This window comes from Acanthopagrus latus, chromosome 11 (genome assembly GCF_904848185.1).
Source record: "Acanthopagrus latus isolate v.2019 chromosome 11, fAcaLat1.1, whole genome shotgun sequence".
Taxonomy (NCBI): Eukaryota; Metazoa; Chordata; class Actinopteri; order Spariformes; family Sparidae; genus Acanthopagrus; species Acanthopagrus latus.
Genome location: NC_051049.1, coordinates 27,668,213 through 27,789,360, shown reverse-complemented (window position 1 = coordinate 27,789,360; position 121,148 = coordinate 27,668,213). Strand labels below are relative to the sequence as shown.

Genomic DNA, 121,148 nt, shown 5'->3' with positions numbered 1-121,148 from the left:
AATATCCCTGTGACCCATATGTTCCTTCTTCCACTTCTCCTGAAAAGAAAGAATGTGGTTTGGGGTAGGATTCAAATATTTAGATCTGTGTAAAAACCTCCCAATATATATGAGAAAAACACATTTAAAAACATGACATACAAAACCTTTACGGAGCAATGCAACATGAGAACTTAAGTCTGTTTTCTGGTATGTTTTTTGAGGAGAAAAAAAGCTCTGTGTCTCAGATGGGAACCTTTCAAACTGTAAGCCAGAAGACAGGAAGTAGTATTAGGGTGGAGCAAACCTACTACAAGTCGTTAGAATAGAAAAAGACTTTGTGTGGTACGAACTTTTCAAACAATTAGTCATTAAATAGGAATTAATTATTTGTGTGAGATACTGCCTCGAATGCATTTTTCAAATTCAGTATGTGACACTGTCGTGAAAAACTTGGATTCCAGGAGTGCAGTTCTAGGATTTCAAAGAAATGGAATCTAAGACACATAAAAACTGTTTTCTGGTGTGCTTTATTTATTTGCTTATTTATATTCTACATTGAGTTATTACTCATCATTACACAAGAAAACTTGTGTCTCACAAAATATAATGAAACAAAATCATAAATTCAAAGAAACAAATTCAAATTCACAAAGCTTTTCTCTTTTTCCAAATGAGGCAGCCAACAACCTTGCCAAAAATATTCATCCAACTTCCCACCTCTCAGACAGAACGGGGGCAGTAAAGCACTGACTGACGTCTTCTCTGCTCTGTTGTCGGCTCTCCATCAAGCTGATGTGTGCATTTACCCATGTGTGCACAACTAAGTGAAGCCCTGTTTGTTACCCCTGAAAAATGATCCCATCTTGAATAAAAGCTTTGCACTTCAAGTACAGTCTGGTGCTGAACCAGTTAATAAATGAACATAAGAATCCACTCCACTCAGAAACATGAATCATTCATTGGTAGTATTCTGTTGTTCCTTTTTGCCTTCATGGAAGGTGAGAGGGCTACTCCAAACCGCCGAAGCAAAGGCGAGCCAGTGGCATGAACGCACACAGAGGGAGGTCCAGTCTACAGTGAAAAGGTACCAGAGATGTGGCTGGACGTGGGATGAGTAGGGAAGTATTCAGTCATTGAGATATTCTCACTTTTCAGGGGAATGAGAGTATGCAGCCTTGTGTTATGTACAAAATAAATTAAAGTGGTGTGACTCAACCAAGATCTACATGTTTCTTATGTCCCAGAAAGAATAACATTTTTATAAGACTTGTACATTGAAAGAAAGAAAGAAAATCTGTATTCACAAAAATATATAATGAGAATAATAGCATTCAATCTACGTTTTGTTCAAAGTTGTTTGCTAAATCTTGAAGAAATAGGGCAAAAAGTGCATAGCATGCAACAAACCAGGACATGACATGACAAACTGATCACTGGCAGGAGAATAACAGCATCTATTTGATGCTGATCTGATGAGTTTACCTTCACAGTGATTTGTGTGGAAGTTGTAGAAGTGACAATCTTTTAATCTCTAACATTTTAGATTCAAATCTGATACAATATGATACAAATGTTTCTGTTACCCTGGCACCATAGAGCGAGAGAGTCCTCATGGATTCAGTCTGAAGTTTTCTGCTCTACAGGACAGTAAGCATGCTAGCAGGTGGTTTGTGCCTTGAAGGCAACATTAAAAAAGTCTCTTTTAATCCTGCGGGCGTCACACTGTTCAGGTCAGAACTACAAGCTTTGGAGCTAAGCTAACATGAGGATGCGAAGCGGAGAGTAGTTATCCAGTAGACATACAGGTACAGCAGCATTGGTCCAGTGTTGGGCTCCGGGGCCCTACATTGTCAAAAGGCATGCTGAGGGCCTCGCAGTGTTTCTGGAAGGGAAACAGAAAAGAGCAGATTTCAGGTGTGAACTTTCCAGATGGTGAAGATTGGGTGATGAATATATTAATCATAACATAATGTTGGCTAGCGGGAAAATATTAGTCTTACCTTTCTAGCTCTCTGGAGAAGGAGCATGTGTGGAGTGGCACTTGTTTTTCTGCAGAGAGGGGATAATTGAGTGAATTGGAGCAAAGGTTGTGTGCCCATCTATAAGGATCTCCTAACATTAAAACAACCGTATTTACAATAACCTGTGTTGTGTCACACATGTTCTTCCACATATGAAGAAATTCGTTCCATGCCCACAAGTAACAGCAGTATCAAACATATACTGTACTGAAGGCGTTTTATGGAAATATGAATAATAAATAATATGAAAATTGATTAACTAAATTATTAGTTAATCGATGCCCAATGTCCGAGGTGTTCCGGTGGCTTAGGGAACTAAAACAGTGATATTGCATCTCAAGTGACATTATGTCTCTCCCTCTTCACTAATATCTTGTCAAGTCTCTATTGATTGTTATACAAAGTTAAAAATGTCATACATACATAAATACATAGATTAATCATGAATTCTATATTTTACTTTTTATGATTATCATTCAGTCTGATTTCACAGACATCAGTGTTTAGCTATAACAGCAAGGGCCTCTTTATAAACGACAAAACTGTGTAACTAGCTTTAACTCTGTCAGTTCACGTGCGCCTCGAGTGACCGATTGTGATTGGATCTTGCTGTATAGATAATAATTTTGTAGACAGTGTTTGACAAAGTGAAACTGGCACTTTTTACAAGAAAATTAGAGATATTGTGTATTGAGAGATAAAAAAAAAGATAAGAAACAAGAATGATTTCAAATTTGCTGGAGTTGTTTTGGACAGGAATCTTGTGTGTTCTCAACAGTACATCTTAATTAAAAACACTGCAAATCACCTTCTGATTTAGCCGATAGTGCAGACTCCGGTCTGACAGCCAGGGGTGTCTGAGAGACTCTGCAGCGCTCATCCTCCAGCTTTTACTCTTCACCAGCAGGCGGGTGATGAAGTCTTTGGCCTCATCAGAGATGTCCGTAAACTCCTCCTCCTCAAAGTTCCACTGACAGGCCAAGATGTTGTTCAGCGTCTCGTTGTCGTCATCCCCCAGAAACGGAGACAAGCCACTGAGCCTGGACCCAGAGGAAACACAGGTCAGGGATGCTACTGTGTGTCTTTTTAAACTGTGTGTGTGCGTGTGTGAATGACCATGCGCAACTTACAACATGTAAGTGATGACGCCAAGGCTCCACATGTCTGTGGGGAATGAAACGAACTCATAGTTGATGACTTCTGGAGCTAAAAATTCAGGTGTTCCAAAGTTGACCCTCAGCTTCTCCCTGGGTTTATACCTGTCAGAGACACACGAGCAGAAACATCAGAAATATATATCAGACTGAGAAAGTCCTCAAATGAAAGCTTTCAACTGTAAATATATGATAGATTTTACCTCCTGGCCAGGCCAAAGTCAATGATTTTAATCTTGTTAGTCGCTCTGCTGACACAAAGAATGTTCTCAGGCTGAAAAAGAACAATAGAGAATGATTATAGATAAGAAACAAGTATAATTCAGTTAAATTGAGGGTTTGATATACTGCTTTTTGGAGAAATTCCTCCCTTTGGTGTGACAAAACAAGAGAAATATGCATTCATGAGATCCTAAATTAAAGCAGGTTTACCTTGAGGTCAAGATGTAGAATGTACATCTTATGCATGTACTGCAGCCCTTCACAGATCTGCCGTATAAACAGCACTGTGTCCAGCTCCGTCAGGTTGTAGTTCTCGTCAATGATGCGGTCGAACAGCTCCCCTCCCTCCACACTACGGCGCGGAAAGAAAAAAAATGCTTGTAAATGTGTTGTACTCACATACAGCACACCAGTACACCTAAAGGCACCCTCACTTACTATTCCATGACCAGAATGATGTCATGGCGCGACTCAAAGGCGGCATACAGCTGGATGAGGTTGGCGTGGTTCAGCTGATTCATCACCTGGATCTCATTCCTCACCACGTCCTGAGAGACAGACAGGAAATATTGTCATACAAGTCATACAACACACAAATAGTACACCAGAGATAAACGAACAAAGTGTTTTAAAACATAGAAGTAGATTGTGAGTGATTTTTGGTGTTTAAGACTCACGTCTGAGCACTTTTCGTGACAAATAAGAGTTAAATTTTGCTGAGGATAAATTGAAAAGGGGTCACAGGCTCTAATCCTTTCACATGCTACTATATGCAATTTTGATGGAAAGACAGACACACAGACAGGCAGGCAGGCAGGCAGAAAGACAGACAGGATTTGTCAGTTTTGTCACGGACGATCACAGACAGCAACATGAGCCAGCAGAGGATTTGGCTGTGTGTTTGGTGGGCTTTTGGTTGGCTCAGAGCTTTTTGAATGTCTCAGATGAAAATGCAACCACAGAGCTATGCTCAGACATCTGACCTCCCTCACATCAATTTCAGATGACCCAACGCAAAAGAGACACAGAGAGGCTGACGAATTGCCACGTGCCCACATCCTCTGGACTGTTGAGCTGTATCTATTTTTAAGATTGTGATCCTTTATGGTGCTTAGCAATGATAAAAGTAACCATCCATTAGACTGTCTGGGACAGCAGGCATCCCAGTACCACTGCTGAGCATGTGCTCTGTTTCAAATGCAGCATTCATCGGCCGATCGTTACTGCACCTTCTCTTTCTGGCTCCTGGCTTTGATGATCTTGGCAGCCAGTGTCATACCAGACGAGTTCTCCATGCACTTGTGCACTTGTCCGAAACGTCCACTAATGATAGAAAAGCAAACACAGATGAGTCGGAAACACGGACATGAATAGCAGACACCGAGGTACCATGCTAGAAATTGGGTTTTGACTTTATAAAACATTTATTCTAGCGGTGAAAGTATTACATAATCAGCAGAAATAGATCAGCTTGTGTCTTACGAGCAGTGTTAAGTAAAAGTAAAGATATCATGCTAAAATATTACTTTGTTTGATTAAAAGCTTTAGAATCTGAAATCATATCTGATATATGACATTTATATATATGATTTTTTTTTACTATTTTCTGACTTTTATGGATCAAACAATAGTTGATTAATAAAATAAAATATAAAAAATAATAAAATTAAGTGATAATGAAAATAATTATCTATATACACTTTATCATAATAAGCTCCTTCAGTCACACAGTGATTAGGCCTCTATATGCTGTGCCATTATGTCAGAGATTTGAGAAATGTGCTTGCGTGTTGAGGGGTAATCTCCAGTTTGAGAGACAGGATTTAGCACCGGTCTATTACATCAGAGCTGCTATTTCGCAAGTTCCCCCCTGAGGCTCACAATCATCTGCCCTTTAGGGGGGCAATAATAAGGTCTTGGAAAAAAACTATTAGGCGTCCCTTCGCAGGGTGTGAGATCCTCTGTTATTTCATTAGAGACGACAGATGTGTAGAAGTGACTGTGTGAATAAAAATAAACTTCAGAGCTGTGGTTAACTCTTCTTACTCACCCTCCCAGGACCTCATCTCTGTTGATTGTGTAATAGGTGGCTATCTGATGGGGTTTTGGAGTCACAATGCGGTGGTCGAAAGGTGCTAATGGAGGAGGGCTTGAATCTGAAGGAAGCATAAAGACATATGGACAAAAATTCATAAAAAAGGTTGCTGAAAACAGTGTAAAAACAGAGGTGGAAGAAGGGGCCTTGGACCCCCAGAAACAAAGTGGATCTAAATAGCAGCATGCCAATGTCTCATTGTCTGATCTGCCAGCTCTGCCGGCTGACATGTTAGTGATGCTTCAACAGGCGCGGTGTTATGACATTGGATCTGCTTCAAAGTAGGACAAAAAGTCAAATGTCATCAACCAAGTTATATCTACATGGATATCCTACCTGCACACCAAGATGGAACAGAAGTGGATTCATGTAAACAGGGCCCTATCCACAATTCCACATCTTTAATAAATGATGAAAGTAAGTGATTTAAAACAAATGTTGTTTAACTTTGAAGTGTAAGGCCGAGGTGATAAAGCACCCCAGGGCCCAAAGTCCCGGTCCTGACGCTACATCTCCCCTACCCTGCCTCCACCCTCAGGGGTCTCAGGCTTCATGGGTGGCCCTGTTGGCACACCACTGGGTTGTTTCAACAGTGATCGAGGGGTATCGTCTTCAGTTTCTGAGCACCCCTCCTGTGACTACGGTGCCTGCATCCTCCACTGTTGGAGATCACCAGCACAGAGAAGTCCTGCACTCAGAAGTGTCCACTCTTCTGGCCAAAAATGCCATCAGAGAGGTGGGGCAGGAAGACAGGGAGGCAGGGTTCTACTCCCATTACTTTCTTATTCCGAAACGTGATGGGACGCTCCAGCCAATTGTGGACCTCAGGGGCCTGAACAAGTTCTTCCAGCCCCTGAGGTGCAAGATTTTGACTGTGCCGCGAGTGAAACAGGCTGTCCTGGCTGACTGGTTTGCAACAGTCGACCTCAAGGACACAAATTTTCAAATACCAATTAGGGAGGGCCACAGGAGATTTCTCAGGTTTGCCTTTGACAGCAAAACCTTCAAAATCTGTGTCCTCCCCCTTTGCCATCTCACTGGCTCCCCGCACCTTCACCAGGTGTATGGATGCAGTCTTGGGGCCTCAGCGGTCTCAGGGTAATGAATTACCTGGACGACTGTCTGATATGCACTCAGACAGGGCAGCAGTGTCATCGTCATGTGCAAATGTTGTTGTCTCACATCAGGGACCTGGGGATGTGTGTCAATGACAACAAGTGCAGTCTGCAGCCAGCTCAGACCACCCAGTTCCTTGGTATGTGCCTGGATGCCGAGACGGGATTGGTGATATTGCAGATGACAGACAGGACTCCCTCAGTGATTGCCTCGCACACTTTCGTCTAGGGGCCAGAGTCACTTGGAGGCTGTGTCTCCACCTCTTGGGCCTCATGGCATCTGCTGTGCAGGTGGTTCAACTAGCTCTTCTGCACATATGGCCATGGTAGAGGTGTCTCTTAAGTCTGGGCCTGTGCCAACAGAGAGACCTACAGGCTATTGTGCTGGTCACCAGGAGATTGTGTGTGGCCCTCAAGTGGTGGAAGGTGCCAGGGAACAGCTCGAGAGGCAGCAGGCTAGGTCCATTCTTGCATCAGCAGGATGCACCCCTCAAGGGTTGCGGTGCTCTCCATGAAGGCAGGGGCACCAGCGGGAACTGGGGTGTCCTCGGGCAGGGCCAGCAAATCAATGTCTTGGAACTAAGGGCAATCCACCTGGCCCTTTGGCATTTCCTGCTGAGGCTGCAGGGACACCGTGTTCTTGTAAGGACCGTCAGCACCATGGCAGCAGCATATGTCAACAGTGCCACTAACCAGATCGATGCAGTGACGTGTTCAGCCCCGGAGGTGCTTAGGCGCCTACAGGAGCTCCTGGAGGCTTGGAAGTCACCATAAACCCTGAGGGGTGTGGTGTCTGAAGCTGGGCTGTCTCATTGGGTCGTGGAGGCAATTCAACAGGCATACAGAGAAACCAGTGGGGTGCCAGTGGGGATAAGAGCACACTCCACACGGGGCGTGTCGACCTCCTGGTTCTTGTGGCGCAGTGCCATCCTCTCAACTCTAGCTACGTTTACACAGTTTTATTGTTTGAATGTGGCTGCCAGCACCTCCTTAGGTGAGTGTGTGCCGCTGTGCTGGTTGGACCGGCCAAGATAATGTCCCAAGTCTTTGTCAGTGGTCTAGCATATGGCCATCTGAGTGGCCTCTTCCTCACACCCAGCCCTTGCGTCTTGCAGTGCTTGTTTTGCTTGTCATGACGGTGTCACTTATCCCTTCCTGTGTAGGGTGCATATTTGTATATAGTTCTTGGCTGATTTGCACACACTGTGTTTTTTGTTTGTTTGTGCACCTGGTGGCGGGACGTTTCATTTGAAAGTACCAGAGGGAGTTGTTATGGGAGCGGCGTCTGCTCTGTCTCCTTGGTACCCTCACGGTGTGTCTTATTGAGTCCCATATTCTATATGTGGTGGAGAGATATTCTCATAAGGAGGAGAACGTTGGGTCACACAGTAACCCTGGTTCTCTGAGTATAGAGAATTTCTCTCCATATCGAGGCCGCTCGGGACCAGTTCAAATCAGAATAAGCAACAGAATTCTGCGCAGCAGGGTCTATTTATAGATGGCACAGGGGAAGCCACGATAGGCGTTGTGTGTCTTAAATGATGACTCACGTCAGCGGCCAGGATGCCAGCAATCCCATAATATATATTCTATATGTAGTGGAGCGATATTTTCATAAGAAAGAGAACTGTATAAACTCTGTTGGTGTAGTTGAAGAAAAGGTGATATATTAATATGTATTACACTTCAAAGTTAAACAACATTTGTTTTAAATCACCTACTTTCATCATTTATTAAAGATGTGGAACTGTGGATAGGGCCCTGTTTACATGAATCCACTTCTGTTCCGTATTGGTGTATATATTCTATATGTAGTGGAAAGATATTGTCTATACTCAGATAACCAGGGTTACTGTGTAACCCAACGTTATATTGGACAATAAACAGGATCGAATCTTGAGCCAAATGTTATTCTTTCAAAATAATTTTGCACCAAAACTGAAGGTTACACAAGAACACAAGAACAAGAGCAAATTGCAAATTTGAATTGTCTCTCATGCATTCATGCTAAGTAAATAATGTCTCACCAATAATAAATTCCTTTGCTTCTCCCTCCTTCCCCTCGTCTTCCACCTCAGTCTTTACTTCTTCTTCATATTTGGAGGCATGTGGCTCGGCCCCCTCCACCACCTGTCCATCAGCGTTTGCTGCTTTACTGTCCTCCACTCTGCTTTTTTTGAGGTCGTCCTTCACCAGGTCTTCTTCTGTGACGCGGCGTTTGCTGCAGGTGGCCACATCGCCGGCCTCCTCAGAGCTAAATATAAACGTAAAGAAACATTTGAATATTTTACTTTACTCAATTTTGTTTTTTTTCTTCTTCTTCTTCTTCCTTCCTCCAAATAGTTTGCTCTTAACTGACTTCTCTGACATGCATGAAATACATTTTAAAAAATTAAAGTATAAAAAACTGCTTGAAATACCTTTCCTGTGAAAGAAGAGAAGTCTTGCAGTTGTCTGCGCTGACACCGTGAGCTGTTTCTGATTTTGACGACTCTTCTGCCTCTGCTTTATGCTTTTTCTTCCCATCATCCTCTACTTTTCCAGCCGGATCAGGACTAACATTGTCCGTCTTTCCTTCTGCCTCTGACTCTGAGTCTTCGAAGACATCCTCCTCCTGCTCCACTTTCTCCTCCGTCGCTTTCTTCCTCTCCTCTGACTGGGCAGCAGAGGTGTGTTGTCCGTCCAGGATGAGCTCCTGTCGTCTTCCTTCACTTCCTCTGTCCTCCCCCCTTTGGTTGTCAGCCTCTGCTTTTCCATGGGAATGCTCAGTGTTCTGCCTGTTGAGCTTCTCCACCTGTTCCTGCAGCACAGGTTCATTCAGCGAGGACGTGTCTGATGTGGGAAAAACAAACAAAGCAAACAAAGACAATTTTAAATGAATGAACCTGGCATGGATACAATTCCCCCACAATAAACATCAATTTATTTATAACCAGAGAATTAATCTAAATTACTGTGGCACCATTAACTAGTCCAAATTCCATATTGTCAAACACATGGCGTAATGATGCCTGAATGCCTGAATCCATTAGTCTGTGCTGGATTTCAGATATTTGGTTCTCAGCCTCAGGAGATAATGTCCAGGGGTTACTAGATGATTGTAGAGGAAAAAATAATTAATATGTTTTAGATTGGGGAATAGTTTTTATATATCAGTGATGTCATTTGCCTCTTAATAGATTGTATTGAGTGTGTTTGTGAGAGTCAGAGTATGCTTACATGAGTTTTCATTTGGACACACACACGCATACACACAACAACCAAAACTTTTTTAATTATTTTGGCACTTTGAGGATTTTGTGAGTTAATGAGGGGAGGGGGTGATGAACACCACCCGGATTTTTCTGTACTGGCTTTAAAAAAATCTTGTCTCATCCATATCTAATCCAGCAGATAATCAAAGAGCAAACGTCCCTGCAGAGATTGTTTAAACCCACCTGATGTGTCCTGAGGTCTCCTCTTCTTCTGGGCCTTTAAGCCCTTCAGGCTCAGTTTGGCTTTATCCCTGTCATCCTTTGCCTTGTTGAAGAGAGAAGAAACAATGATAAAGTATTAAACAATCAATCCACACAGTGACAAATGTGCACAACACTTGCGTGAGGTTTTATTATTCAGGACTTTTTCACTTGTCAAAGGCGCCAGGAGTAATCTATGGTAATGGAGCCAGGAGTCTGATTTCTGAAGGGAACAGCGTAGTCATATACTGTATGGGTTTCCATTTTCATGCCGAAGTGTTTGTTAGTGTTTCTATGGTTGCGACCATAACTCAGTGTACTGGGGGACAGACGCCTCCTCCTGGAGCAAGAGGAAAGGTCATGTATCTGTAGCAGATGACACATCGAACAACACAGGAAAATGTTTTATTCACACTTTCCAACATATATTTTATAATCATTAAAGAAGATAATACAAAGGCAATATCAATAAAATAGCAATCATGATGAATGACATTTGGGTGGAAATGAAGTCCAGGTGACACCTGCTGGAGTTTCCATGATATTTGATATGTCTGGCAGAGGCTTTAATAGATCTGTTTCTTAACCATAAAGCCATTCCTAAAAACAGCTTCTGAATTAGCAGAATTCAAATATGTTAGATATTCTACCCCACAAACAAACATAAACATATCTATATCTATATCTATATCTATATATATCAAATGTTATGCAATGTCCTCTGTACATTCTTCCTATTGCATCAAGGATAATAAACATGCACAATGTGTGGCTGCATAAGGATGCCAGGCCGTCTAATCAATCAATGCACTATTGTCACAACAGGCCACAGAAGTGCTACTCGGACGCTGTGCAGCTGCAGTCCAACCGGCTGCTGATAAAGACATAGTTCGGATAAGATAACCAGTCTGACTCAAATCATCTACACCTCAGAGGCAAATGACAATCACTGCATGAAGGAAAATTACTTAACATTACAGAGAACGATGTGTTGAAGTACAGTGATGCTATATATAGATATTTAGATGGAGCCTTATCAGAGCCGAGAGGAATGAGCAGCTTTAAATGCCAAGATGGAATTTTGAAAACCTGTTAAAAGGTATTTTAAGATGTATTTGTACGACCTCTAAGACAGCAGTTAATGCTGCACAATGCAAATAGTTCCTCTCACTATTTTACCATTTACGACACAGAACAGTATAGCAGAACCATGGGAACTATTTGTTTCTTCAAAATGTGGGAAAAGAGAAGAGAAAATTGATGGAAAAATCTTGGATTTTCAGCAGACGATTTTGGTATTTATATATTAGCAGATATCCACACATTTTTTGCAATGATCCCTCCAATGTAACACTTGTGAAAAAGTGACGCAAAAGAGGCAGGACATTTTAACAGATTACCCATAAACTTTAATATCTAAAATTACATCAGTGCACTGATCCCAAACATCTTTTTCTGCTTTACAACTTCTAAAAAACAGTTTTCATATTGTTGCAAATATCGGTCATATCCCAGATACTGATATATCTGTGATACTACCCACTACTATATCGATCTTTCTTAATCGTATTGTTTTCAAACCTCTCACCTTCTTATTAGCTTTGCATCCAGACTGTTTAAACAGCAGCTCCACCAGCCTGGAGCTCTTCACCACCTCCCCAATGAAGCTGATCACCTGCTGGGTGCCCTCCACCAGCTTCTCCACCCCCTCCAGCCTGTGTCCCTGACTCTCCATCCGCTCGCTGGCCCTCTGCATGGCCCCACACAGCTCCCTGCACAGCTCAGCCCCTGACCCGCGTCTCCCCCCATGGCCCTCCTCATGCATGGAGGCCAGATCTCGACCCATACCACGGACATCCTGCGACAGGCCATCGAGCCGGGTCAAAACGGTCTGCTGCATGTTGAGCAAGCGCTCCATCTGGGAGCTCAAGGAGTCCATTCTGGTCTCCACACAGCGCAGGGCAACATCATGATAGGAGGAAGCTGATGATGAGGATGAAGAAGGCTGAGACTTGTCTGATCCATTAAGAGAGAGCTTCCTTCCACCAGGCTTCTGACCGTGAAGAGGGTTCGGGTCGTAGACTTTGGCCAAAGAGTTGACAAGGCTGGAGCTCATGACTGATTTACAGCAGATGTCCTCAAAAAAAAGCAAGATTTCACTCACAAATTGAGTCCGTTCTCTTTCATGCAGGCTCAATAGAAACAAAAAAACATTTTACCAAGACAAAACTGAGGGTGGAAGAAAAGAAGCAGGAGGGAGAACAGAGGTCTCTCCCTCAACACCACACCACAGAGATGAGTTTTAAGAATAGCAAATGGCTGCTCTCCAAATTAAAGTGCAGCCCCCTGTGGACGTCAAGGATTGAGTGGCCAGTGATAAGAGCTGGGGGCTCGGGTGTGCAGCTGGGGATTGATGAGGGTTAGGGGTAAATGCTGGAGAGGAACGCTATGTGACATTTGAGACACTTCAAAAGCCCTTCAGTCAGGTGTCAGAATCCCAAGAATCTGGGGCTGAAATATGAAGCTGTAAAAAGTAAGACAAACAAATAAAATGTACAGCCAATAAAAAAAGAACAGATGAAGACGAACAACAAATCTGATCATTTGAGAACTGGCACACGTTTCTGCAGATGCACTAGTATATAGTGTATACTGCACCACATGGATCTTTATTTCAGATTCACTGCAGAAGTATAAGGTTTTCACATTGTTCCATAACAGGAAGTGGGGTGACAGGTGCAAGGCCCCAGAAACTTTATTAACCAGTTACACCCCGTCCTGTTAAAGACACAAGCATTGTGGGTATTTCTGAACCTCGTTAAATGCCAAACGGGTCTCATGACTGATTTGTTTTTTACTCAGAGGATGTGTCAGCAGAACGTTGTGTAATTATCAAACTGATACTTTCTCACAAAAATTCTACTTTTTTATGTTGGGAAATTGTATTCTTGTCCATGTTTTCTATTTTAGATACTTAAAATTGCAATTTTCATGCAGACAAAGGAAATTTGATCAAATACGAATGTAATGCTACTTAATCACCCCATTTCATTGGTACATTTGTCAATGAGTATAAACGATTATTTGTGAATTTTTATGATTTGTTATTGAAAGGAACAAGTACACAAAATGGACCAAAGCTGTTTCTCACTGCACTGTAGCCTCAGCTAGAATCAACATATGTAGTTTTTGGTTTTATGTATTTTATTTATTGTTTAATACAGCTGTAAAGATGTACCACTGTGCTATGTTGGTTTCACACTGGCTATCCTTTATCTGTTCCTTGGTAATACTGTTGCTCATTACAAATTATACAGACTGACACACATCTTTACTTACATCTTACTGTTTTTTGGCCCACTTGTTTTTATCACCACCAACTTTTGTCTAAAGATCCTGATCTAGCTTGCATCGGAAAGAGTTGGCAAGCTTGCCAGCATAGGCTCGCTGTCCGTGTAATGTGAGGGACAAAACAACATGAAGAGAATCGGAAACAGCTGATGCCACTGACACCTAAGAACTGCTGATACACAGGAGAAGAGGATTTTGGGATCGGAAACGAACTGCACATGTGTTGTCATGAGACTTTAGGAGGTTGAGTTGACACAGACACACACATGGATACAAAACATCCATTAGTATTCTTGTACAGACACAAACGATTGACACTTATTGAGACGTGTCTGACAGTGCACGTCAACCTCAAACTTTTCCACGTTTCAGTGCAGCGATATCTGGAGGAGGCAGGGTGACAAAGAGCTGGCGCCTATATCCTGGCTACCATCTGTCAACACCGGAAAAACCTGACCTATACTCTGTCCCTAGCACTGTTCCCAATACAGACAGCTCATCAGCTGTCAGGTTTAACACTAGTGTCCCTGGTGCCAATTTACCAGCTAAGGTGAAAATGAAAGAGGACACGGTGCAAGTGCAGACATAGTACAGTACAGTGTACTGTGGACATACAGGTTTGGTCCCTGAGTGGACAAAGGAGATCACTGATCAGGAGAGGAGTTTTAAGAATAACCCAGAGTGTAAACATCAATAATACAACACTTTTGTCTTTGACAGTCTGGTACACTACAGCTATCCAGAGATTTAAAGGGCTACTCCACCCAAACTTAACCCTAAAGTATGAAATCTACAAGGCAAAACATGTCTTTCCGAACGCAAAAACACAGTTACTACTAGTCATAATTCACAGTTCCTTTTGTGAAAATATATCTACTGAACTTATGATGATATTTGCCTGCCAGCTTCTCTCATTGATTTTAGTGGATTACTGCAAGTAAACATATCATTATTTTTAGAAAATACGGTGCTGCTGAGTAGTTTCAAGTGTCATCTGTTGCAATTCAAATAACACAAACTAAATGCCACAGATCACCTGTATTTTGATGAATATCAGCAGCAGATTTCACACTTAGAAACTAAGTACACCAATTACAAAAACACACCTAAATGCACATTATGTGATTTCTTCCACAAGGGTTGCTCAAAGAAACACAAAACAGTTTAGCCCATTTGAGGTAGCCTCAAATGTGACAAATGGCAAGTCACATTCGTATTTGATGTTTCCCCAGATTTTGTCAGTTTTGACATTTTTAAGCAGAAATGTAACATATTATATCTTTAAAGCGGTATTCATTTACTTTTTGTACATAAAGTTGACAATTAACACATCTAGCGGACACAGTGCAACATTAGCATTCACTTGGAGTCAAGTCCAATAGTCTCTTTTCTTGTAGCTCTAGTTTTGGTCCTCAACTTCAGCCTATCTGGCACTGTAGCTGCTTTCTGCTTTAAAGGAGAGTGAGAAAACCAATGATACTGAATCATATGTGATGGATCACACAGAGGCAGGCTGCTGGAAACATGCCACCAGGAACGCCCCTGTTTTCCTATGGTACGGCCCACCTCATGTGCTTGACTCTAGTACCATGTGTTGCATTTTCTAGTGGTTTAAGAAAGTAAAATATTCTCCACTTTCCAGAGCAAGGCTGGAGTTGTCCGTCAATTATACATTTGATCACACCATGTTGTTCTAAGGCATTTTTGTTGCTGCTGCATCTGTCCCTGTTAACTAACTAGTCCCTATTTGATATGGCCTTAAAGCTGCACACCAAACCACTAGATTAGATGTCTGATAACTTGTGACAGATGGCTGATAAATTCAAGGACCAATATTTGCATAATTAAAACAATCCATCAGAATAGATGTTACAAAGAGTGATATGAGGGTGGTTGTTGATGGAGCAGGGTGGTGGTTGATTAGTCTGGGTCTGGTGTCTCTACTCAGAAAAGGTTACATGGTAAAACGAGAGCCGGTGTGGTATACAAGAAATGTTTAGGAATGAGACTGACGCAGGCTTACCGCTCTCACTTCATATAGAGTTACTTAACAGGAAGACAATGCATAGTGCTTATTCTAGCGCCACAGACAGTCCAGTCATCCAGGATCACTGCAATGCAATGTACTGAACAACACGAATGCATCAAGCTTTAGACCAGAGACACAATAATAGACTGTGTATCACGCATCAAACGTGTGGCTAAGGCCGATAGCTGCCGTTATAGAGTCCATATTCAACAGTCCGCCCAATCACCACAGTAACGGTTGGCAAACCAGATAAGTTGAAATGTTATGTTCATCTTTTCATTTTATTTTGTGACAACACTGTGCTGGCGGTCTGGTTAGAGTTTAGGCACAAAAAACACTTGGTTAGTCTGACTGGAAAATATCATGTTTTGGAAATTCTCCTGATGTCCTATTGAAAATATTCAGTGTTTTCACGCTTCTGAGTAAAAAGGACAATATTTTCCTCTGAGATGCAGCATAGAAGGACAAGTAGTTCAAATTCATACTTAAGTACAGTACTTAATAAACTAAGTTACATTCTACTGATGTCTAGTAATAGACTTGCAATTTTGGTCCACCTGACAACAGCTCAGTGACAACCCTCTGATCTCTTCCTGGGCCCTGGTCCAGCTCTGGGGCCCCTGAATCATCCAGGGTTTCCCTTCAAATGGCATCCCTGCCCACAAAGAATTTCCCACACCATCGTCATGACTCACCCCACAAAGCCTTACAGACATCTAAAATAAGTGCATTCAAATAACTGCTTTTAAATAGTCCTTGGGCTACTTATAAAACACATCATTCTCCAAGTTCACCACCAGCCGGTTTCACTTGAAAGGCTAAACAATGCTAAATACTCCAAGTAAACTCAGGTGTTATTGACAACTGTATGGAGAACAAAGTACTGACCCTGATTACATTCCTCTACTTCTATTTCACTGATTAATAACAGCAGAAAAATATCGCTGTATGCTCAATTTTAGTATTTCATTTTCTTTTTTTTTAATTATTAGATTTTGTGTTGTTTTTCTCTGTATTGGGGATATAGTGTATTGTATGAAAACATATAGGCATAGATGAAAAAGGAGATAGACTTAATGAACAGGCATACAAGGATGAGATGGGAGTAATTCAGGATGGGAGCCATGCTAATCCATCTTGGATTTAAGGCTGCTCCTGGCTTATGTCCAGTGACAGAAAAGGAAATGGACAAACAGACTCGGTCCGGCAAAGCAACAGGTAATCAGAGGCCGTAATGCCCACATCTTTACAGAGACCTGTCTCAACCACGACATCTCAGAACAAGCTGCTGCACACGACTCAGCTGACCATGTTCTGAGCTGACAGAGTGCATGAATACAGCTGGAAGAAGACAGGTGGAATCTGTGTTTATATTGTTGATGCTTGTTCCTCACACACAGTCAAAGTCTATGGACAGTTATTACCTGATGTCTAACTTTAAATGTAAAGATGCCCATCAATGCTATCATCGACCATTTTGTTCCTGCTGTTTACGATTTTCAATATTCAAATGCACATTATGTCGTTTCTCTCAATCAAAACAAAACAAAAGAAGTAAGTGGTGCTGCATCATGGGAGTTGTTGTCTTTTTTGAAGTAACAATAATTGCAGAAATGTTTTTTGTGCGCAGCCCACACTTAGTACCTCCATATCATCCATTGCTTTTTTCCTATTCCTTACGTTGTCACGTAAAAGGACGTGGACAAGTGGCTTGTCTATTTGACACAGTGAGTTCTGCCACATATTGTGCTCTGACATAAAAAAAAGATATATATATATCGGCTTGGGGTCCACGTTCAGAATTGCCGATCCCGATCAGTGGAACTATGCACATATCGGCCCTGGACACCCCTAGTTTGAACGTTGCAATAGGACAGTAAACAGGACTCTTTCATGAAACATCAAATTCTATTCATGGACCGACCTGAAGGTTCTGTACTGGTAGTTTACTTCAAATCTCCCTTTACATGACGTATAATACCTTGGTGCTTTTTCCACAGCTGCTACATGACAGATGCCTGGTGAGTTCATCACAATGGAAAGAAGGCTGCACATTATCTCTGTAGCTCCACCTGCTGCTTTTCTATCTCACAAACTTGCTCGTGTCACCACTGGCTGATGACAGACTGTACTTTCACAGTTCAGCTGCTGCGATAACATTCGTTCAGCTCATGCTGTTATGACCCAGGATTGATACTACAAAATTCCTTTAATGGTATAGAGGCGCTGTGTGGCGTGGACAAAGTGTGGGTATATGTGCGTCTGTGCTGGCGAGGGTGATTTGACCCTGCCTGTAAACACATACATAATTACATGAGCTATACACAAGTATGTGCACAGTCCTAAAAACACGAACACAAACCAGCTTCCCTTGGTTATTGTGAGTTTGCTTCTTGGTGTCAGCATTACATAACATCAAGACAACTGGGTGTGACGGGACCAGTGTTTGAAAGAGGATTCAGGATAAATGGTGACATCTGACCCGGTGGAATGACTGTCAACCCCCAACCCCCAACCCAAAGCATGCACACAAACCCAGTGGAGCTTAGTGGAGAATTCAAGCCGAGGATCTCATGTCCACCTCAGTGTCAGCACAAACTGCTAGTGTAAACTTGCAGCTTGATTAAAATAATTTAATTGAAAACTTCTGTTATTTTAGCTTTAATGAAATCCTGCCCAAAACGTTGATTTTACCATTACTTCAGTGGCCTGGGGCACTGCCCTTGAGCAAGACACCAATTCTGATCTACAGCCTGACCTCCCAGGAGGAATAAAAACAAAAAGAAATGTGTGCAAGTAAACAAGTGAAGCAACAAGTAAATAATCTCTATATTATCTGGAATAATTTTCAAATTGTAACTCCTTTATGCTACAAAAATATAGAACATAGTTTTTTGAGTCTGCGTTTCAGTGAATCTAAAGAGCAGTAATGAGATGACAAATGTGGTCTGCATCTTCATATTAAAAGCTTGACATGTAAACACAGAATTTACACTTCTTTTTGTCCCGCTGTATTCATGCACTGCCAGGTCATAACACAGTCTGTCCAGTGAGTGCAACAGCTTGATCTGGGATGCTGTGGTGGAGACAGGCTTCTGAAAAGATGTGGGCACAGCAGCCTCTGATTTGCAGGTGGTTGGCCCGCCTGAGTCCAATTTATCCATTTCTCTTTGAAGCTGGATTGGGGTCCCATCTTGGATATTTCCCTTCTCCTCCCTGGGGTGGTCCTGCTGGTCAGGTTGGGTGGTAAAAAGATGCCTTGGGCACCAATCATCTCAAGCTTTGCTGCTTTTAATCCAAAACCTGAGCATTTTTCTGTTCTGCTAATTAATGTATTTGTGTTATAGGTGATACTTGTTTCAGCAATAAAGCCAAAAAAACAAAAACAAAAAACAGCTGCAAAATTTCACTACTTGCACTTTCTACTTCATTTTACAACATCTGTATGAGAAATAATATAATTTTACTCCACTACATCTGGATTTAACTGACAGCTTGAGTTACCAGTTACTCTACAAATGTAATTTTTTACCCACAAAACATATGGAACACTTAACAAATTTGTTTTGTTAAGAATCAAACTACCCGACAGTTTATACAAGTACAACTGCATGATTACCTGATTAATCAGTTCATTTACTGACAAACTATTAATTTCACAACTACCAATTGTCAATGTCATTTTTTCATTTGACATTTAATGGTTTCAACTTCACAAGTGTGCAGGTTTGCTGCTATTCCTGTTAATTATCTTAATAACAGGTGTCACAACGGACATTTTACTGCCCTGAGAAGTGCAGTACATTTTCCTGATGATACTTTAACATTTTTAATACAGGACTTTTAGTTGTAAAAGAGTAATTTTACAGTGTGGTGTACTTTCACCAAAGTAAAGAATGTGTGTACTTCCTTCACAACTGTTAATTACCATAATTATTCATTAATGTATTTCTGTAATCTTCACTGTACTTTCCTTTTTCAGCTGAACACGCATGTTTGTTTTATATGCTATCTCATCAAAGTTCTGTTGGTTTATTACACCTTATTTCTTTTGTTTTTCCATAACTTGTGAGGTGAATCAGTTCATATATGCAAGATTAAATTTGCACAGTGGGCCTTATAAATGAATTGCACTGTCTGTACTGTATACACCAGTATAGCTTTGACAGCAACAATGCCAAAATGATGTTCCTTTAAAATAAATTGTGATTGCAAAAAAAAGATCCCTTTTTAAAATGTTAAAATGTGGTCTGTTTGAAAAAAGGCAGCCACAATTTAAAGTGAATATGACTAAGCAAACATGCAAATCATTCATAGGCCAAGGTGTTCACAAATCACAAGGAAGAGGCATTTTTGTCGTGCCACCACTGGATGGCAGAAGAGGACCACAGACTCCTTTGCTGATGAACACCTGGGAATCTAGAGGAAACAGAGTGTTTTGTTGGAGGGTCACACCCGGCTGTTCTCTTGTTACCTTGAACCCTGACCTACTAACCCAAGACACACACACACACACACACACACACACACACACACACACACACACACACACACACACACACACACACACGCACGTATCCATGCAAATCCAACATGTCAATCCCTGATATGTAAGATCTACTGTCCATGGTGACAGGTCATAAACACCATCTGCAGTGAAATAAAAGCAGCAGTGACAACATGTTGGCTTTAAGCAATGTAACAAATAACGATACAACACCAAGTAACATTACAAAAAAACCTGAAGTAACTTTGGTTTCTGTTTGTATCAACACATCCTACTGATGCATACCCCCTTAAAATCTCAAACTCAGATCCTGTTTTTTTTGTTTTTTTTAAACTTGCCATTCAATGAAAATCAGCATGCTTGGATATGTCTACTCCTATTTTTATTTTTGACATATATCCAATGCACATTTCAAGAAAGGTCTAATAACCAGCAAGCTAACTTAAGGTATACTTAAATGTGTGCCTAAATGATTTGGTTAAAATCATTTGAATGCTGTGGTGACAACCTAACCCAGAAGTTTAACTTCAACCAAATGTGTCTCAGTTTCAACATGTCTGCATATGACCCAAATGATAACATCACAACTGGTATTGCTGTCAGTGGTGGAAAGCAACTAAGTACACACTGAAATACTATCCTTAATTTGAGACCTCATTTTGAGGTCATAATTTGAAGGTTAAGTTAAGGATAAAGGTTAACAACAAACACAAAAGCATCAAGGTGTTGTATCAAACAAACATGCAAGTAATCTAGGAAGTGTTAAGTTCAGCAGTATATGAATCTTGGACTACTTATGGAAACAATGTTTTGTTTTGTTTTGTTTTGTTCTCTCATGTCGTCCTTTACTTTGAAATCCAGAAGGATACCTTTGTGACACCTTCAGTTTATTACCAGGAGTGATTACTGTAAAAATATTGTAATTTTCATGGGTCTGATTGTGAGACTGCAGTCTGACCCACAGTCACTACCAGCAGCTTCAGAGCAGGTTCATTACGATCACAGTAAATGTTAATGCATTTGCACACTGAAAAAAAAGGTGCAGCTGATTTGACCAAGTAAACGCAAACCACGCCTGGCTTTACCGCAATATATTAAGCGACCAGAGATTTTTTTTCCCTTAATGCTTTATTGAAAATGTACTGTGGCAGGGTTCTCCCCAGAAAGTAGCGGGGCATCGTCATCCAGGGGGGCGCCCCTCGCCGTCAGGCGGGGGGGGGGACGGACGCTCGCTCGTCACCCTCAGCCGCTACAAAGCAGCTAACATTGAAAATGAGTATAGTGGATACATGGACCACCTCATCACAGCAACAGTCAACCAATTAAAAACAATAAGTTGGCAGACACAGAGGGAGAACAAGATGATGGCGTGAGGCGAGATCCTACCAGTAGCTACAAAAAGAAGGTTAAAGAATATCTGCAAAAATTGATAAAGGCCATTGACAGCAGTGTTTCCCACACATAAATTATTTTGTGGTGGTCTGACTGATTTCCAATTTTTGGAGCTGTGCATCCCGTTCTCACTCACTGAAGACAGCACACGCATCAGTGAATAGCATGACGTTATAATAGAAAACCATTGTTTCGTCTCAGTCCAGAGTTATTTCTCTCACCATGCTAGTGAAATCCTGTGAGTTTTTGATGTGGTGTTGAGTGTTACTGACCACAGGATGTAGGGTACTGGCTAAGTGCTTTGATATGTTACAGGTAACTTAGTTAATGCTGCTGCCGATGGGTCTCTTCAAATTTCACTGAACTGAATTGCCCACATTCTGACCGTAAAAATGAGTCATTTCGTAGGGTTCTGATGCTTTATGACAATTTTACAGACGCATCTTTCACAGTGTTGGTGTTTGGGATAAAGTCCCCAGTGCATCACATGACAATGTAATTACACAGCTTGACCACAACAACAATTTTCTTACAGGCCTGGTTCTCTTTGTGGGGCCTTGATCTCGATGACAAGGCCAGCTGTCTACTTTAGGGAGGAAGTTACAGTCAAGCCAACTGCATTAAATAGTCCTCCTCCTCTTGGTTTTAGTAGCAGACACAATACCACACCGCCATCTACTGTATTGGAGTATATGTCACCTTATTTTTACATGCATTCACACTAAAGAAGCAGTAAAGCTGTTAAGAAAAGCCTGCTACAGGACAGCACACTGCAGCAGAACCAACTTCACCCCAGACTACATTTGTGCCTCACTTCACCTCTGGCTCACGACCACCTACTTTTCAAGTACAGTGAAGGTTTCTAAAGACAGAAGCACAGCTGTGCCATGGGCTCAACGTCTACATGGAAGAAGTTGAGAGCAGAGCCTTGATTGCCGTCACAGAAACTGCTCCTAGCCAGTGGTTCATGTATGTGAATGACACCTGGGTCAAATTCAGAGTTAAAGCTTTCACAGTACATATACATGCTGTGGACAATAACATCAAGTTCCCGTCTTGAACCGTGCAGTACACATTGAAGAAGACAGAGGCCTCAACATTGAGGTGAACACAAAACCTACACACAGATCAATACTTGCTGTTCGACTCTCCTCACCCACTGGAGCACAAGCTGGGAGTCATCAGAACCATAAACCATCAGGTTAAGAAAGACAAGTAACAGAAGCTCAACAGGGGAGCACTTTGTACCTGTGGCTACCCAAACTGGACCTTTATCAAAACCTATAGAAGATCCAGAGCAGACAGAGAGGAGGAGATGAGAAAATGTAACATTTCCCATTAACTTTAAACCCAGCAACACACAGAGGCAGTCACTTGTCCATCCTAAGAACAAATCTACCAGGCATAAATAGAGTATTGTAGTTGTTATATTTTCTATTCTTTAAATAGTTTATATTGTTAATTTGTTATATTTTCACTTAATAGTTATTTGATGCATGCACCAACATCACCACAACAAATTCCTCGTATGTGTAAAATCGTACTTGGCAATAAAGCCTTTTCTGATTCTGATTCTGATTCTGATGCTGTATAATGCGGCCAGGACTGCATAGATTTGTACATCGGGGAGACAAAACATAACCAAAACCTCTCCATAAATGAATGGCTCGACACAGGAGGTCCAATAATGTTAACATCTTGGCCAGAGAAGACAGATGGTTTTAAACAGTAGTGAAAGAATCTATCTATGTCAAACTGGAACGACTGTGTTAAAACAGAGGAGGTGGCCTACAACATCACTTATCACCCACCTACAATACAGCACTGAGTTCTCTCTACAGGCAGCTTAACAACCATTCACACCTGGGCTCACCTAGCTCTAGCAGCCCACATGAAGGCCGGTTGGGTCAATTACCAACAAGTTGCCCTAGCTACTCTGAAACTCAAAGCTTAGACGTGATCTTAACAACACTGTAAGGACACTCCCACACAGAAAAAGCCTGCAACTCCCCTCCAGTTAGGCAGAACTGAAGAAGGCTCTTCTTGTTGTCTATTACTGGTATGTGTTATTTCTATATATTGTAAACTTGAAAAATAGAATAGTTTGTAACTGAGGTCCGTCTGTCAAGAGCAGATGAGTATCAGTGTTCACTGTGATGATTGTCGCTGAAGTCTCATTTAGCCACTTGTAAGCAACTGCTGTTTTTAAGACACATAAACGCTTTATGATTCAATTGTGGGGCATTAAATTATGTGTTTTATGTTGTAGAACAACATGTATAAATATATTAAGCCTATAGTAACCAAAGTGGTGAACAGGTTGCAAATTTCAACACAGCCCTGATCCTATGCCTGCTGCATCTACTTATTTGCATTGCTACGGAGTCAAATTAATTACACAAGCTTAATTTTTGGACAGGTCCTTTATAATACCTCTTGCTGCTGTGTTCCTACACAGTAATCTAGGATACATATATTTGTACTAGGAGCTAATACATCATTTCCCCAAGTCTTGTCTTCATTTTTATTTTTTTCTTAGTGGCTCCTTGTATCATTATCCTGGTCTATAGTAGAGGATACTACTGCCATTAATGATGTCAGTAAAACTGTTGTCGATTCACATAACCTTCCTCTAATACTAACATCAAGACAACGTCTGCATGGCTTTGAGCACACACAGGACACACAGTTTAATTTATATCATTAAATGGTAATACGTTATAAATTATATTATTATGATTATAAAAACTTAAGAATAACTACTGAGACTCTAACCTCTGTCTTTGTCTTTAGCTTGATGAAAGACCTTCAGAGGCAGTTTAACAATCATAGCCTCGACTCCAAGATAATAAATCATTACACTTGATGAACTTCTGCAACTCTGCTACACAAAGTAAGACAGCGCAGTACCCGGCCAGCAAGTACTTGTTCTTGTGTGTACTGAGTGTGTGCTTTGATTTGTGTGTGTGTGTATTTGTCCATTGCACTGTGCTGGTAATGAGTTATGCAAACGGCTGAAAGTGGACACCAGCCGAGACGCCAGAGGAGCCCAGGCGAAAACAGCACATTCCTCCGGAGTCCTCATACCAGCGGGAGACAGAGGAAGAAAAAGGGAGCCAGCAGAGCTAAGTAAAATGTAGGTTACATTTCACGTACAGACATACAGTCTGTGTGTAACTATAAGGGCAAGACACGTCCTCTCACACTTTCAGCACTGAATCCATTAATGTTTCCCCAAGCCGGTATACACTTAAGGAAATACAGTATGCATGTTTAAAATGCAAGGTTAAATACAAATATATACTGTATATGTGTATAGAAAGGGGTAAACTGGTGGAATAGTTGTGACAATAAGTAAAAGAATTTGAGGCTCACTTTGCAAATGTGAAAACAATTTTTTTTTGGAGAACTTTGACTTGAGCTTGACTCACTTTTATCATAAAATATATATTTCATTCACATTTCACAGGCCTTCATCTATGCCACTGAAATGAAAATTTCTTTATGGTGAGTTTTAGTACAGGTTATCTTCATTAGTCAGCCCCAAGTGTAATTCTTGTAATTTTGAAGATCTTTATGCTTTAATTGAATATTGCTGTAATAAGATAAATCTGTATTTTTTCTATCTACATAAAGTACACTCTTGGGATTCTGGTCATATCCTGGAATTGTGGATGTCCTCCCCACTGTCCTGCCTGTCCACATCATCCAGTTTCAGAAGAAGATACAGATTTAGTTTCAAAATTTGAGGCGTCTGTCATTTGTAGGATCTATAAAACAGACATTACATCAGTCCATCACATGAAACTATCGCTGGCTCGGTTCGCCTATCCCTTGTCTATTAGTTTGTGTGCTAATTTTGTCTGAGCTATGTGAGTGTGAGAATCTGAGGCTGGAGAAGCCCTTCTCACATTAGTCATGCTCACACGCATTAGCACAAGCCACAATTAACTCTGTACAAGCCTCATACAAAACCATTTGTTTGTACTCTGTGTCTCCCTGGCATGACATGTGTGGAACAGAACTCTTTAATGACAGTGTGTATATTGCTGGTTTACTTTTAAGACAAAGAGTTGGATAAGAGAGTTGGATAAGATTTGGATTCATAAACACTTTTCAATGAACAGTTGAGTCCATATACATGACACAAAACTACAATGGTATTCTGTAGCTCAGCCACTATTATTACTGAGGGCTGTCTGCCTGGAAGCAAAAGTGGTAAAATTATAATGATCATTATATTCATGACATGTATGTTAGTGAAATATAGATCAGGACAGGGATAATGTAGGATGATTCTTAAATGCTGCACCGCAAAAACTCAGAGCTCAGTCTGATCTCATTCTCACGAACTCACAAAGATTCACAGCAACGTGGACTTTCCTTTCTAATCAACTTATCACTGATCACTGGTCCCTTTGTTTTTTCTTTTGGCATAAATGTATTTTTTCCAGGATGCTGCAGGCTGGCTCTTTGTGTGAACCTGGAGTCGGAGAAGATAATTGTCCCAGCTCAACTGCTGAAGCCCCCTCGTGAGGTCAGGTTAGTGTGGATTTTTGTATGAATGAGACAGGACTACAGAAAACAGTTTAAATGAAGGAAGGTTAAAGAAATCAGGTGAGGAACAGGGTTGTTTCAGCACCTTGGACAGGTCCCGCGGGATTAACCTGTTCTGCAGCCATGTTTCAGAAAGCTTGAAATCAAAATTCAAATTTCACTTTGAGTGCATTCAGAACTGTCTGATCTATTATTCATCAGAAGGTTGTTCATTTTAAAACCTGCCCTGACAACATGATGTCACATTTAACTTTAACTGTCCTGCATGGTAGGAATGATAAATAGAGTTATAAATCTTGTGGCAATAAGCCCCCTGTCAGCTGAGGCAGGAAGACTGAGACTAATAAAATATTAAGCTGACACTGACAGGCTTTAACTGCTCAAAGCACCACAGCTCTCACACTTTATGAGGAGTCAATTACATCTGCTCCCTACTGGATTATGTTTACATAATAAACCGGTTTATATCAGATACAGCATGCTTAGTGTAGAGGGCACCAGCTCATCTGGATGAAGAGGTAGAGTGAAGTGCTGTTGGACAGAATTTAGATGTCAGCGCCGATGACAAGTTTGTGACGCATGTTAGGTGACGCTGTGTTTTCCATGAACTGCTGCTTCACTAGCCAAAGACTATTGCTGTTGCATTGCTTTGTGAAAGCAATATTTTTAGTACACAACAGCAGAAATATTATAGATGCCAGTGATGCCTCGGCTGATTTGAGCTGTGCTCTGATTAGTCAGTGATACTCTACTTTATCAAGGGAAAGAACATTTCTAAAAATCTATTCACATCACAAAAAACAGAACCCCTCTTCTCAGAGTGATTGCAAATATGAGGCCACCCACAGATAACACCAGACACTCAAAGATATGATACTCAAACCACCTACACTCAGTTTCTCCTGCTACTACTCTGCTCCATCAGTCAGAGCAGTTGATCCCTTTATACAGCAAAATAATTCACAGTGTTATCATTGGTGAGTAGTAAAATAGTGTATTAATCCCAATGTTGTACAATCACCTAAATCTGTTTCTTATATTATAGAAACATTTTCATTGTTTTTAATCCTGACCTGCTGTCTTATTATAACTCCAAGATTTGCAGAGTAAAAACTTTCCAAAGCCTGACCTGACAAAAACATGATGATACTTTTGTGTTCAGCATGCTCACAATACAGAAACTGCATCTAAAGGTAAACAGCCACCATATTTTTGATTCAAGAATGTCAATAGTATAAATGTTCCAAAATGTCCATTGTGTTGATGTCAAGAAATTCTTTAAATTCCTGGATGGTATCTTCTGCAAAACACTTTTTCTTTGACTTCTGCCCAATTTTGTTCTAATCTGAAAACATCAGTAACAGCTTTGGTCAAATCTATCAAAGCTGCAAGGAAAAGGAATGATCTAGATTGCTTCTCCTTGGCATTAAATGGAGTTACTATAACTAAGGTTCAGGAACTGGACCACACCACTCCTCTTGCTCCCATCTGCCACCCAGGTCCAGCTAATCTAACCACCTGCATCTCAGCAATCTAACTACCTGCATCTCATCAGCTAACCACCTGCATCTCATCAATCTAACCACCTGCGTCTCATCAACCTAACCACCTGCATCTCATCAATCTAACCACCTGCGTCTCATCAACCTAACCACCTGCATCTCATCAACCTAACCACCTGTGCCTCATCAACCTAACCACCTGCGTCTCATCAACCTAACCACCTGTATCTCATCAACTAACCACCTGCATCTCATCAACCTAACCACCTGCATCTCATCAACTAACCACCTGCATCTCATCAACCTAACCACCTGCATCTCATCAACTAACCACCTGCATCTCATCAACCTAACCACCTGCATCTCATCAGCTAACCACCTGCATCTCATCAACTAACCACCTGCGTCTCATCAACTAACCACCTGCGTCTCATCAACCTAACCACCTGTGCCTCATCAACCTAACCACCTGCATCTCATCAACCTAACCACCTGCATCTCATCAACCTAACCACCTGCATCTCATCAACCTAACCACCTGTGCCTCATCAACCTAACCACCTGCGTCTCATCAACCTAACCACCTGTATCTCATCAACCTAACCACCTGCGTCTCATCAACCTAACCACCTGTGCCTCATCAACCTAACCACCTGCATCTCATCAACCTAACCACCTGCGTCTCATCAATATAACCACCTGTGCCTCATCAACCTAACCACCTGCGTCTCATCAACCTAACCACCTGTGTCTCATCAACCTAACCACCTGCGTCTCATCAACCTAACCACCTGTGCCTCATCAACCTAACCACCTGCATCTCATCAACCTAACCACCTGCGTCTCATCAATATAACCACCTGTGCCTCATCAACCTAACCACCTGCGTCTCATCAACCTAACCACCTGTGTCTCATCAACCTAACCACCTGCGTCTCATCAACCTAACCACCTGTGCCTCATCAACCTAACCACCTGCGTCTCATCAACCTAACCACCTGTGCCTCATCAACCTAACCACCTGCATCTCATCAACCTAACCACCTGCGTCTTATCAATCTAACCACACTTCCTCACAGGATCATCCACCTACCTTGAACACCTTTCCTCCATCCACCAACCTCGACCCCTTTCACTCATCCAACCACCCCGACCCCTCTATACTATCCTCTCCAAAATTTTCCACTAATTTAAATAAACTACTTTGAAGAGTAAAACTGGTCGTGGGATGGTCTTGTTAGTGAAGATAGCATTAGTACAGGTGATAATTTGATAACATACTTTACTTCCGGTTCATGCAGGCCTGCAGCATGTCAGCCTCTGCTGTAATCCCCAACATGACAGCTGACTACAACAGCTGTAGTACCTGTAAATCTGCAGGCGATGCGGTCTTCCCTCTCTTCTTAATGGAGAATAATTTCCACCACTGTCGCCACAGGAAAGTTGCCACCAGACACACACTCCCCAGTATCCAAATATCTTTATCCCTTAGCAAGTTCTCCATGATGGAAGCCTCTTCCTGTCCCTGTTGTCCGCCTGCTGTCCGTCTTATTGCAGCCTCTCTGCTGCCTGTGGCAAAGGAGTCTCTGATGGCGAGCAACAAGTTGTTGACATGGGGCGGGACAGCAAGTGTTGATTATGAAATACCGGTAGTATGGCTTCTGTAGGTCTGCACTGAATGCTCAATCTCCTGCTCACTACACACTTGCACAAGTATAGGAGGTCTGTGTGGTCAAGTCACCTGCCCACCCAGCCAGCCATTCACTCTCCACCCAGCTTCTTCCCTGCCGCCCACCCCAAGACCAAAAAGGAGAGAACACGCTGTCTCTGAGATGAGAACGTGACAGGTGGTGTTGGGTTCAGGGTGTCGTTGCTGTACGCAGAATCAGATGCCTGTTACTGGTGGTGGTGGTATGTTAGTGAGACCCCTGCGGTATCCTTTAACTTCAGACACAGCACTTCATGCGTGCGTGCAGCTTCCTAAGTATATCTGCCCGGCCGTCACTTTGCCTCTCTATAACTCACAAACGCACACAGTCATGTGCATGCACAGTTGCAGATGCATACAATGGCTAACAGGGCGACAATCACGTGGGCATGTAAACAAACACCTGCATCTGTGTGGGGCTAAGTTTATCCATTCTGTGGCCACATGCAGCACCGATGAAAAAACAAGTGCTGAAGGAGTTGTGTTTTTCATTCAACTACTGTGTCCACAATGTGTAAAAGACAGAGGAAAAAAATGCAGGGCTTCTAAATGTTATTGTGCATTAATGACAACTTAACTACGCTCTGATGTAAAGGGGAAAGAGATAGAAAGTGTAATTCTGATAACAAGGAATACAAAATTTACCAAAAAGACCCTACAAAAACACTCCATCACGCTCCAAACTGCAGTCAAGCAGATCGGATCCCTCCCCATGCCCTGGTGAACTTCAAGGGTTCAAGGGCCAAAGGGGCTACAGAGTAGGACCCCTGGGAGGAAAATGATCCCTCAGTGGGAATCTGAGGAGAACCTCTGCAGGGAGTGACAGTTTGTTAATGAAACTGGTGGATGACCTCCATGTCTCTGATAACAGCATGAATCACTGGGTATTAGTAAAAGTATGAAGCGGTGCATGGATGAAGGAGAACAGAGGCAGTAGCAGGACAGGTGGTGGAGCAAAGGTGCAGCTGAGGTCAGAGTTGAGAGATAGGTGACAGAGTTGTTCACTGGGCAATAGGCTGAGGGTCTGAAATTACACATGGTGCCTCCCGTGTAACTAGAACAGTTCTCTGAGTGCTGGCTGGTGGTCACTTGGAAAGCACCACTGATTTACAGTTGGACAAGACAAAACATAAATCCCAATGTAATGTAGAAATACAAACATTTTCTGCAACTTTCCTTTACTTAGGGTGTAACTAATCAATCAATCAATCAATCAATCAATCAATCAATCAATCAATCAATCAATCAATCAATCAATCATTCTAATAGGATAAAACATACATGCAATAGCTACACTGATATCAAACAGCTTCTGCCAAAACTAATATGCCATTAAATGTATCAATGAGGAACATTATAAGTAAATGTAGGCATTGTAAAATGTGAGATAAATTGATATTTCTGTTTTAACTGCTTCTATTATTATGTACCTTTTTACCAATTTGCATATTTATTTACTATCCTATTTCATTTTCCATTTGAATAATGTATTAAATATTTAACAAATATTCCTCAAGGAATTGATTTCTTTATTTCTATATGTATTTTTTTGTATTTATTTATGTACTATTTTCCCTTTAAATTGTTTTCAATTTTCTCTATTTTCTTTTGACATTTCTGTATACATTCTCTGATGATCATTATGGCAACTGAGGGGGCAAAACATTTAAGACTGAATAAATTAATAAAACCTAAAATGAAATGGGAATGTAATAAATAGGGGACTTAAAACAATGGTGAATAAATACAGAGGCAAATTGAAAGAAATATCAATTTATGTCAAAATATATAAGTTAGTGCTTACATCTATTTTTCATATTTTGATGCATTATGGCAAATGTATTTATTCAAGGGGTCCTTCATTTATTTATTTTGGTTTCAGTCCTCCATATCTATGTGCTACTGTTTAAGCACTGTATAATTAACACTATATTTTGATTCTTAAATTAATCTTTAAAGTTTGGGTTTACTGTTTACAGTCACTGCACTTAAATGTTTTGGACTTTGATAACATATATAACATATATAACATATCAAAGTCTGTAAGTCTGTAAACAGTATCTAACATGTTCTCTTGACATTAACAGTGACTTATATGATTGACCTCTGTATTCATTTTCTAAATGAGCAAAGCAAACCAGCCCACGGTCGCCATCTTGTGGCAACCAGATCTGTGGCGTTGACCAAGCGCCAAACATTCATTTCAGTCTGCAGTTTGTGAGTTGAGAGGGTTCAAACGCACGATAAAGAAACATTAACAGACCTGCAGCTCCCTCTAGTGAGCTTGTTGGACAGTACTCCACAGGTCTTGGCCTGATGTGCCTGCCAACAGGTGCCAAGAGCCAGAATAGTGTCTGCTGCTGGTTATTTCGGCTCGCGTCTCCCTCCCCTCTGCACAGACTGCTGCTGATTGTGGTTGAGGTTGAATGCATAGCAGCTTTACCCATCGGAGGAATGACACTGTTATAAATACCAGCTTTATGGTGGACTTAAACAGTTTAGCAGTCCAGCTAATTCAGTAGCTAAATATTTGATGTTTAACTGGCAATGATTTCGAGAACTGTGGGTGTTTTTTTGTTTGTTTGTTTGTTTTACAAATTGGGTATATTTTTGTTAAAAGCATTTGAGTTTTGTCCAGGCAGCTGCTGGTTTCCATTATTTCAACTATGGAACAGAAAGCAACCAAGTCTGATGTGTTCCATGACTTCTGTCAAAATGTGCATGAAGAAGGAAGAGAAAACTGTTTCCAGTTTGAATCAGTGATGTCTGTATTGACCCTGCTTAGTTCTCAGGGAGTGAGCGTGGTTCTGTGTAGTCGATAACACTGAGAAAAATAAAGGCGGCTCAAGTTACCTGCTGGTTTCCTCCTTCTAGCTCCACATGTTTAAGCTCCCAGAAGCAGCGCATGGTCTCCACCTTCTCCAGGTGCCGGTAGAAGGCCAGTCGGCCCAGACGGAGGCTGTTGCTGCGGTTGCGAATGGCCTTAAGCCCCTCCATCTTTTCAACAATGGGGGACATAGGTATTGGTGGTGGTACAGCGGATGATTGGAGTTTTGCATTCTTCTTGCCAGGCTCATTACACAAAGTCTTCTTGTCGGACCTAAAATTTAAAAAAAAAACAAAACACCTTTTTAGTAAACTTGATCTGTTACAATACATAATTACTTTTACCATGAATTCTTTAGCACAACAGTTGTGCAATATGGATAAGGACAAGTCTAAGTTATGAGTTAATCAACAGAAGATAGATTTTGACATTTGTCTTTTTCGACACAAAACAAATGTGCCAGTTTCATGCTTTTTGTACTTTAAATCTTTATAAGTTCGACATATTTGTGTTTTGAATGGTTGAACCTGTTCAAAGAGCTTTATTTTGAAAAATGTCATATTTTTTGCTGTGATTTGGCATGGTGTTAAACTTTAGGTAACTTTTTCGACTCTTCAGTGTACCATCCTGATTCCAAAAAGGGCTGGATAATGAAAAACGTTATTAAAACAGATGCTCATTCTGATTCTAATCCCAGCATTACATTTTTGTGGGTAATGGTGCTTTAACATGTAATGTGATGTGGCAAATATTGTTCAACTGAGAAAAAAAATGTGTAGATAAGCTAACAGAGGGGAATGTCTTTTATCTCTTGCGCAGAGAATCATATACATGAATAGTCACAGTACTTGATCCTGTAAATCCAACACTGCCACAAAGCAGACCTGCTGACCCACTGATTCGCAACATTGCTATCACTTGCTTGATGCCACCACTAAAATTAAAAGCATCTCTGCTTTGATACATAGCAAAATCTCCTGCCTAATCTCTTGCCCAACTCTTGTCTACACTGTTGGAATAGCAGTGCGCTCTATAAGCTCCATAGGGGTCCAGTAGTAGCGGCAGTAGCTCAGATCCAAATGGGATGACTGATGATGTGCTGGAGAAATCCACCCTGACGCCTGCTGGCGACAGCTGGCTTTCTGCTGCGCTCTACCTGTTGAGCCTCTGGGGGAGTCATGGAAGATCACTGGGGATATTTATACCTCCAGAGTGTAAATGTCCTGCCTTTGCTTGACAATTACAGAGGTCAGGGAGTGGCTGTAGTTTCAACATGTTGCATGAGCCCCTAATGCAGACCTTCAGCATCAGGGGCTTTCTCGGGGTAGGATTTCAACTCCAGTGCTAAAACTGAAAGAGTGGCCAGAGATGCACCTGTCACTGTTTTTTATGTCAGCCTTTTTACATTTGGAGATTTATTTACAGTTGTCACCGCTTCTATAATTGATTCTTGCTTATATATATATATATATATATATATATATATATATATATATATATATATATATATATATATATATATATATATATATATATATATATATATATATATATATATATAATTTTGAATTTTCCTGTGGAGTGTAGGCTGCAGGTGCATCAACTGCGCAGATACATTTGCACTCCTCATTCATTTATATTGTTATCTGATTATGGCACAAGGTAGAATTAGTGTGCATTTATGGGAGGATATTTTCATGATGGTAGAATTATAAAATCATTAACAAGTGTCTGGACAAAATGTAGAGTAGATTGTAGCTGTTTATGAGACATTTTTTGCAAAATGTCTAGTACGAATATTTGCGTAAACTCCTCTTTGGCTTAGATGTTACCACAAGAGGTGAAATGTACCCTGCAGAATTAAAAAGTTGGCTCTTGATCAACAAAATACTGATAATTAAGATGTTTGCCAACGCCCTGATCCACACAAACATGGCAGTTATTCACAAAGTGTGCATCTATAATTGTTCAGTTGGCTTTGCATTAAGTGCAACAGATAACTGCAAGCAGAGGTACAAACTAAGTTTGCTGTACACATGTATTACTTCACTACAGTTTTTGCATTTTGGAAGACTTTCTACTGTTGCTCCAATACATTAGAACAGCAATTACTGTACTGTACTTTATTCATATAAAAACTGCTAAAAACATAATTTAACCACAAAGTACTGTGAGCCCAAAACGTGTTCGATAACAAAACGTCCTTGCAGTTAGTCAGTGTGTCTGGCATGCAATCTTCCAGTTTATCTGCAGAATATTCATCAGTGATGTACTGTATGCTCCAGGCACAGTAACACAAAAACAATTTAACCGTTTGTTGTCAACAACTGAATAATTGCTCCTGAGTTGTCTAACTGTTCAAACCCAGGAAATTGCATAATTTAAAGTCTCTTTAGACGGCGAACGTGACTAAACATTACTTGAATAAAACGTAAAGTTGAAGTTTATTGTGAAAAGACTGCAGGTGATGAATTTGTAGTATGTTTAAATTCATGTATTACTACTATTCCTTAGTAAATCAATTACGAGCACTTCTTCCATTCACAGTTGACCATCACCCAGCCTGTATCTGTTAAAGTGGTGCCTTAAAGAAGGCCTTTCAAGAAATCTCATGCATGTTTTGACGGTGTCGTCTGGAGGCTCACTGGAGAGCCCTGATGCTCCTGGAAGGCTGGGTGACCCAGCGTCACTCGCTTTAAAGGGCTTTTATTTTGGGTGCTCAGTAGTACAGGGCGAGAGGTCAGAGGGCACGCTATCACCAGAAATGGAAAACCTCCATCAGTGAAAAACCATTAGGCGGCAGGAGGTGTGTTGCCGGGCAGACAGGAATTAAATCTGAACAGATCGCTTTCCATTGTGGTCACTTTGACTAATTGTAGTTGTGGCTTTAACTGCCCATTACATAAGGGCATTGTGTATGGTATGTGGTTGTGTTTTTTGTGCCCATGCGTGCTAGCAGTCGGTGAGTCACTGTCCAAGCAATGCTGTAGTTTGTGTATGTTTACTTTGCTTGGCGGCCGTTAGTAATCCCCCTCTAAAAAATGGTAAGGGGGTTCCTGTCTGTCTTCTCCATCATAATCCCTCCATGTAACTGATAGGAAGATCCGCATGTGTCTCATACCTCTTAAAGTAGCAATGAATCATGAAGAGCCTGGGGACTGTGTGACTCCACTGGTGTATGTTGGGATGAATAAAGATCAGTTGAATAATATATGGAGGGTTTACATCCTTCACATTCCCCAGACATATAGTATGACAAAAACATGTAATGAAAATAATATAAAGATAACAAGTAACACTATACTTTAGAAAAACAATTTAAAGCATAGCAGTTTACAAAATGCTTGATGGACATATAAACAAAATGGGACAAGTCCAATGCAGTCAATGAATAGAAACACTGATAAAAGACAGCAAACAATAATCTTACAAATAAATTAATTAATAGAAGCATAAAACATAAAAAAAAACTCCAAAAGTCAGTTTATAAAATGTATTTATTTTATAAAGAGGACACTGTGGTAGCTTGTCTGATTTCCCATGAAAGTCTATTGCAGCTATGGACCCCCTACAGCAAACGCTCTATCACCCAGTATCTCAAGGCTTGCCCTAAACATGGAGAGCAACAGCTGGTCCACTCAGATCTGAGAGTACAAGCAGGGGTCTAAGGGGTGAGAAGGTCAATAATGTAAGAAGGGGCAAGGCCACTTACGTATTTAGAAAAACGGGCAATAAAATGTCAATTCTGAAGGCCACAGTTCACCAGGATAATGAGGCAAGAAAATGGGACATGCACTTCTATTTTCAAGTCCTTAGTAAGGTTCCTGGAAATCCAGGACCTTATGGCCACCAGATAGTCTGTGAGTGAGGTAGCCTAACCCTAACTTCATCCAGTAGTAACATGTAAAAAGAAAACTTTAAATGGCCAAGAATAGACCCTTGAGGAATGCCACAGGGAAAAATTGTAGGGGGTAATAGTGAAGCCTTACTGATTCCAAGAAGGTACTGGCACTAAGGTAAGACATGAAACAGTCAGGAGCATTCAGGTCAGCCAAGGTCAGTTAGTACTTCATGATCAGCAAGAGAGATGCAGCAGAGATGTTAAGAAGCACCTAAAGAGTACCACAACCAGGATCTTAACTAATCCTTATGTCATTTAAAGCTTAAAAGCCATTGCCTGTATGACGATAAAATGAAAATGGGGAAACTTTTGGCTGTATGCACATGAGCTGAGAGTGTAGCAGATTTCCATTACTTTGACAAGAAGGTGTCATTTAGATACGGGTCTAAAACTATTCAAGTTGTCAGGGTAAAGTCAGGTTTCTTCAGAAGGGTTGAAGTTTCAAACTGGAGGAATACATCTTGGCAGAATCTTGGTTTTCCAACAAGAGAAGTGGACTTAATGATCACCCTCAGCTGATATTACTGGGATACCAGATCAAGTAAAATGAGTGTGATACGCCTCAGTTTGTCAGCCAATAAACGGAAGTGGCATCATTTGGTCTGTAATGCTGGAAAATTAATGGACCACAAAGGACAAAATGTCTCATGTCTCTCAATAGAAGATTGATTTGACTGCAATTACAACACTATTAAAACCTGGCAGCATGTATCAAATATACCAAAATCTATTTATACTAGCTGTCTTTGGACAACTGGTCTAATTGGAGGGTACATTGGGATCAGGATGCTTTTGATGTTGTTGAATTATTTCTACATGTTCAAGACTGGGCCAAATCCAGTATCAAAGTCTGTACATAGCTGTGGATTTATTGTAACAGTCTAATTGTACAAAGTACAAGCAGGGAACAATGGAGAGTGTTAAAAACAGAGACACAATGAAAGACGGTAGCGACCAGTGACAACACGACAATCCTGTGTCCATTTTATGTCCATTACAATGTATTAAAGGACACAAAAAGGAGCTATAAAATGGAAGAGTTTAATGAAATGTATCCTGTCTTCATTACAACTGCCTTGCCTGTACTTTTACATATTATGTTTTGTGTATTTCACATATGTAGAAAAAGAAGTTACACAAGTAAGTTTACACAGTAGTTCTTGATTAACAACAGCTATCTGCAGAATGAGCTGACCAAGATAATCATGATTAGGACTTTAGCCATAATCAAGCAGCCCTAACCATCACATTTCTGTGTATATGTAAACTGTTGTAATATTACTTTTAATCTGACACAGCAGCGGGTCTCTCGGTCATTATCTGACCTGGTGTAGGGTAACACCAGCTCCAGTATTGCCTTTAGTATTACACAGAGTCAGGGTGAACAAGTTTTGCCCAGTCAAAATTCCACGTAGCACATTCTGAAATGAAAATCTAGGAGTCATCTTGGCTTCTGCTGTGTGTATCCACTGCTGGGTAAACAGACATAGCCGTCGCTCTCAGCTAAGATAACATGAAGCGTTGCGGAGGGGAGACACGGAGTCTGCTGTACGCATGTTTGCTAGTGTTGTGTGCACGTCTTATGTAAAAGTAATCCAAGGCCTAACCCTGCTATGGTTTGTTTATTAAACGTGAGCATAGCACAGAAACAGCAACAAGGCAGATTAGAGGCCTTTTTTTAAGTATCAGGCCATGACAGAGGGGTCCAGTCCCAGATGGCCTCAGTAGGAGGGGCAGCTTCGAATGGGCAGACTTCACCCCAGGGTGCTATCACTCTCTCAGGGGCCTCTGATGTCCTGGTTTAGTTGTCGCATGGAAACAGCCATCAAAGCCTATAAACCGTAGGAATGTGGAGGGGGTGTCTCTGAGTGCGTGTATGGAGAAAAGAATAGACCAGTACAGAACGTTACCATGCAGCAAAATGTGTCTGGCAACATGAGCAAAGGCCACAGTTTAAATATTAAAAACTAAAGTCATAAAATATAGTAAAGACATAAAGTGGACATGAGGGGGAAATACGTCCAGAGGGGACTCAACTCTACGTCTCCAAGTTCCCTCTGCTGAAGGACACAGTGTTCAACTGCAACCTCATACACCATAAAGAGGGACGAAAAAAAATAAAAAATACTGAACATGTATCCAAGCTCATATTCCTTCATCAGAGAGGATACTCAAGTGGCCGTGACCACTTTTCAAATTAATAGGACTTAGATTAAACATGTTGACTGACCGACACGATAATATTGGGTGATCAACAGGTTTATTTTTCTCCGTCCAAACTCGGCATTCCCTCCTTTCCAGCCTGCCAGCCCGCCGCAGCTTCAAAGCCAAGTCATGATCAGCATATCATCACCAGTGCTCCCTGAGGTGTCCAATGCAAATAGTTGGACGGAGGGGGTTCTCTTAGGACAGGGCCAAATTGATAATGAACCCAGGCGACCCAGAAATTCTGCTTTTAAGTGCTATAAACCGTGTGCACAAACACTTAAGAGAGAACGTGAAGGTAAAGTAAATCCACAAGAGTCTCGGACACGCTCACACATGATGCACACACGGGCTGCACAGCATGCACAGATATTGCGTGTCATTTGTGTCCTAACAGACATAGCCACATCTCAGCCCACAGCCCCTCCAATCCTTCACACTGACAACAACTCAGCAACCTCTGCAGAAGAGTGTAACCGTAGAACTTCCACTCTATGTGCTTTTCCATTTCGCCAAGAACAAAGCAGGGCTCCTATTTTAGTCCATCATGGATAGAATCGCATTCGGTTTTGCACCACAATGTGTGAATCAGCATTGAATTAAGGACTCGGTAATTTAGAATCTATCAAATGATTTTCTTGCTTCTTTAATTTGGGATGACAGATGATGTTTTGTGCAGTGTGCTGAGCTACAGTGTGCAAACCTACATGATGACACATCTCTAACAGATAGAATCTCTTTTTTGATGATGTTTCGCAATCACACTATCAAAATAGAACATTCAAGGTTTTTTGTTATTGTCTTTAAACTTTCTTAGATTAGATGAGACGAAAAATCATTATTGCTGTTATTTCAAAGCCTGGAGTAAATGTGTGCTAAATAAATCAGTGTGCCGGGTAACTTGACAAGTGGCACCTTGCACTGGGTGTAACTGATACCGCAGGAAAAAGAGGTGCTAGAATTCAAAACATGGTCATTATGCAGGTTTAAGATTGCTTTGCATTTCTGGAGAATAACACAAACAGTGAGTGCACGCAGGTCAAAAATGTCTCTTTCACGATTCCAATTATGGGCCGTGAAAATAGTCATAAAACAGAGTTGCTTGTCGCTTCAAGCCTTCTGTCAGCGTGGTAAAATCAGAACCCCAGAGCACTCACCCTTGGTAGTTGGGCAGATTTGCAATCACCAAAACTTTCTTCTCCTTTCCTCCCATGTCTCTCATGGGTGTGGTGGAGTCCGTCTCTCCAGGTTTCCTTCCTCTTTATGTTTTTAGGTCCTGGGGCTGGATGCTCACCTCCTCTTTAAACAGACCAGGCAAACTGATCTAGTGTGACTGGCAGACAGACAAATCAGGAGAGACAGCTCAATGGGAAGCTCTGGCTGCTTGTGGCTCTCTGTAGTGGGAGCCACAGACGCCAAGGGTTAAGCACCAAGGGGGGGGTGGGGGGAGGAGGAGGAGGAGGAGGAGGAGGAGGAGGGTTTGCTGCTCTGGGACCCAGGGACCACGAGCAGGGACAGGGCAGAGGAAGTGTTCCAGGGAATGTAGCTTGTTAAAGCGGAATGAGTGGCATGCCAGAGTGCCATGTGTCTCTGCAAGAGGAGGGATGATAGACTGAGAGGGGGAGAAAGATACAGCATGGAGGGGGCAGGGGGGTGAAATGATGAAGGGGCAAAGGCACAGATTTGGGGTTTTAAAAATATATCCTGTAGGGCTACACAATATCGTTTAGAAAGAAACCAACTGTAATTTATTTTTGTTTTCTTTTTTTTTTTTTCTTTTTACAGATTTGTGAATGAGATGTGATTCATGATTAGTGGGGATGGTCATTTTTTCATCACGATTTTAATTTTCATCAAAACAAATCTCAACACAATCTCAACGATGTGACGTTTGTTGGGGTCTCTACGAAACAAAAATGTTTTCTTGGATCTGGATTTGTAGACCAGCATCTCTGCAGCACTACAGCACATCATTATTATGTTGTATTTGTCATTTTACACCTTCTCAATTTGGATATTGCACTTAAAAATGCTTATTTACACTTATTTTGACATTTTCAATAACATTTCCATTAATTGTGCAGCCCTGATATCCTCCTTGTCATTTACTTGTTGGTTGAACAGTATGAACTGATGTTTTGGCCAGCTGAAAGCAGTAGCAACAAGCTGTAAACACAACAGTGAAATATTATCACCTTTTAAGCTGATATGGCTAACTTGTGAGCAAACAGTTGCTCATTTAAACATCCCACAGACACCCAACAACATTCGCATTCATTTAAGTCCAATATTCACTCCCACTTTAGCTCTAGGTTTCCACCAACTCTTGCGGCTCTTCAGCTGCTAAATGTTTCACGATGTTCACTAGTTGGTCGCTAAATTTGTCTGCCTTTTTAGTGCTGGGCAACTGATTTACAGCTAGTATTAAGAGCTCTTATACATACATAAATACTGTCTGCTGTGGATATTCCTTACTAAGTTGGGGAGAGCAGTTAGAGTGAACCAGAATAATAAAGCCTCTGTCCAGAAAACAGACACAATGACCTGAAAGACACTAAAAAGCTCTGTAGAGGTGATGGGAATCGCAGAGTCTGGTGATAATCGGGACACTAATGAGTGTTCACATGCATGTGGTCATTTGAACCATTGTCGATTTAAATAGTTAATGACGCTTCTTCTTCCATCCTATTTTCAAATATCGATTAAACAGCTCAGTACTAAATACACCTCTTGGGTGAGAGGTAGAACACGTTCATGGGGCTCAAGCAAGCCCAGTTGCCTTCGCACTGAACTCAGATATGCCATGACCCCTATAACTGAGAATCTTCATTAGCAGCTGTATTTTTTTTTTTTTAACTGTTCAAACATGATGGAGGGACAAGCATTGCAAATTTGCTTCCACTATAAATGCTATTATACATGGCATACATTATAGAATGTTAATTTCCTTCAAAATTGATATAAATCAGACCACCAGACTAACAACTAAGTTGTAGTTGCTGAAGCACTCTTGTACAGTGCTCAGCTCAGTTTGTTGTTTGCTCAGCGAGAGTAACATGTAGTGTACATACAGAAATCCCTTTCGTCCCAGAGGTGCTCTGGAAAAGATCTTTGTTCATCAATAATTTTCTATCGTCCCAGGGGCCATGATGGGATACCATTAGTCTTGAGCCCTGATATATATTAATAGAATAATAAGAAATACACACATGAAACTAGTTAATGCAAATTCTAAGACTAGAGAGAGAATATTAATTCATTGTCTAGGTGAACAGAAAAAATAACAGCATATCTGAGTCATGTTAGGTAAACCTAAGGATGATCACACGGGACACACAAATGCACTCAGCCACTGAAGATACAAGATAGTTTAACAAGGTCAGACTCACTGTGGGTGATTGTAATGCTCATCACGCATGCTTATAACTAAATAACTTGTTTTAGTAGTAGCTAATTTTCAAAATTCTCACAAGTTTCCCAGATCCACTGGCCTCTCACAGGATCGCCTTATTATCATCTGTCGCATTTGTCATCATCATCTGTTGTTGTCCCGACCTTCCAATTAGTGAGCTCAGTCTCTAGTCCTCGGTCCTGACACCGAATCCCCCTTTCCTCCTCTGTCGCCCTCCTGTCCCTCTACCTTCTCTCTCTGTGCTAATTGGTCACACTGGAGCCTGTTGCTGTAGGGGTTTAACAGCGCTTTACATTGGTGCAAGAGTGTCGCCCTGGGCCAAATGTTTGTATTCCACTTGTGCTATATTTAGCTTACACTCAATTAGATTATCTTGGGGCAACAGTGGTGTTTGCCACATGAAATATGACCCACACAGAGTACTGTCACAAGGCGTTTTTAAAAGCATTCTAATATAAAAAGACGTAGTGACCTTTTCTGTTAGTTGCAGCTCTAAGAACACTCAACCTAATAAGCCAGTGTGGAACGGGACAAATTCGGACTCTTCTCTCAGGCCCTGAAAAGCAACATACTATAGTCTATAGTCCATGATCAGACTAATGATAACACAGTTAAAAAGACAGCTGCTGGCTGACCTGCCCACCAACACCTGTCTTTGTCCCCTAAAGTCTGATTTGAACTGGGTCGTTCAAGAAGTAGCATGCTTTTACACACAAACCTCTGTTACTCATTTTATACATTCATACGTACAGGAAATACCATTACATACCAATTTGACTATGAATATCAAAGTGTCAGATGGTATAATAATGTTTCCTCAAGACAATGGAGCTTTAGACCAGACAGCATTTTGGATTCATTTTTGATTATTACTTATCCAAAACATGTTGTTTACACAATGACAAATTCAAATAGATGCAAAATACGTGTACCTCAAAACATAAACTAGAAAAGGCATAAGAAGAAAGAAGGAGGGAAATAAAAGTTGATAATCAAAAACACATTTAACAAATTTTGCAATCATACGCTGCATGACAGAACCAAACCATAGTTTCCCAGACAGGAAGTCATAAAGCAGACACACCGGGTGACATGCGATGTACAGTCAGAGTCAGAGTTATTTTCAGCCCTATACTGCGTAAACTGTCTGGTATGGTTGTGGCACAGTTTTAAAGACATATCACATCACGATTTTTTGCCATTGACATCGCATGAAGTGTAAATCTCTCAGGTGCTGACTGCACGAGAGCTGCAAAAGAAAAGACACACACACTTTTGGAGGCTTGACGGGTGACACAGTACACTTGACACAGATTTCCCGAGGCTGCGCTTAATCTTACCTGGAATCTCAATCAGGAAGGCAGATTCCTTGATGATCCCTGAGAAGGTCACAGCTGTGTGGGCACACAATGAGGCTGGCATGCCGGCAGACCACAGCGTGTTGCAGAGGCTACTTCACTCAATAGACAGAATTGAGGGCATCCATGTTTGCCTTGACCTGAGGTGTATTCATGGAGGATGGTGATGGTCAGTACAGTACACGGACATGATCTCATGTCTCGAAATCTGCAGCACATTTATGGTTGTGCTGCCTGGTTACAGTCCAGTGATGAAGGAGTGGTAAATAAATAGACGGGTAAAGCAGGAAGTCCAGTTGGTGACAAGGGCCTTTTACAGAGTTTCCTCGAGTGATAGCTGCTCCTCCAAAAGACAGTTGTTGAGTACATTAATTTCCAAATTGCTCCTAACTGTGTAAGTGCAATCAGAATGAATACATTTCTATTTCATGTTTTGATGTTGTGAAAAAGAGACAAAACAGGAGCCGGCGCTCCTCTGTAAGCACCCAGTACTGAATATCAACCAGATCACCACAGGGAGGAGAGGAGGAGTGTCGGGATAAGAAACATGCTGATCTAACTTGGACTTGGAAGGCTGATCTGGCTAATGTCCGGTCACAGGGAAATTAAAATGGGTGACATGGGACTCAGGCATTATGTCTCCACCACACAATCCTGGATCAAGTTGTTGCACTCGACAGGCGGACCGTGCTCCGAGGCGACAGACTACAGCGGGACACGGAGCGGCGGTCTCTGTGATCACTAAGACTCGGTCCTCACGCACAGTCAAAGTTGATGAATAGGGTTTATCTGATGTCACATTTTTAACATGAAAACGCAGACCGTATTATTGGCACGATCTTGTTGCTGCCATTTCTTTTCACTCTGGACTTGGCTAAGTGTATATCTAAATATGTATGTATATAAACAAATATGTATATATCCTCCATGTGTGTAACGCCAACTTTAGATAACTGACCACAGAAAAAGTGGCTGACTTATTATTTTAAGTAAACCTGTCTGAGCTGATTGTAAATTATGGACTGAGCTTCTTGGACTGAAAGGTGAATCCAGTGTGGAAGTGCCTTTAACCTGTATTCTTTTTTTAAGGCCAGCAGGGGGCGATTCTTCTGGTTTCAAAAATATATATTGTTGCATATAAGCTTCAAAACCAATGGATGACATCATGGAGGGTTTACACTTAATGTAAATGCTCTTAACCTCCACATGTTGGTGACTGTCTTGTGATGGAACACTGTCTACTCATGTTAACGAGAAAACCTACTATAACTTGCACTTGTAATACGTGTAAGTTACACAGCGTCTCTTTCCGACCAAAAATTGAGATTGAACTCTACAAACCAATGCCTCCCCAAATCACAGGCACACACTGCTCGCTTGTGCAAGCGTTCAGTGCAGTCCTGGAACAATTTGTGCTTTGCTGAATTAATCCTCTGTGGATACTGCAAACAACTATAGCATCTTGGCAGTGATTGCTGATGGCACAAAATGCCATCTAAGGTACAGTATATATTCTGCTGCAGCAACATCAGATGTAATTCTACAAATAAGAGCATGTAATTACAAACAAGCTCTTTGACACATGTGTAAGCGCTTTGCTAAATAGCCGGAGAAATCTGAGCAAACACAGAATTAGCCGGCACACAGTGTTCACCCTCTGTTGGCTCAGCCTCGGCTGCTGAATCATTCCAGAATCTGTATCAAATACATGACACCATATTTAATTGCATCGAAGCAGAGCTTTAACTCAAGAGTCATGCATTAAGACGAGGTCAGTATTGTGAATATGCATCTAAGGTAGCATCTGGTGATATATCAAGAACTATTCATGGTGCCATGTGTTCAGTCTGTATTTAGTCTAGATACTAAAGACACACACATACTAAGTTGCACTAATGAACCAGCCAGACATGAACTTTTCTCCCTAACTGTACAATTTCAAAATGAAGCTCCACGGAGTAATGTTTTTTGTGTTAACAATAAATCAAATGACTTCATGTAATGGGACCAAGTGATGAACTGCCAGGGAATTATCACCAGACTCCGCAGCTCTACTTTTACTGTACGGGTCAGTTTCAGCCCTCCATTTCCAGAAGCAGCAAGCAGTTGTTTGTTTTTTTTAGCAAAAACCACAGTATGTGCTACCTGCCCAACACCAAGTTAGAGACAGAAAGTGGAACATTTAGCAGACAGAGAGTTCTCTCAAGAGTTAATAAAAGAGATAATGGACATGGTTTTTATGGTGACCTGGCAAATGGAAGCAGTGATGGAATATAACTAGTACATTTAATCATGTTCTGTACTTTACTTAGTGACCTTTACTCAAGCATTTCCATCTATTGGCAATTATTGTACTCATTCCTCTGATTCCTTTGATAACTTAAGTGACTAGTTGCTTTGTAGATAATATTCACCATCAGAGCCAGAGTAGCATATTTTTATAGTAACTCATTTTATCAGGAACCATTGAAAGAAAACAGTGATTCCGATAACCAGAAAAACCCATAGTCTAATGTATATACATACATGATAGACATTATCTGAACTCAAATAGACTTAGTGCTTGAAAATTAATTCAAATACTCAAGTAGAGTTAATATCAGTTTCCTTCAGACTTTCACTCAAGTACTCTTTGTGTGGGCAACTTACACTTTTACTAAAGCAATATTTTAACAAAATATCCTTACTGTTACTCAAGTATAACTTTGGGGTATTTTTTTCACAGCTCTGAATCCACAATTTCAGTACTCCTAAGGGAAACATCTGGCTCTATAGCTGCTAAATGCCCTGCTACGTTAATCATAGTCTCAAAATGTGTCTGTCTGCTGTTTGGTGCTGAGCAGGTGGTGTACAGTGGGTTTATAAACATTTATGTACAGATAAGGTCTGATATTGATCTGCGAATGCCTTTCACAAAATGTTGAACTGCTCCTTTTGTCTGGCTTTAAAGGGCAAAGTAAGGCCGGAGTGGGTGGCCAGTCAAACTTTTTGGTGCCTTTAGCTTCGTCCAAGAACTCAGACGACTGAGGACAAGCTCAGGGTCGGGGTCAAGTTATATTTAATGTCCCATAAATTCATGTTCAGTACAGGTAAGCTGTTAGACCTTGACTTACGCTGACAACAACCATTGTTGTGGAACAAACAACTCATCACATCTGTTTACTTCTCCTGTGAATTTTTCCATAACACCACCTAATTCAGACTTGTGTTTTCCCAGCTGAGGCCTCCTGTGTTGCGGCTGCCGCAGCCCAGCAGGCTGGCTTTAGAGGATACAGCCATGTTTGTTTTGCAATTGTAGGCCATGGTCCCTGACGATTTATAACTGTTTAGCTGTGGGTTTGGGGCATTTCTTCCATGTGCCCCCTGAAGGACAAAGGTAAAGTAAGTTAAACAATGTGAAACACACACACACACACACACACACACACACCCCTCACCCTCCACCTTCGAAAAGCTGGTAGGCTTTCATCTCACCCTCGTAAATAAGTCAGAATAACAGTGATGAGATTTATGAAAGGTCAGATACCAACAAGCTCTCTCTCCCCCTGTGAACTGTAACATTATGATCATGTTGAACAGAGAAGTGTGCCACCATGGAATTGTAGGTCAGTTAAAGGCACAGTCTGTAAATCCAAAATGCAAGTATAAGAATAAAACAAATAAGAAGTCTTCAGTGTTTTCATTCGGTTTTCAAATGCATTCATTGTTAAGTGTGATTGACAGCAGTATAACATCTTCTGATGCAGTTGAGGAGCATCAAAAAAATGTCATCTAAAATGACATATTTCTCGTCAGTAATAGTGGACACAAATGTATAGCCAAGAGTAACTTTTTTGTCCACCTGGGGGCAAGCTGTGAACAAAACATTTAAATATTATTATCTAATATCTGTCGACTAGCTCACCAAACAATACAAACGCAGCTAACGCCTCAGTTCAAATGTATACATAGTACCCGCCGATCCTTAAAGTACCCGCCGATCCTTAAAGTCTCAACTTCATTCATTAAATCATTCACTAAATTAAAGGCCTTGAAAAGTCTTAAAGTGACAGATAGTGAAAAGTTATTACCTCGCCAGTGGGTGTTTCACTGAGTGTGGAGAGCCACTCACATTAGGCACTACTGACAGTTTGTTTCTTTGTAGCTACCTTGTTAGTAACTGGCAAAATTGTTCTCCCGTACAGCTCGGCCCAGCCCCCGGAGACATCCCTGACGTTTGCTGGTGCCTTTTTGCAACCATTCGCCATAGCTGATGGGGAAGTGCAATTTAACAAGACCTGGAGAACATGGCTGAAGTCTGTCGATGGACAAAACCAGTTACGCAGTTTGTCAGAGACCATTCAAACTCATATACCGTTGCTATGAAAAACAGAGAGTTGCTAGGGACATCATCCTGTCCTTTGTAAATGCAGCTTACTGTAATGTAGGCCGAGCATTGCCTGGTTGCTAAATTTCCCTTTGGGGTTACAAAGTAATTTGGGGCCTATCTGATCTGATAGTCTTTTTACTTGTATAAATATCAGATATTGTGCCACTTTACAGATATTAGCCTAATAAGCAAAGTGTTGATAATCCCACTTCAACCAGTCATCTTTACAGTCATAGTGTGAGTTTACATGCCTTGTATGCACAATTAACATCACACTGATCCTATAGAAACCTTAAACATATGAATGTGACTGTGAAATGTCAGAGGCCCACTTAATTTACTTCAGACCTACATAAAAGAAAATTAAATATTTTAAACCCCCAAAAAACCCATCAAGTTCAAAATATCAGTATATGTCAGTGACATAAATCCCCCTTGACAGAGTTTGTCCATTGGGTGGCTACATTTGAGATCCTGACACTACAGATAAGGAGCAAAAATAATATTCCTTAGCTGGGCAACATGTAGCTATAGCATTTAGCTGCACATGCACTTTTCACGTGTTTTCTGACATTGTCGTCAGCCGCCTCAAGGCTGCCCTTGGTTCCATGTACAGTTTCGCCTTACGAATGACATGGCTCATGTCTATGTGAACAGCTCAGGGCCTTGTGACGGCGGACCATGTTGACAGGACGAAAAGATGCTGCTGCTAATGGAAATGCCACTGTCAACTTCAAGAACAGAACACCTCAGCGGGAGTGAGGGACTGAGGGTGGCATGTGAGTTTCCCCACTCACTCAGAGGGGGGTAAAGGGGAGGATTCAGTGGACGCCCCCCAAAAATCTGTAAATCTGTTTATTCACATGACACAGCCACTCTCAACATCATGCTAATAAATTACAACAATTGCAAAGCTGATGTAAAGCATGTGTAATATCATTTACATAAGTGAAATATAAGATACTTAAATACAATCATTTACACTCAAGCACAACATCTTGCCTGTGACAGTACACCCCTCTGGCTACCTCTAGTGGAAGACAGATGTTAAATCCTCTCTGTATGTGCACTTCTTCAAGGGGATTTCTGTCCCCTGCAGCCACCAAGGAAAGACCCAAAATTAGCATAAAACACCAGGTACTTTTTCCTCACTTTTTTCACAGATTTCAATCGTAATATTTCAAAAGAAAATGATTGTTAACTTCAGTTTCATTTCCTATTCAATTCCCATTTTCATGCACGTGTATGTAGCATATAGCACCAAACAGCATCTAGTATTGCATATTGGCGTCAGATCCTTGGTCAGATCTTTTTAAGCTGCACATTGTTGCTCTATTATTAAATATCTCCTGCTCTAATTTAGGAAACCTCTTCAACTTCAGTATGGGGCTGCACAATATGGTAGAAGAAATGTGATTATTTTGACACATAGCATTATTACATTAGCAAGAATGATCATTTGTTAATTTGGAACTTGTGCCTGCTAAAAACTACCCTCGAACTTATAGCATCACCATTTGTGTTGGGAATACTTACAAATCGTTTCATTGTGTGTGTGTGTGTGTGTGTGTGTGTGTGTGTGTGTGTGTGTGTGTGTGTGTGTGTGTGTGTGTGTGTGTGTGTGTGCGCGTGTGTGTACATGTGTGTTCTGGTTCTGTGTGTTTTTGTATTTCTCAGCCTCACACCAACCGCACCTTATCCCCTCATAAGGTTTGTTTGCATTTAAGCCTGTGTTGGATTAGCTTTATGGAAAGCTGATAACCAGTCAAAATAATAATAATTAAAAAAAAAAAAAAAACCCAGATATGCAAAGTACAAAATACAAGGAACAAAAAAACTGAAACAAAACAGAACCAAACATCCCCAGTGAAGGGGTTGGGGTGCAGGTGTAGTGGGGCGGGGAACTTAACTTTAACTTAAAACTTCTAAAAACAAGGAAGGTGCTGATAGGCTGGAAAAGCTATCAAACACTGGAACAGGGGAAAGGCTAATCAGAGAGATGCAGTGCAGGGGTGGAGGGAGAGCAGACAGGGAAAGAACTGAGGTACCAGGGCTGGACCAATCTATCACATTCAAGACAGGTGTGGAGAGCATAACAGGTTAGTGGTATAGCTTCCATTGTGGGACAGTCTATGGGAGGATGGTTATGTAACAGAGAGTCCAAAGGTTTCTATGAATCAGAAATGTTTATCATGTGTCAGTTGTTGCCAAGGCTACACTGTAAGCCCCTGTGACGGGTGGAGATGAGATATAATCTCTACTCAGTAAATCATAAAGACACACCTTTCTACACATGAAGTGTTTCAAAAGATCAGCCTCTGTTCTGTCATGGCTGAGGCCACTTATAATGACCTTTGTGAGCCTAAAATGCTGCTGTACACTAACTGTCAGGTCTAGTGAGTGTAGAACTACATGATAAATCTGCAACACCACAAATCACAGAAAAAAGAATAAAGCAATGTAGAAACATTTTACAGAATGATCGCTGAGTTTCTTTAAAATAAAAAAAATGTAATGACCTGTTTTTAATTGTCTGATACGGGTGCAGTCGTTCATCACTTAAAGTTTTCTATTAAAAATGAAAAAAAACAAAATGTTTGCAGATTCACTTTGTACACTTGAATCGCTGTTCTGAGAAAAGACTCAGTGTATTTATAGTGAGGCAGACATGAAAATGTATTTTGTTTGTGAAAGCTGAGGACCTCAAAGTAAACCTCACATTCCACACTGCGCTCATGTTTTCTCTCAACCCAAATTCTGAAATCAACTTAGACTCAAAAAGACAAACACTTAAAAGTAACTGTACAGCAGTGTAATATGCCAAGGAAAGGCCCTGCATTCAACATTTGACATAAGCTTAAGTACAAGAGTATAAGCTGTTTAATGTACTTAAAGCCTCAAAGTTCAAAGCATAAGGAACTAAGCATTAGTTTATAGGTAAAGCTGGTTGACATTTGTGATTTTCACAGGTAGCAAAAGTACACACATACTCCACTCAAGCACAAGGAAAAAGTATCCATCTGAAGGACATTTCTACTGGCCATTTCTGGTCAAAGCTAACTAAAGCTCATGTCATATTAATATAATTCGAAGACTATTAAACTTAAATGTAAAGTGGGATTTGTCCCAGCTGTTCCTTAATGCAAAAATAGTTGATTGTTCCGAATCATACCCAAGATGTCAAATAACCAAATTTTGGGTTGGTAAAGCATCCTGAGCAGCAACAAAGTGAGAAAATAAGAAATTCCAGGCAGAGGGCTGCAGGATCTCTGCAGATAAGAGACACTAATACCCCTTTTCCACTGGTCAAAAATCCCACTTAAACCCACTAAGATCAGGCTTTTGTGTGCAATGGGAATGTGTACACTCTGCATTTACACCCGGGTCAATTGACTCTGCAGTAGACCCGGGTTTTTATCACCTCGGCTCAGCTCAGGTCGACTTTGATCGAAACGTAAGATCCGGGTGAACGCTCTAAACTCATCTGTGCAAAGTGATGGTTCATTATCAACATCCGGTGGTGGCGCGTGAATAAGGAAGGACTTTTGGATGCCGTTTATAGGCGTTTCTTTCACAATGGCTCTATCTATGCATCGTTTTATTTTACATTTGTTTCCGGGGCATTCGTGAAGTGAAACATGATGTCAGTGACGTACAGCGTAACACTTGCCTGCAGGATGTGGGAATGTGGTCAGTAGGCGATTTTAAGCGGGTTGACCCGTGTTTAAAATATCTGTGTCGACCCGCTAATTTGTGGTATAACACCCATTTCCTCCCCATTCCAGTTGTTTCGTCTACATCTGCTTGCTGTGATATGCACTGATGGGTTAAAATCAGTCTTGTGATGTTGGGGAGGCGGCATACAATGAGGCAAAATTAAAAAATAATATTTAATTCCCCTCAAATGCATTCAAACTGAAGTAAATGTAAATGTCAGGAGTAGAACAAACTGATATTTGTGTAAAAGTAGAAATAAATACCTGAGTAAAGTACAAATACATGGAAACATTAAGTACAGTGAAGAAGCATTTGTATTTTGTTACTTTGCACCTCTGGTGATTGTTTTTTAAATGCACTGAAATTCGTACAGAGTTTGGTCTGTGGCTGCACAGGAGCGTCAGGGTGTGGCTCTGGACTGATGACCTCATATTTGTAACATCTTGTTTACGGCCCTGCCTTCATACGTGCAGTCATTTGAGGGAGAAAAAAAAACTGGAGTAATTTGATGAATGAACTCTTATCATTTCACATGAAAAGCTGGCCCATGGCTGGCAGAAATGTGTCACACGTTGCGCAAGCCTTTCCGCCGCCCTATACGTGCTCATCTGTCCCCTCCTCAGTGGGCAGTAATGGCATGTATTGTAATCAGCCTTATCGCCCAGTCACGCGTCCCTCCCACAGGACAGCCAGTTCGTGTTGTGTATAAATGAGCAGCGGTCGGTTCCTGGCGGTCCATTTTTCGGCTCTCAGGGGGATTTTGCCAACTTCCGTTTTCTTTTTGCTTTCGCTCTTCCATGCGGTGAGTGCGTGTGAGCAGAGCGCGCTTCAGTCGTTCCTGGGGAAAAATCAGGTACGTTCACTATAACAACCGACCTCCGTTCCTGCGGCACCGGACACACACACACACACACACACACACGGGGTTATATAGCATACCCGGACGTGCTTGGTGCGTTCACGGCAGAATGAGTGCTGTTTAAAGCGCGACGTGTTTATTTCCGGGTTTATGCTCTAGTGACTGATGCCAATCAGACGTAGATAAATAGAGCATATGTTTATAAATGCGCTCAAATAACGTAAGTAGAGAGGTTAAAAGTTAGGAAAGTTCGACATAGTACCGTAATCATCTTTGCAGACAACACCCACATTGGAAAAAATGCAGAATTTCAAGGTTTTTTAGCATCACATACGGTTACACCCATGTAACCACAACGCCCCTGGACTACACGTGTAATTAGGTAATAATAAATCTAGGAAGGGGGGAAACATGAATAGAAAAGTCTCATATCACCTGCTGTGGGTGACATTGCAACACCGAACCTCTGGTAGATTTTGTTGTTACATTAACAAAAGTGGAAGAATACATGAGATAAGGCTACAGTGCTTCCAAGGACATGTTGTGTGAATGTTTACTGTATTACCTCCATCTGTCTGGGTCATCTTGCCAGCACACCCAGCCGCTCCACCTTCATATCATGGATTTTATTAATGATAAACATCTCATGTGAGAGCTTGTATCAAACTCATTGGAAATGGCAACATCTGTACTGAACATCCAAGAAACCCTCAGGATACTTGGCAACATGTGTCCTTCCAAAAGTTGCTGTGAAATGGTTATAACATGGTTAAACCATGATGGGTGTGTTTGTGGGTGTGTTGGCATGGAATGACCCATTTTTCCATTTTTCACCTGTGATTCTGTCCAGCACCTGAAGCGTTAAAAGTGTTTGGACGCTTTTGTAAACTTTTCAGCAAAAGTGAAAAAAAAAAAAAAGCCTTGTATAATAGGTAAGCTGAATATTTTGTGTTTCGAGAGGGATTCAAATGTTGATATGCGAACGGGAAAAAGAGTTTTTATGTTCTATCATTGGTTAATTTACATTTCTTAATGTGTGATGTTTTATGGCTTTTTAGGGAAAACATATTAAGGTAAACTTTGTGTCATATAGGGTTGCAATGGTGTGATATTTTTTTCTGTACAACAACCATCTCAGAAACTAGGTTCACGGTATCACCCTAAAGGGTTTTACACAAAACGTATTCATATTTTCATAATGCATCAGTTAAAATTACCTTTTAAAAGAAGGGAAACAGCCATTCATTTCACAAAATATTATGTCCTGAAAGACAGACATAAAACTTGGTACAAACTTTAAACATATGTAGAATATGATACCTTGGATAGCCTGAAAGACATGTTTTATCACTGCAACCCTAGATATAAACACAATCAACTATGCAGTACAATATAGGTGCATCTAAACCTGTCTGGGATGTATTTTTGCATGTGAAATTATGTACTGATGCCATTTGCTTATTGCAGGAAAGCTGTACAATATCAGTCATGGCCGCCATCAGCAGCTCAAACACAGCCTTCGCCTTGGAGCTGTTCCGCACTCTGAGCAAAGAGAAGCCCGACGGAAATATCTTTGTTTCCCCGCTGAGTATCAGCTCGGCCCTTGCTATGGTTTACCTGGGTGCTAAAGGAGACACTGCTGCACAGATGGGACAGGTCAGCACACTGTCTGTTTATTACATGCGCTTCCTCCATCACATGACGTCTCTGCTTAACTTATAGCACACATGTAAAAGGTGCCCATAATTAAATGTAGTCACCCTGGCCTGTAGCCATAAAAGATCGTATGAGTCCTGAGGCTCAGGCTATTGCCTCGGGCGTGTCTTCAGACGGGGAAAGTCTTGTTCCACCTGTACTTTGTACTTTGTACTTCTCAATAATTCCTTCTGAAACCAGTATTGCACTATGTCTCAAAAGATTCACACTGTTTTTTTTTTGCTTTTTTTTGAAAGGGTGCATTAAATCCTCAGAGCTTAGTTCTTCATTTTATTTTGATTGATGACTTCTGTGTTCACAGCTCGGTTGTAGGGTTGATGGTGAATGACTAACTGAGTAAATACAGAGCACAGAGCAGCTTTGACAGTAAAGGAAATGCAATGTATTGTCAAAGTCATTCCCAAATAATGTGCATTAATCTTCTGCTGCGACAGCTTTCATATGTCACGTTGGTCTGATGCTGCCAAAAGAGCATTAGTGAGGCCCAAGACTAAGGATGGGACAAAGTATCAGTACGACAGTATTTTTCATTACTTCACCTTGTGGTACATTATTGATACACTAGTGCCAAATATTGAGATTTGTATTAAACCATGCAGGAACTCTGAACAGATTCTCCTGGACTCTTACCAGAGTCACTACTCCAGAGGTGTACGAATCGCAACTCATCCAGATCTTTAACCTGGGTCTTTAAAATGACCTGTGAGTTGCGAATCTCTTAAAATCTAGTATCATTAACTCGAATCACTTGAGTCCCACTAAAATCAAATCTAAAATGATAAATAATAAATAAATAAAATAATAAATGCCAAAAACACAGCCGACTCATTGTAGCATTAGCTTGTGAGTCACGATACCAGAAACGCCTGTAACTCGCGAGCCTGCACCGGAAACACAGCAGCAGACTCGAAGCTCGCGACTCGAGTCAAAGCAAACAGCTGGCTAAGTTCTGAGTGAGTAGCAGACGAGCCACTGAAGTCTCTGGGTTAAAGTTCCTCCGGTCAGCATGAAAAGCACATCCTTTTCCATGGTAATTAGGCAATACTGACTCAAGTGACTCAAGTGACTCGCACAACCTGGTTCAATTTAGTGAGTGACTCATAATGATTGAATCCTTAACAGGAACCATTTTTGCCAGCTCTACTCCACAGCTCCTTGTGGTGTAAACTTCCTTTACACTGATTGTAAAGATTTAAGTGAGCCCTGTTGTATTCTCCTCCACAGCTGTTCTGCTTTCTGGCAGTTCAGCCTTTTGCCAATGTATGACTGTGTTCCATTGGAATGATGACACACATGGACACTTTGCAGTCAGCGTGGTGTTAAAGAGGCACTAAGCTAAGACTATGTACAATTTGGCATACCTTGTTTCATGTCGCTTGTCAAATCCTGTGAATCTAACACCTCAATGCAGTGGAGGTTCATGACGGAGGTGTTAGCCTTACCTAAGCTGTCAACATGAAGTTTGAACTGAATACTGTTGTCTAAAATATAATTATATACTGTAGCAGTTAGATTTCCCTTTATTTTTCCCTTCTAGCTCAAGAAAAAAAAAAAAAAACACCCCAGAAAAGTACAGAAGACTATCGGGACTTGCCAGTCTTCATACTTTGTACAGTTTACAGAGCAGGCACATACATTAATAACATTACAACAAGACCAGGCTAAACATTACAATTACAGAAAAAGGACAAATACCACTAAGAGTGTTTTACATGTCATTTTTCCACTGTCTAATGAACAGAGTGCCTGGCTCATGTGTCAAGAACAGTATAATGTCCTTCTGCTGTGGCTTTTAGCTTCATTTTCACATTTTATCTGTGACACGACCTCTTGATCCCAGAATAAAGTGTGCTGTTACAAACTCTCTGGCAGACACTCTCATTCAGCTGTGGCGAAGGCGTCCATGCAGATTTTGCATCGCTCAACGCTGACATCAACTCACCATCCGCATCATACATCCTGAAACTAGCCAACCGTCTCTATGGAGAAAATACTGCCAACTTCCTCCCGGTGAGTTTCTTGTTCACAGTTACCACAGGAGATACAGGTGCTTTGATTGAATTTATATGACAGTGTTGATAATATGTTTATTCTTGCTGCAGGAATTCCTCAGTGCCACACAGAAGTATTACCAGGCAGACCTGAAGGCGGTTGATTTCATCGGAGCTGCAGAGGCGTGCAGAGGGGAGATCAACAGTTGGGTCGAGCAGCAGACAGAGAGTGAGAATTTTATTAAGATACAAAAATCATACTAAGACAAACGTGTGACGCAATCGTTCGTTAGTGTGAGTCAGTGTTCAGTGGTTGCTTTGTCTTTGTATTCCCTTTCAGATAAGATTAAAGATCTTCTGAAGCCAGGAACAGTCAGTGCTATGACAAGGCTGGCTCTGGTTAATGCCATCTACTTTAAGGGAAACTGGATGCACCGCTTTGATGAGGCGAACACCAAGGAGATGCCCTTCACTGTCAAGAAGGTGAAAACTAACATCTGAATTTGCAGATGTCAAGACATAAATTACGAATGCCAGAAACAGTCAGATGTGCAGAGGTGATCTCCACTACATAACTACATATAGACTTTTTAATGTGCTCTGAACACCTTGATTTTCTGTATATCTTGCATGTCAGAATGAGAAAAAGCCGGTCCAGATGATGTACCTGATGAAGAAGTTACCCTACAACTACATCGACGAGCTGGGTCTGCAGATCCTGGAGCTGCCGTACGTGGACGACGAGCTGAGCATGTTCATCTTGCTGCCTGAGGTGTCCAAAAACGGCCCTGACCCTCTGCTGATGGTACGTAACTTAGAAAACAACTACCTCCATAGAGAAGGCAGTTCTCAGGTCCACTTTTCTTGTGAAGTTTTCTTGCAAACCACACAAAAGTAATGCTTACATTCAGTGTTAATTTACCAAAGCGAGGTGGCATCATTGAGATCTAAGATTTACAAGACCTAATTTTAAAGAATTTAAAGTTCTGCATCATTTACATAAACACTCACAGCTTGCAGTGTTCTTCTGCTATGACATATTTTGTGCATTGCAGCATATGTATTTTGTCCTACTACCACCGGTAGATGAGTTGAACAGTGTGACACCATGGGCAGGGCTGTCATTTGGGTCACCCATTTGAGTGCATATTCAAGTGCTCACAAAAATACAAAATTACACAGGGACCCACTCATAGAATAACAGCTCTGTTGTTCTAAAACTTCACAATAAACCTTTAAAGATGCTATATCAATATTTTAGAAGAACAATGGATCAAATGTGTAATGTAAAATGTGTCCTTTGTAGTAAGTATAGTGTTTCTTATAAAGCTGACATTGTTTAAAGTTTCTCTTCATACCTTCAGCATCCACTGCTTCATCAGTTCAACTATAAAACACTTTGAGGATCAGGTGATTTCTTCAGTCAGTATAAAGCTGCCTTTTACAGCTGCATCGTCTTTTGCTTCAACTCCTGTGAACATATTCTGTTGAATAAAAGGCAGGCTGCCTTTTAAATTCTTGTACTTACTTGTCGATCCTCTCGGCAGGTTAGGTTACTTGGCCCTGTGTTTGGTGTCAAAGTGCCGCCATTTTCCTTTGGCACAGCCGCCGCCTCTTTACAAAGAAGTCATTCAGCTCACCCTCATCGATCACAAACGTGTATATGCTCTTAAGCATAAATTACCTTGTCTTTGCTTCGACCTGCCTTTTACTGGACATTTTGCCAGGCTGCTACAATCGACATTACCAACCACAACCACTTGGTCAGAGTGCCACTGCCCTAAACAGCCATTTGATATTCAGATGCTGACAAGTGTAGTCTGACATCTAGTGGCTAGACACCCTCGGCGCACAGACAACATGCTCTTAGTGCACACATTTTATGGACACCTTTACCTTTTTTTCTTGCAAGTTCTCACGGGAAACATAATGAGGTGCCAAGCCAGATTCAGTCTGCAGGCTTAGAGTTTTGGAGACCAAATGAAAGTGAATACTGAATTTCCACTCATGCTGCTTAAAGCAAACTGACATTACCTTGGGTTTTGCAAGGTACAATCAAATCTCTAACATTGTTTAAATCTGTTTTGTCTAACATGATGTATATAACATCTGTTCTCACACAACCAAACCAGATCTCAGGACTGTTTTAACACTGCATCCTGTTTCTTTGCACCATAAATAGAAAGAATTACAGAGGACTGGCCGATATTAAACTTTCAACTTCATATATATTTAGTTATGTCAGTGACTATAACTGATGCAGTGTGTGCTTTAGTTACGTCTGGTTATGTATTTTTCCTTTCTCTTGCCTGGCTTTTTTTTTTCTTTGCTCAGGTTTCCCTTGTAAAAGAGATCTTGATCGCACATATGTACACAATAGAAATAGTGTAAGAGTATAAAGGTAGTACAAAAATAGGCTAGAGCTTCAAAGAAATGTACTGTGGGAACTGGCTGGAAAACAGGCCAGCTCATGGCGGCACATTAAGAAGTAGGTCATCCAGACCACTAGGGAGCATGGTCTAATGTGAACCAATAGGCCTCTTGTCATGAACTAGAGATAAAACACACTGTATGGTTTTTGTTCCAGCTGGAGAAAAATCTAACACGTGAGAAGCTGGATGAATGGACCAACAGGGAGAAGATGGACGTCCACACAGACATCATCGTTCACCTGCCCAAGTTCAAGCTGGAGGAAGACTACGAGCTGAACGAGCCCCTGTCTAAAATGGGCATGACGGATGTGTTCTGTGGGGCGAAGGCAGATTTGTCCGGCATGAACGGTGAGGGAAATCTCTTCCTGTCTGCCGTGGTCCATAAGGCCTTTGTGGAGGTGAACGAGGAGGGGACGGAGGCGGCAGCAGCCACAGCAGGCATAGTGTCATTCTGTATGCTGAGAGAGGAACACTTCACAGCGGACCACCCCTTCCTCTTCTTCATCAGGCACAACAAGACCAAGTCCATCCTCTTCCTTGGCAGGTTCTCGTCTCCTCAGTAGACAGAACCAGAAGAGGAAGATGTTGGGCCAATTCAAATAAATAAATCAAATCAAATAAAATTGATTGCCTTATATTTTGGGATGTTTTGCGAATTTAAAGGAACGGTTCAGCCCAAAATGAAAATTCAGCCATTTTCCACTCACTCCCACCCCGATGGGATTACATAAAAACAGAACTGATAAAAGGTAAAATGGTAATAATAAAATAATCAAAGTCTCCAGAAGCCTGATATCCCAAACTGCTTTGAAAAGACATATTTTACACCACTCACGCTTGAGTCTTAGCTGCCACAGTCAAGCTTTATTCTTAAAAAGGCTGTAATTAACATCTTTTCAAACACATTTGGGAACTCTTGGCTTTATGAGACTTGGTTACCTTTTGCTTTTTTTTTTTTTTTTTTACCTTTTTAAATGGCAAAATGATTAATGGACTACAAAACTTCACTCGCCCCTCCTTTGGCAGGGGGTTGAGTTTGAATGAATTTTGATTTCTGGGTGAACTCTTCCTTCCAGAACGCCTTTGTATTTTTTTTTCCCAGGTGGGTGGGGGGGTGTCCTGCCTTTGCACTGAAATCATAGATGTAGCTATTCAAATAAAGGGGTTGTAATACTGCAATAAATTCTAGTGATCATTCTACTTAGGTGAAAAATAAAGCTCCACACGTGTTAAAATGGAGAGGACTGCTTCTGTTTGCTTCAGAACACGGTAGTTCAAATGAAATGTGTTCATGGCAAAGTTTTTGGATTACCCACAGGATCTGGGACAGTTTCTTGAAAAGCACATTTTTGAAATACCATTTCCATTCTTTATGCATTCCACTCAAAATGCAACACATCACAGTTGCATTGGCCTGGCAAATAAAATATCAGAGACATATTTCAAATCCTCATGGCACAAAACGATACCTCCTCTTCAGGTAAGATACCTGGAAGGTGGAAGAAGCATTTTTATTTTTTTCAATTTAAATTGATTCTTTGTTTTTGTATATTTTCTGCTTTCGGCAACATCATTCCCGACATAATTATATCTGGGTTTTATTGTTGAATATATGTAATCATATAAAAAATAAATGCTGGTAAGTGCTCTCTCATACTCTTGTGTGTCGGCTTTGATTATAAATCTAGATTTTTGGTGTTTTCTACTAATTTCTTTGCAGTTTGTTACTTGATTAACAATATTTTGGGGAATTCTAATGCATAACTCCAGTAAGCTGTGAGAAAACAAACTAGCCAAGTAAAACACACAGCCAAGACCAATACAAATATAGGTCTGAGACATCATTCTAGCTAAAACAATTAAAAAGTCAGCTGCCAACTATACAATGAGGTCAGTGATCTCTACTGGATATCCTGCAAACTCTTGTTAGAGCTGTGAACTTGCATAAGGAAAACAATGGTAATCAGTTTAAGTGGGCTTGTTTAATAGGCGTGCAAAGCACAAAGTACATATTTGAGTTGTGGAACTGTTCTGAACAAATAAAGAATGGTAAAATAAGTTACTGAATAGTTCTAGTGAGTGTAATTGCTTCAGTGTTACCTCTCGAGCAGCGCTGTCCAAAGTGGGGCTCCTGTATGTTTCTCGGGAAAAGAAATTGTTTTTTTGTGAGGTAAAATTGCTCTTTGAAGATATGTACTTCTAATTGTTTTTTTCATAATCTGTGCAGGACAGGCAGAGTGACAGTTTGTGCAAGAAGTCAATTTATTAAGGGAATTTGGAATCCTGGGATCATTTGGCATCTTAAAGCAAGACTATGTACTAATGAAGAAGAAATGCAACATTTTATAGTTTTACACTACTAACATTTTTCCATATGTGATTAAACAAGCAGTTAAAAAAAGTAAAACTGTATAGAATTGTGTTGTCCTTTAAGGTCCATTTGTTCATTCAGTCATGGAAACAAAGAGAAATGTTTTATTTAGTTTTTTTGGTCCTTTAAGGGAAGAAAAAAGTATGCGCATATATCTACATCAGTGGCCCCAACCATTTTTACGGACCGGGGGGGTGCGCGTTTGATTACGCGGAAATAAAATTTTTACATCAAAGTGCAAATACACCCAAAGTGTTTTCCTTCCTCCAGTCTACTCTGTAACTTATGGTAACATACTTTAAGGCCACCGTCATTTGCAGTCACCAGCAGGTGTCCAGTCGTCGTCCCCACAGCTGCAGTTCAGCCACTTTATCAGCCAACTTCAATACAGTTGTCCATCTCCCTCTTCTTCCGTCCCATCATTGGGCCTTTTCATTTTTTCTTTGTAAAGTAGCTCTCCGAAGACGTTTGTTTTCCAGTAATTTCAGCTGGCTTGAGGGCTTATTTTCTTTAGGGTATCCCGTGACTGAAACAGGTACGTGTCAAGCGCGTCAAGAGGAACAGACGGATGTTATCGAAAGGGAATCCGATTTTCAAAATAAAACAACTCTCTGAGTATGATCGCCAATATAGCGGAAATAAAATAACCTATTTATTCTTTCTCTGCGGCCCGGTACCAAGCGACCCACGGACCGGTTGATTGGGGACCACTGAGCTACATAATAGTATAGCAGACTAAATCTGTAGTGAGCACTTGACAAAACATTAAATGTGATAGTTTTCTGTTCAATCGTTTTACGGATAGGAGCACTATGGCAGTTTTGGGGAACACATTTAAAGCAAACAAGCAATATCTTCATTGATTCTTTTTTTATTTCATGCCTAGACAAAATAATTAAACAAAGTCTCTTTTTTGTCAGGGCTGAACAAACTGAATGACAAACTGACCATAAAGGACAACACAATTTATACTGTTTTACTTGATACACTACTTTATATTGGGTGGAGCCACCTTTCTAGCTTCAAACAGTGTTTTGATATTACCTCAATAATAATGTAAATATCGAAATGAGAATGAATTTCCTCCCCAAAACTATATAGTGGCCTTTTCACATGAATTGAAAAAGAAGTTAGCATTGTTGAGGTTGTGTCGTGTCCCTCTCCAATTTTCTTGCCATGCGGAAGGGGTATTTTTTTGTTATAAAAATAAAAGATGTAATCGTATCAATTTACTGTAAGAAAAACAATTATTGGGCTAAACTATACATTTAGGTGCGTCTGTTATGTTCTTTGTCTTTTGTAATAATTAATGCGTTAGGATTCGACCTATTTTTGCGTATATTTGAAGCGTAAAAACGAAACAGCTCTTTATTTTGAAGGGAACAACCGGAAGCTGAGTTTTATATTTCATACCGTCTTCATTCCTCCTACGTGGTCTCAGCTAACGGCTATTATCGGTTCTTTGGCTTAGAGTTGTTTCACCGTACTAACTTGTCACTCGGGGGAAAAGTGAAACACTGTCATAGAATTTAACAGCAGTAACGTTGTCACAGTTTATCGAACTATATAAGTATAGCACTCGCCGGGAGGAATTAATCTGAACGTGGATGCCGACTAGCTAACATTAACTTTGGCTAATAAACTTACCCCAGGTAAAATTACCTGCAGTTCTGCTCAGACCGGTCACCTGTGATGAGAAGCAGGTCACAACAGCCAGACGAGTCTTGGGACGTTGTTGTTGTTGTACATTAACCGAACAAAGTGGTAAGGAAACCGTTTTACAATGGCCTGTCTGACATTTATTTAGTTGTTTTGTTTTTACTCAGTCTGCTTCGCTAAATTATTTATTGGGAAATGTGTTCATGTATGCGTGTGCATGGATATAGTACTGTACAACTAATATAATGTGTCGCATTTAACTGCGGACCAAAAAAAAAAAAAAGATTAACAAGACAAAGTAAAAATGTAGATCTGTAACGGAATAAGAGTGGCGTATGTCTTTTTTTTTTCGAGCGTAAAGTGAAATAAAACAAAGAGGAAGTAATACAAAACATGCTCAGGTGAAGAAAAACAATCCCAAGGGTATGAATTTAAATGGAGTAGTGAACACAATTCCCAAAACAAGAAATACTAGCAAATTATAGGAAATTGATATATAAGAAGGATTACGATAACATATTTGCACAGTTTTCTGGAGACCAGATGATATTATCAGCTGATGTTGGGCTTGGGATACTTTGTAATTATTGAATTCCCCATCAAGTGTACTGTTTCGGGCTGGACAATAGATACAATACTTATCGTGATATGAGACTATACATTGTCGTATATTTTGGATATCATTAAGCCATGGTATGTCTTTCCCTGGATTACTCAACTACAGTAAAGTGATGCCATTTTGTAAACTAACCAGACTGTTCTACAACTAATACTGTAATTTTCGCCTTTTGCCCAGTCACTATATCAACACTTTTGATGATTTTTGATCAGGAATCTCTGTAAAAACTGTCTCTGTAAATATCCTGCCTCCATTACCAGTGTTGTCATGCGTGACAGACAGACAGACAGACAGACAGACAGAGATAGATAGATAGATAGATAGATAGATAGATAGATAGATAGATAGATAGATAGATAGATACTTTATAGACATACAGTAGCAGCATGCAACATTACATGAAACATCTGTTACATCTGACAAACCCCCACAACAAGTCAGATCAAACCATAAAAACTTCAAAAGCTTAAGTAGACCAGCCAGAAAATATTTCATTACATAAAACCTTTTCAAAGAAAGAAAGAAAGACTGTAGTAAGTAAGTACCAACAGAGCTGTGCCCGGATGTAGGTTATGCAAATGAAACAAGGTGAAAGGAACAGATGAAACAAGAGTCAAAAAGCTTGCAAACCAAAGCTTGGTCATATGTCATTTGTGGTATTTATCTGTGTTGTCTGCACTGTCAGCAGCAGAGTAGATATGCAAAATGCCTGTACCCGCTTCAGGGGTTTTCGAGCAGCTCCCATACAAATGTATCACTAATTTTTCAATATGTCATTGTCTCTGAGAAATACCAACACTTCATTCAACAAATCAGTATCTGTATTTGACTTTAGATCCCATGGGAGTAGCTAATTGTTATTTGCCTAAACAGATCCTTTGAGATATTCATACATTGAAATTGAAAATAAATCAAAGTAAAGCATTACAAAAATGAATGGTGACAATGGTCTAGTCTAGCCTATGCTCCTGCTAGCTCCGTAACCCTGCTAAATGTTACTTGAAAAATCCATTCTTCTTCATTGCTCTTAAAGCCAAAGCGGGAAGTTACACTTTTACTCTGGATAGCCCCACTAGTAAATGGCGACATGTTCAAGTATGCAAGGCTGTAATTTGGAGGGGTGGCACAGGTGTTTCCAGTTATAACACGAGAAATCTCATTAAGCCTTTGAAGACACATCACACGAAAGAGAACAATGAAAATGCTCTCCCAAAACTTTACCATAGTGAGGGAACACATTTCATGTGGGCTGAAAACGTATTGCTGACATTTGGCCCTCCAACATGCGCCCCATGCCTTTGCTGAGTCTGCACTCTGGGTGACACAGTATCACCGTCATCATTTTCGGTTATGACTGACTATCATAGGTAAAAAAAGAAAGCTGTATGGCAATCATTGTCTGCAAGGTTTTACCTGAGCCAGGCCATACAACAATGATGTCAATCATATCACATCCATACAGGGTTAGTTGTATAAAAAAAGATCTTTTTTTTTTGTTAACACACACAGTATGCCATTGGAATAACTCTTAGACCCTCTAACATGTCATGTTTTGTTTGGATAATGTTTATTCATAACAAAATATTTGTCCGTCTTACTTTTTCTAGATGAGCTGTCAGGCCAATAACACTGTTCCAATGAGGGTGCTGGTGACAGGAGGGTCCGGCTTGGTCGGCCGGGCCATACAGCACGTGGTCAACGAGGAGGGGGGAGCCAAGGAGGGGGAAGAATGGATATTCCTCTCGTCCAAAGATGCCAACCTCTTGTGAGAACATCCTTTTCTTGCTATGAATAATAAGCAAACCTGTTTTGATAGTAACAGAAACAATTCAATTTGTGTTTTTGTTGGGTTTTTGGTTTTTATGGCCTCTGTTCAGGAACACAGAGGAGACAATGGCAGTGTTTGAAAAACATCGACCAACCCATGTCATTCACCTGGCTGCTATGGTTGGGGGACTTTTCAAAAACATGAAGTCCAACCTGGACTTTTGGGTATGAGACGGCTGCATTTCTGTTATCACTGAATATAAACTAGCACAGGTGTTATTTTCATATTTGTGTCTGTCCCCTCCAGAGGAACAACATCTACATCAATGATAATGTGCTGAAGGCTGCACATGCAGTTGAAGTGGACAGGGTGGTTTCCTGCCTATCCACCTGCATCTTTCCTGACAAGACCACCTACCCAATCGACGAGACCATGGTAAAAGGCATTAGTGTGTTTGCTGTACGCTGACATGTTTGTGAATGGTGACTAACCTTACTTTTTTTCTTTACACAAGATCCATAACGGTCCTCCTCATGAGTCGAACTTTGGCTATTCCTATGCAAAGAGAATGCTTGATGTTTATAACAGGTTGGAACTCCAACACCTATACTGAATTCATGCTATCATCAGCCCAATAAGAATTGTGTGTAAAACTGTGTTTACGTCTCACAGGGCGTATTTCGAGCAGCACGAGCGTCCCTACACGTCCGTGATTCCCACAAATGTGTTCGGTCCCCATGACAACTTCAACATTGAGGACGGTCATGTGCTGCCAGGCCTCATCCACAAAACTTATATTGCCAAGAGTAAGTCACAGTCTCTTACATAAAATAGTACAGCTTGCACAAGTATCATCGTTTCTCCCCTTGAATGATAAGTTAACCCAAAAATCAAGATGTAGTTATTTTTATGGAAAGTCGGGTAAAGTTTCATAGTCCACAAAACATTTCTGGAGCTTCACAGCAAAACAGAGTTGCAGCATCTCCTAAAAAACTAGCTCAGGAATTTTTGTTTTGGCTGCTAAGCTAAAAGCGTTAGCACGCACCCTGTCTGAAGTGGGTGCATGAGCATCAAGGGTGTAAACATAGTTTTTTACAGATCAGTTCAGGATCTCTGGGCTTCCGCGGACTTGGATTGCAGCAGAGGAGCTGTAAGGAGCCATTTTATGTTTGTTAGCTTCTTTGTTTGTTGTTTTATTGCCTTTTGAAAACAAGTCCACATCAACTTCAGTCGTTGAGGAGAATGGGACCACGTTTGTTGTTGTGAAGTTCCAGAATGGTTTTGTGGACCACAAAACAATCTGATTTTCAGGAATCTATCAGTGTTACTTTTTTCTTGTTTACTTTAAAATATATGTTTTGGGTCAGAGGGTCAGTGGATTTAAGGGACTTTCATAGCTTCTTTTTTAACTGCAGATTTTAATTATTTTGTCATAGAAACTGTGTATTACTTGTATTATTCCCATGTATTTAATAGTGTGTACTTTGGCTTGGTGAGTTCAGTAGTAGCACTGTTACCAATCCACCATATACAGTCAGGTCCATAAATATTGGGACATTGACACAACTCTCTTCTTTTTGGCTCTATACACCACCACAGTGGATTTGAAATAAAATGACCAAGATGTGCTTTCACTGCCTTTCAGACTTTCAGCTTTAATTTGAGGGTATTTACATTCAAATCAGGTGAACAGTATAGGAATTACAACAGTCTTAAGGGACCAAAAGTAATGGGACAGACTAAACAATCATAAATCAAACTTTCAATGTGTAATAATTATAATTAAATTATTATGTAATTTAGTACAATTACAGCCTGAAGCCTGGAAGGCATAGACACCACCATACACTGGCTTTCATCCCTGGTGATGCTCTGCCAGGCCTCTACTGCAACGGTCTTCAATTCCCGCTTGTTCTTGGGGCATTTTCCCTTCAGTTTAGTCTTCAGCAAGTGAAACGCATGCTCAATCAGATTCAGGTTAGGTGATTGACTTAGCCATTGTATAACATTCCACTTATTTGCCTTGAAGAACTCTGCTTTTGCAATATGCTTTGTCATTGTCATTGTCCATCTGCACTGTGAAGCACCATCCAATGAGTACTGAAGCATTGGGCTGAATAAGAGCAGATAATATTGCTCGAAACACTTCAGAATTCATCCTGCTGCTTTTGTCAGCAGTTACATCACAAATAAATACAAGGGAACCAGTTCTATTGGCAGCCATACATGCCCATGCTATGACACTACCACCACCATGCTTTACAGAGGAAGTGGTATGTTTTGGACCATGAGCAGTTACTTTCCTTCTCCACACTCTTCTCTTACCATCACTGTGGTACAAGTTGATCTTGTTCTCGTCTGTCCATAGTATGTTCTTCCAGAACTGTAAAGGCTTTTTTAGGTGTTGTTTGGCAAATTCTAATCTGGTCTTCCTGTTTTTTAGGCTCACTAATGGTTTAGATCTTGTATTGAACCCTTTGTATTCACTCTTGTGAAGTCTTCTTTAGGTTGTTGACTTTGAAACACATACACCTACCTTCTGGAGAGTGTTGTTGATCTGGCCAACTGTTGTGAAGGGGTTTTTCTTCACCAGGGAAAGAATTCTTCTGTTGTCCATCACTGTTGTTTTCAGTGGTCTTCCAGGTCTTTTGGTGTTGCTGAGCTCATCAGTGCATTCTTTCTTTTGAAGAATGTTCCAAAGAGTGGATTTGGCCACACCTAATGTTTTTGCTATTTCTCTGATGGGTTTGTTTTGATTTTTCAGCCTAATGATGGCTTGCTTCACTGACAGTGACCGTGAGAGGTAACAGCAACAGATTCCAAATGCAAATGTCACACCTGGAATCAACTCCAGACCTTTTATCTGCTTAACTGGTGATGACATAATGAGGGAATAGCCCACACCTGTCCATGAAATAATTTTTGAGTCAAGTGTCCCATTAATTTTGGTCCCCTAAAAAGTGGGAGGCACATATAGAAACTTCCTACACTGTTCACCTTGGTGTAGGAATTACAACAGATTTCGATGTAAATCCTCTCAAATTAAAGCTGAAAGTCTGGAGTGAAGCACATCTTGTTTATTTCATTCAAAATCCATTGTAGTGGTGTATGGAACCAAAAAAAAATGTGTTGATGTCCCAATATTTATGGACCTGACTGTAGATCTTGTGCTCATTTGTTTGTCATTAGAGGAAGGGAAGCCACTGGTGGTCTGGGGCTCCGGCACTCCCAGAAGACAGTTCATTTACTCGCTGGACCTGGCCCGTCTCTTCATCTGGGTCCTGAGAGACTATAGAGAGGTCGATCCGATCATTCTCTCTGGTGAGTTCTCATACACAGCACATCAGTAGTGAAAGCTGAGTGGAATTTATAGCCATGTCTGTGTTGTGTTGGCTGTTTCAGTTGGAGAGGAAGATGAGGTGTCCATCAAAGAGGCTGCTGAAGCAGTAGTGAAAGCACTGGACTTTAAAGGAGAAGTGGTGGTATCCTTTTAATCATGCTAAGCCAGTCAAACCATTTACATGCTTACCATAGATCAGGTTGTTTAGGTTTACTACAGTCCATGTTCCAGTTTGTTATTCTAGAATATTATCTTCACTGTGATGCTAGCCTATTACAAATTCTCTTTAAGTTGATTTTAATGAATTACTTTGATAACGTCAACGAACTGGATGTCTGGAAGGTTAAGACTTGCAATTTTGAAATGTTTTGCACTTCAAAGACTTTTGCAGTAACTATTGACCTCATCTGGAGAGTTCCATGTAGTTTCCCTGAACTTTGACTCCAGTATGATACCAGTAAATCAGACGGCCAGTTCAAAAAGACAGCCAGTAATGCAAAGCTGCGCCGCCACCTGCCAGATTTCACCTTCACACCCTTTGACCAAGGTGGGATAGGCTTTTGGTTGTGTTTGTGTGTGTATGTGGCTGAGAGTAGAACTTTCATATGTAATGATTAAATCTGCTGTTGATCTTCACTGATTCTTCTCAATTTCACTTACAGCTTTGAAGGAAACCTGTGATTGGTTTGTTGCCAACTATGACTCAGCCCGGAAATGAAACCTCTGGCAAACAAATCGGTATCAAGTGTCTCCATCCATGATCCCTTTCTTTAGGTCAGAAGGTGATGGTGATGGAGAGGACTGTAAGAAATTAAGGTGGTTCATCTGCACAGGCAGATAAATGACTGAATGAACGCTTTCATATGCTGTCACTCCTGTCTGTGCACTGTCAGCTGGGGCCTGTTCCACAGAGCAAATTCCTCCTAGTTCAGGTTTAGCCACTAACCTGATACCTGGGGTATATCCCAAGTCCATTAAAATGCATTCATGTTTTCCTCACATGGATGTTAAGACCTATTTACACACATTTTTAACTTGATGGTGAATCAGAAAACCAACTAAAGAACTTGTGAGCGATACAGTTTGGTTTCATCTGTTTTCAGTCTTCACTCCTGTATGACACACCAGATCATTGTCAGATCATTCTGTCAACTGCAGCATCAAATTGCTGACTAATATCCAAGAACTGTGAGACTATTAAAAACTTGGGTATCCTCAGAAATCCCTCCTCACTCCCTACTTTTTGCAGCATGCATGATGGAACAAGCCCTGGACTAAACATCACTTTGAATTCAAGTCTGCAACACTGAACTGTATTTAGGGGAAATTCTGGTATTTTTTAAACTTGTGCCCTATATTTACATATTTGGGTGTGTAAGTGATTCATAGTTAACAAAAGTTCTGCTTTAATCTTGGAATCCAGGTGTTGGTACAGCTCAATCATTTTAGTAATTGTCTAGTGAGTACAAATATTTTTGTAGATCAATATTTAATCATTGAATCACTGTCAATGTTGGTTTGAATGGTTTAAGATTGGGAACTTGATTAGGTGCTTCATTTATAAAGCAGAAAAAAAGAATGAAACCCGTGTTTATGTACTTCTTTACAAAACCTGTCTTTGATTTGAAGATAATGACGTACCACTCTGAAACGTCTCCAGTCTTGGTTGTAAAGGTTGGTTGGTTGTAAAGGTGGTTATATTTGTTCTGTGTTTCAGCATCTGAATTGGGCTTGAACATGTACAACTGTACCGCTGCCTTGGTCACCATATGTAGCGCTGTCATTTTGGATCACACTACCCTGCTTGGCAGTTCCCCAGAGGCGAGATGTCTTGTTCTGTCGCTAAAATGGAGTGTTCAAGGTGCACTGTGAAAAGGGGTGATGCAGCAGTGCAAACATGACAAAAATACATATTTTTTTGTTTTTATTTAAGTGTGGTAACCTGTTCTACTAGAACCCCCAAATAAAATTATGAACCTTAAAATCAGCATAATGACCTCTTTAAGCAAGGTTTTTTATTCTCAGTATCTTTTATGAATCAAATATAAGTACATAGTTGAAAATAAGGAATACATCTGAGAACATTGTTATAAATGAGGCCTCTGGCTTTGATAATTTAATGAAGAGCAAGATGGTTAGGGTATGGGCTGTTTAATAGTGGCTTGGATGTTTTTTATTCGGTCAAGTGAAATAAATGTTTTATACCTATAAACTGTCTGTGTATATGTCACAGTTTTTTGATAAGTTCTGGAGTGTTGGTCATTTTTCATATATCCAAGAACAATGAAGATGCATTTTGAGACCACTACTACTGCTCAGAAAACGTGCAGACATATTAAAAGGGTAAAGATATAATTTATTAACTTAAAATTGAACAGTTAAAAACATGACAATAAAAATATACAAAGATATCTACAAAAATCTAGAGCTCATATAGCAAATGTAACATTCATGCAAAGCAGGCGCAATGACAACACAGACAAATGCTAACAGTTTTTCAAAGAGAGAGCACTCAGTTGATGAAAAATAAAACAGGGAAAGTTGATGATTTCAGGAGTGAACATAAGAGGTGTGCCCTCCTTCGTGGACTCTACAGTACTCCTGTCCCGGCACGGCTCTCTTCTTACAGGCCTTCCCCGTTTTCGTGATACCGTTGCACAGCTGACGGCCTGATAGAGAGCTGCCACAGGAAGGATGGAGTGAAAAAGTGTCCAATATGGGGGAAGGCCTCATCAAAATGCATTTTTAATGAAATGATTGAGTTTCACCTGACCTGTTGCTGTATAATGATGGCGTCGGACTCGCACTTCGTGAGTCGCTCACCAAATCCCGCGATTCATTCACTGCATCAAAGACACCACCCAGGTTCCTTGGGGGGATGTCATCAGCCAGGGCCTGAACAATGAAGCCACAAAACCTTTGAGTAATTCACAGGATACTGAAAATGCATCCTGAATTCAACTTCAGAAGATACATTTGCTCACCGCTGACAGAACTTGCTGTGATATGAGCCTGGGAGTCGAGTGATTGGGTGTGCCAATAAATGGCATGAACTTGGACTCTGGCTTCCTGTGAGGGGGAGACACAACTGATACCCCAAAGTCACCTGAATACAAAGACATAAGTGAGAAAAAGTTAGGTCAATCTGTATCCACTGAGGATTTCAATAATCTGAAATATTGTTCAGATAGGTATAGTTTTACATATTTCAAACCTGTTATGAAGCTGTCCTGATTCAACAGGTCGTCCTGCTCCAAGAAACCGTTCTTTTCCTCTCTGAGGACAAAAAGGATAGGACCAGTGACATCAAATAAAACAGAGATAGGAACTCTATCCATCTAAAACAAACTGCCACTTTAATGACTTATAGGTAAACATAAGTCATTCAAATTAATTTTTGGAGATGTTGGGTTGGGTTTTGGAAATGTATACTGGGCTTTTTTTTCCACACACAGAAGGAAGCGTGCATCTACTCATGGATGAGAGAGGTTCATGAAAAACATTTGTTGCAGCCCCACTCTGCACTGTAGAAAGTATATAATAAACTCATGCAGACTCACTTCTGTGGCGTAGAGGATGGTGGGTAAGAGTGACAGGATGAAACTGGCGTCTTCTGTGGCTCCACAATTTCACATGGGGCCAGAGGCAGCGGGGCGGCGGGTATTCCTCTGATCTGGAAGCAGGCCCACAACTGACTCACAAACCAGTGGCCTGCACATATAAATAAATAAAATACCATTGTGACAATTGTAAGAGAATACTGAAGTATTTGTCTTGTAAGCAGCTTAAAGCAGTTTGTACCCAGAGAGAGAGAGAGCAGCAGCAGGCTGAGGCCAGTGAGATCCAACGCAGGCTGCTGGTTGACCTCAGCTACAGCGTTAAGAGGCACGGTGAGCAGCAGCAAGGCTCGAGAGAAACCTGGACAACGCAGGAATGTCAGCAGGACAGCACACACCACAAAGTAACCTGTGTGCGCAACACATGTCCACATGGCTGTCAGGCTCAAACCTGGAATAACAAGAAGTACAAAAGACACAGTTATCAGTCATGAAAAAAAAAAAAAAGTTTAACACATTGTGTAATTTCTGTTACTAGGGGTCTCTAATCAAAACAAAACATTTAAGTTGCATGGAATCAAGGGAGATCCATCTTCACTGTTTAACAACCATTGTTTTTTATTGAAGTCGTGTGGTTGAATTGGCCAACTTGCTTCCTCAGTTCCTACTAGGGATTTTAGCAACAGGTGACCAAACAAAACTCACCGTTACCCGTTTACCTCCCTCCAACTCTGAAATGACGCTCCAATATTTATCCTAATTTTCTTTCTGGCATAGTTAAATTTTTTTCTTTTTTTTTTTTCCCTTCGTCAGTCTTATTTTTTCTCTTTGACGTGGGCAGTGGTGGGGCATTTTTCTGCTGTTGCCTCTCCGCCATTGTTTACATTTTGAGTTTGAGCTTGAATCTATCTGACCAGGTAAGAGCAGGCACTGCACCTGCACAAGGGAATGAGAACTGCCGAGTATGTACTGCGTGAGGGAGAGGTGCTGCCAACAGCATATGCATGTGCATGATTGACGCTTCTCAGACACTCCTGTTGGCTCTGATTGGCTGTATTGATCCGGGAGCGGTGGATTCTTGCAAATCAAATTATGGCCACTAGGTGGACCCACAGACTGGATTTTTTACACAGCTGATGTGTATCTTATGCTACTGTCACATCATAATGACAATTTGAGCAAATATAACCAAAAATAGTTACAGACTAAAGCTTTAATAGACAGCATCCAAAAGTCCTTCCTTATTTACGAACCACCTTCAGATGCTGATAATCGGCATCACTTTGCACGGCAGAATTTAGCTGAGCTTGCACACAAAAGCCTGATCTTAGCAGGTTTAAGTGGAAATTTTGAGCAGTGGAAAAGGGGTATCAATTTAAAGTGGGTGTCCAGGGTGCTGTTTAGCTGTTTAGACTCCGGGCCCTTTTCCACTCATTTTCAAAATTAGCAAAGAAGCCCATTATCATGTCTTAAATTGCTTGTTTTTGTCCAACCAACAGTCCAAAACTCAAAGATATTTTATGGGACATTTAAGATGCTGGGAGCCAAGATATCAGACATTTTCACTTATGACAAATGGAATAATGATTAAAACATCTGTTGATTCATTTTCTGTTGATCAACTCATAATTTCAGCTCTTGGAAAAAAATGTGGATTTGCACTTGTCAAGAAAAGTTGAGATCCATCTACTCCTGTGTAAGAGATATCAGTATGCACACACACACAAACAGCTGCATACACCCACCCACACTCCTGCCAGACATCATACATAGTCCTGAAATGATTCTGCAACATGTTAAAGCTTGGTCTGCTGCATAATGTTTGCCATAAATTCATTTAAAAGAGAAGGTATTATAATCATTGTTAAAAACATCACAATGAGACATTGGGAGAGGAAGTGAAAAGGGGAAAGGTAACCTTGCCTGTTTAAAATAGGGAACTGCACTCAAAGTTTGTCACTGTCTCCGATGATCAGAATGAGAGTTAAATATTAGCTTTGCAAAGTAGAATAATGTGTAATGTGTGATTATGTCTGTAATGTAACCAAATGTAATGTAACCAAATTGAAACAGTCCCTTAGGGTTTACCAAAAGCCCTTAAAATCCAACCTAGCACCATACCAAGTGCACAGATCCTTGAGAGGAGAGCTGCCATTAACGGGCGCAGCTGGTAGCTGTATCTGACTCAAGGGCTATTCATGTCAGGTGCCAAACCAGAGGAAGCAGGGTAGATGTTCGGATTCAGGCAGTTGGAAGCTAGGCCAGTCTCCTTATCACCAGCTAAAAACCCTTATTTAAATTCCCACATTTTGGCAACCTTTTTGTAAGTTTAGGGATCCAACCCTTTACAACAGAGAGCTGGTCGAGTACCTCCTGGACAGGGGTAAAGCTCGGGATCTAACACACTATAGAAATTGGGAATTCTTCTCAATATGGACAAATGTGGTCACTGCACTCTGGGTGTCATGTCTCACCTGCCCAGCCCAGGTAGCCCTGGATCATGTGGAGCTTTTCCTCGATTCGGCTCTGCATGTTATCAAGGTAGTGCAGCGTCAGTCCCAGCGTGCTGTTCATGCGCTCCAGTTTGTTCATCAGGTCTGTGTAGTACTGCGACGTCTGGTCCTGGTAATGCAGGAACTCCAACATACTGTGGTCTGATCAGCCATAGAAGAACGAAATACAGAAATCAAGACAAAACAGTTTTGAACTGCATGTTTGTGATTCATTTTGGATTGTGACGTGTTTTGATTACCAATCTTTTGGTAGATGTCCTGAGCTTGGTGTCGGACGTCTGTAAGGTCTTTAACAATCGCCTTATGGCTGTCCTGCATCTCTGCGCCTTGGATCTGCAGGTTTTCACTCACATTCTCTAAAAAAAAAAAAAAAAGGATAGATTGTAAATATCATTTCATACTAGATGGCAGAACATTAGCTAGGTTATTAAAGTTTGTTGTCATATAATGTTTTGTCCTCAGCTTACAATAACACTAGCAAATACATGTAAAAGGGAAATCATAAATACCAAGCACGAAGCATTTTCAGTACAAAAAAGTATGTGCAAAGACTCAAAGCATACAGAAACCCGACAGATCAAGCCTTATTTGAAATGGTTGAAGCGATGAGGAGACTCTGATCTGAGACGCTGATCTGAGCACTGCACTGCTAACTGAGGGGTTTTCCAGAAAGCAAGCTTAGTGAAACTGGTAAAACCTGCTTTCTGATATATTATCTGTAGGTCCTCATATTACAGCACTTTTCTGACTGCTAATCTACTATTGGGCTAACTGATGTGTTTGGCTTAGCACCAAGTCTTCTAGGCATGGAATGAACAAGTTGGAAACATTTTGCTACATCAGTCTTTTTCCATTCTTCAGAGAATGTACTCTTTTAGAGGCTGGATACTGGATGGAGAGTGATGCTCAACTTGTCTCTTTAGGGTTAGGGTTAGGGGTTAAACAGGGGGGTAAACAGATGTTGTATAAAACTTGTCAGTATTTTGGAAATTGTTTTTGTGTGCATTGGGATATTGTTTAAAATGTTACTTTTCGAAGGGGATGTACTCATTTATGCTGAGCACTGTATATGTTTAGATTAATTAGTAGATTCATTATTATGTTGTATTTTCTGTGGGGACTAACATTGTACTTGAAAAATGTAGACATTACCTACTAAGGGTATCACGATTCTCCAAATCCTCGATTAAATTACATTTTCGATTCAATTCTCGATTTTTACATTTATTATTTTTAAAGCACAGGTTGCTATGCCATTTTTAGACTAGACTTTTATGCAATATAATATCTGATCATTGTTCGCACTACAAGTCAAATTTAAAACATTTATTAACAACAAAAAAGCACGGGGAGGCGGCTTTCAGTTGTTATGGGCCCCGACCGTGGAACAGCCTGCCGGAGAGCCTCAGGGCTGCAGAGACTGTTGAGGTGTTTAAAAAGAGGCTCTAGACCCACCTTTTTAACCAGGCTTTTAATTGAAATTTAAATTCTTCTTAATTCCTTCATGCCGTGCTAATCAGAACACTTTTATCTATCTATCTATCTATCTATCTATCTATCTATCTATCTATCTATCTATCTATCTATCTATCTATTTATTCATTGTAATCCTTTTTATTTTATTTTATTTATTTATTTATTTTTTACTGTTTTAATCTCGCATATTTTAGCCTTTATGCATTTATGTTTTAGTATCTCGGGTCTTTAGCCTTTATGCTTTTATTTTTTAGTCCCTTGTGTTTTTAGCCTTTATACTTTTATGTTTTAGTCCCTCGCTTTTTGCTTTATTTTACTGTTTTAGTCTGTCAGTTTTTAATCTCCAGTGTTTCCTCCTGGGGGCCTGCCGGGCTGGGGGTGGTCTCTGGTCTGGCCGCAGGGGGTGCTGTCCCATGGACGGCTCCGGCCCGGGTGACCAGAGGGTTCTGCACCTTGGTGTGGGGCCTCCTGTCTGCCCGGGTTGGGGTGGTCTCTGTGGCGGTGCTCCTTGCGGCCTTGGTCCGAGATCTCTCCCGGTGCGGTTGGGTCCCCAAAGGTAGCTTCCTCCATGCACCAGGTCTCACTGCCCGGCCGTGTCTCTTTAGTGACAGTTACTGTATGGGTGTGTATGAGTGTGTATGTCTCTGTCCATGTCTGAGGGGGTGGGAGGGTTGGGTTCTTTAAATTTTCTTCTCCTGACTTTATTTTGCTGCTTCTATTTTTCTGCTGTTGTTTGTTTATTTCTGTGAGGCACTTTGAGGTACTTTTTTCTGTATGAAAAGCGCCATATAAATAAAGATTGATTGATTGATTGAACATAATGTAACAATAACTTATAATAACTTTATATAACAACCTGCCATCTAGTTTCTGTTTCTGTCTAGTTTGCAAACTGTGGCTTTATGTCGACAACACGAACGTTGTCAAGATAACTCACTGAGAATCCAAAATTCTTCCACACAGGCGACTTCAGTGAAAGAGGAGGGGGTTGAAGATCTGTCGATGGGTCTCCTGCACCTGCAGTTGCCTTTGTTGTAAGAGTGGCGTCGCCCCTTTCAGGAACAGGGTGGTGGGTGAGGTGAGCATGTAAGGTGTGAGTGGGCGAGCGAGAGTGAGGGAGCATGCGTATGTGCGGACAGTGAATGAATGGGAGAGGAAGGAGAAGTGAAAGGAGTAGCAGTCGTAGTGACAGCAATAAAGTGTACAATATAGTCTCCAGTTTGACTGTGAATAAAGGCGACGGCTCCTCTAGATACAGCAAAGCTCCCTGGTATTATTTCTCAACAAGCTTAACACGTGAAAGTGGTTCACCCCGAAGGTGAAAATTAAACTTCGGCCCTGGAGGAAATCATCTCCCCTGTGCTTCCCGACCACGGTCCGGGAGCCCAACAGGAATGGTGTAACACCATGTTATTGTTTTGCTGGCTGTAGCTAATAGCTACTGGCTTAGCTAGTAGCTAAGTTAGAGAAGGGTGAGTCGCAGCACTTCAACACGTATTTTTTTTCCACTTGACAAGCCGACCGGACGTGACATGGGAGCGTGGCAGCATCGACGATTCAATTTGTTAATTCAAAGTTCGAGATTGTGACTTAATTTCAGTTGATTTAGATTTAAAATCAAAATCGTGACACCCTTATTACCTGCTCACCCACATGTTGATAAAAATTTAGGTGAAGTTCTATAGTCAATCTGCTAGATTTGAAGCTGCAAATGTAAACATCACACATATGGCATTTTTGCCATTTTCACATCACTTCTCCATTCACAAAAAGATAAGTACTACGGCATATGTATGTAACTTAGGGCTGCAACGATTAGTCGACGTAATTGATTATGAAATTTAAAAAAAAAAAAAAAGATTTGTGCTGAAGCGAATTGTTTTAGCACCACAACTAGAAAGCACACCACAGTGTGGCGTGGAAGAAGAAAACCTACAAAATCAAATCAAACCGAAATGGATTTGCATTTTTTGAAGACATATTCATCCATTAGTGTGCAACCAAAAAGTGATTTATTAAAATTCATACTTATTAAAAGTGCAACAGATCTTGAATGACAACAACAACTGCGGTTGCTGTGAACCCATGCTCCCCTGTGTATCACCAGACAAGAGGCCAGCTGGAGACAAGTTCTTTGACTACATTCATTGGTTAATAATGTGTACAGATGTGAAGGGTGGCCAGTAAAATCTATTATTATTAATATTACAAAAATAAGTCCAATTTGCAAGCAAGAGGTTTCTGTCTGACAGCAACGATATCAGTAAAAATTCATGTGTAGGATATTAAAGCAGTACAAAACAGTAATAACATTACTTGGATAAAACAATAGTAAACCTCCACTTAATGCAATGATTTATAACATAATTCATTTGTAAAATATATAATCAATAAACTATAATCAATCAACTATAATAATTAGTATTAGGCATTACAGTGTGATAAAACATGATCCATAAATTTCAGATTCTCGTGGTTTAAAATACATTTCATGGGTCTTTAATTTGCTCTGAGAATATGAGGTAACACGTCGAAACAGATAATCAACCAAAATAATCGTTAGTTGCAGCCCTAATGTCACTCTGTTTGTTTTGTGGATTTCGTTAAGTCTTATGTGGAAAGAGGGTTTGTGCCTTCACTGAACCTGTTGACAGACACACACGTACAGTTAACCCAGGCACAATGTACTTCTTTTGTTAGCATATGTGACTAATGTTTACATTACAGGATGAGGTGAGACTACTTGTTTCCTTTGACCTGTTGAACACAAGCAGCTTTGTTCCTTTGTTGAGTTGATTTTGATGGTGTAAAGCCACAAGCTCAGGGTTAAAGTCTGGGTTGGCACACTTTGAAATGTGCCAGGACTGTGCCAGCATCAAACAAGGTCCTAATACCCCTTTTCCACAGGTCAAAAATCCTACTTAAACCCGCTAAGATCAGGCTTTTGGGTGCAATGGGAATGTTCACACTCTGCAGTAGACACAGGTTTTTAATCACCTTGGCTCAGCTTTGATCTAAACGACCTGGGTAACCATGGACCTAGAACTATGACAAAACTCTCACCCATTCTTTGTGTGATGCCCTTGATGAGCTGAGCCACCAGCTCCTGTCCAGAAGCGATGAGGGCTTTCTCCTGGTTCAGACGCTGCAGGTTGTCCCTCAGTGAACTCTCCATCTGCCCCTGGCCTTCGTACAGTTTCCCCTGTTGGGCCTGCAGAGCACTGTGACCGTCCAGCAGCTTGTCCAAGGAGGCTGCAGTCAGTTCCCTCAGCTCCAGCTGGCCCTCCTGTTACAAAACACCACTTGATGTGTTACTACACACTGTACACATGAAAATGAAAAGGTTGAAGAAAATTAGAGCTGCACAGTTATATTTTATTTATATTGCCATCGTCTTGACTGATACTGGCATATTATTCTGCATTAGTGACATTCACATTTGATTACATCAACACAGATAATTAACTGCTTCTCATGTACCAGCTATTTTGCTGGTACAACAAAATGACAATAAAGCTTTGACTGATTGATTGTTACATCTGGAGAACAAGATTTGTAGGCCAGGACACCGCTGCAGCTCTAACAAACTTCATTATAGTGCTTATTTTACAACAACAACAAAAAGTTTCACCTTCTGCGATTTTGAGATTACACTTGGTCATACTGTGTTTGTTTTAAATATATTTTGATTTATTGTTCAGATCTGAAGAAAAGTGAACTCCACCTTCAGGTCCTTCATTGCATCCAGTTGGCTCGTGGCTGTGGAGATGAGAGCGTTGACAGTGTGCTCTGCTCGGCGTCTGAAGAGCTGCTGGCGAGTTGCGTAGCAGACAGAGCGTGCCCTGTTGCTCACTATGTGGTAAGCATTCCAAGTGTCTGGGTCCATGCCTGCTGTGCACTCTTTTATTGTCTGAAACAGCAAAATCAGATGAAAAATTGCTCAATAAAGACCACAAAAAAACAAAAAGGGTTCCCTTCATCATAATGTTATTGTCACCATTTCCTCTGTACACGGGTAGATTGGGCGCCCCTCACTCTCTGATTGGCAGTTGAACAGAACAACTCCAAGTTTTGCGAGCTGTTCCTCTGAGAGGCTGCCACAGCTCGCCTTCAGCCGGGCAACCACCTGCAACAGAGCACAGTGCTTTACTTATTTATTTATGGGCAATTTGTATCACTTTATTAATAGGAGAGCTTTGGAGATGACAGGAAACAGAGGACAAAGCCTCCACACATAGGATGACCACTCCACCAACCGAGCGCCCCACAGCGCTTTATTTAAAGGGTTAAAGACACACCAGTGGGAGTGTACTGGTGTTACTGTGACAGTATTAATGTGAAGGTTGTTAGACTGCTAATACGTCCAACTGATGAATATATCCATGTTTCTCAACTTTTTCTAGGCTTAAGTCTCAAACCATTTCAAGAGATGTCTCAAGTGGTCATGTGAAGTTTACCCATGGATGTCAATAGTAGGAATGCTGAGGGGCCTGCAGCACCCCCTAAAACGAGGCATTATACAAACTATCAATGATTTATAAAAATAACATTTGCAAAAGTGTAATGCAATTCACAGCAGAGATAATGCTCATGTCAATGACTGAGAAAGGAGTTAAGTAAAAATATGAAGTGTACACATGATCTAAAAAATCATGAAGCCAAATGTAACTCTACAGTTCTGTGGTTTATCAATCAGCTCTGAACTGCACTGCAGACTGGAGTCTCTGTTAACTGTGACAAACACGCAGAGGCCTGAACAGTTGATATATTTTCAGACGGCATTTAATGAAGTTCATAAAGCTTCTCCTAGATCAGTAACTCCCAAAGTTGTTTTTACAAAGGGAGTCTGGGGAATTTCTTTCCCTCGTCTGCTTGCCGTTATTGTCAATTGCTGCAGCTGCTTTGACAGAGAATATCTGATGTTCAAGTTTACTGTCTGCTGTGATGAATATTGTTCTCAAATAGTTAATAACTATTAAATACAACTCATCCACTGAAATTGATACAGCAAATATGAATGTTGTGCACCAATAACTTTGATGTCAATACATAGACTGACCACTTGGAACCCCTCAACTGTGACCGACACAATTTTGGTGAAAATCCCAAACATAATCTGGTTTCATCATTTCAAAACAGAGGATATGTTTTTCTTTAGAAATAGAATATTTTGGGGCTGTGCACTGTTGATTTGCATGAATTGTGATGAGACCTTTTAATCTACATTCTGACATTTTGGAGACTAACTGAGCAAACCAGGATATAATTTGTTTGCAGCATCATAAAAATGACTAAATTCTTGATTTGACCCTGTTTGCATAAGTAACCTGAGTGAATTGTGGGTAAAAATGTGAAACGACCTTGATATCAAGGACCACAACGCTCAGTTTCACCTTATAATTGCAGCTGTCTAATGGGCTTATCTCCATATTTTTTGCCTCAGCTAAAAACTTCTCATCCGCAGTGGCCATCTCAAATTGAGCATCCCTTGCTAAAAGTGCTGGGACTTCAGCTGCTGCAGGTGGAGGTGGTGCGGCTGCTGCCAGTGGTGTCTCTGTCTGCCTCAGCCACTCAAACAGTCCACTGACTGTAGGACACTGACAGGCCAGCAGGAAACACAGGTGGTGGATCAGCAGATGGCCCATGTCTGGAACAGAACACAATAAAGCTGCAGAATGACTTCAATCAGCTTTTTTGCCACTTAAGTCTTTGTTGGCAAGAGATTTTCAACATTAATAATAATAAAAAAAACTGTTTGAGGAAAATATTCACATTTTCCCTCACAAACTCTCTTTAAATCAATAAAAGATTTACGAAACAAAATCTTACGTCTGGTCCTTCATTTATTTTCATTTGTATTTAGCTCGTTAACATACAATTACTTGAATCTACCAAATAAATGATGCTCTTTATTACACTATCTTGAGAGAAATAACAGAGCCATTAAGTGCAAGGTAATCTACTGGTAATTGGAAAAAAAAAAAAAAGTCTGACAGTCAAGTAACCCATAGTACATAGTATATAAATATACATATGATGTATTTTTATTTGCACTTTTCGCACTTTGGTACACTTAAGCTGTGAGTATCAGACACTGAGTCAAGGACTCTGGACGCCTTTTTTCTCTCCAGTGTGCAATAATAAAAGACAAACAATGTGCAATGACCCACATTTTAACAGCAGGATTATTTATTACACTGTATGTATGGATATATTATAGTAGAATGTACATTTCTTGAATCTTTACTAATTTTTTGTTGTTGCCTATATATAGTTTTTATTCTTCTGCATATTTATGGGACTTTGCATGGAAGCAGCTGTAACACAAGCAATTTCCCCCTGAAGAATAAATAGTATTTCTGATTCTGATTAATATCAAACAAGTTTGACTTAACAAGTCTTCATCAGGGTGACTTTCACTTTAACCAAAGAAAGATTTTTGACAAGATATCTGTACATTTACTCAAGTAGGTGATGACTTTTGGGTACTGGTACACAACTGCTGTTGTTTTGTTCTATTACAACTCTTTAAATCAGTGGTTTCAAACTGATCCAGTAGAGGGCCACTGTGGCTGCAGGTTTTCATTCGAACCAAGCAAGAACACACCTGATCCAACAAATCAACTGTGTAAAGACAATTTAGTTGATTGAATAAGTCGAGTCAGGTGTGTTCTTGCTTGGTTGGAATGAAAACCTGCAGCCACAGCGGCCCTTTACTGGATCAGTTTGAGACTACTGCTTTACATACTATTTCCAAATACTGGTATTTTCTTACTTTCCCCCAAAAAATAATTGTCAGAGAGCTTATGATCTACACCCTTTACATCATATGACATCAAAAGTATGAAACTGCTTACTTTTACCTTAGATGTAACAAAAGATATGAATCAGATTTTATTCCCAGCTTGTTTCCCTCTATATCCCTCATCTTGACATAGTGTATGTGAGGGGGTGCATCATCCACATCATCTTACTAATCATCTGAACTCCTAGTATGAAGATCTATTTTAAACTGAGTAGTGTATAGCTATAGATAGAGGGAGTAAGACAGACAACAAGTAAGTGTGAGTACCGTGTGAATAAAGTGAGATTTATTGACGTTATTATAAAGAAGTGCGTTGTCTTCAGCTGGACAGGACAGTAAATGTAGGCTTGATGAAGTGTGTAATAAATCTGAATAATTTCACAATTAACAGCTGGGATTAATTGGTGGTAGCAGGTGGTTGTGGTCACCTATAATTAAGCCCACCAGTGTATACGGACAGTGAATTACCAGTATGTACACTGAAGAGGCTGTTTTCACAAAAAGTCAAATTTCCTTACTGGCTTCGTCTTTCTTTAAGTTCTAATCGTGATTTTAGTGCAATCATTTGTTTAACATGTATCATGAACTCAAAGCGTGATTTGGAATGCCAAACTGTGTCTTGACTTTAATGAGGACTATAATTCATTATTTCCAACTTCAGATGATGATAAAAGCATGTCAATATGATCTGTGTCTGTCAACTATGTTTAATCAGAGCAGAGGTAGCCCATTGTCATCAGTGTAAATGCTTGTTTAACACTGTTTTACCATTTTTACATACAACTGCCTGCGAACCCCAAAATTCTCTTTGCTTTTCTCTCTGAGTTGTTGCGGCCTGACAGACTGGAAATAGTAGTGTTAATTGCTTCTATCATTGTTTATGATTGCTCATTGTTTTCTGGACGTGTCCTTGTACTATATAATATCTTCAATCTGCCCCTATGGTCATCCTTGTGTCCTGCCTTCCTCTAACCTTTAAAATGGCTGGTTGAGATCTAGTCAAGTCAATTTTAGTTATATCAACCCAACTCATAGTTTAGAGTGAGTGAGGATAATAAGTTAATTCTGAATTCTGATCAGCTTATTATACAAACTGCAAGTCTTGGCAACCAAGGTGAATTGCAAGTATTTTGGGATGGAATAAGTCTTTAAACAAGTTTAAACAATCACAGTAGGAAGTAGGCTTGGGTGGAATCAACCTTCAAAACTACAACAAAAGTATCAAAACCAGGGTTCTGAAACTGCGGTTCTGAACGTGTAGCCTCTGGTACTGCAGGCACGCTCTGGAGGGGGCTAAACTTGAAAGGGAGGGTGCAATAGCCAGGGGCTGTCGCTAGATGGCGACAACAAAAGCCTATATATTTAAATTAATGTTTTTAAATATACATGCAGCCTTTCTATATAGGCTTATAGGAATGTATGGTGTCCCGTAAAGCACACGTGGTAGGGACTGTATGCATGACACAATAGTAAGAACTTATTCATTTATCATTCATATGAATGAAAACCAATGAGTGGCTTTGCCCGGGCATGTCTGCTCTCCTGCACAACACATGCACTCCAATATAGTACCTACCGTGGACAACTACAGCATTGTATATACACTGCAAATAAAACCTTTTGCTTCGTAACTTTATTTTATTTACCGTTAGACGCAGCAATATTGGCTGAACTGGGGTGGAAAAACTCACAATTTAAAATCTGCCTGGCGGTTTTTTTAACCCTCTGTTTTAAGTACCGAGAAGCAAAATGCACATGCCCTCTCCAAGAGTGCAAAACAAAACCACAGTGAAATAGGACAACACATTTAAAACTGAAAACACGCTTCAACACACTCAAAAAAACAATTTCATGCAGCAGTATGTGCGCGTAATATAATACATAATAACGCTCTAAATGTAACTGTTGTTAAATCATGTACCTGTTGTTAAATTCTGCAGGACACTCCTCAGCCCCCTCTCACAGCTGACTGGAATGACAGTTGATTTTTTTTGCTCGTCGTCTCTCTGTCCTATACGTCGAGGACTCAGCCAATGGAATTACTCGCTTTTTTGGGGATTGGACGAGTGATGTGTTTGTTTTCTCCATCACGGCTGTAGCGGAATGTACCTACGCGGAGTCTCGTTTGGAATGCGTGGCTGATGTTGGAGAGGGTGCCGCCCACCTGGCGCAGCAACAGAGGAGTAAAAATCAAACGCATCGATAGTTCAGCGAGGCTCAGCAGGTTGGGCCGTGGTTGTCAGCGCAGCTCAGCTGGTCGGTGTGTGGATGCTCCGGATGTGTCCGGCCTGAGAGTTTAAATGAAACTACAGTCTGAGTTTAACTAAACGTCGGACGTCAGCAAAACTGAAAAACATCAGGTGAATAAATATCCTCGAACCAACATTAACCAGTGTTATTCACAACATCGCCTGACAGCTTGCTTATGTCACTCCGTGTTATTTTATGGTTGTCCAGTCAACAAGAAACACGTGCATTGTATGTCTAATCTAATCTGTCTGGGATTATTTTCACGCTATCACTAGCTAGATGCAGAAGCAGAGCTTGTATCAACTATAAACAGGATTTTAACATTTTACCAGCGCGGTTTTCACAGCCTGTAGGATAAACACGGCTAAGCTCCGAACTAGCTGCAGCACAGCTCTGTCCCTGCACCACGTACTAGATATGCTAGCAGCTATTTAGCAGCCTAGCCGTATGAACATTCACCCCTTGGGCTAACGTTTACTAGCCGCGGAGCTAACGAGGCTGCGTCGCCACAACAACGAGGGCAATGGATGACTCTGGCATCAAGAAGCAGAACTGGGACGTGAAGGAGACGGAGTTGTTTCTGGAAATCCTCAAGGAGCTGGACATCAATAAGTGCTTAGACGGTAGGAAAGTGAGGAATAACAAACTCTTCAAGGTGGCGCACAGGAGGATGACAGCGGCCGGTTATCACAGATCTGTGGACCAGTTAAAGTTTCGCTGGAAACTTCTCAAAAGTGCATATTACAAGTGCAAGAGGGAGCCCGACTCCACGGCCCCCACCAAAATACAGGGCTGGTGGCGTTATGAAAAGACAATGACGGCTATTATGGAGTCCAGACACCCGCTGGTCGGAGCTGGGGTCAACTCAGACAGGAACGATGAAGTGACAGAAGACTCTGACGGGGAAGCATCAGTGCTGCTGTGGCCGCAGCCCTGCCCGGACCTTTCCACTCAGAACCTGGATTTAATTGTAGGGGTGATGGCGTGGATGCGATGTGTCATTGGATCATAATCTGATTTCTCTCGTGTGTTGTCCAGATGCATGCGTCCATCAAAAACAAACAAACAAACAAACAAACAAAAACTGTGTGCCTGCTGTGAATATGTCTCTGGCTTGTTCATATTCACACTCATTCGCTAGTTTAAGTCCACTCTCAGGACGATATGTCTTGCAGGAATATGGTATACGCAGTTCAAAATGAGATAGTGATAGTGGGATATTTTAGTGCTTCGCTTGTTTATTCTGTGACATCTGAGTTTTTGTTTTGTGTTTTGGGACTCATAACTGATTTTGAGATGTCCCAGGGCTGCAAAACAAAAAAAAAAAAAAAAAAAAGTGAGCTAAAATACTCCTTTGATAGTCCCACAGCTGGGAAATTTGCATTGTTAAAGTACAAAGGGGATAGCAAAATTAGAGGGCACCAATTCACACAATTAATCAGTAAAAAAGTAAAAAGCAGTGAGAAGAATATAAATAAGAAAACTTAAAAAATATTCATACCATTGCAAATTGAGTTGCTGAAATTGCACATCGAGATATTGAGATTGCACAGTTGGAGGTCAGTTTTGGTGTGTGGGGGATCTCGTGGAAACAGCACTGGTTGTAGAGTCTAACAGCAGCCAGTAGGAAGGACCTGTGATATCTCTCCTTCACACACATAGAGTGAAGCAGCCTGTCAGTGAAAGACCTCTCCAGTGCTGTCAGATTGTCCTTTCTCCCACCACCTGCACTGAGTCGAAGGGGCGTCCCAGGATACGGATGGCCTTCTTATTCATTATTATCGATAAATCTGCTGTGAATTTTCCAGATTAATGGTGAAGAATATTCAACCTGTCACTTTAATATTAAAAACAAACAGACGGCAGTACATCAGCAGAGTAACTGCTGCTGTTATTGGTGGTAACCGTAGATGCTGTTAGGTTACTTAGCCGTAACATGCTTCTTTTTTTCAAACCAATAATCCAAAGCCCACAGAATCTGTCATAAATGAGGTAAAGCAGTACAGTTTTGTTTAATCCTTTATTCAAACAGAGAGATCAGGGTCTCTTTTTCAAGAGAGAATTTATGTGCAAGAAAAACATTCATTATACGGAACAACACAAAGTATCCTCTGATCAGTCACAACATTAAAACCACTGACAAGAGAAATTAACAACCTTGACCATCTTCTTGCAGTGAAATGTTCTGCTGGGAAATGCTGGGCTCCTTACATTCCTGTGGAGATCACTCACCCAGACATTCTCCCACACAAAGTTCAGGCCCCCCATTAGCAGCGGTTCACCCAATGTCAGTGACCCCGCCAGCAGGACAGTGGGTCCTGCCAAACTGCAAGAACTGCCCAGGAATGGCCTCAAGAAGGTGAAAAAAGAGCTCAAGGCATCAACCCAGCCTCCAAATGTTCAAAGTCCTAATCTGATGGAGCATCTGTGGGATGTCTTGGAACAATTTCAATCTGAGGACCAACTGTGGATATGACTTTGAGTCCTGGGGCCTCCTTCGGTTGGATGTGATCCAGGATGTACCACAGATGTGTGATCGGATTGAGATCCTTGGAATTCGGAGGCATGGCTGACACCTTGAGCTCATTCATTAGGCCATTTCTGTGCATTGTTCTGTTATGTTGGTTTCCCAACATAATAATGCATTGATGCACAAGATGACCAATGTTTTCACTTTACCTGTCAGTGGTTTTAATGTTGGGGCTGATCTGTGTTGCACACCTCTGATACAAAGCCCAGAGTAAGTTTTCTTGCCATATCTATTGGCCTGCTGTATTGTTTTCCACTATTGTTTCAAAGGCCCATTATTTTCTTTTAAAGGTATGAAATGTAATACATTCACATTTCAAATTAAACAAAATTATCAACAGAGTGTGAAAAAAATGCAATTTTGTGGATGTGTTAAGGATGTCTATGTATTGGGTTTCAGAGGTATCTACTAAAGCTAGCATGCTAACCAGCTAGCCACGGGCCTATAACCTTGTAGCAGTCCAAAGCTTAGTGCTGGATGTGTAAACACCCTACCTTGCTGGTTTCTTGGCTGCAGAGAGCAGCTTTGTCAGCCCTGTAAACTCTAAACTGGGTTGAGGATGCAGTTGCATGACAAAAAGACCTAGAAAAGAGAAACTAGGCTTTGGTAGCCGTTATGTGGGGAGGGACAGAAATCTGATTACTGTCCAACTGTCATTCAGGAATCAACACGTTTGATTTCTTTCCATAACCTGATTGCTCATAGAAATCAGGTTTCATGTGTGCACGTGGACATAGTCAACAGGCACAATGCTTCTCTGTGTGTCTGTATGTTGTTGATGATCGGCAACAATGGTCTCTTAGCTTTTGTTATTAATGCAATAGCCTTTAATAGCACAGTACTACTGAATTACTATACTTGATTTATTATTGTATTGGGATCTCATATGTAGTGTTGAAAGCATATGAATAATGGACTGGGTATAGTAAGCTGCAGGTGTGGCAGTTCAGCTTTTTTGTTTATGGATGTGGCACATACAGATTGCATACTGGTGGCAACTAAGGACTGTTTACATTGTCAATTAATCTGATGATTACTTTCTAATTTATTTTTATTGATTAGTTGTTTGGTCTGTAAAATGTCCAAAAATTGTGAAAACTGACCGAAAGCCCGAGCCCATTTTAAGCCTCAGTACCATTTTAATGGTTTTTGCTTCAGTTATAAAGATATTTACGGAATAGATGATCAATTGTATTTCAACTGATTATTCATTTTCATATCGATATATTTACATATTTTTTGTTTTATTTTATTTAGCAGTGCAAAACCCTTAAATAAAAAAAAATCACTTTACTTTCACATATGACACAGAAAACTGTTCACACCTGAGATGGTGTAACCACTAAACTTTTTGGCAAATATGCCTAGAAAATACCTGGAACGATAGCTGCTAATGAGATGCCATTATCATAATAATTGCAGAATAATGTTCTGTTTGTCGGCAAATCAATTAATTGACTAATCACTGCAACTTTAACCTCTTGCAATTTTATCGACTTTAACAGAATGTGAGAAAAAGTGTGACTCCATTGTTATTGTGGAAATAATAGTATTGTGTGTTAGTTAGTTCTGTGATTCACACCCCGGTCATAAGGTGCTAGCGTGTTGATGTTTCACACGGATCTATTCTCTCTGTACCTTTAGATCAAAATGGACCCTGAGATGGACTCGCAACTGAAGATTGGTTTTATCGGTGCGGGGAACATGGCTTTTGGCATCGCCAAAGGCATCCTGTCTGGTGAGTAAGGAGAGATTTGTTGAAACAGAGCTGAGAGGTTTCATGAGTAAAGTGAGTTAACACTGTCTTGTGTGTTCCCGTTTAAGGAAACATTCTTCCTGTAAACGTCAAAGTCAGTGCACCGTCGTCCAGGAACCTGGGACGCTTTCAGGTACTTTTTTCCTTCTTTATGTATCAGTCAGTTCTCAGTAGGACGGGTTGGATTGCAGTCAGTGAGCAGTTAAGATTGTGGTTACTATTTGTAAGATCAGGTTCCTCATGAATGGACGGTTGTGCAGCAAACTAATCCATTTTAATACTGACCTCATTCTGTTTCTGTGGAGTCCTACAAGTTTCTACAAGTTTTTCATTATATCATAACTTGAGATAACTAATTAGCATATTAGTAACACTGTGTTCCCAAATAAGACACTAATTAAATGTAACAGTTTATTTAACGTAATGTTCATTAAACATCTTGTAACAGGTAAACGTGTGTCAGTAACGTCCCTCCCACATTGGCTTTCAGGAGCTGGGGATTGCCATCACTCACTCCAACGTGGAGGTGGTCTGTGGGTCAGATGTGGTCTTTGTAGCAGTTAAACCTCACCTGGTTCCACCTGTTCTCAATGAGATCTCGCAACACGTCACTGACCGACACATAGTTGTTTCTGTTGCAGCAGGAGTAACACTGGCAACACTGGAAGAGGTGAGTGTCCTTGGCCATGTGTAATTTTTTTTTTAACTAAATAGCGGTCTGTTGTGATCTAAAAATTTGTAATGTTATGTTTTTTCTATCCCAAGCTCCTACCAGAGAATTCAGTTACCATCAGGCTGATGCCAAATCTTCCATGCTTAGTTCAGGAAGGAGCACTCCTGTTCGCTCGGGGATCTCATGCAAAACCGGAAGATGGAGCTCTGCTTCGCTCCTTGTTACACCGCTGTGGTTTAGTGGAGGAGGGACCTGAGGCCTGGATTGACATCCACACTGGACTGAGTGGGAGCGGAGTCGCTTTTGTGAGTGTTCAGGATTGTTTGGTTGGGTTTAGAGCTGCGGTTAACCATTATTTTCATGGACTAAGATGGAGATTATTTTCACAATCAATCAAATGATGCTTTAGTCTGTGTACTGTTGATTAAATTATGAAAAATGTTAATCATAATTTCCCAAAGTGATGTCTTCAGATTGGTTCTTTTGTCCAACCGACAGTCAAAGTCCCAAAGACTTCATTTACAGACTTAAACGACCTAGAAAAGCAGAAAATCCTAACATTTAAGAAGTTTTGTTAAAAAAATTACTAAAACGATTGATTTTGAAAACAGGTGGCACATTTCATTTGCTTGACTTGCCCCTCAGGGCTTCCATAGATTGCTGTCAGTGCTGAAAAAAATATGTATATGTAAATAAAAAATTGAAGGACAAATCCAATCATGGATTTTGAAAATTGTGACACCCCTATTAGTCCCCTAGTCTTTGTGATTCCTCTCTGCAGGTGTATCTGTTTGCTGAAGCGCTGGCAGAAGGAGCTGTTAAAATGGGAATGCCAAGTGCCCTGGCACACAGCATCGCATCTCAAACTGTTCTGGTCAGTTATACTTTGTGTGTGTGCATGTGTGTGTGTGTGTGTGTTTCGCTGTTGCAACACCTGCAGCTTTAGAACACTGCCCTGCCAAAAATAAAGTATCACACTCATATGTTTTGTTGGAAGGCCTTTAGCCTTGATTATGACACACATTCCCCATGGCATGGTTTCGATAAGCTTCTGCAGTGTCACAACATTTATTTCTGTCCAGAGCTGCATTCATTTTTCACCAAGATCTTGTATTGATGACGGGAGAGTTGGGCTGCTGCAACCCCTGAACCACTCTTTCACAATTCGAGCCTGATGAATCGTGGCATTGTCATCTCGCAATATTCCCACGCCACCAGGGAAGAGAAATCCATTGATGGAAACACTTGCTCATTCAGTGTATTCAGGTAGTCAGCTGACCTCATCTTTGGGGCACCTAACGTTACTGAGCCCAGATCTGACCAACTGAATCAACCCCAGATCATAACACTGCCCCAGCAAGCTTGTACAGTAAACACTAGGCAAGATGGGTGCATCACTTCGTTCCCCTCTCTTCTTACCCTGATGCACCCATCACTCTGGAACAGGGTAAATCTGGACTCATTAGACCACATGACTTTCTTCCATTGCTCCAGAGTCCAATCTTTATGCTCCCTAGCAAAATGAAGCCTTCTTTTCCAATTAGCCTCACTGTTTAGTGGTTTTCTTAAGTCTGAAGCTACTCACTGCATCAGAGTTAAATAACGTGTTGCCAGCTGAAACATATTATTCACTACAGTAATTATCCAATGTAAGGCTCTTACCTATTTGCTTAGTTGAATCCAGGTAGTGACTTTTATTTTTGGCCAGGTAGTGTATTTCTAAGAATACTGTTTGCTCTTTACATTTCATGGATACTAGCACAAAATGTGGCCTCACCATCATTAATCATTAATCACTAATTACTAATTTGGATTCTATCCGATGTGTTTTAGGGTGCTGGGAGATTGTTACGTGACTCTGGGAAGCATCCAGCTCAGCTGCGCTCCGAGGTCTGCACACCAGGTGGAACAACCATCTACGGGCTTCACACCCTGGAACAGGGCGGTGTGAGAGCGTCGACCATGAGCGCTGTGGAGTCCGCCACAGAGAGAGCCAGGGAGCTTGGCCGAAAGTCAGCAGCCGGAGGCAGGAAATGACTGCTGCTGTTTGCCTTTTAATAACCACAGTGGACCTTATTGAAGTTGAGCGTTGGCTCAACCAATCACCATGGAACACACAGACAAAACAGGACTTGTCACGTTTTTTTTTTTTTTTATTCTATTTTCTCCTTTTATTTTCTCATACTACCTATTTTTTGTGTCTTTGACCAGGAAAAAGGAAATATTGGCTTAATCTTGACAATGACGATTAAATTAATTGCATCGTGACCCTGTGATTTATTTGAGAAAATGGCTACTTTTACATGCACACCCCAGATCTTCTTCTTTCATAATGCAGGTCAGATTTAACCCATATTTGATAACCATATTCCCAGCTGTTGATATAATCACAAAAAGATGCACAGAACTTCAGTCGCATTCAGTTAAGGTCATTTTAACCTCTGCGTTTGGATACAGAAGGAAACACTGCTGTCACCATCATTCATCAATATATCCTCTCTGTTAGAATAAGGGTTTGTAGTTGTGCAGCTGCTGGTGGTTTCTGTCCCAGGTGTAGTTAACATCTAGTTGCGGGCTTTGTCCGGATTTTCATAAAGTGCCATGTGAACTGGCACCCTTCGTGCTTTATTCAGCCTTTGTGCCTTTTTTTTAAATGGAGGTCTTGAAATCCGGCATCAACAGGAAGCTCAAATAATTCCCAGTGAACAGAAGCTATATAAAGACAGACAGACAGACCGACTGAGTAGAGGAATAGAGTCAGTGGAACCCTTAAGGGTTAAATGTATTCTTCATGACAGCATAAAACAACAGACCTGATGGGTGTTAAGTCATTTAGACTGCTTTTAGCATCTAAATTCTTTCAATTTTCTGCTTTTCTCTGTTGTATATCATTATTACACGTAGTTCACTACTTTCTAACTGATTATATATCATGATCTTAATCAACCTATGCTTATGAACTTTTGCTGATGAAGTTCATAAAAGATGGTGGAGATCTCCAGAGGAGCTATAAAATCTGTTATAGTCACACTTGTGATTGTTGTGGAGACACGAACAATAACAACAAAAGCTTTGAAGACTTCAAAGTGTTAGTTCTGGGAAAAGAAAACAAAAAAATGAAACAAAGACAACCTTATTTCCTGCTTTTAAGAGAATAAATTATTGGACAAAAGACCTTCTTGCCACTGTTTTGTCTGTCACATTACCAGATTTAACGGCTGATGCAATGAGGGAAGTTTTACAAGAACACATGCCGTGTCACAAACAGTAAAAGCTCGTCATCGTAGGACAAAGGTGGAAAGTGGGAGTGTTCCTTTAAACCAAATCTAGATCCTGTCTTTGTCTTAAAGAGCACTGTGTAGTTTTAAAGAAGAAATACAAACTCAGAATTTTGATGTTTAAAATATTAATGAGGTATTAACTCAATATATTAATTCTTCCCATAATTGAATAACAAGCTGTTCTTAGAGGGAAATAAAGTCCCCAGAACACTGTGTGAAGCTAGAGAGAGCGGACCCTGCCACCTCTAGAGTGCTGTCCGATGTCTCACCCCTGCTGGTGGACCTCGTTGGACTTTATTACGGCAAACATTTGAACAGTCATCACTGGGGGAGACAAATACATTTTTGATCCAGTTTGAGTTGTGCCATAAATCACACATCATTTTTGTCAATTTGAAAGATAATGATTGTGTTACAAAGTAAATACAGTTTTGAGGTAAAACCGCTCAGTGAACTGCATCGTCTCACCCAACACACAACACCAACATGGCTGCTGCTGCTTCAGCACAGAAACCAAACTAACAAAGATGAAAATCACAATAAATCTGGTCATGTTGACAACTGCAAATATGTGAAAGGGTCTACATCACCTTTGTGAGCTACAAATATATAGAGGCAAAACAATGCTTAAGTTATGCCTTTCTTACCTGGAAAATGATCTTTTATATTGCCAAACATCATATGTGTGATTCGAACACATTTTGTCTCTCTATTCACTACCACACAAAGTTTTCCCAAAATGTGGTTTAATAGGGTCTGTTGGAAAGGCCGTGACATTGGCACTCTATTGAGGTGGCGGGGTCTGCCAGACATAAACAAAGTCAAACATTTGAAATTGGTCAGTTTGTTTACTCAGTCATGAAAACAGAGTTTTTTTTGACAGTTTGACAGTAAACATAATTATCATCTGATTAAAATTCCTTCCCCAAAACTATACAGTGCACCTTCAATAAAACATGTAATAGATGACCCCTGGAGGTCACAGCTTATCCGTCAGATTTAACCACAGTATCAGTATCAACCATACATGATATTTAACATGGGTCCTTCAGGAAAGATTAATGATTTATGACTCCCCCTCCCCCACCCTCTAAGATCACACAGTCACCGCTTCTCCTTGCTCCTTGCTGCTTCCTCCTCCTCCTCCTCCTCTTCCTCCTTCCCGTTGTCACTCACTGCCGGAGAAGCACGCGTTTTATCCACCGGCCTGGTCTCACACCGACAAGACAAAAAACACGGCAGTAAGTAACGCCAACGCTGACTGACAGCCGGGGGCTCAGCCCGGAGATTCATGTTGGGATTCATTTAGAGGACATTTTGGTAAATTATTGAATATTCAGCGACAGAAACGGGGACACGGCTTGTGTTAGCTAGCTAACGGCTAATAGCTGAATGGGGCAGCTTGCTAGTGCTAACGCGGCTGTCACGCCGGTTGAACACCGGCTTCAGTGGACCCGTGGCCGTCAAGATTGGCATTTTATGTAAACGTTAAATGAAAAACGAACGCTTTAGTGTCAGGTTTTAAACAAGCAATGTGTTCATGGTGTCCAGTTAAATGCTAAACTATTGTTTTATCCAGGCTACGAGGACCTAGATTAAGATGAAAGATGGCTAATGTAAAGGTTAGCAGGGCGCACCTTTTGATGATGACGGCTCTGCTGATGTCTTTGTCAAACATTTTGCTTGACAGGCTCTTCTTCATGACAGTACACTTTTGAACTTCAGTTGAAGTGTTCTTTAAAAGTGTTAAGTCCTTCAAACATGATCCTGTTATCGCAATGAACTCAGACTGATAATTTCAGATTTGAGTGTTAGGATTTTCCTGTTAAGAGACTCTTACTGTATTTGGAATATAAAATAAAATTAGTCTGTTTATCAGTGGTCTTTAGCTACATAGGAATAAATCAGTGGTATGTTCTTGCTGAGGTGGCCACGAGCAAATCGCTGTACCCCACCCTTACTATGGGGTTTGTCCTCATCTGACCTCCTTGAGTGTGAGACAGCTAAACTGCCCCGTAGGTATCAATGAGAAAACATTATGATTATAGTAAAATATATTTAATTGCATCAGCCAGCAGTATTCAAAGGTAACAGGAAACTTGACAAAGGTCATTTGAGGTGACTTCCCCAAATCATAACATTTTGTGGATATTCACAATGAAGTATGTAAACACACATAGACAAATGAAATTGAGCATTAACGTTTAAAGGTCCTATGTGTTACATATTACCAGAATTTAAGTGTAAGATCTTGAAAAATGAACTTACATTACCAAAAGAGGTGTGAAGGTACAACAGCATTGCAGTTATATCAAACTGATCTATGCAGAGTGTTACAGAGAGGTCTGTTGAAGTTAGCATGCTAACCAGGTAGCCTCAGCCCATCCTGTCCCCTAATGTCATTTTGTACGCCAAGAGGCGACAGTTTAATTGCCCCCCATAGTTTTATCTGGGAAGTATAAAAGCAGCAAGTTTTAACTTAGTCTATTAAATAAACAAAATAAACTCAAAGATATAAAGGAAAAATATTTTAACACCTTTACAGCACTGAACAGCAAAATGCAACTGTACAGTCTAAATTCAACTTTCTCACTTTAATTGAATTAAAACACAATCTTCCCACAGTCACCTTTGGTTTGGCCTGAATAAATCCTCAAATCACAGAGTAACGTGAAAGTATTCCTGCTCTCCAATCAGTTTTTGCCTGTTGCTGATGCCCAATTCTCTTTCGTCCACTTGTGCCCCCTCCTGCCTAGTCTTGCCATCCCGAGTCATCGTCCTAGTCAGATCCCCTTTAAATCGTCTTCATACTCCAAATTAGCGATGGTCTGTTTCTGAGATTGTGCATTCACTCTCTGCCTACAGCTCCCTAACTACCACGGGCAGTTAGCTCCACAGCTAACTGAGCTACTTGTTAACAGCAGCTAGTTAATGCAGACAAAGATAGCTACAGCAAAGAGTATTGTGAGCAGCAGTAGGCTTAGGCTGCCGCCAATATTTTGGTGCTACCTTCGACATCCAACCATGTTTTACTTGATTTGTTTTATCCGTAGAAGGACCATGTACAAAATAAAACATAAATGTTGCCATTTGTATCAAAGTCAGTAATTTACAACTGCTGTCCCTTGGCAGGTCATAATTACAGAGTATACCTTTTCAAAGGTTAAAGCTGGAAATATACTTTACTGATTTATGTTCAGTTTCGATTACAAGACCAAAACTGATCCTACCAATAAGCAACATCTGTGCATCTAAAGCCAAATATCTGTGCCCAAGAGCTTCATTGTTGTCCAAAAACTGTTTAAAAACACTTCAGTGAGCCACACCACTGCACTCAGTGACATGTTCTTTCATTACGATTAACATGGACACTGTAGTTTATTTTTAGTCAATCCCACGTACGCCATCCTGCTGCCAGAAATACTCACTAGTAGGGCAATTATGTATTAATATGCTGCCAAAAATAGCCAGCTGTTTCCTCCTATTTGTTAAAAACCACAGGGAGTGCACAGCTGTTTATAGGCCTTTCTCAAGACATAATGCTCCCAAAGTGACTGCTTAAAAACAGACAGCAATTGCATGACGGGCGTTGGAACAAATGGGTTTGGTGCAAAGTGCTACAGACGGTAGAGAAGCTGGAAAGTATTGACAGACAGAACTACCACATTGTTTGTTTTGTTGTTCAAAAGGACTTTTTTATCATAATAAAAATATAGAATTCCCTTTTTAAATACAACCTGTTTTGAGTTTTTACACTGACATTTAATAGAGCTGCATAACAAAGGGTGCATCCTAAAAACCTCCAGAAGAAACGGTTAGATGCGTAGGAGTAGTCAAGCACATACATGAATGTGTAGTTGGCAGCATGGCTTGTGATCTGCATAAAAGAGTTGTGTTTTCTAGGTTGTAAAATCACCAATAAAGTGTATGATTGGTAGATTAATTTGGTTAATAGGAGTGCATTAACAACAAATGTGCATTTGTGATGGTGGTGAGGAAATTAAACTCTACCCCATGCTTTTGATTTGAAGGAAGGGGAAGTGCAGATAAACTGGTAAAAGCTTTCAGATGCATCCAAGTTGTTGCTTGGGGTTTTGCTGGAGAGAAATGTTAACACCTAGCTTCTTTCCCCTCATTCTGCATTCAGAATTGACAAGTAAGTATTCTTTGTAACACTGACCTCTTGAGTTTTGTCTAACTTTGCCATTTTTTCATTGTTCTGCCCTTTTGTGTAAGTTTCAGTGTTTTGTAAGGTGGTGATTGTTAAATTTCTTTTTTCGATGGCTTGCGGTTAACTGGATGAAAAGAACGTGTTGAGTGTCAGACTTTGATACTAGTTTAAGCTCAACACCTTTTTGCCAAGGCAGGTGAGTTAAGAGCTTGAATAAGATCTTTTAATGAAAGTTAAAGAGTAAATGCCTTCTCAAAACACTCCCAAATCAATTTCAGTGGTATTGCTAGATAACATTAACATCTTTATGGTGAATCATTAAGTGAGGACATTTCCTGTATTGCAACAAGAATTTATTTACATCCTAAAAACAGCATGGCTTGTACTTAATACTCACTGAATTAATGAGTTTGTTTGCATGAGCATGTCAGATCTTTTCACCGATTATTGAAATAAAGCTAGTGTGTGCTTATTTTTTTTTTTTCAACATTTTGCCCTAAAGCTGTCACAACCTTGTCCTGTTTTTTCTTTTGCATGTTCTCATGTCATTGTGTCAATATTTGTCAAGTCTGAAAAATACACACTTTATAAACCAAATTAACGCTTTAAATTATATTAAAATACACAAATTACTGTGAATTTAAGTCAAGTCATGTTTAAGCATACAGAGTAGGCTGAACACAAGGAAATGCATGATGATGCATGATTTTTTTTAGTCTGCCTTAACATAGCTGAATAGCTGTGTGCAGCCTTTTTTTCCAAAATACATTTTGTTGCAGCAATGAATGCTTAGAAATGTCCTTGAATGATAGTTCCATACATCAAATACATGATTGTTAGGATTTTACAAGGAGTTAGTTGTAATTAAATAAAATTAAATTAAATGACTTTTTTTAAGGAATTTTTATGTAACAGAAAAAAACTTAGAAAGTAAGATAGAAAGTAAGACAGAAAAAAAGTAAGATCAGCATGAAAAAAATTTCCATCACTTCTTTAACACATTCTTGAGTTTATACCATGTCAGTTTAGTTGGACGCTCTCCTAACTTTGGTAGGACTCTTTACCTGATACTGACTCTTGACAAATCATTAACAGGTTTCTACATTTTTTTTCCTCTGCATGAGTTTCTCCCAATTTCCTGCATGCTTCTTGTTTTTTTTCTGAGAATGTTTCATAGTCTATTATTGTGGCTACTTTGTGTGACACCGGTTCATGGGCAGTACTGAGTCTATTAGCTCAATCCCTTTGTGTCTCTGAACTTCCCTGCGTCTCTTTAACTAATCCAATAGTGTGTACCTGTTATTCTCTTTTTTTTTTTTTTTTTGTCTTTCCTGCAACGGATCAAAGATGATGTCTAAGAAGATGCCCCAGTGTTCTGCAGTGGATCAGTCGGAGTGTGATCAGCCTCCCAGCAATTGTCAGGTGGACCGGTCCATGAACGCAGCACTGGGGTGTAGGAACAAGGCTGAATCAGGCCAAAGAAACGGCGAGAGGGTGTCATCGTCCCCAGAGAGTGGCAGCTTGAACGGAGATGGAAAGCGTAGTGGGAAAAGCCGTCGCCGCAAGAAACGTTCATCAAATCCTGAGAGTCGCTCTGAGGGGAAGATTGAAAGTAACGGCAAGAACAAGGAGAAGGCAGACAAAAGCAGCAGTCAGTCACCTGACCCTTACGCTGGGCTGATTGGTCTGCAGTCTGAGTGTGCTAACGTTTGGTTTGAGCGCAGCATCTACGAGCGAGCTGAGAGCCTCTACCAGTGCTGGCTGGCGAGCTCCTCCAATGGGACAACCCAGTCCAACCGGTCACCTTCGGCTGCAGGCAAACCCTCAAAATCTCCATCCCCTGTGGCTCCATCTTCTTCAGGACTGGTGTGCTCCCATGGTGATCAGGTGGCCTGCCATCATGTTGTCCAGACTGTGTGGGTGAACAAGACAACTTTTGACCAAGCAGAACGCCGCTTCATTGAAGAATCCATGCCATCCATTCCAAACTCTCTGGACCTCCCACCTCAGCTTAACCACTCCATTGCACCCAGAACACCTGATGAAGGATATCAGTCTCTCGCCCCGACTCCAGCAACCCCGGTCATCCAACAAGCAGCCATTACACCAACCAATCGACAGCCGATTAATGGACTGCCCCGCATCCCTGTGGAGCTGCTTAGAGATGTGTGGCTGGAGAAACCGCTGTACGACCGTGCTGAAGCTGCCTTCTACCAGAATCTGTATGGTAACAACTCCTCCAAACGTTCCAGCTGCACCTCCACTGCCAGAAGTAGCGACCACCCTCAAAGCCTTGTAGAAGAAGAGGAGGAGGAGGAAGAAGAGGATGAGGAAATGGTGGTGGGGGAAAAACGGCAGGTCCAGCAGGGTAAAGCAGAATTCTTCCATGCTCTGCTCCCTATCCAAGAGGAAGAGGAGCCAGCTGAAGTCCCAGAGAAGGAAGAACCATCAGGGGCTGGAGTCTGCTACTTCCTTCACCTAGACAGCGAGCGGGTGTGGCTGGACAAGTGGCGGTTTGACGCTGCAGAGAGCCGATTCCATGCTTACAGTGGGGGTGAAGCTGTGGTGATGAAGAAGGGTCGGAGGCCAGAAGCAGCATCAGTTGCCTCCGTCGCCCCATTGAGGGACAAGTATGACCAAACCGGGAGAGTGGAGCTACTCCAGATGTTTCAGTTTTATCCCTCATTGGTTTTCTTTGTGATCATGTGTTTCCTTTTTTGTTTTTTGAATGCTTGAACATTTTTCTTTTCACTTTCTCATCTCGTTTTTTCATTTGTCTTGGTTCACTGATTCTTTTTCCTTTAGGTCTATTTTAAAGTTTCCTGAATGACTGTTGTTGTATGAACCATTGTTGTTTCATTTTGAGTTCCTTATGTGCAGTTGCGTTGGGTTCATCTGCTTGACATTTAAGCCATTTTCCAGCTAATAAATCTGACATTGTGAACATAGATCTCATATCAGATGATTTTACACATAATTATTTTAAATAGTAATACAGATATATATATTTTTTTCCTTTTTCCCTGACCTCCTGTGTCCTCTTCATACACCCCTCTCTTGTCCTACCTTGCTCTTTCTTCAGTAGTACCATGAGTTCAGTGGACTTTCTGGCCCAGGAGAAGATCTGGTTTGACAAACCTCGCTACGACGAGGCTGAAAGACGCTTCTATGAGCGCCTTAATGGCTCCTCACAACCAACAAAGGTACCTGCCCCTGTCACAGAGGTTTAGTTCAGTATTTATGGTTTAAATTGTCTTAACTAACATCTGAAATAGCAAGAGTTCTCCAACCTTTTGACCAATATTTGTATTAATTCTTAAAATTCTCTTTCTTTCCTTTTCCAAAAAAATTCCAAAACCCCAAATTGTAAATGAAAGATAATGTAATGGTTTGGCTATCCTCTTTTATCTATTATAAAGACAACATATTTGATGTTTATAAAACTTTTTTTTATATAAATGTAGGCTAATGAATTGAATGCCTATGCTATGCAGAGTGAGAACAGTCACAGCTTCATAATGTTTGAAATTGGGGGGTTTTGCCTACATCTCATTCCTCAATAAAGGAAAGAAATTCAGCTTTGATCTGGAGCCATTTTTCTAGCTAACCTGACAACTTTGTAAACATGAAAAGACTGATATTGGTTCTTTTTGGACAAAATCTGTCCACTCTATGCATAGTTGCTGTGTTATGAAATGTTGAAGAACAGGGAAAATGTACAATGAAATGGCAAAAGAATATGACTGACGACTCATTGAATCGCTGGTCATTCAGATTTACTGAAACACCAAATAAATGATGAATTAGCATTGACTTCTGTTAATTTTCTTTAAGGATGTTGGAGCTAACAGCATTCTGCAAGACATTGCTCGAGCCCGAGAGAACATCCAGAAATCTCTAGCAGGAGTAAGTACACGCTTCCTGCTAAATATTCCCTTTCTCATTTATTCTACATTTTCCACTCCAACAATCAAGGTTCCACTGGACCCACAGTATGGAGACATTTTGATTTTTCTTTATAAATAAGTGTAAGTGTATATAATTGATTTGCATACGGATTCAATTAATGTTAAGATAGAAGAAGCTTGGTGCTCATGCTCAGCTGAAGCCGAGAGATGCAGCGATGTGGGATGGAAATCGAGAACCATATAGTATGCTTCCAAGCAGACGATTGGTCGCAAAACAATGACTCAAAGTCATGTGACTTTGCTGCTGGAACAGATTCATTACAGAAAGGAAGAAAGTCCAAAGCAAGGTTTTATTTCATGATTAAATATGACAACAGTGCTAGCTGCCATATTTCTAAAATGATTGAGCTGAAAGCTCTCTCTCTTTCTATTCTGCGGTATAATGATGCTAAACAAAACTTGATGTAAACAAATCCTTCTACACTGTGTTCAGACGCAGAGATGGCCCAGGTTTCAGGTTCCCATTCTCACAGAGACGTGTTGTATTGACAGAACTGCCTTTCTTCGGTTACCCTCCATAACATCCAACCTCTACAGTGTTTGTTGCCCTGATTGCTTTGTTTCAAACCTCCTCTGCAGTTGTCCTTCTGCATTTTCTCTTCCTCCTCCTCTCACTTTTCATACTTGAAATCCCCTCATTACTTCCCGCTAGCTGAAGACTACACTGTGTAACAGAGGATCTGGTGAACCTGCCCTGAGCCAACAGTCCCAGATTGTAAGTGCAGAGCCTCATGTGTCCCTGGAAGCAGCTCGCTGACACCCCAGCTTCAGTTTGACTTTTAGAATTCAACCTTAAGTCAGAATTTGTGTGGAGTGTTGCAGGCCGAGTAGCTGCTTATCACTGATATTTCTGTCTGGCTCCATCTAAAGCTTTCTGCTGTAGACGCTGCTGAGATGGACACTTGCTGTGTTTTGTGTGTTCACTTTTGGTATCCTTGGCAGTCCCGAGTTTAAAAATTGGACTGATGCTTTGGTTTGTTAATTAAATGCTTCTCTCAGATAACATTTCTCTGTTTCCTGTGCAGAGCAGCAGCAGTGTAGCTGATCAGGGAGAACTCGTCTCTCGCATCAAGAGCCTGGAGCTGGAGAACCAGAGCTTACACAAAGGTTTGTTTGTGTGACAACTTTGATTAGATATAATAATTTTAGTTTTTCTCAGGCACTGTGTGGATATTTTTAGAGCAACTGATAGCAAACCAAATCATCAAAAAAGCTATTTGATTTATTAGTTAAACTAGTTAGATGCCAAACATTTGAGCATTGTAGTTTCTGTTTTTTCAGAAAAATAAAACTTTTTTCAGGAGAAAATCTTGTCTGAGCCTGAAAACTGCTTACTTTATATGACCAACCAGGGCAGTGGTGGTTTACAGGTTAGAGAAGCGAGCTTGTGACCAGAGGTTTGACGATAAATCTGGGTGGGGAAAGCAAATGTTTGGGGCTGGAGGACTGCACTTGATCAACATTTCAACAAGAAACAACTAACAACTAATCAACTAAATAAACTAATAAACAACTAATCGATTATTAGAGAAAATAATCAGCAACTATCTTTCGTATTTATTTTCACGTGTGTTCCTTGTTATACATTACACTTTGCTACCATGTTGTCTTTGTGAAGTTGTTGTTTTGATGTAAGACTCATTGACTCTGCTTCTGTGTCTTTAGTGGTGGAAGACTTGAGGGCAGCACTTTCCAAACTGGAGTGTCGGGTGGCAGTTCTGGAGAAATCTCCAGCAGCAGTTACCCCGGCTCCCACTCCTTCCGTTCCCTACACAAATGTGAGATTCTACACACTGCTTTTATTGAATCACTGCTGTGTTTTAGTGTTTGTGCAGCTCTGGTACTGTTCCTTGTGTAGACCCTTGTGTGATCACATAATTATTTTTTCTCTGTTCAGGGCACTACCGTCCAACAGAAGAGCAGCGCTCCAGTTAAAGAGGAGGAGGAGGAGGAAGAAGATGATGATTTTGACCTGTTTGGGAGCGATGAAGACGAAGAGGCGGAAAAACTCAAAGAACAGAGGCTGAAAGAGTACGCAGAGAAGAAGGCAAAGAAGCCCGGCCTCATCGCCAAGTCGTCCATCTTACTGGATGTCAAACCTGTAAGTCTGTTCTCTGTCCTCATTTAATCAAAATTGTTGTTTAGAAGCCTACAATTCAGAATATAAACAGGCTCATTAAATTTTATTCAAGTCTGAGTTGACACCTATCGCCTCTTGTCTGCTGTCTTTTTAAGTGGGATGATGAAACGGACATGGCAAAGCTGGAGGAATGTGTGCGCTCAGTGCAGGCTGATGGTCTCTTATGGGGCACATCCAAACTGGTTCCTGTGGGTTATGGTATCAAGAAGCTCCAGATCGCATGTGTGGTTGAGGATGACAAAGTCGGGACAGACATGTTGGAGGAAGAGATCACCAAGTTTGAAGATTATGTAAGTACTCTGGGTCACCTTTTTAAAACAATTTAAATAAAAAAAAAAAAGGCCTTTTCATGGCTTTATTGATAGGACAGCATTGAGAGGTGACAGGAAAAGGGATGAAAGAGAGGGGAGATGACATGCAAGGGCCACAGGTTGGACTCTCTGTGCATGGAACACCTGAGTACTGTACAATACACTTAAATAACTGTGATAACACATTTTTATCATAAAACCACATGAAATACCAGTAAGACAGGAAGGATAGAAGACATACCAACAACAAATTTAATATGAAAAAAAGTCCTATAAAAGTACGTTTTGATGCAAGATATAAAAGAAATAGCAGACTTGGCAAGGAGTACCAAAGTTTAGGAGCTCTAACAGAAAATAGACTAAAGACTATAAACAGACTGCAGTTGACCATCATAATCTATAATCAGTACATCCCTAATCTGCAATGAAATTTGCCAATTTGAATAAGCCAGTCAGTCAAAAAGATATACTTTATATTATTGAAGGTTTAGGAAGTGACCAAATAATGTTTAGTTCTACAGAGATGGAAACAACTTGGGACATGGGACATAGAAAGCATTACCACGGAGCACTCTGGGATCCAACACTGTACGCTCTCTGTTGTTTTAACCTGAGGCTGCTTGGTTTGCTTGTAAACAAAGTAGTAGCCTGTGGTGCTTCACACCATTTTGGAACAGTACGTTGGTGTGTAGTCATTCTAACAAAATGGATGCTACATGCTCTGTGCATGGATTTTCAAGCTGAGAGTAAAGATTTACTCAGCTGACCACAGCAGGGCTCTATAAAAGGAATTTTCACTTTCAGTTGAAGCTGTTTTATTGATCTTTATTAATATTTAGTCAGAAGGCTGCAGCTTGTGGTGCTAATAAATTGACTTGTACTCACGGATCTCTTACACTTTCTCAATGTCTTACAGTATAAAACAATAGAATTCAACAGCACCACAAACTGCAGCTTCCAAAATGATCAGAAAGTTAAATCAACAGCAAACTCTGAACCTTAACAACTTCATGAAGGGAGGATTTATTGCAGGGCTGTTTGTGTCAGACTACGTGACCTTTTAACTAGTGCTGTTTTTCCACTCGCATTTTCCGAGTCCAACCAAGCCAAGCTGATTTGCTTTTCCATTACCAGTTTTACTACACCAGGTTGAGCCGAGCTGCACCAACAATGGACCTGCACCAAGCCGGTCCACAAACACTCCTCTGCACTCTCCTCCTTAAATCAATACATAACCCATGTCTGTGCAGAAAGTCTATTTAAAAGTCAGCCTGTTCAGCTCTCAATACTTTTGTAGCTTCTAACTGAATCCCTTACGTTTCTATCGTCCTGTTTGTAATTTCAAACATCTGCTGTGTTTGACTGTTTCATCGTGTTCACGTCCAGCTGTTGTGGTCATGTGGTCTAAAAGGGGATAGAACAGTTTTTCAATAGAAATCTTTGAATCCCAGTGTAATTCTCCTGATGTGAGGGAGTCAAAGATTAACCCTGCTGTTGCTACATTTCTCCTGTTTCCAATCATTAAACATTTCTCTTTCTTCGGTTTCAGGTCCAGAGTGTCGACGTAGCAGCGTTCAACAAGATCTGATTCCAGTGTGTCTCTGTCTGTCGTCAGCCTTGCTTCTCTGCTGATTAAGTCAACGGTTCATAATAATAAAATCCAACTCTTGCACTGAATCTCTTGTCTAATGGGTTATAATTTGAGAAGATGGGAAACAATTTTAAATTGAGGTGCAATGGATCAGTTCATCCAAATCACATACTTGACTCTAGTGGGATGAAGGCGCACAAGCAGTTGTGGTTGGTTTGTCCAGAATTTTAGATTTTTGATTCCACCTGAAAACAATCAATGAATGAAAGTAATTTAGTTTGTGATACAGCATTTTTAAAGAGGCATTTGAGCACCATCTCTTTTTAATAAAGGGGTATCATAATTATGTTGAAGGAACACTGTCAGTCGACAGTTAGAGGCCTGATTATTTTTTGGGACAATGAACAATAAATACTAGAGCACTTTCTTAGAGATATACAGTATATACTGCCAAAAATATACAAAACATGACAGTTACATTAAACAAATGATATCTACAAAGTAATGTCCATTAATTACAAATATATAATGTAAAATACAGTAAGTGATTGTATACATGTTCACCTGCTTTGAAGTGACTGACATATTCAACAGAGGTCAAGCCAGTTGGTGCTAGTCGTCTCACAATAAGTGAAATGGAGATCACCCGAGCGCAGTGAATGTGTCTGAAGTGACTGTAGTATAAACACACCTGTGTCTGAAGGTCAGTCACTGTTCAGTCAGTATGCCTGGCTACAGTGACACCATGAAGACAAAGGAGCACTCCAAGCAACTCTGTGAAAAGGTTATTAAATAGTGTAAGACCTGTCGGGTACAAAAACATTTCCAAATCACTGAACATCACCCCGAGTTAAGTTAGCTCCATAATTAAGCAAAGGAGGGAATATGGAACACATGTAAATCCATCTAGAGCAGGACAGCCTCGCAAACTGAGCGACTGTGCAAGGCACCAAGACACATGACTACTCTGAAGGAGTTAAAAGCTTCAGCAGCTGAGATGGGAGTTAAAAGTTACTACAGTCTGTTCTGAAGTTTATGTTTGGGTCATAATGAAATTCCTTCTTTAACTAAGTTTATCAGTCACTTGGGGTCACTGTGGATTACCTAAACAATAATGCACAAAGATGATTAATTGTATTCACTGTTCTGTAAACTTTATGGATGTGTCTCTCAGTTTTATTACCCTGACCTGAGTTAGCAGGAACAGGAAATTCAGAGGAGGATGAGACAGAAATGGGTTCAGTTTGAGTTTGCAACCACCTGCTTGGGAGCCTGCTGGTGACTTTATTATATGTCATCTATAAAAAGTTTACACTGCATGCTTTGACTAAATAGCCAGAGCAGGGACGATTTTACGGCTAAACACTCAACAGTCAAACCAAAACACATGGTGAGTTAAAACTAGAGGACAGAGCAGAAATGATGAATTTGATATAAAATATGACTATATTCTTTCATAGTTAGTGCAATAGTGGCTCTGTGGTTGTTCTGCATGTCTTAAGGGGTTAAAATTAGGGTTAAAAAACACAAAGTCCCCCAATTGGGGGGTTAATGACCAATTAAATGTTATTTGGGGTCACGTCTTTAAAGATGTAATGATTCCAGATGCCCACTAGAGGGAACTGTTTAGTCTGGTGTGATACTCCGGCAACTTTTTTTTTATTTTTTTATTTTTTTTTTAAAGTATTGCAGATGAAAGTATCCACAGTGGTACAGTAAACAAAGGGAATGATTCATATAATGCAGTCAGGCAGACAACAACTTTGTTTCAAATCACCAAAGGAAATGGTGTTTGTTGAGATAAACAGACGGCAGTGTGTGGTGAGAATGACTCACGGTGAGGGACTCGCACCAGAGAAAATCACTTTTTCCATACAATCGTTGGAAGACAAAAATAAATCACATCATAAAAAGGCATGAAAAGGCAGCCTACACTGCTGCGCGGTTGTCCATGTTTTAAAGTGTCCTCTTCACTTCTTTGACCTCAGACCAGCATTTTTAATGCTTCTGTGACCATATGGAAGCCACATTTAGGACACAGTTTGATGTTCAGTCGACTATGAAACGTCTCCTTTGGAATGTATATACTGAGATATACGTTTAAATATATCAGTGAGTAATTAACTTTATATAAAGCACTTTAAAACAGTGGTTATAAAGTGGTCAAGAGAGAAAAATGAGACCATGGAAACAGACATTAGCCTATAAAACCTCTCCACGGCCATGTTAAAGGTTTGTGAAGCTGTAGCTGATTGAGGCAGAGCAGCACTTTGAGCTAAATGCTAACTTTGCCATTTTTGATTACACTGTGAGTGACGATGCAAGTTCAGAAGTCCTTGGACATTTTTGCCCTGATGATGGCACCTCATCAAAAGGTTTTTACAGATGATATGGGAACACTTGAACAGTGTCCATCCAGTAGTTGTAGAGACATTTCGCTAGAAACCAAAATAATCATCAAAGAGACAAGATGGCCAAAGTTTTAAGGATACACCGCCTGTAATCAGTCTCAGGTATTGTTTTATTTTGAAAGTAACATTATGAGATTAATGCCTTTGTATTATATTGAAACTACTTTGGGATTCCTCACGTCTCTGCTTATATTGTCAGGAGGACACACATCTTCCCTTAAACTGTATTGAATCTTACTGAATAAATCATATTTTTTCCCTGTTATAACATATATATATATATATTTGTTTTTTGTTTGTTTGTTTTGAAGTGAGACATCAGAGAAGCAGTGAGGGCAAACAGGTCACGTCTACTGCTGTGAATTTAATTTGACCAAACCAGAGCTGGTGATGGTTTAAAGAGTAGAAAGACAAACCAAATTGGTTGGTGGGGGTTTCTTTTGTGTCTGTCTAGTCTGAAGTGTGTTTTACGACGATCAAATTGTATATTTGCGGAAACAGTTCCGTAAATGGAGTTTGATGGATTTGGTTAGGGCGACATTGCAATCTTACTCCAGCTCTGCAGGGATGCTCTCCACAGTGCTGTCAGACGCAATCTCAACCTGTCAGCGGCCAAAACAAACACTTTTAGGGACAATTTCCCTGTCGGTGGCAACAAAAGAACAGATATTCTCAATGAAAAGTCGAGACGTCTCCAGCTGTGTTTGTGCTGCTCCAAACAGGTAATTTAAGCTAACACATGATCTTTCTCCAAACCTTTCCAAGAGGTTCTTGTGACTGAACCTAACCAGATAATCATCATCATCATGAGGTCTGCACAGATTCCCAAGTCTTTAGTACCTGTCATGTGTCATGTCATTGTCCGAACCGCTTATCCCTTTCCATGGGGTTGCGGGGTGTTGCTGCTGGAGCCAATCCCAGCCTTGTCTCAGGGCGAGGGCAGGGTACTCCCTGGATAAGTCGCCAGCTCATCGCAGGGCCCTCACTAGTGAGCAATGTGGGGTTCAGTATCTCGCTCAAGGACACTTCGACATGCAGCTCAGCCCTGCCCGGAGCTGGGATTTGAACCAGTGACCTTCCTAGTCGACCTGCTCTACCCGCTGAGCTACAGCCGCCCCTGTCTTCAGTACCTGTTAGACATTTACTCATCAAAAAGTGTGAATATGGGGGGGGCATGTCTAAAAATAGCAGAATTTAATATCTGATCTCCGTGATGTCTGAAACAAAAAGTGCGCTCTACGCTCTGAAAGCTGCCCTGGGGCTGTGTGCATGTATTAACTGACTCTGCTGATTTTTCGCTCTGCTTTTTGAGAGTTACTTGATTGTTTCTACTCGGCTCCTGAGGGGAAACCAGTCTAATGGAATTGAAAAAAAAACAAAAAAACCCAATGCAATGTTAATTCTGGCTCCATATTGAACCTTTTTTTCAGTAACAAAAATCAATCACCTTCCCCCCAGAAGGAACTTGACTCCAAAATAAGATTTTGATTTGAATTTGTAACAAAGGCAACAATTAAACCTCAGTGACAGCTTTCTGTTTCACTTCCCTGAGGAGAAATATACATTAAATGCTCGGCTTTTAATGACTTGTTGAAATAAGAGTTTTTGCGGTAAAGCCCCCTGTGGCCTGTTACACTGCACAGGCAGACTAACACCACCTCAGTCAGCCTCGTCCAGCCACTCCCATCCTGTTTAAAGGGCTTTCTCTTGACAGCCTCATCCCATAAAGGGGGCCGCAATAGCCCCCCTAGATGACAGATGGATGGATGGATGGACAGAGGAGGCTGTAAATTGGAAGTACGCAGCAAGGAAGACTTTCATTCTGTCTTTTGGTCAGTCATGAGTGAACAGAAAACAAAAGTGAATGGAACAGACATTTGGGCTGTGAGAGACGGGAGCAATTACTGCCTGTCTGTCATCGGTCGAGAGAGAGAGAGAGAGAGAGAGAGAGAGAGAGAGAGAGAGAGAAGTGGGAAGGGGAAGGATACTGGAAAGGAAGGAAAGCCTAAGGGACTTCTGACACATCCTGTGGAGCTGAGCCAAAGTCAAACAAAAGCAGCAACACAAATGTAAAACTAAACTACCGGGTTCTTTTTTCCCCCTCTCTTAAATTCTGTAAGTCTTTTTCTTTTCACATCAGCAGATCCCACCTTGGATTTCTAACTGTCGAGAAGATCTTTTGCTTCAGTCAAGTTTGCATTTGTTCGTCTTTCACTTTCAACTTGCAATCTGTCCATCGCTTTGGTGTCTTTCTCACGAATATCTCAAAAGAGTAGATTTGAGAGCAACGTCACTGACGTTATCGTGGCAAATTTTGCAGTCATCTCGAAAAATAAGCCATTGTTGATACCATACAACCCAGAACTAGTGTGGCTGCCAGGGTAGAAACAGGAAGTAAGCAGATTACAGTAATGCAGAGAGCCTATGGAGACATGTCATACCTATATATACCTTTTTAGCATTTTTAGCAACTTTTATGCAAACAACACTTTCTGAGTTGAACACAAAATCCTTATTTGCAAACAACACTTTGCAAACAACAGTTTGGGATTGATGATTCATATGTTTGGATTTCTAAACAAAACTTTACTTAATGCATTATAATACTTCATACATTTTTAATCACACATTTTTTGGTTTTTTTTGCAGCCAATAAAACTTTTTTTGATGCAGTGTTGATAGTTTTGTTGGTTGCGTAAAAAAAAGACACAACAGTAACTTAATACTGTAATACTGTCTATTTTTGTCCAATGAACTGAGCTGCTCCATAATCTCTTTAAGAATATTTACGCCTAGTTGGGAATCACCGCTATGGATTACATTAACTTGTAACACAAACACTTAGAAATGGTAGACAGAGAATAAAGGAGTCGTCCTCACCTGTCTGTGCTCATCACAGGTCAGGGCTACTGTCTGACAACGCAGCATCAAGCAAAGCACTGCTACCAGGGTCAGCTGCACTTCACAGTGCATCTCGTGCACTGATTATAACTGCTGCTCTGGTTTAATGAACTCCAACCTAAAACCAATCAAAAACAGACATTTTCTGTTAATGGTGTAATTTTTTTTTATGAGGGCTGACACACAGTGATTAACAACTTGTCCACCTTATATACTAAAGAGAGCTAACCGTGGAGTTTCCTTTCCCCAATTCTTTTAATGGCTGGCACAAGCTCAATTGATTTACAATGCAGGGGCATGAATAAGTTTGACAACCTCTGATTTGCAGCTTGTAGCGGCTTTTACACTGGCGCAGCTCCATTTAATTACAACACAATCAATAAATTAAGTAACTTCCTTTTGCAAATAGGATTAAACTCCCTCAGGTGAGATTTGCGGAACTTGCTGCGAGTTCTATTTTAATCAGCCCGTCCATCAATCATCCGTCATTAACAGGAATTCCTGAGAGCTTCGTGGAAGTTGTTGCAAAGTGTTTGGCTTTCAGCTGGCAGCAGCAGCTTTAATAGCTCTCAGTATTACTATGTGGGCGAGGCTGTTCTGAGGCTTTGTGTGGTCTGATTGGGTCAGCGGACTCCTCTCAGGGCGTCTCTCTCACACAATCACAGGGCCATAATCTTTCCCCATGCTGATCAATAAACCTGATAAGAACTCCATTCTGTCAGCCGGCAGTGATGAATGCTCCGGCAGAGTCCTGAGGGGATCAGCTGCCTGTGTGCGACAGTGAGGGAGGATGACAAACCATGGACAGGTGGATGGTGGTACCTGTAAAATAACTCTGGCACTATCCTTCTATACATGACTGTGGGGACAAGTAGTTCTGTGTTGCTTCAGATGTTAAATCATTCATTTAAAAGCAAATATTGGGCCAAACTGGGCCGTGCTTGTTCAAATAACCTGCTCGGAATTGTGAAAGAAATGTACGTCTCAAAGGTTTGTTTCAGGTGTAATTTCTCTGTCAAGGCAAAAAGCAGAAAAATGAATGACCCTAAAATACAAGCTGTGATGCTAGCAGCAGACCAGTGATGCTATATTAAAGAGCTCTGTGCGGGGACAAGTGAATCAATCATGTTTGTAGTGACATTGTGACATTGATTAATCATTTCTGAGCAGGTGTTGGCTGCATGCAGGTCAAGGTAAGAAAGGATAATGAGTGCAGAGTGCATAAGACTGAAATACAGTTGTTTTTTTTTAAATACAGTTGTTGAAAGAGAATAGACACAACAGTGGACAGAGAGAAAGGTCACCTGCAGGCAGGGAAGGTCACAGTTTTATCTGTGACTTCCGTCTTTTGACTTGTCTAATCTGTGTCTTCCTCAGCTCCCTCATCTGTATTTGCAGTCACACACACACGCAGCACAGCTCGCGACACACACACACGAGTGGCATTTAGAGAGAGACCCTCGCCGTAACAATTATACCCCCGTTCACATCGTTTCATCAGTTTGACATTCAGCTCCTCGTCTGGTGAATGTTCCACCTCAGTGTGCAGACCTCGCTAATCCTTCGCTCTGTCTGGCATGTGAAGGAGGAGGGGCAGTGTTGCCTCATCAAAAATAGAAGGTATTAAATATACATTGAACAGATATTACAGCTCAGACACTTCACGCTCGGGCCGTACAGCCCCCCCCCTTTTTTTTTCCAATCACAAAGAACATCTAATTATTCATTCTCATGCCTCTCCAAAGAGATCATTTACAGCATCTTTGTTCGCTCTGATTGCAGTGCTAATTTTCCTTTCAGGTCTCTGCTTGGCACAAATAACACTGTGACATAACAACATAATGTGGAGTGTAGATAAGAAAGTTCTCATGCCTCACAGAGAACCACACAGAACCACACCGGGCCGAGCGTTTTGGGACTGGATCTTGTTTGGAGGAAAAATGTTGCTGCACTCACGTGTGTAGTTTCAGGTCCGTTGGATGTCTGATTTCAGCTTGGGTCACTTTCTTGCTGCTCAGGGCCAACCCAAAGTTTGTCTATTTGACTTCCTGGGAATTATACTCAACCTTGACCTCTGGCAGGAAAAGTTTTCAGATCTTCAGTTTGATGTTTGTGGGGAATCTTTCCACAAATGAGTCAAAAACTCAAACAGAAACTTGTTTAAACGATGTTAGGCCAAGACTTCATCCAGTCCGCTAACTGTCCCAAACACTTAATGATTCATTATGCATGGAGGCCTAGATTCCTTTGTAGAGGATGAATAAATGCATCATATTTGAATTATTGAACAGTGACAGGACCTGTTTGTCTGAGCTGATTGGCTGTTTACACCACTCATGTGGAAGTTAGATAAATAAAACCGCCTCATCTCAATTCTTGGACTCATCCTCCATCGTATCCCTGACGGGGTTTTAACTCGTCTCGACACGGCGGCAAACACGAAGCCGGCGACACGCTGGGACGCCAAGAAGAAGACCAGGATTTCCACAAAATAGGACAAACAAAGATAAATTAAACATCTGAGCAGCTTCGATTCACGAATTCCTGCTGCCACCGCGGCTATGAAACAGAGGGAGGACACACGGAAGGCCTGTCTATACTTAGGAATGACACAGATTCAGAAGGAAAAAAAACATAAGCAGTTTTCTAACAAGGACATCAGCTCCGTCAAAACAGGAAGTTCCCTGGCAGGGATGAGTGGGAGGCCGGCTGCCACGGAGCGCAGGAACGAGACATAAAAGACAGGATGTGCCCAGAATAAACCATCACGTCACGGTTCTCTTCAAAAACACAGTCACACAAAACAAGACGGTCATGATTAGGTCTATTTCCAGAGTTTTTAAAAAGATTACAATCATTATTACATCCCCACTTTGAAAAAGATACATTAGCAAAACAAAAAAAAAATAAAAGTCAAATCACTGATTTGGATTTTTTGTAGCATATTTTCCATACATAAAAAACATTAAAGAACTCATTTCATTTGCAAAAGCTTTCAGCTATAATCAATAAAAAGTAGTGAGTCCCACGTCTGCTTCAGCAGTCCATTTAAAAACGAGCAGCGTTTAGCTTCCTTCATTCATCATCATCACTGGAATAATGTTGACTGGCTTCACAAAGACAAAACGAAAAACGATGTTCACCAAACACAAAGAAGGATCATTTCTTCTTTTGTCAAATTCTGAGGCAGCTACATGACACAGATTGTTGTAACTAGATTCTATCGCTGAACATCAAAATCAATCACATTCCTTCATTTGTCAGAGCAAGAATCAATGTGCATATTCACAGACATTTGTTGAAGCAAAGAATATTTCCATAAAAATCTACATGTATGTTCCTTCATCAGAAAATACAATACCAAACTGCTTCAGAGGTTCTAAAGGATGAACAATAACCGGATCGATTAAAAAAAAAAAAAAAAAAAAAAATCAATCTTTTCTTAACAGTCAGGATTTTTCTCAAAGAATAGAAGCAAGACATTTCAGACTTATTGCTTTCACCTTCTGACTGAAGAAAAGCAGCTTTCGTCAGTCTCATCATGTGTTTGGTTTTGTTCAGTTCAGGTTTATCTCAAATCAATCCTAAAGACGAATCTCAGTGTCGCTGTGAAGCCAGACAGACGACAAGAAGCAACAATTTTTTTTTTTTAACATCATGAGAACAGATTTCATATTTCATTTTGTGTACTACCAAACTTCCCCAACTAATAACCGCATTTAAATTTTTGAGTGAACTTATCCTTTAAGATTCCCTCTCCACACAGATGCTGGGTACAGATCCCGGGTCCTGACCCTAAAAAAAAAAAAAAAACGACCATTTTTCAGTGAGGTTCTGAAGTGGCCTCTCTCAGTGACCACTGTGCTCTTGTTGGATTTCCTGAACCTCAAAAAAGAGCACAGAATTCCCAGAAGACACTGGGACGAACACAGAGCCACAGCTGTAGCTGCGGTCAGGTCGTGCCCGGCAGAATGAAAGGAATGTGGAGCTGGACTCTGCCGGAGAAAGGAAGCTTTGTCTCCGACTGTCTTACATCTAATGAGTGTCCTGGACTATCCCCATCTAGTTTAGAGCTGTAATAAAACAGCTGATGTTCCACATGACTCAAACCAAATTACAAAAAAATAATCTTCACAATTAGATTCCTGAGGACAGTTTTCAATATTTTTATTTCTTTTTTTTAATTGTCATCCTAAAGGTCTTAATAAAAGCAGTTTGCAGTCAGGTCTGTAGATTATAAAGAACACCGTGGACATGTTTGTGGAAACACATGAAGTTGTGAAGTTTGTTGAATGTCAGTTTTGTTTTCATCTTGTCTGTGATGGCGTGGGAGATGTTAGCATTTCCACAACAAAAACAATATGCTTAGCTAGATAACCTAGAAGACAATGTTTTGACACTTGGGCGAACTGACCCTTTAAAATCAAGGGACAAAAGTAGAAAACTCAAGTGAAAATAAATCTGCTGAAGCAGCCAGAAGCTCTAACTATGAAAATATGACTGAAATGTTATAAAAGTTCTATTTTTGATATAATGTGATGTTTTATGCAATTTTGATATTTCAGTTGTGTTTTTGTGTTATTTCTAATTGCACTAAAGTATACAGAAGCGCCTGGAAAGCTGGTTTTCAAATTATTTTAGTATTTTTATGACTTCTTCTAAAAATCACAATTCAGTCTTTATCTCCTCATCCCAAGATGATGGAAAGTCAGAGAAAGAAGAGAAAAGAGAAAGATGGCAGCTCAGGACTTATTTTAAAATGTAAAATAACCTCAGTTGGATGAATCCAAGTCCCAGGAATCGAAAATTGATTTGAAAAGACTTCATTTACGCCCTTTTCTAAGACTATAGCTGCTAATCTAAACACGTTAGCGCTCATCCTGTCTGAAGGTAAGGCACAAGTCTGCCTGTGTGGCAGGGGTTTATAAGAATCCTCTGAAGCTACAAACAATATTTCCTGTGCTTGTTGGTGAGTAGATACTGATGAGACCATCTTCAGTTTGGGATGAACTGTTGCTCCACAGATTTACAGAACTGCAGCTAAGAAAATAGTGTTAGAAATGAAGATTCCACTCTGTTGACCTTTCTCCTCCGCCAGCGACACACAGATGAGGGTGAAGCAGACTGACTTTAATCCACCGACAGGATATTTTCTGGTGTCTCACCTTTAACCAGCTGAACACAGCTGACTCAGCCTCTGTCTCAGTCACAAGACTTAAAACAGGGATGTAAGTGTTTTAACAACTTTGACTTTGGTTTTCACTTTTCCATTAACAGATGAAGTGAAAATAAAGGAGAAAAAAAACACATTTTCTTGCTTCTCTTTAACTCAGACAGCTCACTAAAATCTAAAAAAACCCAGTGGAGATGAACTTTGAGAGCGACAGTAACGACCTGTCTGACTGAGCTGCTAATTTGCATCTTTGGTCCGTCACTTAACGATGTGCTCGAATAAAATACACCCCTTTCATCTCTTTCTGTTGACAGCTCATTATCTCACATCTCTTTTGCTCAAAAACAAGTTTTCAGCCAGCCAGCCCCCCCCGTCTGCCCACCCATCCTTCCATCCGTCCCGAAGAATTCGTTTTCAGTTCAGCCAGTTCACAAAGGCAACCTCTAAACCTCCTACTGGACCAAAAAGGGTCAGAAATTCTTCAGCTGAGGTGTAAAAGGCTTCGAGTCCTGTTAAAACTCTGACAGAATTCACTGTTTGACGTTTTGTACCGACTGCACTGAAAGTAAATTCTCCCCTAAACCTTTCCATCCGTAACACGTCCACGTTCGTTCAGCCACGTTCTCTCTCTTCCCTCATCGCCTGTTCAGTCTGCATACAGCTCAGTGCAGGAGAAATGAATACACTGATGGCACATCTGCTCAAACGCGCTTGGAGTTTGTAATAGCAGCTTTTGTATCAGGTGAACTTAACAGTGTGACCATCATGAAACAAGTGTCCCTTTAAAAATGCCACGAAGGGCAAATGTCAAAAAGGGCTCCTGATAATGTCATAACACTGAGGATCAATAGAACAACCCGGATGTAAAATAATCATGTTTTTCTTTTCCAGGAAAAAAAAAATACCACCATTTAGTTATTTTTACACTTGCAAGTATTTCATTAACAAGATTTAACACTTTCAGCCCAATTAAAGGGATATTATTTCACATTAATTACATTCAGTATTACATGATCTGATACTATGCATTTCTAAAGCAGATGTGACATGTTGTGTGAGCTAAAACATGATCAAATTAGAATCATTAATAGATGAAATGATAAAATCTTAATTCTCTCTGCACCATAATAAACCCTCACCTCCAACCCACTCTACCAATCCATCATGTGATGCTCGGTCAGCTTAGTGTTCATATCATCAGGAGGGCATTAGATGAACCGCGCTGGAGGGCCGGGACCTTCAAACTCATCTTAAAAGGCTGATAAAAAGTTAAAAAGCATGAGATCCGGCACCTGCTGTGTTTCCTGGAGCCACCGGTTCACTTTTCCTCGAGCAAACCCAGCAGCACGGCCAGTTATATAATTCAAAGTGGCAGTGAATATTTGATCTGCAGTCTGTTTCAATTACCTCAAAATCAAGAAAAGAAAGGATTCCAAACTTTTGAGACATGCTGACGTCTGACTCAGACTCAGCTCCTTACTCAAACGATAGCAGGTCCGGATGTGGCTCACAGTCCTCAGGACTCACTTCGCTGCCTTTACTGCAGGGGGTGCCGTTCCCCAGCAGCACCTCCTCGCCCAGGCTGATGCGGCAGGGAGTTTTCCCCGAGCGTGGGGTGGAGGCGAGCCGGGCGTCCGGCTCTGACGCCTTCTGCCAGACGTCACAGGGCTTCGCTCTGGGCTCCGGCTGTGGCGGATCCTTGTTGATGAGGTCGGGTACAGAGAGCTGGAGCTTGCGCTGATGCTCCTCCTCGCCTCCTTCACTGCCCTCGTTTTCCACGCCATCCTCCTCTCCATCTATCACTCCATCAACTTTGCCGTTGCTTCCCGTCGTCTCCCAGTCGGGGACGACTTTCTCCTCTGCCGGCTCCGGTGGCGATGTGGTCTCTTCTTCCTCCTTCTCTCCCTGCTGCTGCTCCTCGCTGCTCCTCAGCTCCTCCTTGGCGATGAGGGGCGACTTTTCAGGAGAGGCGAGGAAGGAGGGAGAGTCAGCCGCGTCCGGAGAGGAGACCACGGGGTCGGAGGAGATCATCATGTCCTGCGTGGTCTTCAGGGCCCGAGGGAGGCGCTTCTTCCCCGATGGAGGTGGCGGGTCGAGCCGGGGGAAGGCGTCGAAGGAGGAGATGTGACTGGAGAGCGGGAGATATAGAGGCATTTAGACAAGACTTTCAAACACTGTCGCCTTCTTATGTTTTCAAAAATGAATAATTTGTTTTTCTATATTTCAGCGTGGTACGAGTAACAAATCCCGTTAATTTTTAATAAGATATCAGCAAAGTCACACACTCGTGAACTGAGAGCTTTCAGAGACTATCCACTCACAGAGTCATGAATAAAACAGCAGGTTTTTCAAATTGGACTCTTCTAGTGAACATGACCGTCACCCTGTTTGGTGCAACTGATAGATGAAAACTGATGACCTGCTGAACTATGCTCATATGCTCAAGATTCTGGAGAACCCGCCTCAGAACTTTGGTAGAGAGGCCTAGTTAAGTAGCAGCCATGATAAAAGCTGCTCAAATTCTTCATTATGAAGCAATATGAGATGTTTTTAGCTACATTTTTTTTTTAACTACACATGGTTGAAATCATCTAATCATATCACTGTAAACTGTTTTACACTGCAGCAAACAGCAAAACTGTGCCAAAACATGTCCACGGTATAGAACTGATGCATGAAAAATGCAGAAAATGAAGAACGAGTGAAAACGCATCTCTCCGTCTCTTGACAATCTGAATGATTAACATGGTAAGAATGTATAAGGTGAAGTAACTCAGATGTTCTTTTAGAAGTCTGCCTTCATAACACTGTAGTTTCACTGTGGCAGACCCGCATCAGTAACATCCGCTGCTGAATAATTAAGCTGCCTAACATAAAGTGCAGTTGGACTCTTTTTTTCGTCCTTACGTTCTTATGATTCTCCTTTGCAACCTTGGACTGAAACGTTACTAAAATGTCCCGATTCTGTCTGTCCTTGGTCTTCACTCATTACCTGTCCATCCACCAGAGTGCAGAAGTTTTACTCTGTGAAGGTTTTAATTAAAAAATTCAACTTTTATTACATTAACATAATGCTGTACTGGCTCAGATTCTTTAAGCAACAACCCAGTTCAGTGACAGTTTTGCTTTCAACCAGGAGAAGAGAGGGAACAGTTGGATGCAGCATTAACTGCCAATGCTAGCAGTGCTTGCCTTGCATTCACTGTTCCTCTTGTGACTTAACTGTCAGCACACTAATGTCAGCCAACGTTATACAAAGTGGTGCATCATTTCTTTCTGTGTGGGAATGTCGCAGCAGGTATGTGGTTGGAGAATGCAGCGAGGAGCAGGTGTCACACTGACACATGCACAGGAGCTACAGGTTCATGAGTGATCAGAGAGTCACCCAGAAACACCCACTAAAGATATCATATGTCATTAACAATACAAATACAAACAAAACCAAAAACATAAATGAGTTGAAGAAACGACTCAAAGGATGTTCTGAGTTGCACAGGTTTCAACAGTGTTGAGGCTGTCTGTCTGATAAAACTCTCAGCTCCACCTGTACAGATCAGTCGGTGGTCCAGCAGAATCCTTTCAGAACATCACTTGTGAATTAAACTAAATCTATTCACGGCTCAGTAAACGCAGACGCACGGGAGCAGAGCTGCTGCAAAATGAATTCTGCTCAACTGATCTTCAGTTGAAGAGACAACAGATCAATGAAGGCTTCTTGAACAAATCCCCGAATACAGACAACCGGGGATGTATGAGTGTGTCTGTAAGCAGGTAATGAATACACAAGTGGCTGAAAAGTTCAGTCTCACTCAATTTCAGGCGTCTGGCAGGTGCCTTTGATGTGTCATTATTCATTTAAAAACACATTTCACAGGAATCATCTTAAATCATTCACCTTTTTCTGGATCCAGTGCCTAATTCACACTGACACACACTTCACTGCGGGTGGGTAACTGAAGATTTTTTGCCTGTTAGATAATGTCTTTCAGTAGTTTTATCATTTAATTAAGTATGGGGCCTGTCTGAGTCAGAGTGAGGGATTAAACCAGCAACCTTTGAAATACGAAAATTAATTTAGGAGAGTGAACGGTAAATTATGATGATTTTGGGTTCAGGGTGAAAATTATGATTATAATTAAGTTCTTTCCTCACAACACATTTATTGAAGTTTCTGTGTGTGTGTGTGTGTGTGTGTGTGTGTATGTGCACCTGTTTGCAGTGGTCTGGTTCAGTTGGTCCATACAGCTCCACACGGCACCAACGTTCTTGTTGACTTCAGTGACCCCGATGTCCCCGAGGTGGCTGGACTCCTTTCTTCTCAGCAAGTCATTGACCTGAAAGATGGAAGGAAGGAAGGAAGCAAGGAGGGAGGAGGGGAGAAAGTAAGGCAGACAGAAAAACGGAAGAAAGGCATGGAAGAGGGATTGAAAAAAAAAAGGAGGGAGGGAAGGAAGGATGAAATGAAGAAATAAAGATGGGAAGAAAGGAAGGAAAAGGTAGAAGGAAAGGAGGAAGAAAGAAAGAAAATATGGTAAAAACAGACAAAAAGTCCAGATGAAAAACAGGCAGAAAAAGAGGAAAGAGAGAGAAAGAAGAAGGAAAGAAGAGCAGGAAGAATGAAAAGTATTTTTGAGTAAATACATAAATGAGCTCCATTTAAGCATCAACAAAGTGACTCCATAACTCAAATTTTCAGAGGAATAGATGGAGTGTGGACGTGCAGAACTTAATACTTGCTCTGCACTAACCTTTGCGCCGACAGCTTTGCCCAGATTAATTGCATTTTTAAGCCTCTGCTGGCCTCCGGAGGATGGAGAGTCGACGGAGCTGGAGCCCAGGTTAGGATTAGCTGATGCTGTGGAGCGTCGGGCCGAGGTCTGGCCCGGCCTGGAGGTCTGAGGACTCTGCTGCTGGGCAATGGAGTTCTCAAACATACTCTGATCAACTGGGGGGAAAAGAGAGAAGACAGGGGAGAGAACAACAGGTGAATACAAAGCAGGATTTAACAGAGGATCATTTTTACAGCACATGTGGCACAGCTACACAGCTTCCCTTTGAAGGGAAATGAAAGGAATACTCCACTGAAAACGTAGGAAAGATGTTGATTTGTTCTCATATATTTGTCACTTTAGGTCAGAAGTGGAATCCACTTTAAATGCTCCAAATACAAGTTGATACAGCCGCAACACATCTTCACCTCTCGAGTGAGTACTTGATTTTGATGGAGTATTCCTTTAAGCTACCATGTCATGTTACTGATGTTGCATCATCACAGATTCAAAGGCATTCTGTGGAAATGCGCACAACATATGAGGGGACAGATGGTGGTGCGGTAACACTGTGTGCACTGATCACAGAATGACACGTAAAACAAAAACTGAACACATGCAGGTAAATATGAAAAACTCTAAAGGACATGAAGCAGAAATGCAGGATCAGAAACAACAAAACATAAAAGGGGAGCTCAGGTGGTTTTCAGTCCACTTAGGAGAGAAGATCTTACCTCTTGGAGAGATATGTTTCTCGGAAGGCATTTAATGGGACATAAAAGCATCACATTTCAGATCATTTCACCTCTAATAGATGCAGATTATCTGCTTAGACACAAAAACGCTGCTCTTCTACAAGAGGAAGAGTTAGAAGAGGTAATGGGCAAGAGAGCAGTCTGGAGGAGCGGCGGACACATATCTCAAAGGGTACCGGGCAGATAAATGGAGAGAAAATATCCCCATTTGGAATCAGACGGAGCATCAAATCTGTAACCTTGACTTCCCTTTGCACACAAAAGCATTTCACTTACTCGGCCAATAGAGAGCACATTAGCCAGAGGCCAGAGAGAAATGTGCACCAACAGTAACTTCAAGGAGACGGAGAGAGAGAAAGACAGACATATATGCATCTACTTTACAGCATGCAGGCGCTTATTCATAGGAGACATATTGTCGTAAATCAATTTACTACAGCAGAGAAGAGCAAAGTTACAGTCAATGTAATTGTAGTAGATTGT

General features: G+C 40.8%; 7 protein-coding genes and 1 long non-coding RNA gene across 19 annotated transcripts in view; 4 read left to right on the top strand and 4 right to left on the bottom strand.

Annotated features, from left to right (window-relative positions):
* Positions 1 to 490: 490 nt before the first annotated feature.
* On the bottom strand, positions 491 to 39,398 carry mylk4b (myosin light chain kinase family, member 4b). 2 transcript variants are annotated; one of them, XM_037116057.1, is made up of 14 exons: positions 39,181 to 39,398; positions 31,944 to 32,190; positions 10,027 to 10,108; positions 9,010 to 9,421; positions 8,617 to 8,843; positions 5,430 to 5,535; positions 4,609 to 4,702; positions 3,818 to 3,927; positions 3,590 to 3,731; positions 3,361 to 3,431; positions 3,134 to 3,262; positions 2,812 to 3,043; positions 1,983 to 2,031; positions 491 to 1,864 (listed from the first exon to the last, which is right to left on the bottom strand). In XM_037116057.1, exons 1-13 carry the CDS (start codon positions 39,243 to 39,245, stop codon positions 1,987 to 1,989), a joined length of 1,962 nt encoding a protein of 653 aa, XP_036971952.1. In that variant the 5' UTR covers positions 39,246 to 39,398; the 3' UTR covers positions 491 to 1,864; positions 1,983 to 1,986. The 2 variants fall into 2 exon arrangements, with proteins under 2 accessions (XP_036971952.1, XP_036971951.1); XM_037116056.1 differs by lacking the exons at positions 31,944 to 32,190; positions 39,181 to 39,398 and adding an exon at positions 11,633 to 12,392.
* Positions 39,399 to 49,132: 9,734 nt separating this feature from the next.
* Positions 49,133 to 59,533, top strand: serpinb1 (serpin peptidase inhibitor, clade B (ovalbumin), member 1). 2 transcript variants are annotated; one of them, XM_037115384.1, is made up of 7 exons: positions 49,133 to 49,261; positions 53,206 to 53,394; positions 55,327 to 55,464; positions 55,557 to 55,674; positions 55,786 to 55,928; positions 56,083 to 56,250; positions 58,033 to 59,533. In XM_037115384.1, the coding sequence occupies exons 2-7, from the start codon at positions 53,227 to 53,229 to the stop codon at positions 58,438 to 58,440; spliced, it is 1,143 nt and encodes a 380-aa protein (XP_036971279.1). In that variant the 5' UTR covers positions 49,133 to 49,261; positions 53,206 to 53,226; the 3' UTR covers positions 58,441 to 59,533. The 2 variants fall into 2 exon arrangements, with proteins under 2 accessions (XP_036971279.1, XP_036971278.1); XM_037115383.1 differs by lacking the exon at positions 49,133 to 49,261 and adding an exon at positions 51,483 to 51,732.
* A 2,114-nt stretch (positions 59,534 to 61,647) lies between these two features.
* Positions 61,648 to 69,846, top strand: LOC119029229 (GDP-L-fucose synthase-like). 3 transcript variants are annotated; one of them, XR_005077930.1, is made up of 11 exons: positions 61,648 to 62,012; positions 64,134 to 64,291; positions 64,404 to 64,518; positions 64,601 to 64,729; positions 64,809 to 64,882; positions 64,967 to 65,100; positions 67,484 to 67,615; positions 67,697 to 67,776; positions 68,082 to 68,181; positions 68,297 to 68,450; positions 69,352 to 69,846. XR_005077930.1 is itself a non-coding variant. In XM_037115929.1 (11 exons), exons 2-10 carry the CDS (start codon positions 64,134 to 64,136, stop codon positions 68,350 to 68,352), a joined length of 978 nt encoding a protein of 325 aa, XP_036971824.1. In that variant the 5' UTR covers positions 61,648 to 62,012; the 3' UTR covers positions 68,353 to 68,372; positions 69,352 to 69,846. The 3 variants fall into 3 exon arrangements, 2 of the variants coding, with proteins under 2 accessions (XP_036971824.1, XP_036971823.1); XM_037115929.1 differs by having other exon boundaries at positions 68,297 to 68,372; XM_037115928.1 differs by having other exon boundaries at positions 68,297 to 69,846.
* Positions 64,203 to 67,242, bottom strand: LOC119029230. The gene is made up of 3 exons (XR_005077931.1): positions 66,831 to 67,242; positions 64,786 to 64,849; positions 64,203 to 64,330 (listed from the first exon to the last, which is right to left on the bottom strand). It is a non-coding gene; the product is annotated as an uncharacterized LOC119029230 (long non-coding RNA).
* Positions 69,847 to 69,969: 123 nt separating the features above from the next.
* On the bottom strand, positions 69,970 to 84,047 carry bmb (brambleberry). 2 transcript variants are annotated; one of them, XM_037115918.1, is made up of 13 exons: positions 83,907 to 84,047; positions 80,574 to 80,827; positions 79,178 to 79,306; positions 78,905 to 79,090; positions 78,244 to 78,466; positions 73,944 to 74,060; positions 73,666 to 73,845; positions 71,436 to 71,642; positions 71,195 to 71,345; positions 70,849 to 70,910; positions 70,619 to 70,740; positions 70,408 to 70,529; positions 69,970 to 70,314 (listed from the first exon to the last, which is right to left on the bottom strand). In XM_037115918.1, the coding sequence occupies exons 2-13, from the start codon at positions 80,823 to 80,825 to the stop codon at positions 70,185 to 70,187; spliced, it is 1,881 nt and encodes a 626-aa protein (XP_036971813.1). In that variant the 5' UTR covers positions 80,826 to 80,827; positions 83,907 to 84,047; the 3' UTR covers positions 69,970 to 70,184. The 2 variants fall into 2 exon arrangements, with proteins under 2 accessions (XP_036971813.1, XP_036971814.1); XM_037115919.1 differs by lacking the exon at positions 83,907 to 84,047 and having other exon boundaries at positions 80,574 to 80,848.
* A 155-nt stretch (positions 84,048 to 84,202) lies between these two features.
* pycr3 (pyrroline-5-carboxylate reductase 3) lies at positions 84,203 to 92,069 on the top strand. 3 transcript variants are annotated; one of them, XM_037115921.1, is made up of 7 exons: positions 84,203 to 84,345; positions 88,410 to 88,503; positions 88,590 to 88,654; positions 89,012 to 89,191; positions 89,287 to 89,499; positions 89,976 to 90,068; positions 91,028 to 92,069. In XM_037115921.1, the coding sequence occupies exons 2-7, from the start codon at positions 88,416 to 88,418 to the stop codon at positions 91,229 to 91,231; spliced, it is 843 nt and encodes a 280-aa protein (XP_036971816.1). In that variant the 5' UTR covers positions 84,203 to 84,345; positions 88,410 to 88,415; the 3' UTR covers positions 91,232 to 92,069. The 3 variants fall into 3 exon arrangements, with proteins under 3 accessions (XP_036971816.1, XP_036971815.1, XP_036971817.1); XM_037115920.1 differs by lacking the exon at positions 84,203 to 84,345 and adding an exon at positions 84,396 to 85,205; XM_037115922.1 differs by lacking the exon at positions 84,203 to 84,345 and adding an exon at positions 84,419 to 84,858.
* Positions 92,070 to 93,559: 1,490 nt separating this feature from the next.
* LOC119029228 (elongation factor 1-delta-like) lies at positions 93,560 to 104,742 on the top strand. Of its 4 annotated transcripts, none has more exons than XM_037115923.1 (9): positions 93,560 to 93,716; positions 99,729 to 99,849; positions 100,481 to 100,552; positions 101,267 to 101,329; positions 101,640 to 101,721; positions 102,280 to 102,392; positions 102,512 to 102,715; positions 102,850 to 103,044; positions 104,615 to 104,742. In XM_037115923.1, the coding sequence occupies exons 2-9, from the start codon at positions 99,736 to 99,738 to the stop codon at positions 104,651 to 104,653; spliced, it is 882 nt and encodes a 293-aa protein (XP_036971818.1). In that variant the 5' UTR covers positions 93,560 to 93,716; positions 99,729 to 99,735; the 3' UTR covers positions 104,654 to 104,742. The 4 variants fall into 4 exon arrangements, with proteins under 4 accessions (XP_036971818.1, XP_036971821.1, XP_036971819.1 ...); XM_037115924.1 differs by having other exon boundaries at positions 93,565 to 93,716; positions 99,732 to 99,849; XM_037115927.1 differs by lacking the exon at positions 93,560 to 93,716 and adding an exon at positions 97,643 to 99,276 and having other exon boundaries at positions 99,732 to 99,849.
* Positions 104,743 to 112,775: 8,033 nt separating this feature from the next.
* The window catches only part of LOC119028313 (carboxyl-terminal PDZ ligand of neuronal nitric oxide synthase protein-like), a 192,802-nt gene continuing 184,429 nt past the window's right edge, over positions 112,776 to 121,148 (bottom strand). For both annotated transcript variants that reach the window (XM_037114147.1, XM_037114148.1), the window contains exons 11-13: positions 119,890 to 120,086; positions 119,351 to 119,475; positions 112,776 to 117,269 (exon numbers count right to left, since the gene is read on the bottom strand). In XM_037114147.1, coding sequence (XP_036970042.1) covers positions 116,618 to 117,269; positions 119,351 to 119,475; positions 119,890 to 120,086 — 974 coding nt within the window. In that variant the 3' untranslated portion in view covers positions 112,776 to 116,617. The remainder of the gene's footprint in view (positions 117,270 to 119,350; positions 119,476 to 119,889; positions 120,087 to 121,148) is intronic.

Bases quoted from the DNA above. Each gene is read 5' to 3' on its own strand.
- serpinb1 (XM_037115383.1), top strand. From the start codon at position 51,589: ATGAGCAGCGGTCGGTTCCTGGCGGTCCATTTTTCGGCTCTCAGGGGG. The intron at 55,465-55,556 runs GTGAGTTTCTTG...TTCTTGCTGCAG, and splicing joins ATACTGCCAACTTCCTCCCG to GAATTCCTCAGTGCCACACA. The intron at 55,675-55,785 runs GTGAGAATTTTA...ATTCCCTTTCAG, and splicing joins GGTCGAGCAGCAGACAGAGA to ATAAGATTAAAGATCTTCTG.
- mylk4b (XM_037116056.1), bottom strand. From the start codon at position 12,160: ATGAGCTCCAGCCTTGTCAACTCTTTGGCCAAAGTCTACGACCCGAAC. The intron at 4,703-5,429 runs GTGAGTAAGAAG...TTCTATCATTAG, and splicing joins AGAGATGAGGTCCTGGGAGG to TGGACGTTTCGGACAAGTGC. The intron at 3,432-3,589 runs GTAAACCTGCTT...GTTCTTTTTCAG, and splicing joins TTCTACATCTTGACCTCAAG to CCTGAGAACATTCTTTGTGT.
- LOC119029228 (XM_037115927.1), top strand. From the start codon at position 97,994: ATGATGTCTAAGAAGATGCCCCAGTGTTCTGCAGTGGATCAGTCGGAG. The intron at 100,553-101,266 runs GTAAGTACACGC...ACTTCCCGCTAG, and splicing joins TCCAGAAATCTCTAGCAGGA to CTGAAGACTACACTGTGTAA. The intron at 102,716-102,849 runs GTAAGTCTGTTC...TGTCTTTTTAAG, and splicing joins TCTTACTGGATGTCAAACCT to TGGGATGATGAAACGGACAT.
- LOC119029229 (XM_037115929.1), top strand. From the start codon at position 64,134: ATGAGCTGTCAGGCCAATAACACTGTTCCAATGAGGGTGCTGGTGACA. The intron at 64,519-64,600 runs GTATGAGACGGC...TGTCCCCTCCAG, and splicing joins AGTCCAACCTGGACTTTTGG to AGGAACAACATCTACATCAA. The intron at 67,616-67,696 runs GTGAGTTCTCAT...TGGCTGTTTCAG, and splicing joins CGATCCGATCATTCTCTCTG to TTGGAGAGGAAGATGAGGTG.
- pycr3 (XM_037115920.1), top strand. From the start codon at position 84,759: ATGGATGACTCTGGCATCAAGAAGCAGAACTGGGACGTGAAGGAGACG. The intron at 89,192-89,286 runs GTGAGTGTCCTT...TTCTATCCCAAG, and splicing joins CACTGGCAACACTGGAAGAG to CTCCTACCAGAGAATTCAGT. The intron at 89,500-89,975 runs GTGAGTGTTCAG...TCCTCTCTGCAG, and splicing joins GTGGGAGCGGAGTCGCTTTT to GTGTATCTGTTTGCTGAAGC.
- bmb (XM_037115918.1), bottom strand. From the start codon at position 80,825: ATGGGCCATCTGCTGATCCACCACCTGTGTTTCCTGCTGGCCTGTCAG. The intron at 74,061-78,243 runs GTGAGAGTTTTG...TTTTTTTTTTAG, and splicing joins GGGCATCACACAAAGAATGG to AGAATGTGAGTGAAAACCTG. The intron at 71,643-73,665 runs GTGAGACATGAC...TTGTTATTCCAG, and splicing joins GGGCTACCTGGGCTGGGCAG to GTTTGAGCCTGACAGCCATG.